The sequence below is a fragment of the Typha angustifolia genome, chromosome 2 (assembly GCF_048772165.1).
Source record: "Typha angustifolia cultivar Huaian chromosome 2, ASM4877216v1, whole genome shotgun sequence".
Lineage (NCBI taxonomy): Eukaryota > Viridiplantae > Streptophyta > Magnoliopsida > Poales > Typhaceae > Typha > Typha angustifolia.
Genome location: NC_133240.1, coordinates 1598452 through 1742630, shown reverse-complemented (window position 1 = coordinate 1742630; position 144179 = coordinate 1598452). Strand labels below are relative to the sequence as shown.

At 35.0% G+C, this 144179-nt stretch overlaps 4 protein-coding genes, 1 non-coding gene and 1 pseudogene across 11 annotated transcripts; 2 read left to right on the top strand and 4 right to left on the bottom strand.

The window, feature by feature from the left end:
- The first annotated feature begins 12745 nt into the window (after nt 1-12745).
- LOC140777811 (U1 spliceosomal RNA) lies at nt 12746-12905 on the top strand. Its single transcript, XR_012107101.1, has one exon. It is a non-coding gene; the product is annotated as a U1 spliceosomal RNA (small nuclear RNA).
- A 6045-nt stretch (nt 12906-18950) lies between these two features.
- LOC140772192 (oxysterol-binding protein-related protein 2A-like) lies at nt 18951-43316 on the bottom strand. Of its 7 annotated transcripts, none has more exons than XM_073114131.1 (10): nt 42801-43316; nt 39461-39802; nt 36741-36852; nt 27990-28357; nt 23165-23320; nt 22076-22243; nt 21840-21980; nt 21525-21761; nt 21310-21423; nt 18951-19595 (listed from the first exon to the last, which is right to left on the bottom strand). In XM_073114131.1, exons 1-10 carry the CDS (start codon nt 43149-43151, stop codon nt 19422-19424), a joined length of 2163 nt encoding a protein of 720 aa, XP_072970232.1. In that variant the 5' UTR covers nt 43152-43316; the 3' UTR covers nt 18951-19421. The 7 variants fall into 7 exon arrangements, with proteins under 7 accessions (XP_072970232.1, XP_072970248.1, XP_072970239.1 ...); XM_073114147.1 differs by having other exon boundaries at nt 21310-21417; XM_073114138.1 differs by having other exon boundaries at nt 21531-21761.
- Nucleotides 43317-70966: 27650 nt separating this feature from the next.
- LOC140771970 (DExH-box ATP-dependent RNA helicase DExH9) lies at nt 70967-83490 on the bottom strand. The gene is made up of 15 exons (XM_073113828.1): nt 83091-83490; nt 82440-82640; nt 82125-82343; nt 81538-81876; nt 80454-80558; nt 76866-76976; nt 76177-76427; nt 74391-74514; nt 73884-74163; nt 73636-73781; nt 73353-73502; nt 73037-73269; nt 72275-72539; nt 71326-71608; nt 70967-71232 (listed from the first exon to the last, which is right to left on the bottom strand). The coding sequence occupies exons 1-14, from the start codon at nt 83361-83363 to the stop codon at nt 71330-71332; spliced, it is 2976 nt and encodes a 991-aa protein (XP_072969929.1). The 5' UTR covers nt 83364-83490; the 3' UTR covers nt 70967-71232; nt 71326-71329.
- Nucleotides 83491-88660: 5170 nt separating this feature from the next.
- Nucleotides 88661-91484, top strand: LOC140772899 (disease resistance protein Pik-2-like; annotated as a pseudogene).
- An 11764-nt stretch (nt 91485-103248) lies between these two features.
- On the bottom strand, nt 103249-103700 carry LOC140772863 (large ribosomal subunit protein uL5c-like). Its single transcript, XM_073115088.1, has 2 exons — nt 103550-103700; nt 103249-103436 (listed from the first exon to the last, which is right to left on the bottom strand). Exons 1-2 carry the CDS (start codon nt 103698-103700, stop codon nt 103249-103251), a joined length of 339 nt encoding a protein of 112 aa, XP_072971189.1.
- An 8677-nt stretch (nt 103701-112377) lies between these two features.
- Nucleotides 112378-122579, bottom strand: LOC140774625 (uncharacterized). Its single transcript, XM_073117704.1, has 9 exons — nt 122360-122579; nt 122174-122257; nt 120773-120882; nt 120618-120668; nt 117465-117608; nt 117300-117389; nt 116173-116279; nt 113224-113308; nt 112378-113090 (listed from the first exon to the last, which is right to left on the bottom strand). The coding sequence occupies exons 1-9, from the start codon at nt 122469-122471 to the stop codon at nt 112992-112994; spliced, it is 882 nt and encodes a 293-aa protein (XP_072973805.1). The 5' UTR covers nt 122472-122579; the 3' UTR covers nt 112378-112991.
- Nucleotides 122580-144179: the final 21600 nt, after the last annotated feature.

The following is a 144179-nucleotide window of genomic DNA, read 5'->3' as shown; positions in this document are numbered from 1 at the left end:
AAGCTCAGGCCACGTTGTCCCCTAAAGTGGAGGGCAAAGCGTGAGGCTGGCTTCACAGAGCAGCGATCACCTCCCGCTCACGACAGTGGAAGGATAACGGGCCCATGCGACCCAGGCCCAATATGGCTCAAAGAGTAGACTTCGATCAGACCGCCCCTTTTTATTATTTTGAATTGGACTTTTTCCTATAGTGTTTTGATTTTGATAATTAATATTTGTTGTAAATCAATCTTTAATAGTAATATTTTTTTGTATTATGATAAATATAAAGTAAACTATTTTAAAGGAAGAAAATGGAATCGTACGAAAGGAATATATATATAATATATTTGATTTACATGCACTTCTCCTTCTCATAGGAAATTTATCTTATTCGTTTTTCTTCTTTGTCTTATTAAATGTCTATCAGTAACTAGAGGACTAATTAAAACTTGTACATCTACTCTTCCAGAATAAATTTGATGCTATACTAATCTAAGGAGGTTCCATTATTTGCTACCATTTTATATTCCTTCTGTCCAAAAGAATTTTCTCAACAATTTTTGTTCTTTGGGGTTACTGGTTCTACGTTTTCTGAAACAATAAAATGATTATTTTCTAAACCATTCTTTTATAACAATTTTATACATGAAATCGCATCATTATTATTTAGATTCTTAGTTTGCCCAACAAAATAAATCAAATAGGCATCAGCAACCTATTAGCCTAGGTACCTAATTCTATTTTACACCTACATAAAATAATTTAAAAATTATCAAATAGAAAAAGAAATATCCTAAGTTCCTAGGAGTGATTAATTTGCAAAGGAAGCAAACAAGAAACATTGATTTCTTTCCAAAAGCCACATAAGTTAAAAGCTCTTAAAACATTCAAAGACAATCAACTTTTATTTTTTGGAGATAGAAAAAAGAATAAGGCTAGTTATAATTTAATTCTATATGGTCTGGCATGATTTTAATCTACTATCATACACTTCGAACTTAAGAACTTATTAATTTTCCATAGTTCAAACCAATGTGTAGCTACTAAATATTCTATAAGTAACAAATGTCATAAATGTTGGAATCAATAGGATACAACTCAGTCAGATTGGATTCACACGCAACATTGGGTTTATAGGAATGAGTCTATTTATTTAGTTTGATTTTTTGCTTGAAGAAATAAAAGCTTTTAGCCATGGGGCATTCAAAATCCAAGAACCATGTTTGAATGGGCCCATGCAAATGCTTGCATGCGTTCACAAAAACAGAGAACATGATTTGCGTGTTTGAAGGATCATGAGCCTGTTTAAAGGTAATCGTTCGAACACAATCGAGCGCGTTCGAATACACTACGGTAAAAGTTGTTGGTTTGTTAGGATTTTAATTTAGTTGTTTGGGTCACAAGAGCGAGCCTCTATAAATATGTGATTTGTTAAAGTTTATCTAATAATTAGAACGACATTGTTGCCCTTACCTTTCTCCTTCTTGCTCCAGCCATTGGCACCCTTTATTATGAATCGAACGTCTGCTACCTGATCAAGCTCGGATGTAGAAAAGAAGTCTGTGTATTCGGAGGAAAAGAATCACAAAATATTTTACCATAGACAGAAAATTACGAAACTAGCGGTGGGTGATTTGTAACTTCCTAATCTACGTTTATGGTATTCATGCCCTTTGCAGATTCTGACTAAAACTATGACAAAAATACGCAAATTTGGGGGTAAAGGTAAAGGTAAAGGTGACGGGTGATAGTGATGATGGGATAAGAGATGATAATAGTGATAGGATGTATGGCTTGTGGTGTTGAGGAGATTAGAATGACGGGGGAGAAGTGGTCAAGATCCCAAGGAGGAGGGAGGAATCGACAGTTGAGGGGGATTAGAGGTCACTGGCAACGAGATGGCGCACAGCTAGGGCTTGAACAAAAAGGAAGAAGGATTAGGATAGAGAGGAAAGGAAGGGATAGATATCAATATTCATTCCTTATGATCCTTTAGGTTGTCATATACATCTTAAGAGGTTAACCTAACAAGGTATGACAAATAATAACTCTATAAATAATGAATTCTCGTCGACCATGTTTGATCGGGGTCAAGTGCGTTTGAATGCGCAATTCTTGTTCACTGTCAATGGGAACGTATGTAGGCTTTCACAAGGGGCATTCGAATGTGAGGGGCCGCGTTTGAACATGACATACAGAATCTTTATTTTTCTGAAGGAAACAACTAAAACAAAATAAGAATAGATCCCCATAGGTTGTATCCATGCTTGAGATGACTCAGTGTAGTCCGAATCACATCGCCCTCTCCCACCTCCTTCCTTCCACTGCCCAAGTCAATGGTCCGCTTCCTCTAACTCCTAATCCCTCTCTTCTGTCGTAACTTCATTTCCTTCACTCCGAAAAAATTATCCTAGCACCTATCTAGCCATTAAAGGACTAACAAGCTAGGGTTCTTTAGACTTTCGGTCACTATTTGGCCGATATCTCAAGATCTAGCCATCCAAACCCTGTGATCTTAGATTCGTTGGAAAGCTCTTCTCAAGAATGATAACATATCCAAAAATCTACAAGATCTAATGCCTAGATCAACTGGAATCTCCTTCGAAAGTCACATCCTTAAACCGGTCCAAAATCGTTACGGATCGGATTAAGCCGATTCATAACACAATGTGATTCATTGATGCTAATACCTTTTTGCCATAAGAAAGTGGCTAAATGACAAAACTATCCATATGACCTTAAAAAAGACTATATTTTAGGTAGGTAATTATATTTTTTAATATTTTATTAAGACTAATAGTTGTAATTTACAGTGCACATATAATGATTAACTTCTAATGCAACACACAAATGACACGTGTGCATAGGCAATCTTAACAAAACTACCCATCTTTTTGTCCTTTATTCTCTTTCCCTCATCCTGTAGCTACCCAATTTCTCATTTCTTCTCGTCGAGCTAAACTTGTTGCCAAAACCCTATCTTAGTGAGCTGGCTCTCCTTTTCAAATTGTTGGTGTGTCCTTTCCTTGCCCTTTGAGTTAATTTTAATTTAGTTGTTGTGTGGTCTTTCCCCTATTTATTTTGTGTTTTGGCTTCAATAGGGAAATTTACTGCTCGGTGACTTCATGTTGACCTCTTACCATTTAGGAAGCTCTGCCTCACTTACCTCTTGTTATAGGTGCCCAAGATGTGCATGAGGGGCTACACTATGTAGCTTCTGGCCATCAGTTTCCTAATTCACATTCGGTCGCTGTCAACAACACTGATCATGTACTTAAGCCTATCATATTCTCCTTTGCTAGACGAACCTATATGTATCCTTGTTTGGAATTCTCATGGCTTTAATGACCATATTAGATTTCTCTATGTCATTGGCCGTTGAGAAACCTTCCCATCACTATTGGCCGCCCAAGCTAGCAATTCTATAGCAATGTGCACTCCTCTTAACCTCTCTTCTTTTTGGCATAGTTCTTTTGTTGATGTCATCCATAATTTAATGGTTTGCCTCTCCTAGTCATTGAACATCTTCTCTTAGAGATGAAACCCTCATTTCACCCCAACCGAGTTGCCACCATGCGTTCTTTTTTGTTCTCATTGTGAATCTGTTGGCATGTTTGGCATCAACTGCCGGTAGTAGTGATCACTAGAGGTGGTGAAAGTTAATTGACCTAATAAATTGACTTTTAAATGAGTTTGAATTAGTTTAATTGGGTTTGGGCTACAAACTGCTCAACCCGCCTAACCAAATTATTAAACGGCTCATGCTCGTATTTATTATCTCAACTCATTTAACTCATTTATGACCTAACTCGCCAAACTTATTTATGACATGATAACCTGTTTATGTCGTAACTAATTTGTTTATAATCCAAAAAAAAAATCGTATATAATTGGATACCTTATATAAATTTTAATAATATATGTCACTTGATAACTCATTTATGACGCATGTAAGTTGTTTAATAAATAGGCCGTGTTTACGTTTAGAATTCTAAACCTTTTAATAATGGGTCATGTTCATGTTCACAATATCATAATGCGACCCCACCTAATTTGACTATAACCTTGCTAACTCGACCCAATTGCTACTAGGGATGTAAATGAGCCGAGCTTGATTGAGCCTGGCTTTGATCAAGCTTGGATTGAAATTAATTTTGAGCCTAGCTTTGTAATCAAGCTTGAATTGAAATAATTTTAATTCGAGCTTATTTCAAACTCGAGCTTATTACCAAAATATAAATTACAAGTAATAAAGATAAATGAGTTAGAAAACTACAAGCAATAAAGATAATTGTGTCAGAAAACTACAAGCAACCAAAATTTAAATCACAAACAATAAAGATAATTGTGTTAAAAAATAAGCAACCAAAATATAAATTACAAGTATCATTAAACAAAAGTATTTCTACTAAATTGAGATAGGAACATAGTTTTTAATTGAACAAATCTAACATCCTTCAATATCATCAAAAGAAGCAAATACATCTTCACTTCCAAGTTCCAACTTCTCTAACAACAAATTATCATTGTGAATCTCTTCTATCCTGATCAATCAACCAAAATTAATATATGACATTAATAGAAACCAAGTATAAAAGTAAAACTAATAAATGTATCATACCAATTCTTCTTGCATTTCTAGGGAACCCAAGCTCAACACATGAAGCCACCTATTATAATGGCAAGAAAAATTTAGTAAGACAATATTGATACTATAATAAATAAGAAACAATAATCAATTTAATATGAAAATAATCTATACCATACAAATGTAGATTATCAATCCAAAGACTCTAGAAGTTTCACAAAAATAATATCCATGGTACAAGAGTTACTCTATAATTTTAACATATAAAACAAGTATTAAATTAAAAGAAAGTATCAAACTTTAACTACTAAAGAACAAAATGATAAATACACATATTTTAGTGCAATTGATTTGCATATTTGTGAACTCTCGAATCCAACTTCCTCCACACACCGGTGCCTCTATTGCATCAGGATTCAGAGAACTATGAAAATCATTAAGAACCTTTCCTCATGTACTAAAAGCAGACTCAAACGAGACAGTAGTAATTGGAATAGAAAGGATATCACGTGCCATCTTTAAAAGAGTGGGAAACTTTAGAACATTTAATTTCCACCACTCTAGAGTATCAAATTTAGTTATTGTATCATCATAATTAAGCATCAAAATTTGCTCCTTAAATAAATTTCCAACTCAGACCTGACAGGTTGGGTTGAATGTGATGATCCTAAAAACATTTAAAACTCTTCTCTACATTTTCCTTTTACTTTTAATCCAGATGATACAACACTACCATTTGATTCCCTCTCATTTGTTGAACGAGAAGCATCTTCAACAATTCTACTTGATAATTTTTCAAGCACATAAGTATTATAAATATCATATAATACTTCTTTAACCTTCTAAATATTTTCTTTGGCCTCAAAAGTAGAATATAATTTTAGGAAAACAATATTCTACAAGCTTCATTTGAGACAAGGGTCTAATATTACTGCTATTGCCATTAACATGTTGTAATCTCCCCAATATTTGTCAAATTTCTTTTTCATCTCCACGGTCATACTCTTCAAAAAGGGAACCTCACTTTCAGATGCAATGTTAAGTAACTCTTTTATCTTCCACACTTCAGACAAAAAAAGTTAGCTATCGAATATAAACTTCTAGAAAATATGTTAGTGACATCATAAAATATTTCAAGAAATTCACGCACTATTTTGGCCTTTTCCCGATCCTCTTCAGAAGGAAGCCATTTGTAGTTTACATCCCTAGTTGCATACTGTTGAAAAACATTTTTATAAACCAATGCATGTTGTATAATATAGGTCAAATTCCATCGAGTAGCAACATCCAAAGCCAACCCTTTGGAAGTAGTAATAGATAATTGTCTTGCAATTTCTTCGAATCTGTGAAGGCGTGAAGGAGATTTCTTCAAATACGTGACACTACATCTAATATTTTCGATAACATCTCTAATAGCACATATTCCATCCTAAACAATGAAATTCAAGATATGTGCACAATACCTAAAATGAAAAATGTGTCGCCTAAAGAATAATTGTCCTCTAGCTTGAAAGTTCTCCATTATGGCTTTAGCAGCCTCATCATTAGAGGATGCATTATCCAAAGTGATACTTACTATTTTGTTTTCCATACCCCAACTAATCAGACATTTAGTTATAGCATCTGCAATAGCAACACTAATGTAAGGAGGTTCTAATTGGCAAAAATTAATCACACATTTATGTAGTTCCCGATCAGAATCAATGAAGTGAGCAGTCAAAGACATATAGCCAGCATTTTGATTTGATGTCCATAAATCTGATGTCAAACTGAGTTTGCTAATACCTTTAAAGTATCTTTTCAACTCTTGCTTTTTAGTCTCAAATACTTTAATGATGTCATTCCTAATTATATCTCTAGACACCCTCTCATAACACGAATTTAAAATTTTCAATAAAATATCTAATCAATTATGTTCCACCATATTGAATGGATACTCATGTACCATAATCATTTTGGTTATAATCTCCCTTATTAAAGTTTAATTATATTCAGATGCAAGCAATATCAAATATTGTTCTTCTGCACTAGAAACCACAGTACTGGTAGAAGCAGAAGGGAATGAAAAAACCCTTTGATTCTTACCCAACAATCCAGTGCAATCTTTTGTGTCTCTTCAAATGTGTAATGGTACCTTGTTTAGGCAGGAAATACTTTGACGGGCAAGTTAAACATTGAAGTTTTTCTACTTCTACTCCTTTCTCCATTACCTTTATCTTTTTAAAAAACTACCACTTTAAAAATCCTTCTTCTACCCTTTTCCTGTGTAACATTATTATTTTCCCCTTCAGTTTGTATTTCAACACTAGGTATAGTATCACCTGCTTTTGATTGTTAAGATAGTAGTTGAGAAGACAATAATTTATGCAGTATTTTACATACATTCAGAACAAGTATAGATTACTACACAAAGGTAAGTAAGCATTTGGAGATCACTGAAAATTAATAGCTTTAGAATCTTAGAGATCACTAAAAGTTAACAGCATTTAGAGGAGATCATTATAATACGAAGAAATCCTACAAGACATCAAGATCAAGAAACAAAATCGTGGAGTTCAGATCTGATACCTTTAGATGCATTAGTGAAAGGTATCAACTATCAAGTACTAGAAGTAGCCAATTTAGTATTCAATTTGCCTAGATCAATTTTAACCAATCAAAAACACACTACAAGGGTACAAAGTGGAACTCTACTCGTACAACACCAATCACTTTTACCTAGACCACAAACAAAGAGAGAACAATCTAAACCACTTCGGATAGGGGTGAAAACGGATCGAATACGGATCGGATAGTGCTCAACCCATATCCGGATCCATATTTTTAGTCCGGATATGGGTTCGGATACGGATATTGAACGGATAGTAAAATTTAAAACCATATCCTAACTAAACGGATATGAATAATTTTCGGATAAATGATTGGATCTTAAACGGATATTAATTAAATATAAAATAATTATAATATTTTATTTAGATATAATTAACACAAATATATTAAGAGTTTTACAACAAATAATTTTTTTGTATGTCAAATATATAAAATTAGAGAAATTAATCTCTATAAATAATATATAAAGTATTATTAGTAACAATATTAATATTTACTATTTAAATAAGCAAACTAAAAATTGTAAATCATTTTAAAAAATATACGGGTAAACGGATATCCGATATCCATATCCGAATCCGAAAAATATATCCGACCTGTATTCAAATCCGTATCCGAATTTTTTTTCCAAAATTCTATCCGTATCCGAATCCGTATTTGAATTTTTTTTAAAATTCTATCCGTATCCGAATCCGTATCCGAATCGGATAGAAATCTTTTATCCGAATCCGATCCGAGTCGGGTCAGATAGCGGGTCGGGTCGAAGTTAATCCAACCTGTTTTCACCCCTAACTTCGGATCATTCCAATCAACCTCAAAATCCAATCTTACTTGACGAACAAGCAACAAAACACAAAACCCAATAGCAAAATCCCTCAAAACCTTCACCTTCAACAATCTACGATAAATCCAACATTCCAAAGTGCAAAACAAGCAGAAAAATTAGCCGACGACAAACATAATTTCAAAGAAAACCCCCTGAAAAGATGGGGAAAAGGAACGCTGAATCATACCTTGAGATCGAAGATCACAGCTTTACGACTCCTTGTTATGAATCAGATTTGGATCGATCTAGACTTAAGAAAATCATGAAAATTTAGGTGGAGCTAGTCTCATGAGTTGGGATTCTAGTGCCTATAGTTTCACCTAAATCGAAGGTCAGATGAAAAGTTAAAAATAAAATAGTGGAGATAGGTCAGAGAGAGCAGAACGATAAATATCCAACGTTGTGGAGGTCGTCAAAGAGTGGCGGACGACCAAGGATGGTGATGGATGACTATATTGTAGAGTGGCTGCTAGAGGTAGGAGGTGGCTAGGGTTTAGAAGCTTTGGAGGATCTACGGCTATGAACTACCCTTAGAAAAGTAAAAATGATCTAACTGGTAAATACGGTAATAAGAAAATAACTAAATTTAATTAATTCTCAATACTTGGATACTTCAATTATTGGATGCTTAATAAAGGATCCCAACCTCTTTATATATAGTGGTCAGTTACAATGAGTCCCACTAAGACTAGCCTGAAAGGCTGACATGACTCGAATTAGAATTTACCTTAAAGTCTTACATGACTTAATTGGACTTACCTTACAGACTTACTTAACTTAACTAGACTTGTCTTAAGGGTTGTTCTAACTTATTTGGACTTGCCTTAACTAGACTTATCTTAAGGGTTATCATGACTTATTTTGACTTGCCTTAATGGCTCATATGACTAAACTAGACTTGCCTAAAAGGCTTACATTATAAAATAATTAAAAAATAATAGACTTGACTTAACTTGACTCGACTTAACCCACATGGTTGGATCGTAACAATCCACCACGCTTCCTATCACCTTGTCCTCAAGGTGTCCATAGTGGTTTCTAAATCTTCATTCGTTCTCGAACTTTATGTCCTTGATCTTCATGTGGGTCTTGTCTACCACGAGGAGGAGGGGCTCATGGTGAGTTTTGCTCTAGGGCCCACCATTTTGAGCCATAGTCCGTCCTAGTTGTAGGTGGCTCGAGCCAAGGTCTTAGCACATGTTATTTAGGCCATGGCTCTGGTGCAGCTGGTCCAAGGAAGGTGCTGATGGTGGTGGCTTGGATCGAAAGTGCCGGAATCACCACCGATGGAAACTTAGAGCTTTTAGCCCTAACTTCCTACCGTGGATGGGGAAGACGGCATCACGAGCATTGTTGGGGGCTGCTCCGGTGTTGCTATGGTGGAGGGCTCAATCTGCAACGATAGAGGGCGCTCCACCTCAACGAGAGAAGGGATGGTTGCTGTGGTTTGAATGGCCTCCACGGTTTCACCATTATTAGTGCTTGAAGATGGAAATTGCTCATGTTCCGCGGTGGCCGACGACATGGGGGAGGGGGTGTGCAGTAATGATCCAGGATAGTTGTCGTCAAGGCTTGGAGAGCCTTCTCGATCTTTTCGGAGCTCTTATTCGATCCGGCCAAAAAATCTTTAAATATCGCCTTTGCCCACGCTAGTGGCTCATCACCGACAATTGCTGGTGGTGCCAAGGAAACCTCTATAGGGATGGAGATGAGTTTTTGGTCCTTCATGGCCGCGATCTCCCCTGTGTTAGCTTTGGATCACAGGTTCACCATTGTCTGAGAAATGTTGGCTTTGATACTAATGTTACAGACTAGATTTGAACCGATCTGTCCATAAGAAAATTATGAAAATTTAGGTGGAGGTAGCCTCATAAGTTAGGGTTCTAATGGCTCTAGTTTCACCTAAATCTGAGGTTGAAATGAAAAGTTAAAAATAAAATAATAGAGATAGGTCAGAGAGGCAGAATAGTAAATATCCGACGTTGTGGCAGTCTGATACGATCTCCTCTTAGGCTAAGGTTCGATCTCTTCCAATTCTCTGATCTGGACTAGATCTGGTATGAAACTTTATAATAAGATCTCAAAAGATGCTGCTATCGGATCAACGTGAAATTTGGATATGTTGTAGCCCCAGAAAAGAGCTTTCCAACAAATCAAGTTTCAAGTGAATCGGATGTGGGGATCTTGAGATATCGTCCGATTAGTGGACAAACATCAGGGTGGTCTATTTAGGATCCATGGATGGAGGCACGAGATCCTAGGTGATGGTGGTTGGAGACGGTCCGGCATTTGTGGGGTGGCATTGGTGAAAAGTGGTGATGGAAAGGTTATGGTTGATAGAAGGGTTAGGGCAAGTATTGGATAGATCGGAAGAAGGGGGAGGAGATGGTCGCCCTTGAGGGTCTAGGGTGATTGGCTGGTCGAGGGAGGTTAGAAGCGGCGTCGCCAGGGATTAAGAGAACGAGAGCGAAGAAGACGAAGGAGGCAAGGCAAAACTCAATTCTTCAACAATGACCTTTGGTTGTCATCCACATCTCTTTTAGAGACTAACCAAATAACTCAAAATTAACCCTAAATAATACAATTTCGTCGACCACATTAAAACGCGCCCGACCGTGTTCGAACACACCGAGTTCGCTCTTCTCTGGATTTGCGAACGCGATGCAAGTGTTTGAACGTGTGATCGAACGCGCCTGTTTCCCATTTCTCTGAATTTGCGAACACAATGCAGACGTTCACTGTGCGTTTGAACGTGGCGTTCGAACGCACAATACACACTCTCACAACCACGTTCACAACTACATTCACAACCGCGTTCGAATGCACTCCACTTGAATTCAAACATGACTTATAGAAAACTTATTTCTTGGAAATTAAATATTAAAACAAGAAACAAATACACTCCTAAAGTGTATCCATGCTCGAGACGACATTAGTGAAGTCCGAATCGTATCATGGTCGTTGAAGGGTGGCGGACAGCCAAGGGTGGTGGTGGATGGCTGTATTATAGGGTGACTGCTAGAAGTAGTCCAATTAGAGTTTTCTCCACATATTTATAGAGTCTCACCCTAGGACCCAAACAACTAAATTAAAACCCTAACAGACCAACTAAATCAGTCTTCCTAACCTACTAAGACTCTAACTAAACTAAATAACCAAATAAGATAATTATACTCAATCCATTGAGCCCAATCTCTCTTTAATGTAATCTGATCTGACCCGGTTTGCATCATAAAATAATTGAAAGAATTTTCTCTCTTCTTGATTGGATATCCAAAAAATAAGAATAGAAAAATGAGAGATAATTTAGTTCTTATGTTTCTCTCTCTATTTAGCCTCCGTTCTCTCTTATACTTTTAATCTAAATGGGAGAAAATATTTCTCTCAATCTTATTTTATCTTCTATTCTCCTATTATCTCCATCCAGGAATGAAACTTCTAACATTTTTAATTGGGATTGCCACATTAATTACTCTCTTACGTGGGGAGGAGTGAAATCTAAATTAATAAATTACTTTAAACCCACTATTAATTAAAAATATTTTGTATTAAAGAGTTATTAAATGTACAAAGATTGAAAACTTTATCCACAATACTTTACAAAAGTACAAAACATAAAAACATTTATCCAAAGTGGATTGCACTTTTAGGTTGAGTTTTTTCTTTACCAAATTAAACATCTTTTAAATTTTATTTACTAAAATAGATTAATCCCACACATTAATACCAATATCAAAAGAGGTCTATTTCACTGTAACCCAAGATAAAACATTAAATTATCAAGCATTTTACCTAGCCAAAAATAAAATATTGATCTTATCACTATTTTTTTCAAATAAAACGCTGTAAAAAAAATGCTAAAAAGGTCTTATGTTTTACTAGAAAAATGGAATACATATAAAATGTTGAATATTTAAGCGTCTTATTCTAAAAAATACTAATTCAACACCTTATAAAAACTCTCATGATCGTAGAAAACTTAGCTCCTCTTAATTTTACCGTTAAATTTTTGGAAAATTTGCATACACCTTGCTTTTTAACAAAACTACGATTTATACCTTATATTTTCATTATTTATAAATCAAGCCTTATAATTTAGCGAATATGTGGTAAAAACCTCCTCTGTTATATTTGAACTAACACCGTGAGAATATTCTATTAAGTAAACGTATTTTATATCTAAAATGATTCAAATGCTCTTATTTCTAAAATGTCTTTAGTATGACTTGATTAAGAGAATTTTTATAATTCTTTTAGTATAATTAGCTTACTAAGGTTTGGTTAAGTTTAACTAATTAATCTATAAGTGGTCGTTTTCTACATATATTTACTAAATTTTAGAGTTTAATATGTAAATAGTAAAAATGTATGATATAATTATAATTTTGCTAAAAGATAGGGTGTTATATGTGAATTTCTCTAAATTTTGCTGAACGTAAAGCTACAATGACATAGACCGATTTTAGTATTAAATTTGAGGTGCGGTCTACTTAGATAAATAAAATATAAAAGCGGACTAGTTTGTTAAAAAACAAAAATTAGTTTTGCCAATTTACCAATTCAGCTCGTTCCACTACACAAAAATTAAAAATAATTTACCTCTCTTTCCCTAGCTTAAATTGTGATTTCTCCACAAAAGGGAAAATAACCCATGCCTATTTTAGTCCCACATCGAGTGGCAAGAAGGATGGAGAGGAGGCGTGAGCTTATAAAAGGGAGGAGAGGGGTAACGTTTTTCCATACTTACCTGGACGGGGTCTATGGGCGATCAGGAAGTCTCATGGCCTAGGTTAGCGGCCTCCATTGCACATGGGAGGAGCGCTGGCTTACCATCTCCCCAAGTGGGAGAGTGGACGTCATAATTTGTGGCAGAGGGGGTACGCGCACGCGCGGCCCCTACCAATTCCAATTCAAATGTTGTTTCATAGCTTCTGTCCGAAATTAATCATGGCTTGATTTGAATCAGTGTGTGTAACGACGATATTATGTTTTATTATGGTCAATTAAAATTGTTGTCTTATCATTATTTGATTTTTATTTCTCTTTTATTGCCTAAAAATTATTCTGAGTTAATTTTAAACTAATTGTTGAAATAGAGAATCTTCTATTAATTTTAAAATAAAAAAACTGCAATGCCCCTACGACACTCCTTATTTGAGCTTAAAATTTGATTTCACTTTTATTTATGCTTTTAACATTAAAATCTTACTCAACAGTGTCAAACTTCATTTTGCGTCTATGGTTAGCTTGCTCATTTATATCTTAAGTATTCATTAAAAAAACTAAATGTTCAAATATTTTTGAAGCATTAAAAGCGAATATGAAGAGTCAAATAAAAGATTACTTTACCTCATATATTTTAAAATCTTAAACTAATCACTATCCTTACGACTAAATTAAAATCGTTAGTTTTTCTATCCACATTAATAGAGTGCGGTCAAAAAATTTGAAAAATTAAAAGGTCAGCTAAATTGTCTCTATTTTTTTATTTTTTATAAACAAAATGGTCGTTCCTCTCTTATATAAGTAATTTCTTTCTTTCTAAAGAATACTGATATATTTTATTCTCTTACTTTCTAGATTGATATTTTTTCTTTAAAATTATAGCATTTTGCACGAAAGTAAAGTACAAGAGTTGGAATAGTGTCAACTCTCTTCTATTGCTAGGTTTATGCATTTGTTTACCTGATCTTCAAAGTCTTTTCCATGTTGACGTCTTCTCGCTCTCATATCCTCTAACTTTTGGCTAGGTGGAGAGGAAGACCTCTTTCCCCTCCCTTTTGACTTCTCCCCTCTCTTTCTCTTACCCTTTTCTCCCCCTCAGCTTGCTGTCGCGATTGCAGGTATGTTGGTGTTTTCTTCTTTCTCCACCAATCCATGTTGCTCTTTTCCTCTTTCCTTGAGGCTCTTTATGGGTCATCGTTGCTACCCCTCTCTTCCACCACTACTCTCCCTCAAGGCCTCCCCCTCCTGCCTCATTTGGTTTGCCTCTCACCATCGACGTTAGAACCATATTCTTCTCTTTATGTCTAATCCCACCCCGCAAGTAATATCCGGCAGAAAACATTTAAGCTGCTTTCCTCTCACCCCCTTCTCTTTTCATTCTTTCTTTCCTCCTCTTCCCCTACAACCCATTTCCCTCCCTTTTCTTCTCATCATGCCGAAGCGTTGTCAAGGCTCCAACTTTGCCGACCAATTCATAGGAGTCTCTTAAGTCAATTAGTGCTCATTGGATTGATATTAGCTTTTTTTTTCCCCTTCTTTTTCCCTACATCTCAACATTGTCGGAAAATTAGCTGGTCGATGACCCCATATCTGACTGCACCGATCTGAGAAGTTTCCCCTTGGTGTCTTTTACCCCTAGGTACCCTTCATGGGTGCTCTAAGTTCTTAGTGGAGGCTACACCCCTTATCTTAGCCTCCCTTCGCTGACTTCTCGACGTTTTTTTCAACCGCTATAGTTTGTCATATTTCCTCCCTTTTTGGCTAGTCATCTTTTTCTCCTCTTGTAGGAGCTGTAGCTATCAATTAATGGGGCTCTCGTGGCCAATTGATGATTTTATTGCAAGTCAAGCTACGACCCAACCCAAGTGACATCTTTAGTTGTTTTGGTTTTTAAGTCTAACTTGGTAAGTTAGTGTTGTAGTTTTTAGATTGGTTATAGCCTAATCCATTGCTTTGGGACTTGGGATGGCCCAACTAGAGTTGTGATCCTTTAGTTTATTTTTATTTACTTGAGCCTTATATGTGAGTCATCTTTAGATGATAGTTTTGTAAGTTATAATATTTATTGTAAATGAATATTAAAAATAAGGTTGTGATATGAGAGTAGCTCTACTTAAATATTATCTATTTTATTTACTTTAAATAGATAATAGTTAGTAGAATAGTGAACATATCGATAACTATATTAATTACTCTTAATGACACGTCAGACCGTTATTATATAACAATTCTATATAAATAGTAAAAGTAAGAATTCTTAGGTGGACCTACCCAAACATATAGTAATATTATTTAACTAATTAATTTAATTTAAGTAGGTGCTTATATTTTTATTACATTTATTATAGAGGTAGATTTACCATGCGAGGATAATCTCATGGCATAGTTAAAGCTAGTTAACTATGAAGCAGTGTTAAGCAAATGAATTCTTTATAGTTTAGAAGTAGTGTAATACTGAAGTGATATTTTAATTTATGGTTTCATCACATAAATCATGCATGTGTAGATATTTATTTTCTAGTCAGTATAATTATGTTATTTTTATTGCTTCATAGTTATGTATTGATTATTAGTGCATTTCTAGGATATGATGTTCATGCCGCATGATTGATGATGTTGATCACTACACCACTGGCATGTACCATTATGTAGTTAAGTCTCATCTCGATAGTGCTCATTTACTTGCTCAGCTAAAGTTAGAGGGCAAAATGCATATAGTACCTATATTTATATCAGCTAATGCCTGAGATCGTGAAGTCATGAGGGGACTATCAGACATTATGTGCACTGATTTCAGCAAGCATAACATAAATTATGAGTGTGGGGTATGGGGTCATAGATCCAGTAGTACCCAATAACATAGGGTTAGAGCGGCCACTCTAAGCTGTGCGCTCACGATTTCATTGTATGTGATGATTCTGGTGTGTACGATAATTCCTTCAACTATATGTGATAATTTTGCTGTATGCGATAATCCCGCTATAGGCGATGATTTAGTTATATACAATAATTTTACCATACATAACGATTCTACTATGTGTGATGATGTTGCTTAAGCAGTGACGATGGAGATGGTGATGGGCTTATGATAGGTCTTTAGCCTATAGTGGTGGCTATCAGTCATCTTGTTCCCTGGGTAATAGGTATGGTGATACTACCACTAGTTATCTTCTCTTTTCGATTGGTGTTTCTTAATTTGAGCTTTTGTTGTTTATTATGGTTGTGGCTCTACGTGGGCTTGAGATAAGATTTAATAGTTTGAGTGGTGCATATTATGTGTTATATTAGTAACAAATATGAGTTGTACATATGGACATGATGGGCATGTTGCATTGATGTATTATTGTGATCATATTTGGCATATATATATATATCATGTTACATCTATTTTCATACTATTTTTAGGCTGTGGAGGTATATACTTACTGGGTTTTATGCTCATCAACTTTTAGTGCAAATATTTTTAAAATAATAGATGATCCCGAGTTGGAGAAGATTCTTATCAGTTCTATGTGAGGTTGTGGAGTTGCTTTATCCTAGCATGCATCTCCTTTCTAATCTTACTTCTTTAAGTTTTATAATTTTTGTATTGTAGGTGTGCTCTTTTAGGTCCATTGTGGTGTTGGTTGTGCCATAGGATACTAAATCATCTTTGCCTACGTTATCCGCTCAACCTTCTTATTGCTTCTACTTGTGGTGCTACTAGAGTTGGCTAAGCAGAAGGCTTGTTTCTAGAATTGTCTTACTTTATCTTTTCACTTGCTTGAATGCTTGTATTTAATACTTGATACTATGCCATGTGTTGGTCAATCTATATCTCAGCAAAGTGTAAAGCTTATTAAAAGGATAATGCCTTATTTCCCTTCTATTTGGTATATCAAGTTGTAACAAATTACTAAGTTTATTAAATCATCAAAGTACAAACTTTCTCTCATAAAAAATGATAAATATAAGAGTCAAATAATAAATTTCTATGTTGTAGTGTGAATGAAAGAAAAGACTGCATAGTCTTTTTGATAATTTTTCTTCGAAATTATTCCTATTAAAGTTTACTATCTCACAATTTTATCTACATACATGCACACACGTCTATATATAAAACTTACGAAATTTTTTATTGTTTTGTCCTTAAGTTATTTGTTATTCAATAGTTACTTTCTATTTATATTTATTTATATCCTTCTACTTTGACTAACTTGTTGGGGTCAAACACTTACTTCTTGTGGAAGAAGAATCAGTTTTCCCATCTAAACCCAAGGAACGATCTATGCTAAAGTATACTTGAATCATAAATTACTTGAGTGTGAAATTTTATACCTAAATCCATGAAAGTTTTCATGGATAAATCCAATCTCTTAGAGAAATCGCCAACCTTCCTCATGAGCACATGACTCGCCTCTAATGGCAAAAGGCTATTATTTTCAAATCATGAAAATAGATTTTCCAAAACTTTAATATTTGCCCTTAAGAAATCCTCTCCAATTTTCTTATAGATCTCTCATCTCTCCCTCTCTCGGATGGTATCAAAAAAGAAAAGGCAACAAATCTGTATATCTTTGAATAACCTTTCAGATTCTGTCTTTTCATTATCTTGTCCTTGAGAACCAATCAACCTAATTAATAGCTCTTAAGCATCTGAAAGTTAACACTCTCCTTATTTGTAAATTTTATAATCAATCCATCAATGATTATAATTTTGCCTAAATAAGTTTATATATTTATAGACCACACCCTAATGAATACATAGATTGTGAAATAATTCTTAATCCAACATATTTGCCCAACATTGGATACTATGATCCAACATAACTACCCTTAACTTTAGAGTATATGGTTTACTTAAGCCGCAAAGTTCTCTTAGGTATTAAAGAGCATTTGACAAAATTATTCCTCAGCACTCATGAAAAAATGAATTGTTACAATTTTTTTTAGAGATGCCAGCATTTGTTGGCAAATAGGTTGATAAAAAGAGGAATGAGCAACAGACAGTTTGTGGGGTGTAGTTTCATATCCAAATAAGAAGGTAAAGTGAAAACGTTTTTATAGACTCTGTTAGGTCTTTTGGATTGAGCTGAATTCCAAGGTTTGCATCAAATTATTTTTCGGTAAGAATAGAACTACTCTATCTAACAATTGGTATTAGAACCGCAAAAATCAAATCCTAACAAAAACAGACTTAAAAAACTTCAAAACTCAGAACTCAACTCAAAAAGTAATGCCCTGTTCATTTATAAAATAGGAATAAACTTATTCTAGAATAAACATCTTTATTCTGATGTAATAACTAAACAACATCTTACTTTATTCTACTAATTCAACGTTCTTTCTCATCTTATTCCATAAAACTTTCTAAAAACTATATATTGATAACCCAAAAGTATAATTTTACCTTTTGAGATAACAACACATAATTACTAATCATATCAACTACAGTTATTATCTCCTCACCTCTCCAAATGTATCCCTACATACCCACACAGTGGAGAGTATTTCTGTGTACACCCGAGTGCAAGATTATATGCAGGACTATAATCCCGCACAGCGCTGGGTATTACCCCGCACATGTGAAGGTGGGGTTATAACTCCGTATACTCATGTAGTGCAAAATATTACCCCCAATACCTGAGTGTAGAACTATAACCCCACGTACCCGCACATTGTGGAGTTATAACCTCACATACTCGTATAATGCAAAAAGAAAATTTAAAATATTATTTCCCATCGACTCAAGAGTATTTTGTATCAAATTTATATCACATTAAATATAATTATTATTCCTTCTACTAGTATTGAACTAAAATATTATAATAGCTTATACTAATATTAGTTCTCTTCTTCTAGTATTAAAAATTAAAATAATTATGCCTATTCTACCCTTATTCTAGAAGGGAAGGCTTTATAAACCCTATCATTTAGACTTGATATCATGAACTTAGTAAAAGACTTTCGCTGGGTTCACATATCCAATTCTCTTCCAAATTTTTTTTTTAAAAAATAAAAAGTATAAATTTTTCCGCACAAACTTTGTGTGCATGCATTGTAATTGAAGGGATGACCCTACTTTATGAAAGGCTTTATAAACCCTTTCATTTAAGACTTGATGTCATGAACTTAGTAAAAGACTATCACTGGGTTCACATATCCAATTCTCTTCCAAAAAGATTTTCATAAAAAAGAGTATAAATTTTTCCGCACAAAGTTTGTGTGCATGCATTGTAATTGAAGGGATGATCCTACTTTATACAATTCAAGGACATGTCAAAATGCCTTCAACAAGAGGACCAGTAAAATATCATTGAGATACAACACACGGAACCTTGACCAACGTAACTTGAAATTCTATAAAGCTTGCTTTTCATGGCAAATAACAATTCTAAGATCAAAGAACAATTTGAAAGCAAAGAAGGTATTTGAGGTGACTTGGTGGCACCAAAATGGAACAGCAACTACAGCAGGTTACATAAGTAAAATGCTCATATGGTAAGTGAATGAATGAATAATACCAATTGCTATCTAGCTTCAAGATATATCAACTTTCTGTGCTCACCAACCCAATCTGATTTCGTGGAATCCAGAACAGAGCCACCTTCGGTGACCATGAGTTAGTCGCCACCACTGCTGAGAACTCTGATGGTCGTGGCAAAGGTTGAATAATTTTCAAATCTCACCTCTGTGGTTGAGCTTCTCTATTCAGTGGGGGGCAGCATTCACATTATCCAAAACCTCCCCAAATATATTTGGGCAGCCATCCCATTTACTCTGCTCTCTTGCTTCCCAGTATCCACCTATATAACGGTATGTCCCTTCTTCTGAATCTTTTTGGAACCATCTGGGTTGCCATCCATTTTGTTGCAACTGCCTCGACTGTAGAATAAGATGAAAAAAGACAGTAAATACCCTACTATAAGAAATATAATCTGTGCAATACCACAATGACATATAAGTGCAAGAATAGAGCATCACGCACAGCATAGTCTTAAGCCTGAATATAGTCACTTCGACTTAGCTGAGTAAATTCTTGGGCGGCTTTAACAATACAAACATTCTAATTTCAAAAATGTCAAATTCAGCCTAGCTAAGCATGTAAATATATAGGATTCCAGTCACCATTATATAACCAACAAGAAAACCTTAAATTCCTATTTCCTAGCTAGATTTTGATCAGGCAAGCCTAAACATCTCACTATCACCAGCTTTCTCTATTGCTCTGCTCACCACTGCAGACTCCCTCTACTTGTTCGCACCACCTTTTAAGCCCCATGGCTCGACCAGTTCACTTGCACAGTTGCCATAGCCTCTTCACCTCTACATAGCCACCCACAACCTTATCTACACATGCTCCACCACCATCCTTCAACCTTTTCCTGCTCACCTGCTTTCACCTGCATTCATCTGCAAAAGGATGCCACCATCCTCATCAATGGTTGTGGGAGACACCTATAATGGTGTTCTTGAAAACCCATCCATTAAAACTTATTTTAAAAAACTAATATTTGCTGGTGATAAAAGTCAGTTGCCATATATGGCAGCCTGTGTTACGAACCATCTTCAAATAGCGATCCCTAGGTGTCTTCCAACTCCCTCGAGCAATGCAAGTCCGAATATGATCTCTGATTCAGATCCGATCTCAGATTTGGAAGCTAGGTCTACTGCAAACCTTCGAAGCTAAGAAGGTCCTTGAGATTCAAAGGATGGATCGAAATAATATTTTAGGATTTGATAGATCCAAGATGGAGAATCAAATCTATCAAAATGGATCGACAAAGTGAGGGCTGAGCAGTGGGTGTGATGGAACTCAGCTAGGTTTGGTGAAGGTAGGTCGAGGTATTGTGCAAGACAGAGAATAGGAAGGAGAAGTGGATAGTTTCTTAGGGTCGAAAGAAGCAACTAGGCAGAAGGGGAAGGAGCTCGGTCAACAATGATTGTTGGCTAGATTGAGGGAGGTTGAGGGAGAAGATAGATGAAAGATAGACAAGCTAGGGCTTCAATAATCCAATCGTGCCTAACTCAGGTCCACACTAGAACATTTATAAGTGGCTCCCTGACTCAACTTGGTCAACCTAGCCAACTTTGGCCTAAGCCCAACCGACTCAAACCAGCCCTACTGCATCAATTAAATATTAAGCCTAATCAATTACAACTCTAATAAACAATTAAACCTACTAGACTTGATTAGCCAGATCGAACAGGCTCGAGCTCGACTAATCCACATAAGCAACAATTCGTCCACATAAGTAATGACTAATACACAAGCAAAGGACTAGAAAACAAATGCACCAAACACAGGATCTAAACTATAAGAGTCATCGAATAAGCAAATAAAAGCTAAATATAAATTGATAACTAGCCGGGGGAAAGGAAGTAATTACCCCTAACCACCTCAAGGAACAGAACTCAATGCAATTGAGTTCCGGCCCTCATGGCTGGGTCGTAACAGCCCTCACCTTAAAACATTGATTCCAAACATCCAACATTCGGCTTGTAAACAATGCTTCGACCAAATGAAACTAGAATCCACATGTAAACTTGTTTATGTGCATCTATATTTGTCTCAGATTCACGAAAGAGGAAGGCATACCATTCGTTGCCTTTTCTCCAATCTTAGCTTTTCTGCATTTGCTTTTTCATATTCCCCATTCTCGAGGTGCCGCTGGTCTGGTCGAAGTCTTGAATCAGTAGGAGGAAGCTTCTCCTTAATCCGTGATCAAACATTTCGGATCAGACAACTAGGACAGAAAATAATAATGAATAAGGACGAACAAATAGGTCTAAGGAGTTGATTCCGTTTGTCACCTTTACCTGCAGTTCAGAAGTCAGTTCATTTAGCGTGATTGCAAATGATGACAAGTTGTACCGAGTTGGATTAGCAGGAGGATTATTCCTTTTCCACAGTAAAGAAGCACCTTGCATTGGATTGTGATTCTTAGGCTTGGAAATATCATCTACACTAGTATAGTACATGGAATCATTCCATTTTCCTATCAAGGACGCAACTTTATTTCCAATCAGATCTTCAACAAACCCTTGAACCTGCAAGATGATTTTATTATAAATCACAAAAAGAGAATAAATTACAATAAAAGTCAAAGTTGGGTATTTCGTTCTTACTTGACGAGGACTACGGTCAAGAAAAGAGTGCTCTTTGAATTTGAGATTACATGAATATTGCCGGTTCCCTTTTATATGCATTGTTCCATGGTGATTACAATACACTTTTCCAAGGATGAGGTTGTATATAGAAGTTGTAACCTGAAATTTTAAAGCATATGGATGATAGAGGGAGATACGAAGAAAAAAGAAACTTCCGGACTGTAAAACCTAAAATGAGATGTCAATGTAGCTACCTTACTCCATTGAAATATTTCACCATCATCAAATTCCAGGGTCAAAACACCAACTGGATCTAGTTGAATTGATTGTCCCCAAAACTTTGATTTGAGATTGCTATCGCCCCACATTTTCCAACCCTTGCCTTCACAGTGGCATGCAATCAGCATGGGATGATGACTAACCTATTATTGGAAATGATGAACAAAATGTTTGATGTAAAACAAGAGAAAAGGAAGATGCAAGTTGACAGTCCTGAAAGAAAATTTGAGAAATTTCAATTCAATTGGTCATTATTCTATTGACATATGAGTTGAAAAAACATACATACATTCATACATATATATGTAACTATGTAGTTTGTAGTTTTCACATTTCTATCATTGTTAAAGAAGACAGAATGAAAGTAATTCTGTGATAAAAACATGCCTCCTTCAGCTGGTTGTAAGCTAGAGTTAAAGAAGAGCAAATTATTTTGTTTTCATTTGTCAAAAATGTGAACGCTTCAAATATTTAATTCTCTTTTCTTTTTTCTTTTTTTGGCTGTTGTAAGCTAGAGTGTGACATGGTTGTAACCTGTAAAATCCTTTACCCAGGAGTTCTCCTATCCTTTTGTCCAGTAAATCATAATAATGCAAAACTAAGGCTTACTCTCATTTGCTATTCATTAACAGGTAGTTCAAACCATTCAGATGTAAAGCTCAAAACTTATTTCAACACATATTGACACTCACAGTTAAGGCTTCAGTCATTGACAGAAATACATGACAAATCCAGAAAATGAAACATGATGGCAGAGAAGTTGTATGTCCAAATATTAGTTATTTGCAACAAAGGATGAAAATCGTACCTTTGACATTTTTGTGTAACTACACCTATGCAATAGATATTTTATATCTGGTAAAAGAAATAGATGTCAAGATCTATTATACTTCCTTTTACAAACCTATTCATCAAAGAAACTTTGTTTCAAGCAGTGATATGGCAGTGCATTGGACCTTACATTTGATGCCAATTGATTATGATGCAATAGTAACAAGTAAAGGGTATAAGTTGCCCCAGATAAAGAGAATGCACAACTTGGTGCATCATATATAATAACTGACCTTTTCAGAAAAGAAACGGATTCCTTTTTCAGGGAAATCAGCTTCATATGTTTCACCTAACAAAGGATTGAATGGTTTGCAGGGTCTTCCATCAGACGAGGCATATCCAGATACTGCAAAAGCAGCTACTTTCAGAATTCTCATGAGACTGTTCCCCTAGTAGCATAAGAAAGAAAGGAAGTGTAAAGAAACTGTATAGATCTATATGTGCAAGTAATTCAAGATAGCTTTCTACCATATATACCATCTGAAAAGAATTCAGAACTTGTCAAGTGACAAGATGGGAAAAAGAAATCGATAGTTTTAAAAAGCCTTGAGTTTATAAGAATCTATAGTTGTATAAGAATTTCATGCTTAAGTGAAAAAATATATTATAAAGGTATAGTAAAGATCAACAGACATTCACCAAAATAAAGACAGATTTAAATGAAATTACTTTAAATGTAAGAAAGGTCTAAGACAAAGAGACCCACTGTCTCCTTATCTCTTTGTTTTAACTGTGGATCGATTAAATAGGATGCTGTAAAAGGCTAAGCAAAAAGTTTTGATAAGAGGTTTGGGTTGCAATGTAGTACCAAATAGGATGATCAATTTGCAAAATACTGATGATACCTTACTATTTGTGCAGGTTGAGGAAAGGGAAGTGGCTTAAAGAAAAGGTCGAGCATTGACGAGGATTTTAAATTGTCAAGAGGAGTTTACCTATTAAATATTTGGGTTTGCCTCTGCATAACAGTAAGTTGCGTAAAGAAGACCGGATGCTTGTGATTGAAAATGTGAAAACAGGCTTGTAGGCTGGAAAAGAAAATTGTTGCCCTTAGGTGAGAGGATTACTCTCATTAATTCAGTTTTGAGTGTAGTTCCTTTGTATTACTTAGCTTTTTTTAATATGTCTGTATAGGTGAGGAAAAAAATTGACAAACTAAGGAGGAAATTTTGTGGCATAGGACTCAATTAGAGAAGAATGGTTCTGCTATGGTTAACTGGGATAAAGTCTATAAGAGAAAGGAATCTGGTAGTATGAGTATTCTTAATCTAAAAGAGCTGAATGAAACTCTACTAACTAAATGGTGGTGGAGATTATTTAACTTAGAGAATCAATTGTAAGCTTCAATAGTGATACAATTATTATAAAAAGGTTAAGGTGGAGTCTTTTAAACTGAAGAATTCCATACGAATTTCTCCTTTCTGGGGAGGTGCAATGCAACAGGTTTAAATTTTTAGAATTGGGTTACAGTGAAGTATAAAGATGGTAAAAAAAATTAAATTCTGGATAGATATTTAGATTGGGAACTATCCTTTAGCTAAATATTTTCCTCAAATATTTGAAATCACATGGGAGGAAAATGTGACAATTTAAAAAAAGTTTGAGACAAGGTTCTAAGTATCGGAATCGGGATCGAAATCGGCCATTTGTAAAAACGATATGTATTGGCGGTATCGGCGGTATCGGCCTGTATTTTAAAAGAATTTTTAAAATACAGAAAAATTCTTAAATTTTTAGAAAAATAATATTAAGATATAAATATAAATTATTCATATATAAAGTCTAAAAACTAAAAAGTAAATACTATTTTCTCAATTTCTATTTCTCCCCCTTTCTACCACTCACACACTCTCTCTCCCACACAAATTAAAAAAAAAATTTACCTTCTCTCCACTAATTCTCTTTTTTATCATAACTCTCTCTCTCTCTCTCTCACTAACTCTCTCTTATCAAACTCTCTCCCACAAACTCTCTTATTAAACTCTCTCTCACTAACTCTCTTATTAAACTCTCTCCCTAATTAACTTTGCCCTACTAACTCTCTCCCTTAAAAACACTCCCTTAAAAACTCTCCCTCTCCCTCACCGACTACCACCTCTTTCCCATAGTTTTTTAATTTTTATTTTCTCTCCATGTCTCTCTCTCTCCTCTTCCCCTCTCTCTCTTCCTTCCTCTTCCTCTTACTGCTGCAACCCACAAACTCTATCTCTTTCTCCCTCTCTCTCTCTTGCTCCATCTCTCTTTCTCTCTCTTTCCCTCTCTCTCTTCCTCTCTTTCCCTCTCTTGCTCCCTCTCTCTCTCTCTCTCTTTCTTTCCCCTTTCTTTCTCACCCATGCTCGTCTCGGACGGGATCGGCCGATACCCGAAATGAATCAGGTATCGGCCAATCCCACTCGGGATCGTCCGAAACTAGGAACCATGGTTTGAGATGAGCAAAAATGGTGTTTTAAGTATTGGAGATGTTTAATGGAACAAATTTTAGAGGAACAAAACATGATCAACTAGATTACTAACAATAATATACAGCTGAATAGAAATAGGGATTTAGCTATGTGAAGGTTTGCTATGTGAAGGTTAGAAAAGAGTGCTATTTCACAGTGAAATCACTTCACAGATTTTTGAATAATGGCAGGGTAACCTCAAAAAGACTAGCCAAGATTTGATAATTGAAAATACCTTTAAAGGTGAGGGCTTTCCTTTAGCTAGCATGTAATAATCAAATTTTTGACTAGAGACAACCAGAGAACGAGAGGTTGGTCAAGTACTAGTCAATGTACATATTGTACTCAAGATGAATATGTGGATCATCTATTTATATGATGTTAATTATATGAAACAAATTATGAGTAAAATGAAAACAAGAATGTGGAGTAACCTATAGAATAAAGCATTTAAGAGATTGATTTCAAGGGAAAAAAATTCAAGTGAAGAAAGGAAATTCTAAGTGGTGGTTGATTAGGTTGAGTGCTTTGTTATGGCCTATTTGGCTAGAGAGGAATAATAAAATTTTCAACAACTGTTCTAAAACTTGAGAGTTTCTCACAAAGTAATGGGCCTCTTCCTATGTTGGGCTGAAATCCAAGTTGAAGAAGCTATGAAGAAAGCAAGGAAGCTGATGCAAGAAGATGTGGAGAATCTAGTTGATCTAAACTGTGGTGCCTTTATATGAAGAAAGCAAGGAAGCTGATGCAAGAAGGTGTGGAGAGGATTAAATGTTTCATGGTTGTTAGCTATAACTCGCCGATGGTGATGTATGGAAGGTGAGGAGCTTATTTCTGTATAATTGTGTTTGTGTCAACCTGTTTTATTATCATAAAATTAGTGCTAGTCTAATTTGGATGTTGTTAGGATCTTGTAGGTGGTGATAAAACTCCTGAAACTTCAGTGGTATGTTTTGTTCTCTTTATTGGAGTTTCTATTTTATACCTGGAGGTGATGATTTTGTGCATTAATCTCGTAGGAGATTAATGTTTTTTAAGTTTCAACAAGACAAGGGCTACGGCCCTTTAATAAAAAAAAGATAGATTTAAATGAAAATTTCACAGTGCTTGAAAAGTCAATTATGTCAACAAACAAAAGGCAAATAACTAAAGATAATAGATTTACTGAGGATGACTAATTTAACATCAGTAGGATATCATTATTATGTAAGAAAAAAAAAAGAGAGAGAAACGAGAAATTATGTATTGAAAATGGAAGCTTCTCGTGCCACTTTAAAAAATTCTTCCAGTATGCTCCACCTAAGATGTACCTTCCTATTACGGAATTAATATTGAGTCCCACTTTAGGTAATTAAGATATAAGTGAGAAGGTAAAGTAAGAGGACTACATTATGCACTGAAAATGGATTATATGCACCACAGCACAAATTGTTGCAACACACATGCAACTCCATAGAATAGAAAATTGCCAAGGACATTATGAAAGCTCTATCTTTCATTAAGACACTCTGATCATCAAGCCATATCATATCACAAAACATATTATCCTCAATTTCCAAACAACATCAAAAGCAACTAATTAATTATAGAGTGATTCATTGACACCATGAAAGTGCAAACCTAATGTCAGAAAATATGCTAATGAAATATCTTCCATGAATCAACTATAACTGATGCATCCAATGAACAATAAAAACTTTTTATATTGCATGGCCAGAATCAGTAAACAAAACAGATGATTCTTAAATGATAAACCAATAATTTTCAATAGAATTATGTGAATTTCAAGTTTAAGATTTTAGTGCATACTCCCGCAGATGCGGGGTGAGAGGAGGGAAGACGTAGGCCTTACCCTTATTATCAAAGAGACCGCTTCCATTACTAGAACTCATGATCTCTTGGATGCCACAGTGAGCCAGAGTGTCACATCGAGTGACAGCCCTCAAATTTCAAGTTTTATATCTTTGTTAGAATTAATAATACCTCAAATAAAGAGTTCTGAAAGCAAATCAACAATGGTTGTGCTGATTGGCACTTACCATGCCAGCAGCATACCGACACATGGGGCGCCACACAGCACCCCTCCTAGGGGTGATCCACTCGCCGTCGACCTCATCGTCGAGCTTTCTATCACTGCCGACCTCATCGTCGTTCACGTTGCTGGAGCTCGTCTATGAAGGCGTCGCTCGACCGATGCAGATGACCTAGCTCAAGGAGGAAGAAGACCTCAGGCAAGTCGGGGCGGGTGAATAAAAAATAAAGTTGTCGTCCAAACCTGCAATGTAAGTTTTTATTCACTCGCCCTAACTGGCCCAAGATCTTCTTCTTCCTTGAGCTAAGACACCCACATCGGTCGAGCGGCGCCTTCATTGACGAGCTCCAGCAATGCGAACGACGATGATGGAAGCTTGGTGAGGTCAAAGAGTGAAGGTGAGTAGCTACTTTTTCTCTCTTCTCACTTGCGGCATGGCTGACAAGTGCCACGGCACGTGCCATGCCATGTCGTGCCGGCCAATAGTAGGCACGGCCATCCTTAGAGCAAATAGTGATCATAATGTTCAAAAAGAATTCAAAAGTATTCTATATATAGGTCAACAAAATAAAATGAGATACTCACCATTTTTCCAAATTGATAAGCTTCATCCAAGAGATATGAATATTCCAAGTCCTCAAAGCATTTCTGAAGAGATGATAGGGGTTCATTAAAGTAAACTGGGAGGCATACACGTGTCAGATCCTTCCCAACACTATCTTTTATTACCGACCAAAGGCTAACACCTTTCTCTTTCTCATGAGGTTCTGGTAGTTTGTTACGTCTTTCTATATGCGGAAACATATCACGAACTTTACATTCTGTTTCAGCATTCATATCAGAAGTGTCAGCAAAGCATTCCATTGCATCATAGAAAGATGGTTGATCTTCATCTGATAATTCATCAGCCTCTTGCTTTTCAACATCATCAGATGATTCTGTCGTGCTATACTCTGAATAACATCAAGAAACACGGGAATATCAAATACACATAAACATGTATATATCAAACATCAAGTGAAGAAATGGAATGAAGTGAGTGGATTATTTTATTGAAAATGAGTCAATTGAAGAAAAAAAACGAAAACCCAGAACATAAATGCAATTAGTACAAAACTGACAGCAAATATACATCATAATGAGAAAAGTTGCCATTTATTACAACTTAAAATTGAAAAGCTGAAGTTTAGAATGCTTTTCATAAACGTCCCTTTTAAAAGCCTAAGAAAAGTGTCCTCAGATTGTTTTTAGATCAAATGAACTTAAGATTGTACAATATAATGAGGCAAAAGTTGTCTGTAGTACACCAATGAGCCAGTACTGAAAAAAGAAAATGCAGACTGGATAAGTAAATCTGTCAAAGGTACAGGTAATATACTCCAATATCTCTCATCTTGTATTATCAAATTTACATACAGCCAGATGAGAAAGCCACTGATAACAAACAACCCTAATCGTGGTCTGACAGAATCATGTAGGTAAAAAGACTCTGCCAAACCATTGTATAGTTCAGTGAACGTCAAGGACCTCTTCAGAAAGAGAATAACCACATTATGTAAAGTAGCATAAGTCAAAGACTGCCAGTATTAGGCCAATGCCGAATTTAAAACTGAAGAAAAATTGCAGCTGAACTATGAGCTATGAACTAATGAGCTGAATAAACAACATCAAATCATATATCCCAAAAAGCATAGTGTTCTTCACAATTAAAACAAAGAAGATCCAAGTCAATCTCAAATTGGGCAAGATTAGCTACAAAGAATTGAATTGTCAAACATAAAGTAGACAGATGGGATGCCCAGAATCCAATAGGTCAGAAGACAGCAAATCATGATTGACAGTAAACATTAAGGGGATGCAAAAATTGTTTTATTGACCTTCCCAAACATGGGACGAGCAGTATGAAATGGATACAAGCAATGAGGTACGTCAAAGACATGTTGATGCGGACATCACTGATAGGATGCGATGGCGTATGTACCAGCGCAGGAGACGCCGACAGTTGATGATCCCTCCTATAGGGATCTGGTTCTGATTTTTATTTATTTAGGGTGTCTTTTGTTTATTTCCTATGTAGGGTGTTTTTTTTGCTTAATTCCATTGTAGGTCTATATATAGACCCGTTGTATTTTCTTTGGAACTTAATGAAAGTTTGTGTGATTTGTTCTCTAGAGAATTTTGGTGTGAAACCTTTTCTTAGGGTGGAGGTGTGAAACCCCATTCCTTTCCTTCTTATTTCCCTACTTCATTTTTTCTCCACTACGTTTTGCATCATTTTGATATCAGAGCGAAGGATCCTAGTTTATGGACACCCCTCCTCCCGGGTTCTACGCCGCTCCACATTTGTTCTTCGCACGACCAATCGCTCCACGAACACCGAAACGTCAAGAAATACGGCGTACAACGAGCAAAGAAATTACCATCGACGAGGAACAACAAAAATCTGTTGTCATAGAGGAATCACTACCGTGTAAGATTCCAAATCCTTAAAAAATTTGATTGTTGTTGCATTATCTAGTTTCCATCGTTATTTTTATTTGTTTTTAGAAAAAAAAAAAGAAAAAAAAAGAAACAGCACGTATCTTTTGCTGTGAAAAAAAAGAAACAGCACGTATCTTTTGCTGTGAAAAAAAAAAAAAAAAAAAAAAAATCAGTGTTTCAAATTTTCGAAAATTTCATTTTTGCTTTTAATTTTATTAAATCCCAACCAATTCCTTCTTCCCCTAAACCTCCTACCAAATTTCCTATTTCTTCTCTAACATCCCAACAAATCCTATCTATCCTAATTTTCATCCCTCCAATATTTCCAATTTTCAAATTCCCTCCCTAACTTAAAACCAACCCAACCCCATTAAACCCATCAAACCCAAACCCAAAACCCATTAGCCCAAAACCCAAACTTTATTAGACTAAACCCACAACCCCTTAATCATTTCCTCCCAACCCGTTACCCAACTTCATCCCTAACCTTCCCCTCACCTCACACCAAAATCCTAACCCGACGCCGTCGCTGCTGCCCCAACGCCGCCCCTGGCTCTGCCTCGCCCCGACAACGCCGCCCCGGCTCTGCCTCGCCCCGACGACGCCGCCCCGGTTCTGCCCCGCCCCGACGACGCCACCCGACGCCGTCGCTCCATCCGACGACGCCGCCCCGGCGCTGCCCCAACGCCACCCTGATTTAGCGCAGCTCCGACGACGCCACCCGACGCCGTCGCTCCACCCGACGACGCTGCCCTGACTCTGCCTCGCCCCGACGACGCCGTCACTCCACCCGACGACGCCGCCCCGGCTCTGCCCCGCCCCGACGACGCCACCTGACGCCGTCACTCCACCTGACGACGCCATTCCTTTGATGTCTGCAGCCATCACTGACGACGCCGACGCCCGCGCCGTGATCTCCCGTGCCTCGTTCCCTGCCGTAGTCAACGGCGACCACCATTGTCCCGGACTTTGCCGCCGACGTCGCCGATACTGTTGCTGACCACTCCCTCCCGGACATGAACAGGGACACGTTGTGAGAGGAGGAAGAAAAGGGTGAAGACAAATTAGTTAATTTCAATTCTTTTTGTTTTCAGATGGTCAGGTATGTGATCTTTTCAATGTATTAAATATTTTTGGGTCATTCTTTTTTAGTATCATCTCTAAACTGTTATCAATTCCTGTTGTCCACATATAGTGAGGGAGAGACTACATAGAAATCTTATCTGCTTTAGTCCTGATATTAAGAGATGAACAGTGCCAAATAGAATATTAGCATTATCTTAATTTTTGGAAAGAAATTTAAAGGGTTTGGCATTTATTAATGTGACTTTTGTTTAAAAACCATTTAGTGTTGACATTAGTCTTTGAACCTCCTGAACAGAAAATCTAAATTCAATTAAGTATTCATTTTAAAATTTTCCTGATTGCATAGCATATCATCTCATATCATTTAGATTAAGACATTTGTATTTGGATTAAATATAGGAGACGTCTGCATTCCATTAGGTTAGAACATTATTTAAATTAGCAAGCATAAATTTAAAAAGATTAAAAAAAAAAGGGATTGAACATGAGGGTAAGAAAATCAAGATTCTTCCATCACAGCCTAGAGGTGGTAAGATGGAAAAGAACTCTGATCCCATCCACTCCGACAATAAAGTCAGCTTGATTAGTGCGAGAGGTATTGAACGTGAGATGAGTAAAGGAGCTCCTATTCTGATTCTTGTGGCTCGAGAAACTCTAAATGAGCCTAGTGAATCGATTCCTTTTGAAGCCACTGCTGTGATTGAGGAATTCTCGGATGTCTTTCCAGAGGATCTCCCGGATGAATTGCCACCAATGAGAGATATTCAACATGCTATCGATTTCGTCCCGGGTGCATCTCTTCCTAACTTGCCTCATTATAGACTTAACCCAACTGAACACGCTGAACTAAAACGACAAGTTGACGAGTTATTGAGAAAAGGCTTCCTGAAGGAAAGCCTAAGCCCTTGCGCAGTTCCCGCTTTGTTAACGCCAAAGAAAGATGGAACCTGGCGTATGTGCGTCGACAGCCGCGCTATTAATCGAATAACGGTAAAATACCGTTTCCCCATTCCTCGTCTGGATGACATGCTGGACATGATGGCAGGGGCCACGATCTTTTCAAAGATAGATTTAAAAAGTGGCTATCACCAAATTCGTATACGCCCTGGTGATGAATGGAAGACTGCGTTTAAAACAAAAGATGGGTTATATGAATGGACAGTTATGCCTTTTGGCTTGACTAATGCTCCGAGTACTTTCATGAGAGTGATGACTCAAATATTACGACCTTTTATGGGACAATTTTTAGTCGTATACTTTGATGATATCCTTATCTATAGTCGATCTCGGGAGCAACATATAGATCATCTTCGTCAAGTCTGCGCTGTCTTAAGGAGAGAGCAATTGTATGCAAACCCTAAGAAATGTACGTTTTTGACAAACAAAGTTGTTTTCTTGGATTTCATTGTCTCATCTGAAGGAGTGTCTGCTGACCCTGATAAGGTCAAAGCTATTAAAGAGTGGCCTGAACCCCGTACCATAAGAGACGTGAGAAGTTTTCATGGACTCGCTACCTTCTATCGTCGGTTCATCAAAGGGTTTAGTACCATTATGGCTCCAATAACAGAATGCCTCAAGAAAGGTGAATTTAAGTGGTCAGCGAGTGCTACTAAAGCTTTCACTGAAATCAAAAGGAAAATGGTGGCAGCCCCTGTTATGCGACTCCCCGATTTTACTAAAGTTTTTGAGGTCACCTGTGACGCTTCGGGAGTTGGTATAGGGGGAATCCTGAGCCAAGAGGGTCATCCGATTGCCTACTTTAGTGAAAAGCTGAATGAAACTAGACAACGATATACCACTTACGATAAGGAATTTTATGCTGTGGTTCTATCTCTTCGCCACTGGAGGCATTATTTGCTTCCTCAAGAATTCGTAATCTTCTCTGACCATGAAGCTCTTCGCTACCTTAATTCCCAGAAAAAGCTTAATGCCAGACACGGTAGGTGGGTCGAATTTCTCCAGGACTACACGTACACCTTGCGACACAAGTCCGGAGCCGACAACAAAGCGGCCGATGCACTGAGTCGTCGCATGATTCTTCTTTCAAAGATGAACGCAGAAGTAATAGGATTTGATAAAATCAAAACTGAATATGAATCATGTCCGGATTTTCATGAAGTTTACAATTTATTAAGCAATGGAGAGACTCGAGAAATAGATGGTTTCATCTTGCAGGATGGCTATCTATTTAAGACCCGAAGGTTATGCATTCCTAGCACCTCGTTAAGGGAATTTTTAATTTGGGAATTGCATGCTGGGGGTTTAGCAGGACATTTTGGGCATGCAAAAACTATCGAAGCTACGGAACATCGATTTTTCTGGCCAAGCTTAAAGAGAGATGTTATGAGACTTGTTAGTCGATGTCATACATGTCAACTTGCTAAGCAGCGAAAGCAAAATACAGGATTGTACACGCCTTTACCGGTTCCTAATTGCCCTTGGCAAGATGTTAGTATGGACTTCGTGCTTGGACTTCCAAAGACTACCCGAAAGCATGATTCCGTTCTTGTGGTGGTGGATCGATTTTCTAAGATGGCCCACTTTATACCCTGTTCCCGAACTTTTGACGCCTCTCGAGTTGCTAAAATCTATTTTGACGAAATCGTTAAGTTGCACGGGCTACCAAAAACTATTGTATCAGACAGGGATGTAAAATTCACTAGTTATTTTTGGAAAACCCTATGGCATAAGATGGGAACTAAGCTTCAGTATTCAACTGCTTTCCACCCACAAACTGACGGGCAAACTGAAGTAGTCAATAGGAGCTTAGGTAACCTACTGAGAACTCTTGTCGGCGAGAATCTAAGAGACTGGGATCAAAAACTGCCAACTGCTGAATTTGCATACAATAATTCTGTTAATAGATCCATAGGTCTGAGTCCAACTGAGGTAGTATATGGTTATAAACCTAGACAACCTATAGATCTCATTCCTATGTCCTATTATCATAGGTTGTCTGAGTCTGCATCTGCATTTGCATCACATATTCATGACTTGCATAAAGAAATCAGTAACAGAATTGCTCAAAATAATACTAATTATAAAATGCGAGCTGATCTAAGAAGGAGATTCAAAGAATTTAATGTTGGAGACTTTGTGATGGTCCGGATACGTCCGGAACGGTTTCCACCTGGAACTGTCAAAAAGTTGCATGCACGAAGTGCCGGACCTTTTAAAATTCTCAAGAAAATTAATGATAATGCTTATGTTCTAGATCTCCCTAGTGATTTTGGCATCAGTTCTACTTTTAATATTGAGGATCTAGTAGCTTATAAAGGTCCAGATTTTACTCCAGATAACCCACTAGATACTGAGCCTACCTATGAGCCTGTTTATGAGAGACCCTCTTTACCTCCACTTCCCAATATTCCACCTAACACAGCAGACGAAATTGATAAAATTTTAGATGATGAAATTATTTCAACTAGAGAAGGTGGATCCCAACGGTATCTAGTACGTTGGAAAGGACGACCTACATCTGATGACACGTGGCTTGATCGTCACGATTTGGAGGTGCATCACCCTGATACCTTAGAGCAGTATGAGAGCAGCAGAGCAGCACACTCGACGGAGTCGACTTCTCTCCCACCCGGGGAGAATGATGCGGACATCACTGATAGGACACGATGGCGTGTGTACCAGCGCAGGAGGCGCCGATAGTTGATGATCCCTCCTATAGGGATCTGGTTCTGATTTTTATTTATTTAGGGTGTCTTTTGTTTATTTCCTATGTAGGGTGTTTTTTTTGCTTAATTCCATTGTAGGTCTATATATAGACCCGTTGTATTTCCTTTGGAACTTAATGAAAGTTTGTGTGATTTGTTCTCTAGAGAATTTTGGTGTGAAACCTTTTCTTAGGGTGGAGGTGTGAAACCCCATTCCTTTCCTTCTTATTTCCCTACTTCATTTTTTCTCCACTACGTTTTGCATCACATGTCCACATGTTTAACTTGTTTTACATGTACTAAAGAAGAGACTTAACCATATTAAATATTTAAATCATGTTGATATTTGTGATATCCTAATGCATAAAAAGAATTATATAAAAATGTTTTATTGCAATATGCTGCTTTATATAAATTAATAAGAAACTTACAATCGGTCAAATAAAAGGTAATCACATAATATCATGATAGATGATGGCAATAACCTCTTGTTGCCTACGCTTCCTAATGTGATGATCATATGCATCAAAAAAAATTTAGTACCTAGAATTACTCAAAAAGGAACAAGGTAGGACTTTGAAGATATCTTATCAGCCAAATGCATGAAAAATCAACAATTATGATCATATATCCTACTGATATTATTTATCATTTCTTTGTCTGATGCTTCCAGATTAGTTAAGGCTGTAAGATCCATGTCTTTATCCTTAGCAAATCTTCGAAGCAATAAAATTTACCTCATATTCTTATGACACTTTGCATAACCTCTGGAAGATATAACTCTTCAGTGTGCAGCAGTTGGAAAATTTAAAAAAACAACAAACTAATAAGTCTAATAGTCTAGTAGCATAGGTGGGAGCCTATACAGTATGTTGTATATGCATGTATTTCAAATATGTGATAATAGTAATCCACACATAGGCAGAAGCCTCGTGCAGTGGGACACCGTTTTTTTTTAAGTAAAACAAATTCAAGCATAACCCATATGGACTCATCAACATAGCTAATTGTTCATAGTAAATCATCCAAAGTATTATTTTAATTTCTAAGAAGCAGAAGACAAAAAGAGAGCTCAGTAAGTCATAGAGTTGCCATTATACCATAAAATAGAGTTCATTAAACTTTATCAAAATTAGAACTCCCATAACCAAACAAAGAAATGAAGGTAGTAATCTCCTTCAATTTGTCTCATCTTTGTGAGACTCGAGAAAGTATTCAAGCTGTATTATGAAAGAATCTCAGTCACATTATATATTTTGTTTTTCTTAAAGATTGGAAATTTAGTAAGTGCCTGATATGTATTTGTGAAGTCTCCAATGGTTATCATATGCGAGTTAATATCTTATCTGAACACACCTAGAGTATGGGAGTATCTTTGCTTCCAAGTTGAAAAAAAATTACTAAGACTATGCAGAGACATAAATTCAGTAGAAACAAAAGACATTGACCATCACATATTTAAGAGTTGGACGAACACTTCAACTAGATATCTTACAATGGACTGATCCAATGCAAGCTAAATGACTGACCATACTGAAAATCTGCTGCAGTTGATTGTCCGAAGTATATAAAGATGAGATAAAAGATTTTTCTTATATACAACTTGGAAGAACTGATTCTTCTAATTTCTGCTAGTTCTGAGATGGAAGAGTATCATCACCATCAAAAATAATGAGGTCTATAATAAGGACGCCATTATTATACCCATAGCCCATCTTTATGTCATTCGACCCATGATCAAGTATTCTAATTCCTGAACATTCCTGAACGCCATTATATTCTAATTACTGGTATACATATCATGCTTATTGATATGGATATTTCTTCTGGGCAGCATATCGTTTATTTTCACCAGCCAACATGAAAGACTTGACTTGAGGGGGATGAGTGGGTGGGGTCAGAACAAAGCAGTCAAAGGAATACAGATAAACTATAAAAAATATATGATTTCAAGAAATTATTATGAGTAAGTGTAGTCAAACTTAATAAGAAAGATAGTTAAGAAGCCAAGCGCCACATAAGTAAAGTAAAATTTGCATATTTTTGACAAATATATCCAAAATTTGAGATAAATTGTAGATAAAATTACTGGAATTGTTTATACCACTAAACTTTGCATGTGCGGAGCTAGAAAATTCATCTCTCATCAATTGCAATCTTCTTCCCCGCATTGCTGTTCCATCTTCCACATTAACGTCCTGCACAAAAGTAAAAACCTATATATAATATAATATGTTGCTTTCTTGCATAAACAAAAAGAATGCAACCTTTCAACAAGAAGCCAGTTCTAAGACCAACAGAATGTTTTCCAATATGCATAAAAAGAACCGATTTATAAAGATTGTTAATGCATATTATTAAGCAATGATTGCATAAATACACACAACACACACACATACACCCCTATATAATGCATATATATATATATATATACACACACACACAAAAGGATGTGTGTCACACATAGAAGGATACTTTTTTTATTAATCTTCAAGTACACATCATCACCATCTGAAACTTTATCAAATAATACCAACTTATGGCTAGGATGAGAAACAATGAAATGCAAGTGCCAAGTTACGAGTAACAGGAACTTCACCTAATTTGAAATATTACAATGTGAAGGATAAAATAACATTTAGAGTAACTAGTGAGCTAATATGTTACAACAGTCTACTAGGCCTACCTTGTCAATTAAAAACTCGAACATTTCAGATTAGAGTCAGATCCAGTCTAAAAAATCAGATCCGACGCATTAATTGAATGAAGTGAAACAATTGTTTCAACCACTCCGGATTGGGAAACGCATGGCCAAAATCATGTCGAACCAATCAATTAATGGTTTTGAACCTAGATAGGCATAGACTATGTCTAATTCTGACAGTGTTTTTAAAGGCGGCGGCTGCCATGGTGGGGCAGCAAACCAACCACTCCGCAATGCAACTAGGCTGCCTGCTAATGGCAGGCTGCCATTTGTTTTCTGGCAACCTGCCTTGTCATTTGGCAGCCCGTCTTTTCCTTTTGGCGGCTGGCTTAGTTGTTATAGCGGGTCAGGCAACGAACTGGACTATCCAATAGATAGATAGTGAGTTAGTGACTAATTTAAAAAAAACAAAAAAAACAAAAAAAAAAAAAACCCAGCTACTAGCCCTAACCCAAATACTCAATCCATCTCTCATCTTCCTCTTCCTCCTCTCTTGAGCAGCAGCAATAATAGTAGTAGCAGCAAAGGGGGGTAATTTTTCTTCCTTCTTTTTTTCTACTTTTACTTCTTCCCTTTCACTCTCGGCGTTGGTGACAGAAAGCGGCAACTAAGGTAGTGATGAGTTCATCTTCCTCTCTAACTCAAGTTATTTTCTCTTCCTCCCAAGCAGCATGACGAGTAGTGGTATTGAGGACTGGCAAAGTCTGGAGACGGCTTAACAAATGACATCAGTGTTCGCCTACTCTCTCTATCTCTCTCAAGATGGGAGCTCTTAGAAAGGTAAGGTGTATCAGAAAAAAGAAAGGAGAAGGTTTTTAAATCCTAATAGAAGCTTTAAAAGGCCATGTGCTCACCCACTTTTGCTCTTCCTCTCACTAGCTAGCATGCACCCACAAACCCACTTTTATTAATTCTAGATGGATTAATAAAATATGTAATATAAATATAAATACATATTTATAAATTATGATATTCTGTTATTATGATTGTAATTTACACTATTAATAAATTTATATATAGTATATTAATATATATATATATATATATATCATATTATATATAATTATTTCTTATTTTTAATATAAAAATATTAAACTACCTTGGCGCCCTTCTTCCGCCTTGGTACTAGGAGGTGAGGTGACCGCTCGCCACGCGGCCGCCTTTCAATACATTAAATCCTTATCCATTCCACCGATCCAATCAGGATCAGCTAAAATTCAAGACCATGACCAGTCTCTATGGCGATAAAGTGACAATTACATTAACACATTGAAATATTGTCCATTGAAGGTGCAATAGATGCGCCAGATTGATATATGAAATTGCTTAAGTGCGTATTAGAATTAATGAGGTGACTACATTTAGAAGCAAAAAGTAGAAATGTATTGCTGCATAAAAATATACAAATGCACATGCGAATGAAGTTACAATGTTGCATGAAATAGGTCAACCCGTGGTTACCTTAAGAACATAACTTCAAGTTGAATTGATGACAACTATGGCTCATCTCATGATGACCAGCATGATAGAGAACTAGAAGAGAATCAGCACCTTTTGGCAATAAAGTGATGATTATATGACAAAGATTATGAAAAAGAAGATCTGAAGTTCATTAAAGATGGACTAAATTAGGCTAGTCAAGAACTTAATCAACATTTCAAATGAAGAAGGTTTTTCCTCTCTCCAACTAACCTAACATATCTAGGTGAGAAACATCCTTCTTTATGGCCTTGCTTCCTTGAGCAACCAGACTACTAATTGCCTCCAGATAAATTAGGTTTAAGAAAACAAAAAGGACGCAGAGATTAATTCATATACAAATATAGGGTCTGAAATTAGATTAAATACCAACAGCCATATACGTATTCAAATAAGACAATTTGCATATTAATAAACATTGGGTAGCATTCTGAGTCCTATGGCTATCTGATCTCTGTCCAGATATGATCATGTCTTTTAGCACAACAAAGTGACATGAGTTCTCTACCCTATATACATACTTACTCCTCAACAAGAGAATCCCATTGAGTCATCACGTTATGGCCAAAAGAACAAGCAATGCTATATATTATTTGTCAATTAAACATATAAAAAATTGTACATGCAAATGCACGTAATACCTCAAAAAAATTTATATGCTCTTCAAACCGAAGCTTTAATTGTTTATTGTAATCCGAAAATTCTGAAAGCATGATCTGTTCGCATTCCTTTATAAGTGTCTCGCTGAGACCCTCCAAATGCATGCGGTTTCTAAGCCTTTCAGTTGAATATGATAAGTCATTAGGGATGAGAGATATCCTTTCACTCAATGATCTCAGGGAATGAACACTTCTTGCCGAAATCAAGGCCTCAATCCAGGCCACACGGTCATCTTTTGAATCAGTTCTCAGATGAAGTGTCTTTGTGGGAGAAAATACATAGAATCTTCTATCATCAGACTTACTCTCACGAAATGCAGAGACCTAGGAACAAAAACAATAAGCCAAATCAATCAACTATAACAAAAAAAAGAGAAAGCTTATTCTTTCAAATGATGTTCTACATAAAAAGTACGCTACCAGTCTAACTTACCAATACATCATTAGTCACACATCATGAAAGCTCATGGGAGGATAGAACTCAATGACCACACAGTAAATAATACATACGCAATTTAACATAGATAAGAAATTATGAAATTTACAAATATATAAATATATAATGATCTTAAAATTACAATAATATATTTCCAGCTCTTCCATATTGGAGGATGGCACCAAAAGTACAAGTTTGCTAAAATAAATGAATGCCCATATGATTTAAATTCTAAAAACTGGAAAAAAAATTCATGATTATATATATTATAGTGTTCATTAGATGAGTTTTAAAGTTTAAATGCCTTTAAAGTAAGCTAAAATAATCTTGAAATATTGCAACAACCTAGTAAAAGTCTGAAATCAGCATGATATTTTTGCAGATCACCAACTACATTTCAGCCTTATTATGATATATCTCAACATATAAGCGAATTAACTACTTTTCACGATTAGATTTTTCAAAAAGAAAACCACCACCTACAATTGCATTACGCAATACGTTATCTTATTTTGACAAAAAATTTACCCAAATATTATATTCTCAAACATACACACTAGGTTTTTTGTCATATACTACATATCTGTGTCTTTGCAATATAGTTCTAAACTTCAACCATCCACATGATTTTTATAGGGATAAATTTGAAGAAAGATTTCAGCTTCTCTCGATATCATTTTTCTTTTAAATAAACCATCTTTCCTCAATTTTTTCTTTTGTCCATCATTTTATATTGCTAAAACTCATTCCCTTCCTTCCATAGCTCTTATGTTTATGGTCTTGCCATCATCTATTCTCCTCTCTTACGTTTCATCATCCAATTTTATCTCTCTATTTTACTCTTTTCTCTTTCATTTTCTTAAACATACATCTAAAACAATTAACCTAAATCCTATAGATAGAAATATCCTACCTATGAATTAAACCAGACCTCAACATAACTTGGTTAAACTTCAGCATATATGTTTTAAATTCATATGGAAGTCATATGTCGATTTTCAGCTTTTCCAAAGCCACGGCGGATGTATAATTTCTCTAGGCCTACTCAACCACCTAAGTAAGCAAACTCAATACTTTGAATATACAAAATGGTGAGGCTGAATAAGACAAATGGTATCTTTTTTTGTGCTTGAGAAAGAAGCGCATGACTTAGCCCTCACGAAGCAAATAAGCGCTTCTCATTTTGCAAAAAGCAATTCAGTCGAAGTTGTAAAAGGACCTCTTCAAGCAATGCATAACTCTATATTGGGCTTAACTTAAATAATTGTATTAAAAAAAAGGATGATAGAAAACTAATAAAGGAAAATGAGAGATTCTGAGGTACACACATAAGTCGTGAGTGTGAGGACACAGAAGAGATTGAAGTGATGAGTCAACAGAATAATAACAATGCAGCTATATACCGTATTCTCCTCTCACTTCCACATGAAAGACAACCAATTCTTCGATTTTAAAAAATATTGTAGCACATAAACAAATAAACAAGGGACGATCACCAGTACCTACTGATATGGAGGAAAAGACGAGAAGGCATCCCAAATGCACAAAAATCCTGCCAATGCAGGATGAAGGACAAGCTATGTGCAGCCTTAGCGCTATTAAGACAGAGGCCATTTCCAGTAACTTTAATACTAAGTGGAACCACTAGATGAAGAACGTCACGAAGACCTAAATACTAAAGAAACCAAAGATATAGCAGATAAATAAGGAAAAAGAGAACCAAAATGAACTATTGAATGCGCATTTCTGTGCAGAACATTTTTCTTTTTTGAAAGAAACAAAATAAGTCAACAGGATCGAACAATTTCCATCGTCTACCTGTCTATTTGAATAGCAACCTATATACTAAAAGTTGTTCTGCAAATCCAAGAGAAAGCGATACAATAAGTATGCAAGAAAGTGAATTCCTCAGGCCAAATGAGTTATGAATCGCCTTCAAATTGCTTGCACTATCTCATGCATTACTAAGAACAATGTCACTCAACTTCTCAAAAATTAAAAAAGAAAAACGAAAAATGTGTAAAAAAAACGGCCAAGGGAAGAACTACCTGAAATCTACAGATCCAACCAGGCCACCATCACTACCACCCAAAACTAAGCACTCGTTGGGACGAAAGCAAACCCTAGATTCACGCCACGAGGTCAACAGGGTACGTGTACCTCAAGAGCCACACACAAGCATCTACGACCAGCCATGGACAAATGGGGACGAGACAGAGCTACAATTCCGTGTCACGGATTCAAATCGGGCCCCAAAATTACCCACGCCGTCCTATTCCCAATATCCAAAGCCCACGGCTTTGAGCTTTCCGCCACACCGCTCCGATTCGTATATAACCAATAAATTCCTCTCCTCCTACCATTTAACTCGCGATGTGACCCACATCCAATAGCGTGTGACCCACTCCCAGAAGCTACTGCCAGTAAACCCCACCCATTTCCCAAAGTTTCAAACTTTTGTTCCTACAAATTTGTAAAAAGAGAACAGGTTTCTTTTTTATTTGCAAACGAGAAATGGAATCTAAAAAATAGGTGAGGAATTTACTCGAAGAGTTAATGGGCAAAAGTGAGCTTTTACTTTGGGTGAGAGAGAAGGAGAGAGAAGAGCTCGGGTATCTAGGCGAAAGAAGCGATCAGAGGCATGACGGAATTGGAAAGCCTTTCAAAGAACTACGATTAAATCCACCCCAAATTTAGAAATCTATATCGCCCTCTAGACCACCAAAAGGAGAGATCTGAATAAACCGCTGATGTGATGAGGGACGCGACCTCTTCTTTCCTTTATTACTCTCTATTATTAGAATTAAAGAAGAAATTAAAGAAAAGGTCAAAAAAAGATTTTTTTTAAGGAAAAAAAAAAAGAAATTATTCGATCTCTGTTCCTACCTTGAGGCGGACGACGCCGTTGGGCTCCGGAGACCTCCTCCCACCGCCTACAAGCCGGGAGGAGGCGCCTCCGATGATCCGTACGTCTCCCGTTGCGGGTCCCTCCGGCGCCGGCGCGATGCGACGGATCTTGGAGTAGGAGATGACGCCGTTGCGGAGGCAGAACCACCGGGATCGCCACCCGCGGCCGTAGTTGGTCCATTTGTAGAGAACCCCTGCGACGCTGACGTCTCCCCCATTCGCCGGAGCCGGCGGCATCTCCGGCCTCGCCTCCTGCTCCGGCGACCGCCATCCGACGCCGTGGCAGTCGAGCGCGATGCAGCAAAGTGGGTGCATCTCCCTCGCCGGCATCGGTCGCCCCCCTACAATTCTGATCTCGATCTCGATTCCTCCATTTGGATCGCAAATGCGGCTTCCAACTCGTCCTCCGAGAGAAAGATGGAAGAAGAGGGACTAAAACGTAAATAAACTTATTTCGGGGAGAAGATTGAAAAGATTCGAAACATAGGAGGTGGGTTTGGAGAAGTGGAGTTTTCGGGCTTTTTTTAAGGGGGGTATTTATATATGGGCGTGAGATTGAAGACGACGTAATTACGTACAAATTTAGGGGCAAGACGGGAAGAGTCCACATGCTCCTAAATATTAATCGTCATTTGATAATTGCCTTAAATATTGACCAAACCTTTGTTTTAATTAAAAGCATTCTCTCAAGGTGTTCTATTACACTCAACACTACAAAAATTGGTTAAACTTATTAAATTGCCATCTTAATCGGTTGCTCTATTACAAACTCTCATTATATATGACAAAAATACAAGGAGTTCTTCAATGCGGAGCAATGGTGAATATTATTCTATCTAGGCCATGGGGGGTCACCAGTTTCCTTGGCATGTAAAAATGACTAGCTGAAAGAGTCGTCTTCAAAGATCATGTTAGTGAGATGCTACTGGTTTGGTAGGATGAGGCTAGCTTCCAAGGCAAGGACATCATCAGCTTCAAGAGGGGAGGAAGCCAAAACTGACCTAGCACTAGCAAACAGGACTTTCGCTAATACTATCTTCAACAACAGTTCTAATTCCAGCTAAACTAAACTAGCAAATGGATCATGAGATCTTTCAAAATTAAATTTTATGTAATCTCCATTGGGAGGGGTCCAGTTTAGTGGGTTCTTTTAGGAATCAGATTTGGACCGACTCGGACGTAAGAAAATTATAAAAATTTAGATGATGATAGCCTCGGAAGTTAAAATTCTAATAGTTTTAGTTTCATGTAAATTAAAGATCGAGATGAAAAGTTATAAATAAAATAGTATAAGAATATCAGAATTGGACATATTGATAAATATTCAACGTTGTGGCAGTTGTCGGAAGGTGGCAAACAACCAAGAGGTGGTGGTGCATGATGGTTGTATAGTAAGATAGGTGTTGGAGGAAGGTAGTGGTTAGGATTCAGAAATTTTTGAGATTCTATGGCTATGATCTACTCCTAGAAATATGATGACTATTGAAGGAATGTGGTGGCTAGGATTTGAAAACTCTGGAGGTTCTACGGCTATGATCTACTCCTAGAAAGATACAGACGATCTAACGGATACGATAAAACTATAAATAGGATAATAAGAAAATAACTAAACTTAATTAATTTTAAATACTTGGATGCTTGGATACTCAAATTGTAATAACCCAAGTAGGAAAAAAAACTACAAAAACTAAAGTTTACTAGGCACGACGCGACCGGCCACGTTATGGCAGCGATGGGGGTGCCACGCACCTCCACCGAGCCACTCTTCTCCACACGGCGGCGACGCATGGAGGTGGGACTCAGCCCACCGACCACTCCGCCGCCGCCGCGTGACCCGCTCTTCCTCTCTCTAATAATCTCTCTCTCTCTCCCTCTAATCCGCAAACAATTACCGATCGCCGGGAAGAGCCACCGTTGGCCCTTCTGTTCACCAGTGAGCCTCTCTCTCTCTCTCTCTCTCTCTTGCTCTTCCTCTTTGTCAGTTGCCGTTCGAGATGCCGGAGGTTTGAGCTGCCGGCGAGAGGTCGGCCGCTGAGTGGCCACCAGAGGTTGTACCCCTCCCCTGCGACCCAACCCTCTTCCCTGCTTTCTCCTTCTTCTTCTTCTTCTTCTTCTTCTTCTTCTTTTTCTTCTTCTTCTCCTTCCTCTCCTCCTCCTTCCCTTCTTTCCTTTTAGACTGCACCCTGCTGCGCATGGTGCTGGGCTAAACCGAGCACTATGTATAGTTTATATATATATGCATTTTATTGATTTCTAATTATATCTGATTATGTTATTAATTATTCAATTAGTTTAGTTAATTTAATGTATTTAATTTGTATAAATTAAATATAATTATATCATAGTTAGTAAATAATTCTAATTATATCATGTTTAGCAAAACACCTGCAATATAAATTACTATTTTAATCCTAGGTAGGTAATAGTAATTATTAGGGTTATGTACGTATATTCTTACGTAATTATTTGCAGTAACTTAATTCTTATTTTCTTAATTATCAAGGAGAATAATAGGTAGATAATGTTTTAAATACACTATTAAATAATATAATTATGGTTAATAGATAACAAAACAAATATAGAAATGAAGAGTAAATAATTACAACAAGAAACTATCTTTTTGCCGGGTTAATTTTAATTAATAGAAAGACTGACATATTTGTTATAAATAATTTCAGATTTCGACTCCCCTATTCAAGACCCCGTGGACTTAGCTATCGAGGCTTGATTGTTATCGTAGTAGTGTGAACGAGTGGTGGTCTAGTATTTGCAGTGGTGTAAGTAACCTTATCCCCTAGACGCTTTTCTCAAATTAGGATATATTATATATTATGTACATGCATATTTTGGCTTTCAGCATGATTATATGACTCTATCTAGAGATAATTACAGTCAAGCATATTTTATCATGCATTTGAGTAGGCTAATCTTGAATATGAGTATGAAGATGATAAATAGAGATGATTAGAGATGATTATACTGTTATGATTTTATATGAAGATGATCTTCTAGTATGAGTGTGCATGTGATAGATTAGCAGGAGTATGCATATGTTAGATACATGGTTGGAGTCTACATTACATCATTTTTCTCTTGATTCCTGTTCCACCTAAAGCGTGAAATGTTATTGATATAATAATTGATAGAAAGTGTGAGGATACCCGAGTAGGTGCACATGTTTAGGGTTTGTGTGTTACACAAATGACTAAAAAAAAGCCTAACCTCTTTATATAGAGAAGTTGAGTACAATGAGTCCTACTTGAATTTAGTCATAAAGACTTATACGACTCGAATTAAGATTTGCATTAGAAACTTACATGACTTAATTAAACTTGACTTAGTGACTTATGTGACTTAATTAAACTCGTCTTAGTAGTTTACATGATTTAACTAGATTTGTCTTAAGGGCTTACATAAGAAATAAATATAAATCAATTAAAAAATAAATAGACTTGATCCATCAAGCCTAATGTTCTTATGATGCAATCCAATTTGACCCAATTTGCATTAGGATCTCTTCATTACATGTTGTACTACGTTGTAATCAAAATACTCCATAGTTTTCTAACATGTGTAGGGACAGCCGAGTAGTGATATATGACCTTTGGTTAAGGTTTTCAAATCAAAGATTACTTCTGGTTTTCTAAATCACTCACATAGTGGTTGTGATAATAGCCTTAAATTTTTTTTATTTGGCCTCAAAGTAAGACTGATCATAATTGATACAATTATGATCGATGATAAATGATACATTGAGGTTATGGGCTGCCATGACCTCCCAGACCTCATGTACCAACAATGATAAAAAAGATGGTCAACTATTTCATCCGTAAGCCGAAACATTGGAGAGGGCTCGAAAGGCCCAATACGCAAATTTTGGAGGACCTTGGTAGGGAACCTACCTCTAAGGACCTTATAGAGAAAGAGCTTCACTATCAGATTAATTTTGAGCTTCTATTAACACTTTCCATTATGGGTATTCTAACTACATTTTAAGTCTAATAAAATTGTAGATGGCCTTAGCAAAAAGCCTTCTAGTAGAATTAGGCCACTAAATCCAGTTATCCAAATTCCCAATTCACAAACCCAGGATAAGGTTATGGAGCTCAAGTCCAAAGGCCAAGTGAATGATTGTATTATCCCACTGCCTCCTATTAAAATTCAGTGACCTAAGAATCATTAAGTACATTAACTTTAGATCCCTATCCTTGTTATGATATAGATCTAGAGTGATCCAAAGATAATAAAATTATCAAACACTTAGATAGTGGTAGCCTTGTGAGTTAGGGTTCCAATAGCTCTGATTCATCTAAATCGGAGGTCTGAATAAAAAGATATAAATAAAATAGTAAAGCAAAGTCAAAATAGGACAAAACTATAAATATCTGATGTTGCGGCAGTCGTTGGAAGGTGGTAGACAACCATATAGTAGAGTGCCTGCTAGAGGAAGGTAGTGGCTATAGTTTGGGTGCTTGGAAGGGTTCTACGATTACAATCTACTCCTATGAAGATAAAAATGACCTAATGGCTATGATAAAATTTGGTAAATACGATAATAAGAAAATAATTAAAATTAATTAATTCTCAATGCTTGGATGATTAGATTAATAAATTAAGAAACTCAGTCCCTCTATAAATAGAGGTCGGGTACAATGAATCTTACTCGGATTTAGCCCTAAAGGTTTATACAACTCGAACTAAGATTTGTCTTATAAGCTTATATAACTTAATTGAACTTGCATTAGTGGCTTATATGATTTAATTATACTTGTCTTAAGAGCTTGCATAAATGTGAATTAGTTAAAAGATAAATAGATTCGATCCATCAAGCCCAATATCCTCATGATATAATGCGATTTGACTCGGTTCGCATCAGTCCCACAAAGTGTTTGGTTCCCAACCTCATATTCTTAGCTGAGCCCATAATGGCTCTCAAGACCCAAGAAGGGTTCCTATGCCCATGGTTGGCTCATATGTTTAAATTCTCATACTTTTCTTTCATAATAAAAACCGAAAAAGCATCATCTTATTAAGAAATTTGACAAAAAAATATACCTTATAAAAACCATTTTAGCCAATCGGAATTCTCTAATACCTAGACCATCCTCGACTTTTAGTTTAGTAATAACATCACAATTTACTAATGCAGAACTTTCTTGTGCTTCCTTTATAACCAAAGAATCGACTTGCAAGTTTGGCGACATAATCAAGAGTGGAGTATGCACCCAACTAAATGCACGCTAGTAATTAGGAATGACAATTAAGACAGAGTTAATAAGAATTTGTCTCCCTAAAAAGGATAGAGTGTTTCTTTTAGCCACAAGGATTCTATTGGGAGAAATTTTGGCAACCAAGTAAACAAAGGAGAATTGGCCAATAGTGATATCCAACAAACTACTAATAGAGTCCCTCGTAGACAAAGAAACATGATTAACAAAATAGATGCTATATTTGTCGGTATTTACTCTTTATTGAGGGAGTTATAGGTAGAGAAGGTAGATTTGATGGCTTGAGCAAGGATGGATTATCGTTAGTCATAATAATGATATCATTTGTGCAAAATAGATAGGTAAGAGACAGTCGATTCTCACCAAAGAAAATCTAATCAAGTGACCACAAGTAGTCTAATCATTCAACAAAGAGGTAACAACCTAAGAGAAGCAAAGGATGAACAGATAAGATAAGGGAATAAAGAGTCACCTTGTTGAATACTAGACCAAGAAGTAATCCAATTAGTAGTAGGCCCATTAACAAGCAAAGAGAACCTAGGGAACTCAATACAAGCCTTAACTTGTGGGAAACCTGTGATCCGAAAAATATGCACAATAGCCTTCCAGCTGAGGCAATCATAAATATTTTCCAGATTAGTTTTAACTAATATCATAGGTGGTTCTTCCTACTTCTAGCCATGGAGCTTGCAAGCTCTTAGGCAGCAAGGATATTGTCACCAATATTCCTTCCTACTGTAAAAATCGTTTGCTCTTTGCCAATCAAAAAAGAAAGAATAAAATGTAACTAATTAGCTAAAATCTAGACAATGATTTTATAACAAACACTACAAAGTGCAATTAGAGAAAAAAAATTTATATGCATATGGTTATCTTTCTTAGAAATAAGAGCAATAAATGTAAAACTCTACTGATCAAGAATATCAAGATGCATAAATCATCACATGATAAATACTAGGACTAACAATATCTCAATATTTTTTATACACATCAGCTTGAAAACTATCACGCCGTTATTAGTAGGTAGAACCCATAAGGCCTCTTTTCTGTAATGAATATATACTTGACCACTAGAGCAGCAAACTAAGAGCTAGTTTAAAGTAAATTAGGTTGCTCATCCAAAGACCTCAAATCACCTAGATCCTTAGACCATAAGTTGGAATAAAAACTTAAGGAATTCTTTAGAAATAGACTTATTAGATTCCACTCAATTTTTTGAAGAATTCCTAAGACCTTTAATTTTATTCTTCTTATGTCTAATAGTAGCATAGGTATGAAAAAAACTTATATTTAAGTCACCATTATTTACCCGATTGACTCTAGACATTTGAAGCCAGAAAGTATTGACTTGTCAATTAAGAGTAATGTGTAAAGTATACATACTTCTAAGTCTTAAGTTGGGACTCAACATTACCATGCCTCTAGAATTCAAAAGCTCAGGATTATTGATCGACTTCTTCACTTTTTTAAATTGTTTATCTATATTACTAATACAATTAAAATTCCATCTTTACAAGACACTCTAGCTCTAGTAAGCTTATAGTTGAACCTATGAAATGGGTTATCATGGGCTCTAAGGTTTTAATTATTAGTTATGATCTCCCTACATTCATCAAACTTCATCCATAATTTCTCAAATTTAAAATACATCATAGTAGCCCTACCAACACAGTCCAAGGAGATCAAAAGAGGTGCATAGTTTGACACCATTCTATTAAGACATATAACATTGTAGTTGAGAAATATAGAGAGTCAACTGAGATTAGCCAAGATTCTGTTAAGCCTGATCCATATCAAATTTGGCTCTTCTTAAATGTTGCACTAAATAAAACGATTTTTCACAAATCCATAATCATAGAGACCCACAAAATTAACAAAATTATAAAAAGCTCTATCTTAACAATCCAAAAATATATTTTTAGAATATAATTTATCTTCAACAGACTAAATAGCCCTAAAATCACTAGTAATAAGGCATGGAAAATTAAGGTTAGAGAACTTACCTAGCTTAGTCTAGAGAGCTCTTTGTTCCTATATATGGTTGCTAGCATAGACTACACAATAAATCTAGGTCTCGCTATCATGTAGAGTTGTGATAATATGAGTTGCCTAACAAGAAGCCTCTAGCACTGAAACCTCATCAACATAGGCTCTTCAAGTCACAATGGTGCCAATAGAAGCACCAATAGCAGGAGCACAAAAGAACTCCCATCCTCTGCCAATGCTATGAATACATAAAACATCCTTAAATGCAAAAGCATGGGTTTCAAGCAGGATCTAAAACTTAGGATTAAAATATTGGATTAAATCTCTACATCTATCAAGAATCTCATTTCTACCTAGACTAGATCAAAGAGCCCAACTAGCCTGTGCCTGGCCCGATTTGGACTGGGTTAAGCCTGGCATAAACCTGATTTAGGCCCAGCTCAGCCCGAGCCCGAACTACCAATGGGTGGGCACGAGCCAACCTTTTGCCCACCTAGCCCAACCTAGAAGCCCAACCCTAAAGCCCGATCTGAAATACTCCACTAGTCACTCAGATTAGTGATGTTAGATCATTAGGTTACAGTAGTGGTTTCCATTAAATATCTGACGGTCTATAGTGATCTAGGTATATGCTTATATAGTCATCTAATTAATAATTTCTACAAATAATATTTTAAAATAGTTAAATATATTAGATTCTAATATCTTCTAGACTTTGGGGATTAGGGTGAGCAGTTGGTGAGGAGGCCCTCCCATCTTTCTATCTTTGGCAAGATGCGTGGTGTGAAGCAGTGAAAGGGGCTGCCGTAGGAACTCAACTTGGTGCTCCGAACATTGGAGGGCTACCCTCCTCTTGTGTTCGCCAAAGCGAAGAAGCTGGAGGAGAGACTCATAGAGGCAGCCACGAGATGGGCCTTCTTGCTTTAGGGAGGAGACTACGACTCTGATGGATCGTTGCTTGTCGCCAAAGCACACCACGACAGATGTCTTGCGCTTGGAGTCTTCTTTGAGGATCACATTGATACCTCGTTGCTGTGAATATGCCTCGATCTGGGTACTCAAACATGACCTCGTTGATGACTCACGACTTAGGAAAGAGCTCAGTTGGGCCACCCTAGAAGACCAACTTGATTGTTTTGTCGTGCGGCGTTATTCGGGTGATGTTATCAATTGTCAAAGCCTATTGGTCATTACTTCAAAGCTGGTCATCCACATCAATACCCTATCGTTGGGCGGTAGAATGAGCTGGAGCGAGAGAGGAAGGAGGCGAAGCCCAGCCTGGCCAGTCCACTCTCTCATGGGCCGACAAGCAGTAACGTGCTAGACTATTCTAGGCCCCCTAAACTCGGCCCGGCCCACTCGATGATCACCTCTACTTCTACCATAACCTTTACAACTCTAAACTATTGTATTCATAAATTTAACAAAATAAGAGAGAGAAAGAGGGCTTAGCTATTCTGACCATCATCTTTTTGAAGAATTGCCATGGTCAATCTCCATGATGTCTCCCACCTCCATGAAAGCCTTCCCTTTATGAAAACAAACTTGATCTCGCATCGACCTCTTTCTCTATGAGAGAAACATTGCCTTTCGAATCTCGCTACCTCTCTATACTTCTCAACCACCACCGAATGACCATGAAAGGGAGATTTAGGAGAGGCAGATGGCTTAGGACCCAAAGGGTTCGAAGGAGCAAGACCCCCATATCCTTAGATTGGAGTTAAGGTCTGCTCCCCTCACTTTGACCACTTTACCTACAAAAGAGTCAAAACGAATAAAATTCATTCACTTATACCACTTGAGACCCCATATGGTCACTCACATAACTACATGAACCTGAAGAATCACGGGTGGGGGCATCATTTTCCATACCCACATTAACGTCTTCCTTCTCATGAACAAGGTATGATCTTTGCTCCTAGGGATAGTGAGGTAGTTAATGCCTTGAGCAACATACTTATTAGGGTTTTTGCTAGCCATCATACCATCATGTAATTTTTTTTTAGGCATGGCTATTATTTAATCATGCTAGATTAATTGAATTGTTAGAGGAATAGTGATTGTTGTGGCAACAATTGGAAGCAACAACCCTACAATCACATCGAGTCAACCTGGCTAGGGAAGTCCTTAGTACACTCAATGGATTTCATAAGCCTCGTTCACATATGGAATATAGTTAAAATAGGAATATAAGTTTTTATTTGTTATGGAATAACTATTCATATGTTCACTAGTGTTTTAAAATAAAGATGTATAACTAACTTGATGTAATATAAAGTAAAGAAAAAGAGGAAAAAAATATTTTTTTATAAAATTATAATAAATACCCTTTGACTTGATATAAATCAGATTGATGGGATAAATATGGTAAATTAGTAATTGAGTTAGTTTATGGTATAAGATATAATTTTGATAAATAATTTTTATATTCTAGAATATGACTATTATGATATTTAACTATTATTATAGAATAATAAATTTTATTTTAAAATAAGAAAAAAGTTATTCCTAAAGTGAAGGTGGTCTAATTCGATCGATTTGTTTAGGACTCCCTTGAACTCTAGCATCACGATTAGTAGAGTCGAAAGTACTATCACAATATTTTTTTTGCTGTATGGCTCAAAGGTAGATCTATCTTTTGCCAGTCTAGTGCCAGCATCCTCACTTTTCTCCCCCTTTGGCCTAATAGGCATCGAGTTTTTCTTAGTTCCTTGAGATTATAGATGGTCATAAATTTCCTGACTAGTACTTTTCTCACTCTTTGATAGAAAAAATGGGCAAGTTTCTAGTTGAATCCTAATCACCCCGCATTGGTAACGAAGAATTATGATAATCTCATATATGACCCTTTGATGGACCTTTTTGTCCTTCTACCCTAGCCACACCATCTTTTTGATGGGCTTGGAGAGGTCAATCTCATTACAACCACAAGCAAATATGCTCCTAGTCTTGTTTTAGGGTGGATGACTCAAAGAGGTCTACCAAACTTAGCAGCCATGAGAATAAGGGCTTCAAACTCCCACCATTCTATGGGAAGGTCATAAAGTTGGATCCAAATAAGAGCGACCTAAAAGACCTCAAGGGAGGATCTAAAGTCATTCCTCCACCTAATACTTGATCATATATTGTCCATGGTTCTTTCGTTAAATATCGGTAAGATTCTCCTCATTAAAGAAGCAAAACACATAGAAGCACGATGCCATATTAGAGATAGTCAAGCTCCCTATGCGAAACCACACCTTAGCAAGAACAAAACATAAAAACTCAAGAGGTACAGCCTTATTGAGGAACCTATCGAAGAGGGTAAGCTTTCACCTCACATGATATTTCTCTAGTATCTTAGGATAAAGTTTAACACAATTCTTAGTTTCCTTCCTATATGTTCTCTAGAACCTTATTCAAGATAATTCCTAGACGGGCAATTATCTTCCTAGTGCCTCCAACCCACCAAGGCCCAACTTTTCCTCCTATTTAATGTGGTAAGAGCTTTGTTAAGGTCTGAGATGTTTTCATGTCTTTTAGGTTCACCCTACTTAGCAGAGGAGGTAGCACCTCCCGCAACATCTCTAGGAGCCTTTGGGTCCAAGGGATCATCATCTCCCCCTAAATCATTAGGGTTCCTAATAGAATCACCAAAGCTCTCACTAGCCATTTGTCCCTATTTAATGTAGATGTTTCAGTTGGCTCAAAACTTCTATTGACTAAACTTTAAAATGTGACATAGAAGCATTGGACCAAATTACGGTTGGTCGTCATAGTGAGGTTAGACCTAGTATTAAAAATTTACTTCTTCTCAAATTTATAACCATTCTACTATAGTCAACAAACTATTTACTAAGTTATTATAATTTTTGACATGTAAACCATCATGTAAATTTTTTATAGTAAATCGCTCTCACAAAAAGTAGTTTATAAAGATTTTTTTTCGCAATCAATGATTTCTTTTACTTTAGGACAATAAAATATCATCAAGAACAATTTTATTCTAAGATTTATTATTATATCGTCTTAGAAAATGATTTATGAATTTCTAAAGTAAAGATTTACGTCGTTGTTGATGGGGCACTTACATGATACCAATTGTTTTAGTAAATAATTTAAAAACTATCATAATGGTAATTCTTTTAATAAAAATAGTAGATCAATCGAAACCTCTCTTTTTTCATCTCAATTATAAAGAAAAAAAATAGGTTGGTGTTTGATTGAAAATTTATTTGGGTCCAAATTTAATTTAAAACCCTTTTTATCAAGCTTGTTATTGGCTCATCCACGAATAACCTGATAAGATTACATGTTGTGATTGGGTTAATTGATGCATTACCATTCACCTATTATTGAGTCCAATCACGATTAGTCTATGATTAGGGTGCTAAATGCACTAATCAACTAATTCAGGAATTAGTTGATTTATGTGATTCAAAAGATTTTAAGACAATTATAAAGATGCAATTTATTGTCTTTTGGCTAGTATTTCAATAATCGAGACACTTAGTTCTCGACTGAGAAGTTATGAGTTCGACTTCTCTTAGTAATGATTTATATAAGAACACTAGAAGTGTTCACTAATTATTAGGTATGAAATCTATTATTTAAATTATAACTTTTCATAGCATAAAGTTCCTAGGTAAATATCAATAAGTGTGGTCATAAAAAATTGAAAGAAGTTTTGGCAATCTAAGTTTTAGATGATCCTCTATATATAAGATTGAACATTAGTAGATCTTTCGAGCAAAACTTGTTAAAATTCTTTCGCCATGATCAAGGAGGTCATGGGTTCAACTCCAACCCTAAATAATATTGTGGATAAATTGTTTGGTGGTTTGGTGGCTCGGTTTAATAGCTCGACTCGATTGATGGTTCGAAAGTGCGATTAGTTTGAAAGAGCAGTTCGGCAACGCGACGGCTTAGAGCAGGTTAATGTTTGGTTTGGAGCAATTGTTCGACAATACACATTACTAGAAGCCTAGACTAGACAACTTACTATATTAGCTAAAAACTTAGTGGGACTTAAGTGCCTCTATATCTAAAGAGGGTTGGCCCTTAATTTAGCTCATATCTAATCTTCAGACTTATGATTTATAAAAAATAAATACTTGTTAAAATCACTACCCAACTTTAAGAAATTAGAAGGGTATGTACTTATGCCTTATGAGTTTACAACTTACAAGTTCAACTTCGATCGAAGTAAATTTATTATAGGCAAATTGTTAGGTTGTTGATGACTTAGCCAAGCTTGGCTTAGAGTTATGACTTGACAACATATAGCTTGAAGCAATAACTTTGAGTTTAAATTAGACGGCTAAGTATATTGGCTAAAGCTTAGTGGAGCCAAATTGTCTTCGTACTAAGGGAGTGTTGGCCATTTGTCTAGCTCATATTTACCTTTTGGGTTGTTAAATGATAAAATTACTTACTAAAATCTTATCTTCTATTCAAATAATTGTTTATTTGTAATGCAATCTAAACCAGGAATAACACAATATTAAATGAGGTGGAAGTAAATACTTACTTCTAATAGGGATTAGCATTCAAAAAGTAGTAAATTTATATAAATCATAAGCACATAAGCTAATCATCGACTAAATAAAAGAGCTAACCATCCCTAATATATAAGTTGGAGAACTTAATCACTCACCTTGAAAAACAAATAATATAAGGTTTAAATTATGCGTATACTCAGTGAAAATCTACCAAATATTAACTCCAACTTCCATAAATAAAAAACACTAGGACCCATGACCTTAGTAGAAACCAATCCACTGTGCTACACAGGTAAGCCTGTTTGCTAATAATTGCTATACTATTATTTTTGTATGGGAACTGCAAAGAAAAATAGGAAGATAACATAATTGAGAGAATAAATTGGAGTATTGCTGCCATGGCCCCCTATACTAGTAAATTAGATGCCAAGACATCAACATGCAACATATTAGGAGATTTATTATCAGGGATATCAAGCATCTCCCTCAATATGCATCACCTTTCTCCAAAGTTTTTCTTTTTATTTTTACAATGTTTTTCTTTTACATAATTGTTATTGAAAAGATATAATATCATAATTATTGCTATATTTTTTAAAGAGAAAATTACAATTTATCATATTGGAACCAATAAAATATCAATAGTTTTGAATGAACATTTTAACGATTGCAATTTAGGTCGGACCGCAGTGAGGTAAATTGTAATTTATCTTTTGATTCTTTAACAATTGTCATTAAGGTTAGAGTTTGATGGAATATTCATAGAAAATTCGTAATAGATGGTTATAAAAATTAACTAATATAAATAAATGAATATTTATATCTCACCAATAATAAGATCAGTTTCTTGTATAATGATATCTAAGCAATATTAGATATCTTTCAAAACTTTTTAAGCAATTAATAGAAGAGCAAGATGGTATTTTCCTTATCTAAGTTTAGTTTTAACTATTATTAGTTAGATTAAACTGACATAATATCATTTTTAAAAGAGCACAATAATTAAGGTAGCAATAATAATATTTGAGAGAATATAGTAGTAATTAAAATATTTTAAAAGCTTTCAGTAGCAATGATATAAAAATTCAACCTTTTTAAAAGCAAGATCAACCCAACTTGGTTAAAGAGATGGAAAGTAAGCTTTATCTCAAGTCATGAGATAGTTTGCAAATTTAGATTGTCCTGTTTTGAAAACGAGCAAGTTCAAGCTTAATCTTTAGCTCACTTACAATTAAGCAAATTAAAATACAATAATTTTATATAACTTTGTTGTTAGATATGCATCATACTACTTATAGTTAATTAGATATATTTTGTTCACCATGCTAAAATACAATGTAAACCAACTAGAGCTCAGGCCAAGTAGGAAGTGCTCTTTAAAATGGAATGAGCTTAAAGTGCAAACAAAATCTTTTACTATTATAACCTATAATATATTCTCTAAGATTATTGTATATGATTGGTTTTTCGTATATTTACATCTTCTTCTGATTTTCCCCCTGAATAAATTACAATTTCATTTAAATTTTTTTGTCAACTTTATAATTATGATAATACATAAGCTAACTCTTGAAAATTTGCAAATGGCTAACCTTTGAGAAAGATTATTATAGACAGTCTAATATTTTTTTTATATACTTTGTATATAATCCGATTTTGGTAAACCATGAAAAAGAGTAAAATAATTATAGTTAATTCAGATATATTAACATGTGCCAATTAGGGAAGAACTACGGGACAATAACTATCTACTATAGAAGATGCATAATAAACGCATTCTAAATAATATTGAATAGATACACTCACTATATTCTCATACTTATTCATCCTATGTACTATTCGGTTTACTTTCTATGCACTATAACACTTGAAATTTTAGAGGAGATCGGAACCCTAGTCTCAGTAGGTTTACATAAATATGAAAAAAAAAAAGAGCGAATAGGAAACACACGCAAAAACTATGACACACATTTTTAGGAGATTTTATTATCATAGATGTCAAACATTTTTCTTAATATGTATCGAAAGTGTAGAGCCAACTGTCAAAACGATCACAATATTTGAGCACAACGCCATCAAAAGTGCAAAATCATTATTTTTCTAATCATTTTCAATCTAATCCGAACATAATAAACCTGAAACTCACTCAAACAACAAGATTCTATTAGTAAAAAATTATGATAAAATCGAATCAATATCATAAAAATCAAAATATTCAATTGAATCATAGACATTAGATACGAGATTTAAAAATTGCAAGAATCATCAATCACACATTTTAAATTTGATCCAGGATGTCTTAAATTAGACTTAGGTCAAAGATGTCAAAATCAATTGATGCATGCCAAAATCCGATACTAACCCTATAATGCATGGCATTGTGCACTGATACTAACCCTATAATGCATGGCATTATGCACTAATTTTATAGAAACTCCAATCATGCCTCATTGATTATCACATGTCACTATATGATCAAAACTAAGAATTAAACTAACATATGACACATAAATGAAAAGACTTTTGATATGCTATGATGTCTTTTACATTCATGAAATAACAGTCTTTTTCTCAAAATATTTAAACAAACTTCATAAAACTTTTATATTTTTTTAAAGGATAACTTTTTTTTTCAACTTAATTTTCATTTTATGAAATTTTATAATAAGTCAAGATTTTCTTGAACACTCATCTAAAAGATGACTTTATCTTTATTCTCAAAGGTAGGTATTCACGATGCAAGTTTAATAATATTTTTTAACATGAAATTGCATTATAGATCAATTTAGTATTATCATTATGAGATTTATAAAATCTAGTAGACATTAAATATACGAAATAAAGAAATAGACTTAATATATATGTAATATAAGGTATGTACTTTCTATTCAACATGAAAAGTTGCAATATAACTAATTGTTATCAAGAGATTAATATTAACAGACTCAAAAGAAGTGCTATGATAAAAAAAAAAAAAAAGGCATATATGCATATAACTCAAAAAGGACCCAAATGTAAACATTATAAATTCATTTAAAATATTAAGTCTGTCAAAAACATAAAATCCCCAAAAAAATCAAAAAATATAGGAATAAAATTTGACCAAAACTACAATCTTTGTTAGAAACAGGCCCAAATATAGATCGATGAAGTTTGCTAAAAATTATAAAATAATAAATGAAACCCTGTACAGTCAAGTATGTATTAATGAAAAATCGTCAAGCACATTACAACCTTTAAAAGTGATAAAATTCATAAAATTCAATAATATAAATGCCAAAATATAAAATATGCCCGACATATAGCTAAGGATAGATAGCTTCAGATAAATTCTCTTAACTCACCCAATCTAATTGGATCACTAAAGATAATTTTTCTTTTTTTCTTAACCCAAATGATTTGAATTTACATATTTAGATCATAAAAATTATACATATTGTTCAAAGCAAAAAAAAAAGTTTTGCATACCATAACTGAAATGCCTATGCGCATTGAACTTCTAAGATTAAGTGTTAAGTATGACATTTAGACTTGATGTGATTACCGTTTAATAAAGTAAAATATGATATTCTATTTTAAATTTATTCATATATGCATAATTCTTTATCTTGACCTTCTCCACATAAGTTGCTTAACAAACTATTTTTGTACAAATTACACCTCTAGCATGCTTAGGCAAAGCAAAATTATTTTTAAAATCGGAAGCATGACATATGAATTTTATAGGAAAAATGTCAATAGTATGCACTATTTATGGAGGCAGTATACATGTAGATGATTCATTGTTCTTCCTAACACTTCCGAAAATTTTGACTTCTTTTGAGCTCCATGTAAACTTGTCCACCACTTACAATTTTGTTTACTTGTCAAAGAAGAATAAATAGATGTATTAGTTTGATATATTATTACTCTTTTTTGTCCTTTTGATTTATGTTATTTAATCCTATAATGAATTTTTTAAAAGATTGGTTAATATTTAGTAAGTCATATTCTAATTCATTTAGTCTCTCAGGTAGACTTTGCATAGCTTCTACATGATACTTTCAAAATTAAATTTTATTAGATAAAAAAAACCTTTTTGGAAGCTAAATCATGAAATAAAGAGAGAGAATAATATAAATCCCAATAAAGTTTTTACTCTTTTTTTTAAGTTGCTCCACTTCATTGTTTAATTTGGCTTATTATTCTTAAGTTTCAAACTCTGTCTTTTGGACAAGTTTCAAGTTTATCTTTTACAATAGAGAAGATTCTTAAAAATAAAGACTTGTAGGTGGCTTGAATGTTTATGTTAACGTCTTCATCATCCTTGCTTTCAATTTATCTATTTAAGAAAGATACTTTATAAGAATAGCAAGTAGATAACAAAGAAACAGTAAAGGCAACAGTTCAAAATATGTTTGTTTTTTATTTGAATTAGCTTTCACAACTTTGCCATTCTTGCATAGTGAATTTATGATATCAACCTGTTCTTATAAGGTAGAGGTCAAAGAGGTTATATTCTCAATAAAATAATAAAAAAACTTATATAATCAAATAAAATAAGGAAATCTGAACTGATTTATAACCAAAAGAAAACCCTTATCAACTAGGAAACATATGCAAAAATCATGAGCTTTTATGGTATAAAAATCTCTCTCATAAAAAAAAGGAAAAATCATAAATCTGATCACACATGGATCAATTTATTTCATTAAAATTATAGAAATAAGATTCATTTATATAATCCCTCTGGGCACACTAATTTTTAAGTATTTAAAGTTCGCCTCTTGCTTGCACTACTTTGTAAAAAACTACTATGTGAAAATTGATTGCCTCTAATTGATTGTGCTCGACGTGGTTTATTAGCATCTCAATGTCACGGGACATTGAAGTAGACACATGGTAGAAGATGGTGCAACTCATCTAATTTAGTTATTCAATGTGCTTTAAGACATGCGGAATAAGATAAGCACTCAGACAAATAACTCCTCAATCGAAAAATATCTATATTTCTTATATAAGTGTGAAGAAACCTATGATTTATACTATGTGAATTAGAAAACGAAATTCCAAGTCTCAAATTAGTTTTAGGACTTTCTTTGTTAGTTCAGGTTGATTGATTTGAATCGTTTTGAGATCAATTACAACTTATCATAAGTAATTGAATCTTTTTTAGTCTTGAATCAAAGCACTCTCATCTGAAATGTAATTGAACTATCATAAGTAATTCCACCATTGAATTCTATTTCTTTTCTTCATATATATATTTTTTTCTGTTAAGTTTGGATTAAATTTTAGGCATAAAACCATACTAGATAGAGGTTTATTTCATAAATTTACCCTTAGCTAAAAAGATTCTAGCATTTTTTATTTTTTAAAAATTGAAAAAAGGGGAGGGGAGGGGGGGAGAAATCAAAGGTTTGCTTGATGAATTGGCCTGCAACTCTGCAAAAGGAAGTAATAATATCCATATCCTAAAACATACTGTTCCTGATCCAGACTGACCTCAGTTTCTCTAAGTTGCTTAAAAAGGAGACCACTCAATCCGGCTCGTCCTCAGAGAAGGCGTGCACGAATCTCGGAGAAGCAAATCGTGTCAGGTCAAGTAGGGCCGGGCCCACCTCGAACCCCCACTTGCCCTTGCTCCTGCACCTACCGGTCTACCCCTGGACCGGCCCGGTTCGCCCGACCCCCACGTGGCCGACGGCGCCCGGTCCCCGCGGATCGGGTCTCGGACCGCTGACCGGAATTTGGACGGTCCTGATTGGACCGTAACTGACACGTCATGCTACGACAAATCCCTCTCTCGTGGGTGTGGCGTACGGCCGTGTACGAACCTCACGGGATCGTCTGTGTGGCCAGGTGTATCCAACTCCGATACAAAAGCCAACTGCGCCCTGCCAAGTGTAAGTGCGTTTGTAGGAATTTGCTGCCGTCCGGCTTGTAACGTAGCTAATCCGTCACCTGTCATTTATTTTCTAAAGAATCTTTTTAAAAAAAATAAAAAAACTTATAGATGCCTATCGAAATAAATAAAAATTTCGAGATATTTTTCAATTGCCTTAAGGGGTCTATGCCAAAAAAAAAAAAAAAAAAAAAAATTATTAGGGGTGGAACCGTAAAAAAAGGCGATATATATACTTTCTTTTATTAGGAAGTTGTAATTTATGTAGTATTCAGAGAAGCTAACCGGGTGGCTGACTGAGCAGACAATCGTGGATTGTTTGTGGGGACCAAAATCATATTAGGACCAGATGACCCCCTTCCTCCATATTTGTGTAATCTTTTGCACCTTGATGCCTCTGGCCAGTTAACTGATTAGATAGCAGTTAGCTGAATACAGCAGCTCTCTTACTTTAAAAAAAAAAAGAAAAAATTGTAATTTATATAAGAGAAAATTTGGTGCTCAATAATACTCAAAAGAATCTCAATAGCTATTATGTAAAAATCCCTAAATACAAACATTGGTGTATATTAACTATATTTAATTTTTTAAATTCATAAAATTAAATTTTAGTATGCATTATAAATATATAAATATATACTTTCTTTAGTATGCTAAGATTTTTAGTCTGCAAAGTTGTTGATAGCCAGAGATGTCGTCTTTGATGATTCCATATCTTTGTGTCCACGTTTCATTTCTTTGCCCACTAAATTACAGATTGTCTCACTCTTTTCTTTGACCAATTCAACACCATCAAAATTCCAATTCAATCAAAATATTTACTTCCTCTAAATAAGAATAAATATAATCCTTATGTTAATCCTCAATCGAGAAAATAAGAAACCTTTTAAATGACACTCTATATTTTAATGGTCTGTTGATTAACACCTGCCTTTAAAATAGTTTAAATGTAATCTCTCCTTGGATCTATAACTATCGCCTTTTGTTTTTCTTTTCTCTTAATTAACTTCTTAACCACGGTATTTTAGTAAATGTAATTAGTGTTGGGTTAGGTTAGAAAGTGTCTTAAGAATACTAATTTTATTTATTGAGTTAAACAAACCGTAGTCTAGGAAGGATTAATGGGAGTCAGTCAAAGAAAGGGGAAGATGTCAAATAAAAAATATTCTACTGCATAAGTTTTCAATCTTTTCTAGCAGCCCGAGATGAATCTGGGGTTCTTCACGAGGTTTTGGTAGTGCAAGCTACTAAAGTTGATGAAGATGTCTTATTAACACAAGTGGGTATTCTTTTTCAGATCTCAATTTATTTTGATATTAGAATTATTCATGTATTTAGATAAGAATGTTGATGAGGGTATATTTCACATAGAATGGAAGACTTCTTCACCCAATAATCTTGTAAACTCTGCTCCATCGGCTTGTGCTGCTCGCTGCCCGCTCGACTATGGCTACCGTAGTTCTTTTTTTAGTTGTGTTGCTGGTTTTTTATGAAGTGCCATTTAACTGCCTTTGTTGTAGGTCTTTTTCAATTTTTTTTTAAGTTTTGCTCTTGGTGTAAATTCTCTTTTCCTTCTATTCGGCTACCTAATATAGGTCAAGTGAGAGGCTTGAGTTAAATAGCTGTTGCTCTCTCCCTCGTCGATTATATATATTAGACTGCATTGCTGCTCTATTAAAGTTATTGAATTATTCCAACCTACGAGTTTTCCTCACAAAAAATAAGTTTATAAATTATTATATAGAATAATTACACACGTAACAACTATGTAAGCCCTCCCAAAAGCTCATTTCATAACCGTTTATATTTTCATTCAAGAAGATTATATCCATGATTAATTTTAGGAAATATAAGGATTATTCTACTTTGATTTTAGAGGAAAAAGAAGAAGAAGAGAGGTTTATAGATGGTTATTTAATGTTTTATTACGTCGTCCCTGGATGAAAGATCTTAGATAGTTGAGGGTGCCAAATTATGACAAGAAGTAAATGAATGGATCTATGTGAACATGCAGCACCTAGGTAATTATATATACATATTCAAAAGAACAGTCCATTAACAGTGACTAGTTGAGCTACTTTACCTTATCTTATTCTTCTTTCATGGGGATTACTGAAGTGGAAACATGGGAGATCATGGACCCATGTGTAGGAGACTTGGGAGAGGGGAAGCTGTTCCTTTTCACTGTAAAGAAATGATGTCACTTGGATCACCCACATGACTTGCCCTTCAAATTCTAAAGCCATGCACATAGTTTCAGAGAGAGAGAGAGAGAGAGAGAGAGAGAGTAGGAGTGTGAGTAGGTCCTATGTTCTTAAATTTGAGGGTGTCCTATTCCATCAAGTACACTAATAAGTCCTTTGTCTAGCTAGGGTTTGCTTCTGAATCCAACAACATGGGTTACTCCTCATTTCGGTACTACTTTTCATGTCGTAGTCTTTGGATGAAGCCAAAGAGGAAGCATCTTTGCCAATTAAAAATGAGTGTGCAGAGAGTTTAGCATCTTCTTTTAGATAAAGTTCAGGATTTATGAGTTCATATTACTCTTAGAGAGGGAAAGTGTGCTGGTGCATGTGCAACTGCATGTTGAGCAATAGACATACCTTTGTAAGTTATTGAGTGGAATGAGAATAACTAGAAAGAATAGTTTGGGGCCTAGCTAGTGTGAGTTGTTCACATTCACATTAATGTAACAAAAAGAAAGAAAAAAATTGCATCATATTATTGTCTTTTGATACAGAAGAAGTAGACTGTTAATATAATATATAGTTTCTTTGCAGTAAGATTAGTTGTGATCTTTGTTGGATTCAAAGGAAGAACTAGAACAGTGTTGCTGAATATAGTTAAGCACATATAATTGAAAGAAAAATAAAGTGGTTACTAATTTTAAATATATATTTTCTGATTTGAAAGGAATGAAGTCATCTACTCAAAGTGGTCAATGAAACTAGCTTACAGACATTTCAGAATATAATATCCATATTTACCTCAATTTGAATTGCTTCATGAACCTTCAGACACATTGTTAGGTCTGCCAAATACCTAAAAAGATTCTTATTCCTCTAACATGAACATTTGGTTGCACACATTAACTAATCATGGTGGCTGCATACCAAGACGACTCCACAAGAAGACACACTATTAGCTGGGCTGGGTCCTTCAACCAACCAATGCATCTATACCAACCCTCTGCTCTTTTTGCTGCTCACTTTACTATCCCAAAATCAACCTCCAATTAGAGAAAGCACAAGGAAATAGTATGCTCATTGGCTTTTCTTTGTTGATCTCCTATGACCACAACTGTAGTTTGTGGCCCATGCATCACAAGAAGGCACAATAGAAGTGTTGTTCCTTTGTGTTGCATGCCATTAGCTTATAGAGACTGAGTTTTGAATAAAAGTTATTGAACAGAATCCAATGTCTTTCTTTCAATCATACAAAAGAGTGGCAGACCTGAATCACTGAAGCATCTAGTAGATGTAGAAGTTCTCAGTTTTGGTAGTCAAATAAGGCTGCAGTGGATTAGGTTAAGATGAAGATTCTCTTCTAATTTTCTTACTGTCAATAATTGAGCATGACATGCAGCAATGTGGAAATATTGCACTAACTACTTGTTCTAGGTCCATCTCAGTGACATGATAGTCTCAGGCAGCCAGATGTTTACTTGATCAAGAAGATACAGAATTCTTGTTTGAAGAGAGTAGATGCTGATCAAGAGAGCTTCACAGGAACTGGCGATCCGACCAGCAATGCATGTGTGATGTTGCAGACTTTGGCAACGAAATTTCATGCTGACAGACAGCGATCACCGACAAGTGGACGTAGATGTCTAAGTGGAAATTCTGAAAACATGAAGATGGCAATTACATTCACTCACTTAGTAGGTGTAGGTACAGCATTGCACATTTGGTAGCAGTTATATTCAATAATGTCGACGATAATGGAGATGAACTATTGTATTTAAAAATATGACTCTACTATATCTTCAGATATTCTCAATCCTCCATTCATGAACAAAGTCTGAAATATTTTATAGTTTCCCTTGTCATGATTCACAACATCATCAGCAACTTGTCAATTTGCAACTCCAACACGAACTGCGATATTGACTTTGAAAATCAACATAATTACTTAGACTGGTTGTACTCCTGTCTTCTCTTTCTTCAGAATGTGCAATTTTCACACTGAAAGAAATATTCCTATCATAGCAACTCAATCCAGTAAAATCAGATGTAGTTCTATCAAAGCCAAGGAAGCTTCATCATTTTCTCTGTCTGTTTCTGAATTAAAATCTCGTTCCGGCTTCAGAAACATCTAATGTAAGAACATCAAAACTTAGCTGTAGCCATCCACCTAATTAGGCAGAAGTTTTCATTACAAAGAATGACTTAAAAATTAAACTGTTTTCCTCTATTCTGAGAGAGAATTAAGGACTCAGTTATGCATCAATGCTGCTAGAAGAACTGATCTCATGCAGTTAGTGGTTATCTTACTACTTGCAAGGAGTGCCTTTGACAACTATAGGATTAGTATTCCTTGGTCGGCTCGTTTCTGCTCAAATTAATTCTGGTCCTACTTGCATTATCTTATCCTGATGTTGTAAATTTTTCTGTAAATGGAGTCCTATTCAAATGCTTGGAGAACTTTTATCAATGGCAGCACAAGGGTATTTGGCTCCTTTCAAATATTGAGATACTCAGATATTATACAGATGAACACAGAGTCAACAAAAATGAATTCTTGACCAAACTAGTTTTCTCCTTAGAAATTTAAATAACTGAGTAGGCCACCCTCAAACTTAATACCCAAATATAACTAACACCATCAGCATTTTATATTTGACATAAATTTCTAAACTAGTTAGTGCTCTATCCCAAATATAAAATGCAGAGTTCATCGACAGTTTACTCTTAAGAATTGCGGAAGAATTTTCACATTCTCAATCCAATCTAGATTTGATTATTTACTCTCTTTTTTAAATTTGTGTTTTATAATCAAAGTCTCAATCTAATCTCTTTAACTTATTCGATCTCAAATTGATATATCTCTCTCTAGTTTATCCAATTGCGATCTGCGACAAGACCTTTCTACTACCCAACGAATCACTCGGTGATTTCTATTTAGAATACAACTCTAACAGGGTTAGCAATTTACATCTGACATAAAATGCCAACTAGAGTGGCAGACCTGAATCACTGAAGCATCTACGAGAAGTGGAAGTCATTAAGGCTGCAGTGGACTTGTGTTAAGATCAATCTTCTCTCCCATGTTTAATACTGCCAATAATTGAGTAACAAATGCAGGAAAGTGGAAATATTGCATCAGTACTTGTTGTTGGTCCATCGAACAAGAACTTCTGTTTGATCAGCAACTGGCGGTCAGACCAACAATGGCATCCTTGATTATGCAGAGTTTGGCAAAGAAATTTCATGTCAATAGATGGCAATTGCTGACGATTGGATGTAACTAAGTGGAAATTCTGAAAAAAATGAAGCTGATAATTATGTTCACTCATCCAGAGTAGGTGTAGGTACTACACATTGCACATTTGGTAGCAGTTATATTCAACAATGTCGACGACGATAATGGAGACGAACTATTTTTCTTAAAAAGAGGACCATGCTGTGTTTTCCAATATAGATGCTCTACTTTTCAATCTCCCATTCGTGAACAAATTCTGCAACATTCTACAGTTTACCTTATCATGATTGACAACTTCACCGGCAATTTACCAATACTGACTGACAAGCAGCATAGTTACTTGGACTGAGTTTACTCCTGTCTTCTGTCTTCAGAATGTGCTATTTTCACAGTGAAAGAACTATTCCTGTCATAGTAACTAAATGAAATAAATCAGATGAGATTTTTGCCTAGGAAGCATCTACATCTTTTCTACGTTTATTTCTGAATTAAAATCTGGTTCCAGCTTCAAAAACATCCAATAATGTGTGGACGTAGGCAGAAGTTTTCTTTCAAATAATACGACTCTGAAGTGATTTCTTCTGTTCTGACTTTCTGAGAGAGATGAGGACTATGTGCCTCCACACTTATGCATCAATGCTGCTAGAACTCCTGATCTCATTCAGTGCCTTTAACAACTATAAGACATTGTATCCGAGCTTTTGCTGGCAAAAAGGATTACAATTTTATTTACAAACTATTTATCAAATAAGTACTACAGTTGCTGTTATATAACCGCCATGTAAAAATATGTGCGAATCTACGTTAATTGATGATCGGTTCGACATAACAATTTATGTAGTAATATAGCTTAAAAGAGAGTTAGTTTTGAAGATATCATTTTATTGTCTTAAAGAAGAGTTGTCCTAATTAGTAGTTAAGTTAGAGAGAGCATTTTGTAAACAGCTTTAGTAGAGAGCAATTTACTTAAATTCTATGTGGCAGCCTACTTGGCAAAAACTGTAGTACTTTTAGTAAATACTTGAAAATTTTAGTGGTTAAAACTCTTTTGTATTGGTGGATTAATTTTGCTCTAATTAATCCTGGAATTTACTTCAAGAATCTGATAGTCATTAGAGGAACTATTCACTAGTAATTGCATTATCATATCCTAATTAGGTAAATTTATCTTCTATAAATGGATTCCAATTCAAATGTTTGAAGAACTTAGACACTTTTTTTTAGTAGTTTCAAATAATCGATTTAACTTTATACGCAATGAAAGGGGGAAATAAGAGCTACGACCCTGAGACACAAGTGCACACTAGGCTAAGGAATAGACTAGATAATAATGAGGAACAATATAAAGTATAAAACTCAATCACAATAAGTGGAGAGAGTAAGCGATAACCTTAAAAGCAAGCCTCTTGCTTGGCCAACTACGGCAACATAACAAATCCGAGCACTAAGGGTCTTAGAAGGTAAGGCTCTATAATGGAATTAATCATAGCAGGAATGTAGACTCATAAGGACCGTAGTGGAGCTAACCATAGTAGGAATGCTTGACTTATAAGTAATGGATTTAGTGGCTACATCGAGGCCACTAGAGAAGCCATCATCACACAAAACCAAACCAAACCAAAAAAAAAAGAGGATCCAAGGAGAAGGAAGAGGGTGGAAGAGGAGAGGGGCGGATGAAATGATTACATCCACATATGTACATGCATATACACATAATACACTTATACATAAAACAAATACGTACACTTGCTTCACATACACATACACATACACATATACATACACATGCACATGCTCATACTATAGGAACTAGCAAAGGCGACGAAAAGGGAGGATCCTAGTCTGGAAAGAGGACAACGACATGGGGGAAGTGGTGGAGAGTAGGGTAGCAGCATTTAAGAAATAAATGACAATTGAGAGGGAGATCATTAAGGCAGATGCAAAGGGGATGGCGAAGAGGGTGGATGACAAAACCTTGGAGCATGAGGATAGAGGAGGGGAGGGGAGGAGAGAGAGAGGAAAGAAAAGGGAAAACCCCTCTAAAGGAGGAGAGAAGGAAGAGTGTGCTATGCTAGGGCCAGTGAGGAGAAAAGAATAACATAGATACATAAGAAGAAGAAGAAGAATTTAGGATCGATAAACATGAGCTTTTTAAAACCAAACTAGGGTCAAACATCAGATATTATACTATGAACTCAGGGTGAACTTTGCCAGCGCCTAGTTATTACATAAAGGTTTTCCACCTTCTCAATCATTAGTTATTTTTTTAATTTATGTTTTATCCAATTTAAATCTTAATCAAATATCTCTATATTCTTATTTGATTCCAATCTAATAACCCATGATTTTATTGGTGATTTATATTTTGAAGAAAGCACTAATTAAATCGGTTCATATCTAACATAAAAGCTAACTATATTAAGAGTTTTCTATGTCATTGTTGAGTAGTGACGGTCTTTGTCCTCTATTACCTCAATTCTGCAAGGAGATTTGAAGGTCTCTTGCTATTAAAATTTTGGACTTGAAGAGCTACCTCGTAATTATCTAAGGTCCAAGGGATGACTTATCTAATGAAAGGAAAGATATAATTAGGAAAATTTTATCTTTACCTTAATATAAACTTTCTCTTCACCTCCTCAACTTTACTTGCCCCTTCTCTTATTAACACTTTACAAATTATTTCTTTCTATTTTGATCTAACCTTTGTTAGATAGTTTTATAAGGAACTCACTAAACAGATGTGGAATATAAGTAAAATTGGAATAGCCATTCTTATTTATTATTACCAAAATTAGGGTTTATTTTAGAATAAGGGTTTAATAATTACTTTTAATATGATGTAAAGTGAAAGAAAATATAGAAAAAATTACTAAAATACATTTCGATTTGATTTAGTAGATTGATGTGATAGATAGAGAAAATAGTAATATATTATATGTATGCAATGCATGCGTAAAAAATTATATTATCATATTTTATGCACCGATCATCATGCATTATTATAGTGGTCGTTTGCTAGTAGGTAGGTAATGTTTTACCGTTGCTAAGCAATATTGCTAGCATTGCAATACTATTAAGCTGTCCTACATATGTAATACTTCACATATGAATATGCAATGCTCCAATCAACGAGTGATAGGTGTGTGATGCCTAGAGGCATTACTATGCTGGTCATCTACATAAGCATTATACACTAGTAGGTAGGTAATACTATTAAGTTGTCCTACATATGCAATGCTAGTTGTTAGATATATAATGCTACATATATGAAGATGCAATGCTCCAACCAATGAGTGATAGGTGTGTAATGCCTAGAGACATTACTATGTTGGTCATCTATATATGCATTATACGTCGATACTTGTGCAATGCCTAGGTCTAGACCATTAAATCAAACTGTTATATATGAAATTATATAATATATAGAAACTAATATATAATATAAATTATATTTCACCTTATTAAGATTATTAAAAAAACAATATAGTCAATTCGATAATAATAAAATTTTCATCTGCATAGAAAATATATTTATTTTACTTTAGAACATTAGATTATTAACAGTAAAATATTTACAAGAATGATTCAATTTAGATTAATACATAATATTATTATTAATAGTATTATGTATTATATATATTTGAGATAGATAAATTATAATTTATGATAAGACATTGATAAGATGTTTGAAAAAGAAGAGAGAGTACTAATAAATTCTGATAAGATATTTTAAAAAAACTTATACTCAAATTAAGGTTAATTAGTAATTGAATTAGTGTGTAGTATAAAATATAATTTAAAAAAATAGTATTTCTATTTAGAATAAGGCTATTGTGATGTTTAGCTATTATTCGGAAAGTGAATGGGAGCTAAAAATTTTATGAAGTAAATTTTGCAAATAGTTATAACATTAAGATGTTTTCCATCTGCTCTGGTTAACCAATGTTGTTAAAAGGCAAACTGAAATCTGGAAATAATAAACAAAAGTTCAAGATCAGCTTAATCTTGTCAAGGATTAAATCACTTTATGACATATGAAATCTAACAATTAAAAGAAGAGATTTCACATTCAAGAGTGAGGCTAGAAGTCAGGATGATTGATCTTCTAGTTGATGTCCATGGAAACAAAAAATTAGAACTTCCATCTTTATGAGAACAAAAAGGTCCATATAAATAATTTAATTTCTCATTTCTCAATAGATATAATGTTTCCACATCTCAGCTTATTTGACAGATACGAAAAGTTACAAATGGAAAATTGTTACTGACTTGCTGTGACCTATTTCTAACTCAAAACTTTGATAAGGTACAAGGTGGAAGGGGCACACTATCAACGCAAGTGATCTTCCAGTTAGTAGTTACAGCTGCAGTTTCATGAATGCCGCATCAATTTTCACAATCCCTCTCCAAATCTGCAGATATTCTTTGGCTCAGAAGATTACAAGAAAATATGCTTCAGCACAGTAAGTGGAGTTCGAGTATTCCCGCAAATCTAAAATGCATACCAGACTACAAATACAAAGAAGCAGCAAACACAATATCTCGCTTTATCTTAGAAACAGCCTCCTCGAATTTAGCTTCTAGTTGGGTTTCTCCAATAGACTTGGAGGCTAAAATCAACTGTTGCAGAACTTCCTCCAGCCTTCTAATAGCTCTGATCAAGCTACCTTCGAATACTTGTGTAATCTCCATTATCTCGTAGAATTTCGAGCCTTTTGCCCATGAATACACAGCTTCCATGATATCAGGACGGAATGAATTCACGAAGTTCTCCACATCAATTTGGACCTGTCACAAAATTTACAAGGTAAAAGAGAATGAGCCAGTTAGTCTACTCTGAGCTTGGCAACTAGATATACTACTGATCCTAAACCCAGTAGATGTTTGATCACAAATTTAACATATTACTAACCGCTCACCCAACCATTCAATCCTCTGCACACCCCCAATCAGTGTAACCCTCACATTTTTCCTTCCTTACAGTCCCTTCCCAACCTATAGCTACCTACTTTCTTTAACTTCTAGGAAAAACCCCCTTCTCAGCCACCCACATTGCCTGAAGGCCCTGAACCACCAAACTATCCAACATTTAATTTGGTTGATGAAAGAATAAGGTGTCTCAATGATCATTTCCCAAAAGAACACATGTTTATTGTACTCATAATCCCTAGCAATAAAAAAGATTGGTTATTTTGGGTTGGGTAAAGTATTTTGAATTAGGTAAGGATATCTTGGTAATTTACTTAGTATAGTTAAGTTAACCTAAGAGTTTAATTAAATTTAGTAAACAAAACTAACATCAAGATATTTTCTACACACATTTGATAAAATAAAAAGCTCAATTTGTAAATATTGAAATAGGGTGTAAACTGCAAACAAGTGAAAAGACATGACGTTAAATACAAATTTACCACAAATATGAGAAAAAAATAAATTAAGCGACTTATTTTGTACCTTGCACTCAAGCTGAACATTAGCAACCTTTCTTGCTTTGTCTTGTAGCTGAGAGAAGAGCAATTCAAGCGCTTCCCGTGGCTTCCGGGCATCCTGAAGCTTCTCCTGCCAAACAAAACATGAGAGGAGTGCCACCATTTCCTCCACATTAACATCCTTCAGTGCGCCACTAAACATAAGCTCTGTCAGCGTCAGTTCGTCAGCAGTGCTGATCTCACATGCCACCTTGCCCTTCAACTCCACAACATCCTCGCTAGTAATATATCTGATACATATAAGGTGATGATCAACCAAAAGTCAACAAAAGGGATAATAAGAAAGTCATACGCCAGAAATGAAATATGTGCGAGTTTGTCAATGATCACACTTGATAAACAAAGGATAATATATCAGGAAAGCCTGTGGAAAACTGCCCAAAAGTTGTGTTTATGGCAAGGTTTCTCATTGTGACACCTATTTCTTCTGTGGTATCTATTCAAAATCAACCACGCACCTTAGTCAACATAATAATATATTACTAAAAGACACCACAAACCAAGTATTGAAATTGTAGTAAATGGTTTTCTATTTGAAATTCTTTCAACAACAGCGAATAAACTATTTCTCATCAAGAATCGTTCTGAAGGAAAACTCTCTCAACTTGAATTGCCATTATTTCCTCTCATGGAACTTTTGATGTTTTTAGAAATCGCCTCTTGATAGCCAAGAAACAAAGACTCAGCATTGGTTGAAAAATAATAAATAGAGCTTGATATACATTACCCCAGCCTGCGGAGAACCCTTTTCCGAGCCTTGAGCTCATCTTTGAAGGCTAATGCTGTAGAGGAACGCATTGTTTTCTTAATGGACTTGATTCTAGCTGCCAATTCTTGCTTAGCATGCAAAACTTTCAGCTTCTGTTGTATAAGTGGCACGTTTCGAAGTTCATGCCTATCAAACAAGCTCTCAAGAGCCTCAATTCTTCTGACCGCTTTTCTGAATGAATTAGATTGTACCTGAGCAGCACCAATTTGTTTAGGTACCATAAAAGAAGATAAAAGGATATCAAAACTATATTACTATAGAAATTGTTCCCCACTTTCATATCCTCTTCAGGATCCAAGAGAGGAATCCCATCTTTGGCAAATCTGGAAAGAACTTCTGAAACCTTCTTCAATGTGTTCTCGCGAGCCTCCAGTGGCAAAAGATCCTTCGGTATAAATAGACGGATGCTGCTTAGGTTGTCAACCTGTATCAATCTTGTAGGTTAGTCTATTGCAAGAAAAAGACAGACATTTAACAGCAAGATAGAGAAAAAGGAAGCCATAATGGACAAATGAAAAAAGCTATATTTTGAACTAAAGACAGAAAACTATGAGGACCTGGGTAAGAGGTACTGAAATCACAACAGGTTCTCCACGCTCATTTAACGGAACAATCTTCATCGACTTCTTCATACCTACTTCTTTATTTACTGAACATCTTGTGAGGATATCAACTGCATAATTAGCTTCCTCGAGCCTTTTATCTGTGACATCACAAAAGAAGTGGCACAAAAGCATGAACAAAAAGAAAGTTCTCAAGACATCATTACAAAAAAACAATAAACTTTCTAACAATCTTCTTTTACCTTCACCTTGACCTTTAACCCTCTCAAAGTTTATTATCACCCCCCATGTAGATTGCTCCTCAATGGAGGAACTTGGAGTCTTGTCATCACTAGGGCATCGAACACGCAAAAGCCTTCCAGGTTGCAAGAATGGCAAACAATGTTTTGGAGAAAACACAATATCTCGGACCTCATTCTTTAAACTTCTATACTGCTGTAAGAGGTTGTAATAGTCCTTCAAACTCTCCTCTTCTTCAATAATCATAGAACTTTTCTCTATTTCCAATTCCTTTACTTGTTTCTGCAGGGAAAAATAGTATATCATAATGGATTAGGAAACATAGAAAATTAGAAGGGATAGGTTTTCAGATATCTTCTACCAATACAATGCTAGGAAGAAGGTAGATTTTCTCCCTGGAAACTAAACTAAATATAGTGCTATGAAGAAGGTAGATATATTTCCTGGAAACTATGCTAAATTTTAGAGAAACAACACAGGCATATCTATCATACTGAACATAATCAAACCTCAAGATCAGGAAGAGCCCGATCAGCTTGAAATTGGTAAAATGAATAACGAAGAAGTTTTTCTGGATCACCATCCTCACAGCGCAATTGATTCAACAGCATGTTGTAGCTCAAGTGAAAAGCACTGGATATAAGAAAAAACTTTATAATAAAAATATGGAACCCACAAAGATACAAAAACACATATGCTGGAGAGAGAAGAGTGCAGTGCAAGAATCTCAGAATATGTGAAAGAATAACAGCATCTTAAAAGCAAACAAAGCTATAGCATGTGCAAAAAGAATTCACAACAAGTGCAACCAAAAGATGTAAGCTTCAGAAGATTCAAAGTCATTTAAATTGGAAATTATTTTGTTAGCCATGTTGTCTGATTCCTCAAATGATCACATGCGTAAACCGAATACTAATACAAATGATACACCTATTGCTGTAATCCATGTGATCAGCAAGCAAAACCATGAAGACCAACACAATTTACAATCTACAAAGCCAACCTTCACCAAGCTATACCATCTTCAACTGATTTCACTATCAATTAAGTAAATTCAGGATACAAAGCAATCCATTAATACAGTTTGAGGCCAAAACCTATAAAAAGAATTAAATTTCACCTAGGGTTTCAGTATGCCCCTCAATGCTAAAGACCAAAACCACATTGCAAAGCCAGCATTAAGCAAGGCAGCCCATGCTCAACTAACCTCAAATCAATTGAACTAACTCAAGCTACAACCAACAAGCAATCTTAGTACCTTTCAAGTCAACTTCCAACCACTGAGGAACACACCGCAATCTTAATCTTTGACTAAAATAATGATCACACGCATATGATTCAAATTGAACTCCTCTATTTTACAGTTGAATTTTCAAGAGTACCCTGATCTCAAGAAGAGCTGTTTTTATGAAAATTACCGTCTCATGTATTCTTAAACTGCATATTAATTTATAATTAGGTTCTCTTATAAGGCCTACAAAGATCCGACGAAGTTTCAGCTACACTTGCAACAATAATTTAACAATGAATTTTCCATATATGAGCTGTAAAGTGTACAATATCAAAATGACAAAAGAGAATCAAACACTTTCATTATCTCTCCAATTAATTTCATGGGAAAATTATATTCAATAATCTGTTTTTTTGTTTATTATAGTTTAAACAACATTTTTACATGCTCCATTTGCCCCCTGCATTTTTCTGTTTTTAGCCCCCAAAAGACCTTGATATTATACTTCACTCCCACTGTAGATGAAGTTAGCATGAATAAACGATCTGCTAATGATGAGTTTTATCATTCTTTCAAGTTGTTCATGGACCAACTTTTTGTTGAACCTAAATGTGGACTTATGTGGACTTGTAGTTAGTGTCATTACCACAATAGGAAGATGATTGATGAATGATATAGTCCTTATGTTCACATCCTATGTTTTTGACATGCTCCATTTGACCTTTGTATTTTCCTTTTATTGCTCAAAAAACACACTCTGTTCTAGTTAAAAGTCTGAATATTCCTTCTTTTTGAAAAGAGAAACAGTTAAAGACAAAATATGCCCCTCCATAAATCTTAAGACCGTAAAACCTAAATGCTAGATAAACACATGGGCGTGTCTGTCATTTGATGTCTATGTCAAGTAAAAGATTAAATCACAAAGGTAATCTCCCATATATTATAATTTTTTTTATGTTAATCCTATAACATAAAGTATGAAACAATGATAGCCAGAAACACAAAGATTTAAGCACCACATGAATCAATAAACTTCAAACTGTATGAGCAACCAAGATCGATACCTGTTTAAACAATCAGCACTTCCTTTCAGCATCATTTTAGCAGTTGATGGCTCCATTTTCTCATCCACCATCAAAATGCAAATGCCACGCTGATCAATACCTCGACGGCCAGCTCGGCCACTCATTTGAATGTACTCTCCACTTGATATCCATCTGAATTTATCCCCATCAAATTTGCGTACATTGGTAAATACGACAGTTTTTGCAGGCATGTTCAAACCAATGCTAAAAGTTTCTGTGGCGAACAAACACTAAACAGGAAGTTTCAAATTCAGCAACAAATCAGACCTATATAATAAATTCTCAAATAGTACTGGATGCAAAATGAATTACTTTGGTATGACTCCTAAATTACTTGGCACCTAGAGCCCATCATTACCCTAGGCACTCCACTGGCCGACTAAGTGGACCCCTAGGCTCAAACTGCCTTAAAGACTGACCTAACATAAATGGGGCGCCTTGGTGGCTGCCCCACCTAAGGTGGCTGAATTGAACATAATTTTAAAGATTATCACTAATTTTTCGGTGGTTCCTATCAACCTATACCAAGAAGCTGAACAATCAATAGCTCAAAGATTCAGGATATGCATCTATACTTTTTGGCTACTGTGACCAAAAGATATCTAGAGTTATTGAAGGAAACAGAAATAAAGTAGAGGAAGATCAATTAGATGTTACGAATTTTGTACCTTGATGAGACCTTCTTGGAACAATATTTCGATCACTTCCTTTAAGATTGGAAGAAGGCCAGAATGGTGCACCCCAATTCCACGCTTTAGTAAGGGCAGCATATTAGAAACCTGTGGATGAAAAATGGGATAAATTATTCATATGTACAAATAAATTGATTGTTACTCATCTTGCCAACATTATCCACTTGTAACACAATAAATGGATTGTGAAAGTACTCATACAAAAGGGCATACTCTTATGGGTTACTCATTATATAAGAGAAGAGAATCTAAAGGATTGAAGGCAAATCAAAAGAAGAAAACTATAATCAAGAAGGCCTAGCTTGGAGTGGGAGTGTTGCGGGAGTAAGGTAAGGAAAGTGGCAAACGAGAGGAAGCCAAACCAACCAGGGCCAATTTATTGTCACCAAATCAAATAGTTTGGCAGAAAAAGAAGAAGAAACAGATCTATAATCCTTTGTTTTCTTTGGTGTCCACCTGATCATTTGGTTTTACCTCAAATCAAACATTTGTCCTTAATTCGATGACTTTCAGCCAGTTTAGTTGAAATCAAGGATGAAGAAATTACAATCCACTACTTATTCATGAGTTATTCAGTATATAAAGTATATTCTGTTAGTATTGCCATATTATTTCTTATTACTTAATAGAGGAAACAAGAAAAATAATCATAGGTAACAAACTTGTCCACATTATTATAAAATTCTTATATTTAACTGTATAAACTGTTAATTTGTGATAAGATATTAGAAACCAAGAGTTATCTATTAAAGAAGTGACCCCTCAACTTTGAGCTGTGATCCAATAACCCATATTACAGGGAGAAGTCTTAGATGATCATGAGACAACTCAACATTATTTCAGATAATGACTGCCTTACTTGCCCTGGCCCTGCCTTAGACAGAATAGGTCCTACGTAAGTCCCACCCAGATGATTGCATCAATTACTCTTATTATACTTTAGTATGTGGGTTGACCTTGAATTTGAACTCATTATAGATGCCGCTAGATTTGTAAATCCGAATAGCCTATTATGCTTCTTAGGCAAAAATTCCTATCATTTAAATAATAAATTCTGAGTGCCTGCTGCCAGAGGCTAGCACCAAGGCACTGCCTCTTATGGTATTTAAAACTTCAAATGACTCTTAACAGTTTCAAGAAACTCAAGAGAAAGGCAACCCAAATAGAAGTAATTTAGGGCGTGTTAGTGCAATATTTTACAATGACAAATTTGTCGACACAAAACACTAGTAATTATATTGCACTATCTAGAATTTTATATATGATCAAGTCACACTATTTATAGAAGACATGTACATGCAAATAAATCAAAGAATGAAACCAAAAGATCAAAATGTAGCATTCTTGTAGAAACAGTTAGAACCACCATAGTTTTGAAATATTTAGAATATTTAATAAAAAAATTAAAATATTTAGAAATATTTTTGGGTCTTCAGCATGTCAACCTTTAAATTTTGGTTTAGAATGTATTAAAATCTACAATATAATTTTTTGTTTTTAGATTATTTTTGTGAATAACATATTTTATTAAAGGTATAACAATAGTCAAATATAAATATTGTTCAACATATAATATAATCGAATACATTCATTAAAATTAATATTAATGATTGAAATTTTCATAATATGAGTAAATACTCTACAATAATATTTAACATATAATATTAATTGATAATAGGTCAATAATTAAATTATATAGTTGAATATAAAATGAAGAGAATGATTGAAGACTTTATTTGACAACAAAAGAATATTATATTAAATACTGTCAATAATCTCCAAAATTTATCCACTAATAGTATTGCTCATTATAACGTCTTATATAATTTTCATACAAATATAAATTTTATAATTATTCTATAATATAATATAGATATTGAATATGCATGAAAATGATTAACATCAGCATAGGAGCACCATAAACATATACAATTATGGATATGGAATATAATAAGAGTGTTGTGTCTCTGGTGAGTATGATTGATATGATAGTAATAATGATGAACTCATATTATCATGTGTGCTTCTCTTAATGTCTTGCTATCTATAGACTCGAGTCATTCTCCCATATAAGCTTGAGATGTTCATTTTTCTTTCTACTATCTCTAATAAATTCTATTTCGTGGTTGACTGATAAATATAGTAATTCTAATAAGAATATACATAATAAGAAAATGACTAAAGTTAATTGATGATGATTGATGGAAATAGAAAAATAAAACAAAAAATAGGCTTCATATGACATCATATTTCTTAAAAAATAATTAAATTGATTAAGAATGATTGATGAATAGAAAAAAGTTTAAAGAAATAGGATCATTAGGTACAGTTTGACATGAGGTATCATTAGCACACCCCATGCCAGGTGTCGTGCCATTGACAGAGTCATCATTGGTTTTGACTATAAGACGTATATGGAATATAAGCAGGTGCAAATCGCATTCAAATTGGTTCAAACTAATCAGCCAAAACTGAGGAGAGTTAAGAAGCACTTTTTCCTTTTATAGTTCACTAATACATATTACAAAGGTTTCTCCACACTTAAAAAAAGGACATCACAAGTATGCATTGCATACCTAGTGAAAATTACTTTTAAGCAAAAAATATGATTAAAATTTAGTGAAAATTGAGCAAGAACTTTTTTGTTAAAATGAGAAAGTTAGCTAAACTAGTTCTTTCTCCCCAAAGTAATTCTCATGTCAAAGTATGCATTCCATATCAATAAATATGCATTGCATACAAAATATGGTTAAAATCGAGCAAAACCTTTTGGTTTGAGTAGAAAGTAGGCAAAACTAGTTTTTCTCCTCAAAATAATTCTTATGTCAAATATGTATTGCATGCCTACAAATATACATCGTATATCTACAAGTTTATATTCAATCTCCACTTCTTAAATTGGAATAAGGAACACTTTAATTTGAATTTATATGTCAAATCAAAAGTCACACACACTACTAGAGATATTTGAGTCAATTCACAAAAGACAAGCAATTCCCACAATTTTTTAAAAAAACTTTTGGCTCAATTTTATATCACATCAAAGAAAATTACTACATTATTCTAGTTTACAACCAAACACCCTATTTCGCTAATTCAGATTAGAGTTATAATTTTAAGAGTAAAAAGTAAGAATAACTAAACTAGATTTCCCCTTAATCGACAACTAAATGCCACCTAAAGGAATCTAGACAAAAGAGTAATATACTCATGTCATTGGACCTCTATCGAAATCCACCAAAGAAATCCTACCAAGTGGGAGATTTCTCATACCTTTTTGTATATTCCCTTGAAAAATTTTCATCGGAAATGGATTTTCTATCCAAAATATTGCAATCTTCTTAGTAAACAATGTTTTAAGCAAGGACCAAAAAGAATAAGGGGCAAGGATCAATGGTCATGAAATTTAACAATTGGCAAAGGTAAAACAAAAACATGGAAAAACAAAGAGAAATCAAAGAGTGGTATATAGAACTACACAGAAAAAGTGTATGTAATCATACATAAGAATGCCAACGATACATTCTCAAATTAGTTATAATCAACCAAAGAACTACATCTTGCCTGAGGAAGCTTCTTGTCATCATCAGAAAGTATATCCATTGCACTCCAGAAAATTGTTTCAATATTTATTTTCTCCTCATCTTCATTTAAGTCCATTTTTGCCATCTAAAACCATAAAGACAGGAACATAATCAGTCCATCATTTGCCATGCACAATGCAAGGTCAGAAGAAATAAATAAAATAGATGGTTAAGACCGTGAAAGCAACAAAAAATAACATCGATACTCAAAACATTTAAAGATATTCATTAAGGCCTCATTTTCTTCAGGAATAAAGTCAATTCTAGAATAAATATTCTTCTCTATTATTCCAAAATGAGATCTTTATTCTAGGAATAACTATTTATGTTCACTTGTATTATAAAATAAAGGTATAATTACTTTTAATGTGATATAAAATAAAGGAAAAGATGAAAAAAATGTGTTTTATTTTTTATAAAATTACCATGAATATCCTTTGACTTGATATAAAGTAGATTGACGGGATAAATATTAAGTAAACTAATAATTGGATTAGTGTTTAATATAAGATGTAATTTTAATAAATAGTATTTATATTCTAAAATAGAGTTATTATGATATTTAGCTGTTATTTTGGAATAAGGAGTCGTATTACAAAATAAGAAAAAAATTATTTCTAAAATAAACGAAGGTTAAGAAGAACACTAGAGGAAAATTAAGTATGGCAGTGAGTCAATGACTGTGCTAGCTAAACCTTTTTTGGTCAGTAATATAATACATATTTCAAATACTCAAATTTTCTCCAACAGTTTTGCTAATATTATTATTGACTATATTTGTAATTAATAATTCATATACTCATAAGTTGTACAAACAACTATGCTTTAAATTATCTGGAACATGCTAGTTCATAAGAAAATCAAGAAACATCCAACTATCCAAGGAAAACTTATCTTTATTATTTTTCAGGAAAATGATGATCAGATATTATTTGAGACCAACATCAAATTCTTATTTAGTTAAACATTCTCAAGATAATGCCAATTGTGATTTTCAATGAATTAATTGCTTCCTATTATTGATATATAGAAGAGAATTATCTTGAAAAAAAAAAAAAGAATACCTGCATAGCAAGAAATTCACATTCCCTTTTGCTAAAGCTGAAAAGTATGACTGGATCATACTGGCGTTGAATTATCATTTTCACCATTTTAAATATGTCACTTTCCTCACTAGGTTTACCAGCCAATAATACCTTTTGCCACTTCCCATTTTCCCTTTTCTTATCTCCTTCACCAGCTGGAACTAGAGCATTTAAAGCTTTTTGAAAACTGTCCTCTCTAAACTTCCCCTTTTCATCCACGACCAAGTATAAGCCATCACCTCCAGAAGGAAAAATATAATGCTGAAGTGGTGTAGGTCGATAGTCAGTATACACTATGTGGCAAGGTTGCTGATGTACCTGAATACAAAAAGAAAGAGTAATCACATGAGAGACAGCTACTCTGCACAGTTGAAACATGTCTGAACAAATATGTATTCTTGCAGCTAAATTCACCAACAAGATTTTAAAAAGGCTTCAAACAAATGAAAAAGTTGAATGTTATAATAGCACGGTATTCCAAAAATGTTCAAAAGATCTTAAGTACAATACAACCTAAACACAATTGAATTTTCAAAAAGAATTGCAACAAAGGAGCCAGAATGAACCTTTGCGACCCAGTCAGCAAATTCCTTAGCATTAGGAACTGTAGCAGAGAGGAATACAAATCGAGAGTTCTTAGGAGCCATTACAATGCTTTCTTCCCAAACCACACCTCTCTCCCTATCACGCATGTAGTGCACTTCGTCAAATATGATCCAAGCCACCTCACGCATAATCTCTGATCCTTTATATTGCATACTACGCCAGATTTCAGTGGTCATAACCTGAAATTTCATTTTCAAAATCAAATCTAAATAACTAAGTTGCAGTCACCTCACTTAGGAATGTTCAGAACAAGATAAGAGAACTATTAATTATACCAGGCAAGAGGCGTTTGGCTCAATTGTCACATCCCCAGTCATCAGCCCAACATCTCCAAACTCTTCTTTAAATTCTCTGTACTTCTGATTGCTAAGCGCCTTAATAGGAGAGGTATAGATGACCCGTTGTTGGTCCCGTAAAGACATGGCTATAGCATACAATGCAACAACTGTCTTCCCTGCTGATGTGTGGGCCGAAACCTAAAGATACATCATAATACAAAATTATGACAGGTGTACAATGAATGATATGTGAAAAATGAAAAGGTCACTAAATTTTCAAGTTCTCATTTTCTCTAATCCCAGAAGAGATATTTAGAACTAAAACACTATTGGTACTAAATTAGCGATATATAACATAACAGGATATAAAAATGAAAGGAAAGAAGAGGAAGAAGAAGAAAATCAGCAGCAAAAATGAGGGAAAACAGTGATTCTTAACCTGTCAAGATTGTTTCAGAACAGCTTCAATAACTAGAAATAAGAAGGAAAAGAAGCATCTTTACGAGAAAACCCAATATATGACATCATAACAGGAGCTTAGCACCGAAAAGTATACACCTTCTCTTCCAATTTACATAAAAAAAAAAAAGACCAATACCACCAATTCCTCAGAGAGCAAACAAAGATTACGAGAGAAGGGCAGCATACCATGACCGATTCGCCATTGTCGAGGCACTTGATGGCTTCGGACTGGAAGGGATCGAGCTCGAAAGGGAAGTCCTTCGCTGGCTTCGTCTTCTCGCCGGAGGCGATAGCGCGGGGCGTCGCAGCCTGGACATAGCCCTCCGGGTAGGAGACGTCGTGGACGCAGGTCACGGGCCCGTCGATGCGCACCGGCTCCTCCTCCGCCCTCGCCGTCTTCTGTGGTTTGGCGAGCTCTGGGTTTTCGCTTTCTAAGGATTTGCGCTTCAGGGACTCCATAGTGGGATGAAACCCGAAGAGAGGAACTCGAAGGACGAGATTCGAGATCCCTAACTAGGGTTTTAGGGTTTACTTCGAAAGAAGAAAGGTAACCGCGAAACCCTAGCTAACGTTCCGCCGAAGCTACAACAGGAGACAGCTTTCTTAGCCAATAGAATAAAAGAGCTAGTTTGGTTTCCTGATCCAATGACGATAAGGACCCCGGTGGGATCTTCTGTTGAAAAACGAGTTTTATTTATAATATAGTCAGAATAAAGGTGTTATTTGTAAATTTTTGTTTATATTTATCAATTATGCTCTCGTAAATCACTGTAGTTTTTTTAAATTTTATAGTCCATCTCAGTTTGTTGTTCACGGAGTAGCATTATGGTTCTAATGGCCATGAGAGAATTCATTGAGGAGCAGCAGCAGGGATTTTGTGAATTGGGTATTGTGGAATTTGTTCATTCATTCTTTATTTTTTTTTCTTTTGGTACTTTGATTTGATATAATATTTATCTTGTTTTATGGTTATAAAAGTTAGTTCTTTTAGTGAAATTTGAGATACTTTGTCTTTGAGTGAGTGATGAATGATCCTGATTAAGGCTCCAATGTTATACAATTATTTATTAGAATTGTATTGTTCTAATTTTATTTGGGTATTTCATATAATTTCTAATTGTCAATCTCTGCACAGTAAACTTTTATTCCTAACAATGGTCAATTTTACAAACTTGCATTGTCTTCTTGGATTTAAGGAATTAATTTTTTTGGATGTTTATTAGTTGATTGAGCATGATGGTATAAGGAGATCATGCTGCATTGTAAGATCTGTTATAATATCTGAAACTCTGTTTATATATACCTCTCTTTTTGTGTGTTGCTGCAAGAGGGATCCAAACTTGGAGTAGTCTTAATTTTATGAATCCTAATTTGTTATAAGTTTTTCTTTTATATATTGTCAAATTATAACACCAAAAGTAGCAAGTAGCAATTTATTTTTTTTTCACTTTAAGTAATTTGACCTATAATGACATTTACTATTCCAACGGTCAAAAAAATGCTACTAATACAAGATTTTGTTGACATTTCCAACTGATTGTCGACGTAGGTACTGTTTAAGTGTCATTTTCTAAAATGACACTAATCAAACATCGCAATATCTATTATGTTATACTCGCAGGAGTGAGCCTAATTACTCCTAGGTTAGGAGCTCTTACATCTTACACATAGCCTCTGGCTATTTATCTATTTACTTTTATCATTTTTCTTACTTATTAGAGTGCTTTTACAATTTAGATCATATATTATTGTATTTGCTTTCTAGTCCTTTGCTTATATGTATAAGACATTTATTTATGTGGATTAGTCAGACTAAAACCAATTTGACCTGACTAATTGAGTCAAATTAGGTAACTATGTGGTGCTCACCATCATTAGAGATTATCAAATCATTATCTTTTCTCTCAATCTCTTGATCCCTCTCCACCTCCCCCTTCTTCTCATCCAAGTTGCAGACTACCACCGAGGCTTCCTTTCCCTTTCTTCCGACCCCTCTTATCCCTAAGGAACAAACCACTCTCTCCCTCCTTTTTTTCTCTTTGTATCGAACCCGTCTACCACAATTTCCCTAACCGCATTGTCACCATCACCCTAGCTAATCCATCATCACCACCATCATAGTTGCTAAGCTCATCCACAACCCCCATTCGAACTGGGACCATAACAATATCTTAGTTTTATCAATATTTATAAATATCAATAATGATCATATTTACACCACATAATTATCGACATTTTATAAATATTGGCAAAAGCTTAAAAAATATATAAGTGAGTTCATATTAGGTGTGGACAATAGTGAAATTTTTGTAAATGTTACTAGTTCTAAATAAAATGTCGTAGTAGCTTAGTTTTACCAACATTTTATAAATATTAGAATATTCTTAATGTAAATTCATTGGGTGGATATAAGTCAACTGAACCAAGATCCAGATCGCTATCCCGATTCGAAAAATGTAATTCTCCAAAAACTTCTAAAATTTTTCATTGCACACCTTCAGTTCCATTTATTTCTCTCAAATCTAGCAAACTAAATTCGACAATGAATTAAATGATATGAGTTTGGTGAAAAATAGTATGCGTGAGATTGTTGTAATACTATTTGGATTTCTTGATAGAAATAAAGAGAAGGATTATGTTATTAATATTCTCCTACTACTAAATACACTTCTTAAGCATGTTGTTTCCATCTTAAGTGCTCATAATACTTTGAAAGAATTCATCTAAGTACCACTCTACAATTAGGCTTATGTGGCTCAAACCATAATTATGATTCACTTCTATATTCTGCTAGTATGATTGTCTTTGAGTTCTTGTTAACTTGATGGCTTTAGAAAACTGTTAATTAAATCATAAATTCTCTTTTCTTTTCTTTTTGGTATGCAATGGGAAGTTCATAATGACAAATGTATGAAATTTTAGAAAAACATTTGGATTAATTGTTCTATTTGTGATCAGATATCCTCATTTGTTTAATGCAGTTTGGGATGAAGAGATAACTATATATGATTTGGCCTGAAAGAGGAGACTGGCGACTTAAATATAAAAGAATGTTATAAGAGAATCTTATATTAAAGGAACAACAGATGATTAATTTTGTGAATACCTAATGTACCTAAAGGGATAAGAGTAATGATCGAGTTAGATGGAGATGGGAAAGCAATAGTATCTTCACTGTTAAATCTCTCTATAGATTCCTTAATCATGGGGGTGTTATCTCTAAAAGCTTACCTTTAATTTTGAAAGTTGAAAATTCCTCTAAAAGTTAGAGCATTTTTGTAGTTGGCTTGCAATAATAGAATGTTGACTAGAGATAACCTACTTAAGAAAGACTGGACTGACAGCTCTACTTATATTTTTTATAAAAGAGATGATTCTGTGGATCACCTTTTCTTACTATGTAAATGTGGTGAAAAATTGCTACAGCAAATGATGAAGTATTGGGAAATTCAAAATAAGGTGAAATATGTGAAAGATTGGTTTCAAATGATCAATTTAAAAGTGGGGGGAGGGAGAGGAAAATTAGTTGTATAATTGGTTAACTGCAATAATGTGGATGGACTCTTTGGTTAGAAAGAAATAATAGAATTTTTAATAATTGTGCTACATCCGGGGAATCTTTCTCACATAATGTGACCTCCTTACTTTTCTATTAGGTATGGATTCAAGAAGAGGAGGTTGTAAAATAGGCTCGTTGACTGACGAATGCTTACTTACTAAACAAGGTGGTAGATTTGGAGAAAGATTGATGGTGCTGTTGTGGAGTTATCTTCTTGCTATTCCTTTTGCTACTTTGAAGCTGTTTAATTGATTTAGCTTTGCTTTGTGATACTTGTTTAGTTGGTTGTTAGTCTCGGTTGTATGTTTTGAGTAGCAGGTTTGCTACTTGTATGGTGTTAACTTGGTGATAATAGGGTTATTTTTGATAGGATGTATAGCTATTTTAGTTTACTCTGGTTGTGTTGTTAAAATGGCCTATAGGGTCAATATTTATTATATATTATATTCACTCTTTTTTGGGGACCGATTGTGTCACTAATTAAATTCCAATGGAAATAGAGGCTGCGGCTTGTTTGTCAAAAAGACTTTCATTTCTCTTTTGGGAAGCATTGAATCGATTACAAAAGAGAAAAAAAAGAAAATAGAAAAAAAAGAGATAAAAATGGAATCCTTTTAAAAAATTATTATTCCTCAATTTCTATCTTTTTTTGGAATTTACATCAAGTCACAAATTAATCGTATGCTCTGGACAAAAATTATTAGAATTTAATTTGAATTAATTTTAAGTATTAATTTATATAAATATTCATACATGAGGAGATTAACCGACCTAAAAAAACAAATAGAAGTCTTCTGTTTTCTTTATTACTCCTTTAAATGTGTTAGGAGTGTTTTAATTTTAACATTGACAATTTTGAAATATCTTAGAATTACTCTATTTTGTCACTTTGGATGGTTGCAGATTTTATCTGGTTATGTATGTGCGTATGCTCTAAGAATACTTTGTATTTTTCTTTAAAAATTTAATGAAATATATTTGTGAATTTATTGTTTATATGATTGTCGTTGTTATATGTATATAATTCTAGTGATATATAGTAGGAAGTAGTAATACTATGTTTGATTGCACTACATTGATGTGGTCCGGGTCCGATCCAACACATGGACATTAGACTTATTGCTTAAGTCACTTATTTAATTAAATATTTATTTAAGCATTTGGTTAAGTTAATTTCACTTATCTAGTGTTTTGATGGAGTTATATGTAGAGTCTATACAAAAAAGGGATTGATGGTTTGCTAGAATTTACTAATTAGTGCAAGCCTAACCCAATTAAGTTTTAATAATGTACACATACTAGCCAACCAAATTTTTAACAATGTTGGTGTAATCATTGATTACATGTAACTTATGATGCAAATATTCATGACAAATAATATAATGCATGCCCAAGTTAACCTGAGTGTAAGAGTTGATATCAAATAGATGGTAGATCTTATTCATGGTGCCAAAAGAAATGATGACTTCATTTCCACATTTAATTGAAACTCCACAACATCGGTGCAATACAAATTGGATACTTCATATGATTGCTAGTAGCAGCAGCAAAAGTCAACTCAATCTTCAAAACAAGTTTGTCTTGAAGTTATTAAACACTTCAAAAAATGCCACCTCTTCTCTTAAATCTAACTAATCACATTAATTTAAAACTAAACTTAGATTAACAAAAGATAATTTTGCCCCTCTATAAATTGTCTAAAATGATTCTAATGCTGTTATGGATATGATAGTACAAGAAAAGAAAACCTTATTATTGTAATCTATATTTATTCACCTTAACAACTATTTATTAGAAATATTTTATAAATATTCCATTAAAACTAATTATAATGATAATTCTGAAATAGTTAAAAGATTTCAGCTAGGATGACTACAATAATTCAAAAGTTTTTTGTAGCAATTATGCTGACAACTCTTTACTTTTCTTCTAAGATACCATCCTTGCTCAAAACTTATTCCTTCTTAAAAGTAAGACGATTGGAACTACTTAAGCTAGTTTTATCCCCTCCCAATCAAGCAGGAAGAGGATAAACTGAATGGCCTCTCATTGCACTTTTCAAAAGTAATACACATAGAATAACTTTAGAGCTACTCTATATCTTTAGAGGGCATATATAAATGGCAGTACATAGTCCCACTTAATATTTTTCATCTCCTTCAATCTAACCTCTAGAGAAAGAGAGAGAGAGAGAGAGATGGAAGGCATAGTTCTAAGTGCTGCAAAAGGCGCTGTGGGAACTCTTCTTGGGAAGCTAGGATCCCTCCTGACTCAAGAAGCTCAACTTCTTCAAGGTGTTCGAGACGAGATCCAATTCGTTAAAGACGAATTGGAGTGCATGAACGCCTTCCTCCAGAGCTATGAAAGGATGGAGGACCACAATGATCAAATCACAGTCTGGATGAAACAGGTGAGGGATATGGCGTACGACGCCGAGGACTGCATCGACGAATTCATACATCACATTGGCGAACCTTGCGGCCGCAGCTTCAAAGGCTTGCTAAGAAGAGGAACCCGCCTGCTAAGAACACTAAAAGCTCGCCGTCAGATTGCCGATTGCCGTCGACATCCAAAGCCTCAATGCCCGTGCTCTCCACATGAACAAGAGACGCTCAAGGTACGGCCAGTTAAAAGTTAGTACTAATAAAGGCACTACTAGCTTTGGTGCTACTTCCGGTGATCCGCAGTTTGTCCCTCGTCTACTTTCTCCTTATATCTTTGAACACGTGGGTATTGAAGGGCCCATTGGCGAGCTCGTCTCGTTGATGAAGGAGAATGTCCCTCAGCTCAAGCTCAAAGTGATCTTCATTGTTGGCTTCGGTGGCTTAGGAAAGACTACTCTTGCGTTGAAGGGGTATCAAAGCCCGGAGGCCAAGAGTGGACGCTTCGAATGCCGAGCTTTTGTTACGGTGTCACAGACATTCAAGATGAATAATCTTCTGATGGAAATACTAAGGCAAGTCAAGCCTGCTGAGAAAAGAATGGCAAATACGAGAGTCGAGCGACATAATCGAGAAGATCATCTAGATCTTAGAGGAATAAAAAGGTGGGGTCATCTAAGCATGGAAAGATGGGAACTTAAGCAACTCAAAAGAAAGCTAACGGATCACTTGAACGATAAGAGGTATTTGATAGTCTTGGATGATATATGGAATGTATCAACATGGAAAGATATTAGATCTGCATTGCCTGATAATAAAAAAAATACTAGAATTATTGTAACTACACGGAATGAAACTGTAGCTAACACCTGCAACCATTATGACCATGATTATATCTATAAAATGAAACCATTGTCTCAGCTGTCATCCAAGCAGTTGTTCTTCAAGAGAGTGTTTGGCTCTCTAATTAGGTGTCCTGCTGAATTAGAGGAACTATCAGATGCCATCTTGAAGAAATGCGGTGGTGTTCCTCTAGCCATTGTTAGCATTGGTGGCATTTTGGCTAGTAAGGATCCCAAGACAAAAGAAGAATGGGAGAAAGTGAATAATAGATTGAATTTCGAGTCGGAAACAAGTCTCACCCTCGAGAGAATGAGGAAAGTACTAACACTTAGTTGCAATGATTTGCCTTACCATCTCAAGGCATGCTTTCTTCACCTCTCTAATTTTCCCGGGAAATATGAAATTAATTGGTCGATGTTGCAGAGACGATGGGTGGTTGAAGGTTTTGTATGTGGACAGAGTGGATTGAGCGCCTCAGATGTCGCAGAGAGTTACTTTAATGAGTTCATTTGTAGGAGCATCATCCAACCTGTGAGAATTGGTCTCAGTGGCAAGGTGAGAAGTTTCAAGATTCATGACATGATGCTCCAGATTATTGTCTCTAAATCAATCGAGGAGAATTTCATATTTCTGCAAGGTGGAAACTACATGGCAATGCCCCTTGATAAGGTTCGTCGTTTATCCGTCCAAGGAGGGCTAAATCATAAACAAGCCTCGATCTCAGCTAGCACCATGACCTTATCTCATGTGCGTTCTCTAACCATGTTCGGGTCTGACGCATCACTTGTACTTACTTCTCTTGTTCCTCCGAGAGTGCTAAGGGTGTTGGATTTAACGAACTGTAGGGATCTTCAAAATTATCATCTAAAGAGTATTTGCAAGATTCTTCGGTTGAAGTACTTGAGCCTTCGGTGCACAAACATTGACGTGCTCCCAGAAGAAATTGGGAAGCTACAAGACTTAGAAACATTGGACATAAAGGATACATATATATCTAAGCTACCCACAGGGGTTGTCAAGCTCCAACAATTGAAGCATCTACTTTGCGGTTTCAGTAGCACTCCACGGTCGATGTTTAATCGTATGGTCTCTGTCTGTGCTCCTCAAGGGATTGGAAAAATGCCAAATCTGCAAAAACTATATAATGTAGAGTTCTCGAGCTCTACAGTGATGCAGGAGTTAGGCGAGCTGATGAATTTGAGAAAGCTAGGTATTAAGATAAATACAGAGGAAGGAATAGTCCCGACCCTTCACCACCTAAGCAGTTCTCTTAGTTCACTAACACTTTCAACAAAAGAGGCTGACATTTCACTTAACTTTTTGAATACTTTGTCCTCACCTCCACTACATATCCAGACCTTAAATCTGCAAGGCCATCTCTCTGTGTTGCCTAATTGGATTGTCTCACTTTGGAACGTCACTAAGATAACTCTGCAACATACTAGGTTACAAGCTGAAAATGATGCCCGAGTCTTAGAGGATCTACCTAGACTACAGTCTCTCTCACTGTTGGATTCATCATTCACTAGAGAAGGTCAGCTGTATGTCAAGCCAAATGGATTCCCAATGCTCAAGTTTCTACAACTCCGCTATTCCGAGATTTCTACGATAATTTTCAAGAAAGGGGCGGCACCTAAGTTGGAAAAATTCATTTGTATCGAGATTAGAATGAAGATCCGAGGCATTATACATCTCCCCAAAATCGAGGAAATTGGGGTTGGCAAAGATATGATGAATGCCGTGAGAAGAGTAGCTAGAACGAATCCAAACCATCTAAAAGTTACAGAGGCATCATAGAGTTCAACATGTTACCAACCAGTCTTAGTTGTTGTACCCGTCATGATTCTGTTTCCCTAAAACAATGCATGTAATGCATGCATGGACTTGCATGTTAATGTAAAGTATTGTAGTCAGTTGTATTAGTTCATTTTTTTTATGCATGAATCACAGATACTTTCCTTGTTCCTTGTCTCTTTGGAAGGCTTTTCACGTCTAATGGGTGTAAGTGAGTCATCAGTTGTAACAGTCTATAAAAATGGAGAAAAAAATGAATGCAAAGGCAAGAAATTTATCTCCAAGTAGCCATCGATAGTCTGGATTGTTAATAATTTGATTAATGAGCTTATATATTTAATAAAATGTATACAAGTCTGTCATTAATGTTAAGCCTATTTAAGTGATCTATAAGTTTAAATTTATTTTTGGGCTTTAGAAATATAATTACATTGATATGGTTCTAAATGTGTAGAAGCCCATGTCACAATTAATGGGCTTGTGACGATAAAGCTTAATGGGTTGTAATCCTTAAGGGATGTTTTAATAAAATATCAATTCAATTCCTATTCTCATTACGTGTGAAACTGAAAGGTGTGAAAAACTCATCCCTTAGAATTTCTCAACCATCTCCTTCATCTTCCTTCTTCCTTCTGGTATCAATGGCAATGTCTATCGATTCAGGTTAGTTTTTTATATTATTTGAATATCTTTAGAATTATATCTACATGATTTAACTGATCCTGTTTATTGGATTTATTGAAAGTTTTTCAATTAGTATCAGAGCGGTGTTGAATTATGTTTGATATAATTTTGAGAATTAAGATTGCCATTATTTTCTTCTTCTGAAATTTTGAAAATTACGGTTTATGATTCAGGATATATAAAAATAAATATTTTTTTTAAATTTTGGAAGACTAAAGCAATTGATTGGATCTGTTCATCCAATGGAGATATTTTTTGTTTTATATGGTTGTATGCAATTGGTAAAAGATTATATAAATCTTTTCATGTTTTAATGAATACTTTACTAAATTTTTAATCGGGATTCACATTCAGTATGGTCACGTGAATCCAATTTAGTGAATTCATGTTTCAAATTTTTTTTCTCACGGGCATGGATCACGGGATCGCTATGTGAGAAAAGTCGTTCCGCAGTCGCGTTATTTGTGATCGTCCGTTTCTTCGACTTCTGCTGCACCGGCGACTATAATTTAATTTACAGTGATTATTTAAGTTAATTCTTTCCATTATGGAAATTAAAGATTTTGTCCATAATTCTTTTGGATTTAAGGATTAACTCAAAATCATTTTAGAAAAATAATTCAAAATGGATTAGTTGAAACAATATGTTGCCAAAGTGACTGCTATTGTGTAGATTAGTCTGTTGTGAATAATTAATTAGTTATGTGTGTATGTAAATTCGTGAGGATATTAGTTGGCCCAAAGGATTAATATTTGGCCGAATTGTATATATAGATGTAGTGATAAACATGTGACGATTATGAGGTTTTTATGTAATTAGTAAATCTGTCCAAAGATAGAGTTATTAATTGACATGATTTATTATCAATGTTTAATCACTATGACAAGAATACCATTTACAATTAATATTACTGTCCAAAAGACTTGATATTAATGTTGTGCTAGGTATTTTTTATTTTTGGAATTAATTGTTTAACAATTGTGAGTTTTCTTTATTTTATGCAGCAAACTCAATATCTGTAAATGTTAACAACATCCCTGTACTTAATGGTATAAATTTTACGAAATGGAAAGAACACGTTATGATCGTGTTAGGCTGCATGGATCTTGACTATGCATTCAGGCATGATCGTCCTACAGATCTGAACAGTGAAAGCACTGCTGAGTAGAAAATTGTATTTGAGAAATAGGAGCGATCAAATCGCATGAGTCTTATGATCATGAAGCTGTCCATTCCGGAATCCATCAGAGGCTCAGTTCCTGAAGAGGAAAATGCCAAATCTTTTCTCAAATAGATAGCAGATCGATTCACTGCAAATGAAAAGGTCGAGACAAGCACTATTCTGACTAAGCTTGTCTCAATGCGGTATCGAGGAAAGGGAAGTATCCGTGAGTACATTATGGAGATGTCCAATCTCGTGATAAGACTTAAGACACTAAAGTTAGAGATGTCTGATGACATACTCATGCACTTAATCTTGATATCTCTTCCTACACAGTTCAATCAGTTTAAAATCAGTTATAACACACAAAAGGAAAAGTGGACTTTGAATGAACTTATAGCTCAGTGTGTGCAAGAGGAAGAGAGACTAAAGCATGAGACATCTGAGAGTGCTCATTTGGGATTCACCTCAGAGAACTTGAGCAAGAAAAGAAAGAGGACAAACAATAAAGATAAAAGTAAGAAAAATCCAGAAACAAAGAATTCATGTCATAAAGAGCAAAAGAAACAGAATCAAGAATTCAACTATTTTTTTTGCAAGAAAGCGGGTCATATGAAGAAAGATTGCCCCAAGTATGCCAAATGATGTGTAAAGAAAGGTAAGCTTCTCAAATTTGTCAGTTCAGAAATTAATTTAGCAATTGTGCCTAATGATACTTGGTGGTTGGATACTGGTGCTACCACTCACATAAGTGTTACTATGCAGGGTTGTCTCAGGAGCTGACATCCAACTGATGGTGAAAGATACATCTTTACAGAAAATGGCGAAAGGGCTGAAATAGAAGCTATATGTGTTTTTAGGCTTTGTTTAGGACCTAATGTATTTCTAGATTTGGAAAATACTTTTGTTGTACCGTCTTTTCGACGAAATTTGGTTTCTATTTCATGTTTGGACAAATTTGGTTAGACTTGTTTTGGTTGGTACAGGTTTTGGTTGGTACAGGTTCCTTGATTGATAAAATTTACATGTTAAACACCTTGACTTCTAATGACAACGAAATTATGCATACAAGTAACATAGATATAAAGCGAAAATTAACAAATAAAAATTCTTCTATGTTGTGGCATAGGCGCTTAGGGCATATATCAAAACAACGCCTAGAAAGGTTGATGTCATAAGGAATTCTTGAATCTCTTGATATGTCAGACTTTGATGTTTGCATAGAGTGTATTAAAGGGAAAACAACTGATAAACGAAATAAAGGTGTAAACATGTGCAATGACGTCTTAGTACTAATACATACAGATATATGTGGGCCATTTCCTAAAGCTTCATGGAATCGTCAAGCATACTTTATTACGATTATTCACACTATGGTTACTTGTACCTAATCTATGAGAAGTCACAATTCCCTAGACATGTTCAAGCTCTTCAAAGCTGAAGTTGAGAACCAACTAGGCAAGAAGATTAAAGCCGTGAAATCTGACCATGGTGGTGAATACTATGATAGATATGACGGATCAGGAGAACAATGTCCTGAGCCTTTTGCACAATACCTTGCTGAATGTGGTATTGTTCCTTAATATATTATGCCAGGAAAACCAAATCAAAATGGTGTAGCTGATCGACGAAATCGAATCTTAAAGGACATGGTAAGAAGCATGATGAGTCATTGTGGGGTGAGACAATAAAGACTGCACTTTACTTACTAAATAGAGTACCTAGTAAAGCAGTGACAAAAACCCCTTATGAGTTATGGACAGGCAAAAAGCCTAGTATTAGGCATTTACATATTTGGGGATGTTCAGCTAAGGCTAGGCCTTATAAGCCGAATGAAAGAAAATTGGACTCAAGAACTGTTAGCTGCTATTTTGTAGGTTATTCTGAAAGATCGAGAGGTTTCAAGTTCTATGACACCTCAAACAGGTCCTTTTTTGAAACGGGCAATGCCAAATTTATTGAGGATAGTGGGAGCATTAAAATAAGGAATATAGTCTTTAAAGAAAGTATCAACTTTCCTATTATAGACACTACTATTGCTATAGAAGGTGATCGGGTAACTATAACTGACACTGTCATTATAGCAAATCCAGATGATGTAGTGAACTTAGACATTATTGTGCTACCTTCAACCTAGTTGGGGGAAACATCCACTCAGGTTGAGGAATCACGTTCAGTGATAGTGGAAGCATTTCAACCATCTCAAATAGTAGTGCCTTTAGGGAGATCTACTAGAGAAAGGAGATCAACAATTTCTGATGATTATATTGTCTATCTCCAAGAACATGAGTTTGATACAGGATTGGAAGATGATCCTACATCTTTCAATCAAGTCAAATTATGTGCTAACTCTGAAAAGTGGATCGAAGCCATGAAAGAAGAGATGAAATCTATGGAATACAATGGCGTTTGGGACCTTATAGAATTGCCTGAAAGTACGAAACCGATTGGTTGCAAATGGGTTTTTAAAATTAAACGAGATTCAAAAGGCAACATCGAAAGGTATAAAGCACGTCTTGTTGCCAAAGGCTTCACTCAAAAGGAAGGCATTGATTACAAAGAAACTTTCTTACCTGTTTCAATGAAAGATTCTTTTAGAGTAATCATGGCACTTGTGGCTCATTATGACTTAGAGCTACATCAAATGGACGTAAAGACTACGTTTCTCAATGGAGACAATTTATATGGTGCAACTAGAGAACGTTGAATCTAAGGATTCAAAGCACGTAGTATATAAACTAAAGAAGTCCATTTATGGTTTAAAGTAGGCATCCGGTCAGTGGTACCGAAAATTTGATCAAGTGATTACTTCTTTCGGTTTTTAGGAGAACACTGTTGATCAATGTATATATCTCAAGTTTAGTGGGAGAAAGTTTATTATCCTAGTGCTTTATGTAGATGACATACTACTGGCAAGCAGTGATAAATGCTTATTGCATGACACCAAGAAATTTCTATTTGGTCACTTTGATATGAAGGATTTTGGTGATGCATCTTTTGCGTTGGGTATACAGATCTATCGTGATCGTTCAAGGTGTATACTTGGGTTATCACAAAAGGCTATATTCAAAAGGTGCTTAGTAGGTATGACATGCAAAACTGTGCACTTGGGGATACACCAGTTGCAAAGGGTGATAAATTTAGTTTACAACAATGCCCTAAAATTGAACTTGAGATAAAGAAAATAGAGAAATTCTTTTATGCTTCTGTTATAGGGAGTCTCATGTATGCTCAAGTATGTACGCGTCCGGATATAGCGCACATAATAGGGATATTGAGTAGATATCTGAGTAACCTTGGATTGGATTACTAGAAATCAGCAAAACGGGTTATGCGGTATTTGCAAAGAACGAAAGATTTTATGCTCACATATAGGAGATCTGATCATTTGGAGGTTGTTGGTTATTGGACTCTAACTTTGCTGGGTGCTTGGATAGCAGAAAATCTACTTCAGACTATGTTTCTATGCTAGCAGGAGGAGCTATTTCTTGAAAAAGTGTCAAACAAACACTTATAGCCACTTCTACTATGGAAGCAGAATTTATAACTTGCTATAAAGCATCCAACCATGGAATATGGCTGCGAAATTTTATCACTAGGCTGCAAATTGTTGATGGTATTGAAAAACCATTGAGGATCAATTGTGATAATAAAGCTGCTAAGTTATATTCCAAGAACAATCGTAGCTCGTCAAAGTCTAAACACATTGACATCAAGTTCTTAGATGTGAAAGAATGTGTTCGGAGTCTTCAGGTGTCAATTGAGCATATTAGCACAAACTTTATGATAGCTCACTCACGAAGGGTTTGCCACCCAAAGTGTTTCATGAGCATGTAGGTCGTATGTGAGTTCTCTTTTTGGACGATATTCCAAATTAGTGGGAGATTGTATTGCTTTTATGTTTGGATTATTTGACACATATCGAACATTAATATAGTTTTTGTTTATTGTATAGACTAAGGTTTAAGAATAATTTATATGTTCGTCTTGACAACTATGATTAAAAATCATGATTTACTATTGTTTGCATATAGTGCTTGTAAATATGATCGTTAGACCTTTTGGGTCATAAAGAGGATCAGTTGGAAATAGGCATGCAGAGATCATTTTTATGTAATTTCCATGCTACACATCCATATTTGATCTATGTCATTAATTACATTAGTATTGTGATTATTGATTTGGACTTGTTACAAATATAGTAGCAAAGACCACTTTAGTCCTATACTTGTTCAGTTAATGGACCAGATTGGTTCAAAGGATATTTCTATAATTGAATGGCATTTTTTGAGCTCAATACAGTTTTTTTTACCATGTGCATTATCCAGTAATATATGTAACCTAAGTAGGAGATTATTAATAATTTGATTAATGGGCTCATATGTTTAATAAAATGTATATGGGTCTGCCATTAATGTTAAGCCCACTTAAGTGATCTATAAGTTTAAATTTATTTTTGGGCTTTAGAAATATAATTACGTTGATATGGTTCTAAATGTGTAGAAACTCATGTCACAATTAATAGGCTTGTGACGATAAAGCTTATTGGGTTGTGATCCCTAAGGGAGGTTTTAATAAAATATCGATTCAGTTCCTATTCCAATTACGTGTGAAACTAAAAGGTGTGAAAAACTCATCCCTTAGAATTTCTCAACCATCTCCTTCATCTTCCTTCTTCCTTTTGGTATTAATGGCAATGTCTATCGATTCAGATTAGTTTTTTATATTATTTGAATATTTCTAGAATTATATCTACATGATTCAACTGATCCTGTTTATTGGATTTATTGAAAGTCTTTCATGGATGGGATCTCTTTAACAATCATATTATCTCCCTATCATCCTCCATTGATTGACCAAAGTAGAACTCGAAACCATTCCACCCTTGCAACGCCCTTTTTCTCGATCACAAATCTTGATCGTAACATAACCACAGTATTGGTAAACATGTGCTAGATAAATCTAATTAATGTTGTATATTTATTTTTCTTGCTGCCACTGTGCTTGAATTTCAATTTCACCATGGATGCTATCTCAAAACCTTGCTATTTGCTTCATAAAATTATAGACTATATAGATAATCGGATTTACATAATATTGTATGAAAAATTATTTGCTTCTACAGACAAAATTTAAAATTCAAATTAGAACTTAGTTGTAAGAGTTGGATTTAGGAGATTTGATTGAGGACGGTGAGAACTGTGATACTATTGTCTTTAAGATGTTGATGTATAAATTTCTGGTGAATCTAGGTTGTCAAAATAACTAGTGGCTCAAGCTCAAGCTGTGGCTTAGCTCAACCTCAATCCAAAATTATCTTAATAAACTCAAAAAATATTATTTATTAATACATATATATATATATACACACACACTACAATTTGCTGAATTTTTGGAAATCTAAAATTTAAATATATTTACAAATTTTCATAAAACTGAAAATTCAAACATAGAATCAAATTATTTGCATATCAAAATTCCATAAGATTGGACTTCGTGGATTTCTTCACTCGGACTTGATTGATTTTCTTTTGATTCAGTAGATTTTAATTTATTTTAATTTTTTATTGAGGTTTTCATTTTCTTTAGACTAGTTTATATTTTTAGTGTTTTTTATTTATTATTTTAAAAAAATTAAATAAAAATAGCAAAAATACTTTGAGATGAAAACTCACCTTTTTGAGTTACATTGATTGTCTATCTATTTTATCACCGTACCTTAATCTCACCTTAGAGATTATCATGTTTTATATTGCAATTGAAAAAACATGACCTAGAAGGGTTAGGAAAAGAAGTGATTTTGGGGCGGAGCAGATTTTGAAGCAATTTTGGGGCGATTTGTGTTAGTGTTGTGATCTAGAAGCCAATCATTTGATGATTGTATTCTAATTTTTGTTCAAGTAATTGAATGATCAATAGATCATTTTGTACTTTGAGTATTTTATTATTTATGGATTATTTGAGTTGCGGACTTAAATTGCAGAACTTTATAGTTGAAATTAGTAAATACTCTAAATAGTCCCTAATCTTGGTAATTAGTATGGAACACTAATTGGCTATTAAAAGATTTGTATGTTGATTAAATGATGATTATGTTCTACAAACCATGTGATAAAGAGTTATCAATTTAATCACATAAATACTTGTTTGAAACAGGGTATTGGACTGACCTTAAAATGAGACATTATATAGATTGTGTTTGTGTCATTAATGTTTCTTTTGTGTCTTAGAATTTTATAGTATGAAATGATTATTTTTCCTACATAAGAAATATGTATCTATAGGTATTATTATCCAACGTTGACCGCAATAGGTAGCTATACAAATAATGTCTCAATATGTATATCTTATGCAGAGGAAAAATATTTATCAAGATTACTGATGTCTCTCATATTTTAATATGAGTGATGATATCCCTTGGCCCCTTTAATGAAGTAATGATGTATGCATGTAATTATAATTAAGGAGTTAATCATAATTTACAGATTACTTTGAATGAAAGAATAAATTCGTAAGGATGGCACACTCCTACTTTGAATTTATTCATGATATCATGAGACATGAGAATTGACACAGACAAATGTTGCTTAAGGATTGTAACTGTATGATACATATTATGTGTCATTTAGGTAATTATAATGTATAATTTTAGATACCTCTTATAATATATAGAATTAGAAAGGAGTTTTAACTCTATTGCCAACATGACATAGATCGAATTGGGTCGCACAAAAAGAAATTTATTAGAAAGTACTTATTTAAGCATATCGTATGTTGATGCAAATTAGATAATTAAATTAATTATATATAATACTTATAATTTATTTAATCTACCACATAATGCTAGAATAAATGTCATGAGATGACAACCTTGATCCTAAAAAATTTCATTTGATATGGATGACATATCATATAAATTTGCATTTCAACGAAAGCATGAGACACAATTATTTGATATAATTATATGGCTATTGGGCTGAAATTTAAAATGCATAAATTAATTAATTAGAGCATAAATTAAGGCTCAATGGCAAAATGGTAATTAGGAGGAGCTCCTATCAAGAAAAGAATAAAAAGAAAATTCTAAGTTCTATTTTTTTTTTTGGCCTCAAAAGAATATTCCAAAAGTTAGGGAATATCCAATCAGATCATGCAAATTTAAATGACTAATTAGCTCTTTGTTATTTCATTTGAATAACTAATTGCATGAGGGAAAATTAGACATTTTAAACAATCCAATTAGCCCTAATTTATGCTTTAAATAGAGGTGAACTTTTTAGAAACTCTTCTTCTTCCCTTTTGGCCAAAATTTACCATATTTGGCTACCACTAATTTCGACGGTGTTTGAGCCAAAATAGTATACTACCTTTTTCTCATGTGTTGAGATCAAAACTCGACATAAATTTGAAATTGTTCAAGTGTGTGTGGAAGCATAAGATTGAGGATTAATTAATTAAGTATTCTCTAGCAAGAAGAAAGAGTAATTTTTAATTAATATCTTGGTGGATACTAAGTCATGCATCTAATTTGGTACAAAAGACGGTGCTTGGCCGATTATCAGCACCACCATTGGCAAAGGAGGTGAAGGAATTTAAATTTTACATCTCAAAGATCTTCTTTCTTGTTTAGAGATAAGAACATATGTATAAGATTTTATTTATTTATTTTGGTTTGAAATTAGTTGCATGTGTAGATCCTTTTGGAGTGAAATTTTTAAATTTTGTCCAATTAAAAACCATAAAAACTTTTAATTTGTTCTCCCTCATGTTTCTCAATAGCCTAAGGAGAGGATGCCTCCTTGAGGCCCCATCCAACTTCCAATTCTTCTCCTTCCCGTTGTGCCTTATGGTAGTTCCTCCCCTCCAGCTCCTAAGCTGGATGTTTCTATTCTTTTGAAATCTATCCCCGTTGAACTAGTTCAAGCGTTTATCTCTATTCCTACCCTTGATATTGGGTAACCAAGCATGACTTCTCCTTCATCGATAACTCATCTATTAGTACTCCCAATCTCGCTCGGTCCTAGGTCTGTGTGGCTAAGGGCACGTTGACTAGAGTCGCTAGTATTATCTCTGAGGAGCAGCTAACCAAGTTTAAGGCTTCCACCACCAATGTTCTCATTATTGACCATGTAATCCTCCACGAGAGTAGAGCGAAATAGAAAAATGCCTTGTCTCATAAGTTCCTAGGCCAAGCTCCTCCTTTGCACATTATTAGGTCTAAATTAATTCATCAATGGGGGTTGGCTAGCCTTATCACCATCATTGATAAATTGATAGAATTTTAAATCCAATTCAACAATGAGGAGGACATGATCACTATCCTCCCTCAAGGCCTATGGCTAGTCAAAGGGTTCTTCATCAACCTCACTAAATAGAAACCTGACTACATACCTTTGGAGGAACATTTCTCCAAAGCTCCTTTGTGGGCTTGGTTTATGGATTTCTCAAAAGAGTACTAGAAATTTCACATCCTTATAAATGTGGCGACCTAGTTAGTAGACCTTTAAGAATTGATGATACTATCATGCTGATAAGTAGAGGCTGCTATGCTAGGATTTGTGTGGAACTCAACCTAACCAAACCTATTAAACACAGCTTCCTACTTGGACCTAGCTAAACCTATTAAGTGGTTGCCTATGAAAATATACCATATGTTTGTTTTACTTGTGGGACAGAGAATTTTGGATTGTCCCTCGAGGAAAGCTCAAGCCCAAGAGAAGGCTGCCTTGCTGGAGGAGGCTTTGCCGGTTGTGAGTTGTGTGCCCATGGACACCTTTGACTCTTCTTCTATGTCTAAAAGTTCTAGCCAAGCGCTACTCAGTTCCTTTAAGCATATGTTAGACCCGTGGCCTTACCGGATTACCTCATTACAACTATATGTGCGATGGATGAGGACCAAGCCTATGGACCTTGGGTTCTTATCAATCAATGCTCGGCCAACGGCTCTAGGGTACTGCGAAGGTCGAGCCAGGATCAATGGTGCTCGGGGTTGTGACAACTGCTCAGTTGGGACTACTTGTAGGCTTGGGATCTAGTCGAGTCTAACTTGGGTTTGGACTCATCCTGATTGGACCCTAGCCAACGGGGTATAACTAAGTTAGGTTCAACAAACAAGTGTCAATCTGAATTCCAACACTGCCTCCTCGAGCCGTAAGGATAGGATTGCTATCCCTTTGAGCCATACCTTCCATGCTCACTTGTTAGGAAAAAGTGGCCAGCTGGCCTATAGTGTCACTCGAGATTTGAGCGGAATCTGAAGATGCAAGGATCTAAAAATATACTCTCCTATCAACACGTGGCACGATCTCTGGTGCTCATAAAAATAACTAAATTAATGACAGTTGGGGGATTCCAAATAGCTTACTCTAAACTATTGGATTAGATGGTTTAGAAAACTGACTTAGGTCTTAACCATCAGGGGGCTGGCTATATGGAGCTTGACCCTTTTAAAATTCCTCCTTCCTTGAGCATTGAAGAGAACCCGGAGATGATGGCAGCCCACCTTACGGCTGTGTAGAAGTAGGGGTGGCAATCTAGTCGGATTAAGTGGCTTCAAGTTGGGTCAACTTTTCCTTAATACGAATACTATCTAATTAATAAACGGGTTGTATTTAGTAGACATGAACACGACCCAATTATTAAAGAGGTAACATGACTCGACCCGCTTAACCCATTTAATAAATGAGTCGGGTAAACACGACACTTTAACATGACCCGCCTAATCCGTATACTTAACGGATCATATTAACTTGACACGTTAACACGACCCATCTGAGCCGTATACTTAAATGGGTAGTGTTAATTTGACAAGTTAGCATGACTCATCTATCCTGTTTAATAAATCTTATATAAAATTTAATATTTACTGATTTATTCTATATAAATTGTGTATTACACAAATAAAATAAACTATTTCCAACTCAAACAACAATTCTAATAGTAGCACCTTCCCTAAGCTTAAACGTAGCAATTGAGTTCTTCGCCTTCGTCTTCACTAGCCACTGCACGATAATCACAGTCAAATCCTTTATCGCAGCTTCCAACCCCTTAGAATTCTGCTCTGCATCACCTATTCCGCAGTTCACCACTATATTCTCTATCTTGGTACCTACCACCACCAAAAAATCATATCTTTGCCCAAAAACAAAAGAAACCCAAATGGCAAATTTGCATAAAGAGAAGCTACTAAAGCGAGGGAAAAAGATCAAACACCTTATGGACATTCTTGTACTTGAACTCCTCCATGAGGAGGGGATGACCTCTCGAGATAATTGGTCTTAAGACGATACACTTTCTCGGCTTCAGAGTGGTTAGAAAGCACAATGTTGGTAGATGCCAGCACTATCGGGGTGGCGGATACAATGGCCCTCATGGCTGAAGGCCGGATTCTTGGACTCACTCTGATCGAGGAGTGAGGAGTCAACAAGGGGAGAGGTTACAAAGTGGGAAGAGGAGAAGGACAAGCACATAGTCATGGTTGCGGTCGCCATCGAAGGCGAACTTTGTAGTAGAAGTAGAGAGGAAAAAGTAGAAGTGTGGGTGATAATTTTGAGTGTGGCGATGACAGGCAGTAGACAAGGAGCAGAGACGATAGCATTGTGGCAAGCGAATAAGGGGAGCAAAGATCCGGCAATAGGTGGAGACAAGGAGTGGAGGAGGCAACACTGCGGTAGGCAGCAGACGGTTGTGGCTAGAGAGACGGGGCAAATTTTTTCTCCTTTTGAAGGGTTGAGGTGGCTAGAAAGTGGAGAGATTGAGAAAGAGGGTTAGGTTAGGGTTTATATATATATATATATATATAAACGGGTTGGTGGGTTGAACTGACCCAACCTGATCTGACCTATATACTTAAATGTGTCAAAATGGGTTAATTGTATAAACTCAAACATGACCCATTTATTAAACGGGTACGGTGGGTTGACCCGTTTATGACTCGAACCCAATTATACTATACCCAAACCCGATTAAGAGTCGGGTTAATAGGACAAGTCAAAATTTGCCACCTCTAGCGAGGGAGTCAAAAAATAATAGAGGGACCAAGATCCTAAAGGAGGCCTGAAAATTTAGAAAACATATGAAGTTCCAATTGGTTCTACAAGCTTCGAAAGAGATCATTCAAAGGAAGAAGGGCATTGTACCCAAGTCTCATGCCAACTCAAAGAAACCTAATCTTCGACATGAAACTGAGGAAAGTACTTAACTTATTTTTTAATGCATATAATTTTTTGGAACTACCTTGGGGCTCTAAAAGGGCAATCTTGTTCGTACTTTGAAGATCTCAGTTTTTTTTCTATTAGAAACTAGAGTCAGTAGATCCAAGGTTAATATGATTGCTTGTATGCTTGGATATAGCTAGGAATTCTTTGCAGTCTCTAGCCGTGATCTTTTTTGAGGTATCATGATGATATGGAACTTGGCTAAGGTTATGGTGTCTATAATCCAATTGTCATCTCAAGCTATCCAAAGTATAGTAACCTCTAAATTTTCCAATTCCTCTTTGCTGGCGTTAGGTATTTATTCAAGTAATTCTTACTTAATTAGAAGAATTCCTCTAGGATGATTTAAAGTTCTTAGGATGTATTAATTTTTCATGGCTTTGTCCTAGTGATTTTAATATTCTACTTAGTGCTAATGAAAAAAAAAAGTGGCAAACCTTTCACCGTAGAGACTAGCAATAGGGAGTATGTTAATAGTATCAATTCTACTAATCTAGTCGATCTTGGGTTCTCGAGTCCCCTCTTTATCCTTCTGCTTGTGTCTCCCATCTTATTCATACTAGTTCAAACCATGCTTCTCTTTAGGTCTTCATCCTTTATGGTAAGCCTTTTGTTGGGTGGTCTTTTAGATTTGAACACTTTTGATTTGACTACCCTGCTGTCAAATATATTGTAGAATTAGCTTTTAGTTCTGCTCTTGCTTGTCGGCTCGGACTTTCCTTGTATTCCAAGCTTACCTTCCTTAGGCACAAGGTAGGCTTTTAGAACTAGCATGACCTCGGCAAAATTAAAAATCATAATGATGCCCTTAATCAGCAAATTGCTTCTCTTAAGCAAACTGATCTTGTGGGGAAACCTTATCACCCTTCTTAGCCTAATCTTAACTAGCTTTACCAAAAGCATACTGCTTTGCTTTGTTAGGTGGAGGTCAAGTGGCAAACTAAGACTAGAGATAGATGGATCCACTCAGGGGATAAAAATTCTCACTACTTTCATCTCACGACTATGATTAAGTGTAGGCATAATGCTATCCACTCCTTATTACTTGGTTATGGCAACCGTGTTAGTGATTTTGAAGCAATTAATCAAGTTTTTATTTTATTGTAATATTTGAAATAGTTAGTATGATGTTACTATAACTAATTGGAACTAAGAGGGTCTAATGCCTATCTCTAAATGACTACTACGATGATTTGACTGTGCTCTTTCTCTAAAAGGGAGATTAGAAATGTTTTATAAAGTATGCCACTTGATAAATCTCCTAGCCTCGATAGATTTTATGTCAAATTTTTGAAAACTGATTGGAAGCACATTAGTGAGGACTTGTGCATGGCTACTTTCAACTTAGTGGTAAGTTTTCTTTTTTGTGGAACCAAACCTTTATTGCTCTAATTCCTGAGAAACCCAACCCTACTAGGGTTTTTGAATTCCACCCTATCTCCTTTTGTAGTATGACCTATTGTCTCCTTACCAAACTTCTAGTTGACTGGCTAAAGTCTTTGTTGGAACAGATCATAACCCCTTAACAGTTTGCCTTCATCAAAGGTCAGTATATTGGAGATAATATCCTGTTGGTTCAGAAAATGGTGCATTCTCTAAAACATAAGCATTCTCTTAAACCTTACATGATTATTAAATTTGATATGGAGAAGGCTTATGATCATTTGAACAGGTTGTCTATCCTCATAACTATGGAGCAAATGAACTTTTCCTCTAGGTTGATTGAATGGATTAAAAATTATATTTCTACTGTTAACTATACATTTCTAGTTAATAGCACTTAGACAAAGTGGATCAATGGCAAGTGTGGCATTTGTCAAGGTGATCTTCTATCACCTTATTTATTTATTTTAGTTTCTCAAATGTTACCATTGATGTTCAATAAGAAAATCAATGATGGTAGCCTGATGGAGTTTCTTATGAGCCTTACTACTAATGAGTGTCATCTAATATATGTTGATAATCTTATCATTATTATCAAGACTTTTGTTAACAATTACAATGTTATTAAGGAGATCTTAGATTGCTATGGGTCTATTTCAAACAAAAAAACTAATTTAGCTAAATTTGTTTTTTATGTTCCCTTCTAGACCAGCTTTATTACTAGTAGAAATATTAGAAATGCTCTGAACAATTCTCGCGGGTGCTTCCCTTTTAAATATTTTGAGATTGAAATTTTACTTTCTAGACTACTTATTAGGGATTGTAATAATATTATTAATAGGCTTAACGCCAAACTTGTTGAATGGAGGAAATATTTTCTATCCCAAACTGGGAGGCTAATCCTTATTAATTTTACTATTTATACTCTCCCTAGCTACAATTTATGTAATTCTATGATTCCCCTCAAGCAAGTTGAGGATATCAATAAAAAATCTAATGCCTTCTTATGGGCAAATAGGGATAGAAATGGCAATAATCTTGTTACCAAGAATAATATCAATTTGCCCAAAGATCATGGGAGCCTGAAGATCATGAACCTTAAGGCTATCTCGGATGGCTTTTATGAATCCAAAAGTTTCTAATATACTTAATAATAAAACTCTACTTTGGGTTAGTATAGTAAATTTAGCCATTGGGGCAAGAATACTAGAACTTGTAGCTTATCTAGCATGTACGAACATATTATGTCTACTATTCCTAGCTTGAGAGATGGCTATATTAAAAATATTAGTGATAGTAACACCTCATCTATTCCCTTAGTTATTTTTTGTGCCACTTTCTCTAAAATCAACTTACTTTAACATGGATAACATAAGAAAGTGGCTAGACATATCGGTGAATGACATATCGAGAGGCTCTTGCATTGGTTCAATCAAATCATGACCGAGTAGGTTCGCCTCATTAAGCTTCCTCACGACCTTGGCTGTGATTCTTAAGTGTGGGCAGTAAACCCTAGAGAGTGTATATCTTTTTGGTGGAGAATTCCTAGCTTGATGTGAAGGCTAATCCTAAATGGGAGATTATTTGGAAACTGTCGACTATTCTAAGAATTAAAATATTTTTATGGAAGATTACTTGAAACTGTCTGTCAACTAAGGCAAGACATTTCAGGTAAGGTATGCCTATGATCCTCTTTATAATAGTTGTGGCAAGGATCTTAAAAACACGACGCATATTTTCTTAGATTGTATCTATGCTTAGTAGATTTGAAATCTTAACATGGCTATTTTCGATATCCATCTCTCTTTCAATTGTAATTGGTTGGATAGCAACTGATCAAGTGACAGGGGAAATTTATTGAAAGAAAAGCAAAAAAATGACCTCTTGCACTTATTGCAAATTCTTTCTAACAATTATGAAAGTATATAAATCTTGTCAACTTCAAGTCACATCAATTTTTCTCCTATAATTGTTAGTGAAATATTAGACTATGACAATAGATTACTTTAACTACAATACTCTAACTCTCAATCAAATAGATTCCTCCATCTCTCATTAGGTGGTCCACTCCTTTGCACCCTTGGGTTATTCTCAACTATAATGGATTATTTGAATTGATCATTGATAAAAATAGAAGAGGCTGGCTTTTTAGAGATATTGATGCTTATATGTTTTTTGGGAAGTGGTGCTCCTATTAATTGTGAGAATACTTTGATTGCTGAAGCTTGGGCCTTAGGGGAGGCACTAGAACAAGCAGGAAGATTACAATTTTGGGGCACCTTGCCTTCTTTAATGAATTTGAGTGTATCAATGGTAAGTCTAAATTTCACTAAAGTTATCCTTAATGTCAAGTAAATTACATAATATCTATATTTGATCATATTAAATTGACCATTAACCTTATTGCAATTGCATGTAGGAGAAAATATTTAATTTGTAATAATCCAACTTATTAATCACTTAATTAATGGTATCACCCTAAAGGGGGTGCTGATGAATCTTCTTTTCTAAGGCATAATTGTCTAATTTTTATACCAAACTCCCTAGCAAGTATAGCAATTTTTAAAATAAAATGATTAGGTCTAATATGTCCTAAAACACCACAATAATTACATATAGGTATAAATCTAGATCTTCTTTATCTCAATAGACTTTCTAAATTAAAATATAGTTTATTTATCATTGTAAACATGAAGTATAGGATGTACCATTTTGACTTGATGGGGCATCTCAAGCTTAGATTACTTTGATGCTTTGATTTCAAGTCCTCGATCACCTATAGGTTCAAAAATATATTTTGCATTAGAATGGAAATCTACATTAAATTAATCAAGTGCACTTTTAGCATTTTTCAATTCAGAATTAAGACATTAACTTTCTCAACTAAACTTTCTCTAAAAGAAATTTTATCTTGCAAATTAACTAATAAAATCTTAATTTTATCCGGTAATAAAGAATCTTTAGAAATTAAATTTTGAGAGATAAAAAGTGACTTATCTAACTATGGTATTCATAACATTGAATCACTATCCTTAATTTTTGCTCTCAAACTTATTGCTCGATCTACTTTTAGAAGTTTCTTTAATTATTTTTATAAACTCCTTTGTCAACCCAAGATTAATATCATTACCATCATCTAACTCTAAGAAAACACGTATCTTGGTTTTCCAAGATTAATACATAGATCAACCTAAGAAGGGAGGTTTAATATTGGATAGGTTTTCTCTCAAAATTTTTATCTAATCCCTTGATTTTTTTAATGTGGAAAACCCTAAACCTAGATAAAAATTATAGATCATTTTCACTAGAAACAAAACAAATCAACCACTAATAATATGCAAATACAAGAATCACTTATATACCACATGCTAATCCCACAAGTATATTTGAAGTTCTCTTGCTCACTAGGACCCGTGACTAAAACTCATGATGAATTGTTTTAAGTGGTTGATCCACAAATTTCAATGACTTTTAAGATCGAATGACCTATCTTGATAACCTTCAAGAAAGCAACTCACTCCGAGGAAAAAAGTAGCAACAATCAAGAAGAAATTTTTAAAAATATACTCTCTATAATATCTTGTGATCATCATGAAAGCTTCGATGAAACTCTTATAGATCTCTAAATCTCTTCAATTAGTATTTTTTTTCTCAACCTATAGTGATTTATATATCCATAACGAAAACCACCATAAAATCTCTTTTAAGTTGGACTCGAATAGGTTATCTTCGGCTCGAGCGTTCCTAGAATTTCATACTCTTTCAAAAGCGTCCAACTACTCAAGGATCCTTTCAAATGGCCAAGTAATTAGTTGGATACAAAGTGGGCTATTAAACACCTTTGAGTTTTTTTTTTTCATACTACTTCAAACATCGTAACACTGTTTGAATACTTCAAAGACAACCTTTATACTATCTAAAATATTATAAAATTATTCGAACACTCATCTAGTGATTCAAAAGATATCTTTAAATCATTCCGGCTTTTGTAAAATGTGTAATTCATAAATATCCAAATCTTTCATAATCATGCTCATATAAAATATTCTAAATACATCTAAATAAGTTCTTTTTTTTACACAAATCACCGTTACAAAAATCTAACATTAACACTACTTTTACTCATTTTTCACTTTCTGAGTTAAGTTTAATTTTCATAGTTTAAGTAGTATTTGATTTTTCTAGTCTTAGTAACCACTTTTTTAGAAAGTATTTTATTGCAAGGATCAACTTATTAAACGTTGTTTGGGAGATCAATTTATCAATCACTTTTCAAAAATATATTTTAATTATAAAGAAAAAAGATTTTCTAATACATTGGCATAATTAATAAATCTAATAGAATTGCTATCTCAGATAATAATTTTTCACATGGCGTTGATGAAAACGTAGGTTTCGATAATAATTTTCGACATGCCAATTTTTAGGAAACCAACTTACATCAATATGGATATTAGGTTTGGTACTAAGAAAGTGGCTAAATTAATTCACCAGGGGATGTGGCATATTAATAGATTTTATCTCTAGTTTGGGCCTCCCTTGTCCAATGCCTTTGCTACCTTCTTGTTGAATGAACATAAGTTGGACAAATGGGTTTGAATTTCAAATCTTAAAGGCCTGCTCTCGACCAAGTTTTGGCCTGCTTATTGTTTCTTATGTAATGAGCAGAACCAGGAGAGTGATGATCAAATCCCCTGGAAACTCCTCTGAGAAACCCTTATTGCTCCTCATATTCGCACCTTTTGCAGAAGATGGCTTAGGGGAGGTTGCCTACCAAAGATAAAATCTACAAATTTGATAAATCTTAAAACCTTACATGCACAATATGCAACTGTGATGTAGAGAATGCTGGACATCTTCAAACCTTTGAGGCATCCAAACAAAATAGTGGTATTGAGTGGGTATTTTATAACTCTAATGGACTGGTTGTAAATGCAGGGGCTAAACCAACAAATGTGTTGAACGCGCTCCAAGCAGAAGCTATGGCACTAAAAGAGGCATTGAAGATCGCTAGTAATTTGGTCATCACTCACCTCGACATAGAATCAGATTTGGAGCTACTAGTTTTCCTATGCAAACATGATCATTCTCCATGGCAAATGACCAAGGTGATTGAAGAGTGTAAAGAACCTTAAAAACTTCCAACATATTTCCTTACGTCATATTTTCCGGGAAGCCAATCAGGCTAGTAATTGGTTGGCTAATTTTGCTCGGATGCCTCTGTCTAAATTTGTGGCCTCAACTAGGCGAGAATTTCCTTAAGCATAGGACCATTTTAAGTAATGATAGACTAAAATATCTTTATCGCATGGCCGTATGTAATTATTTTTGGGCGGTTGCTTTGCCATCTTAATAAAGTTTTATTTTAGAAAAAGAAAATGTAGGTAGTTTCAAAATTATTTGGCAGCAGAAAAATAATTTGGTAGAAACTCCTTTACACTATAAACATAATATTTTTAAAGAATATAAAGATAATTATAACATTTATTTTTAGTGGTAAATATAAAAAAAGATACCTTCCATTATTAGAAAACATCTATTATGATGTAAGAAAAAAATAATTTATTGAGCAAAGAAAAATAGTTAAATACACTTAAACTCTCCAAACTAAACTAATGAACTGGGACCATTAAACTCTCTTATCAACCAAACATAAAACGGTTGCTCATTTTTTATATGGATCGCTTTATTTATTTATTTTTTTACACATTTACGCTTTTAATTATATAAATTTTCTTAAATGCTCACTTTATTAGTTATTTATTAATTTTTCATTAAAAATGTAAAGGGATTAATATTTAATCCCCAGTCACTTGGAACAAAGATAATTATAAAATATATGTTCTAATTTTTAATATCTGAAGAACAAAACTAATATCAATAGACTATTCTATTATTTAATTAAATATTAGTATAAGAAATAATAATTATATTTAATATGATATAAAATAAATATTACAAAATTAAAAAATAATAAGTTTATATTAAATATTGGCTGCTTTATACCAAATAAGCGAAATACCCCCTAATTAGATGTGAAGCAGTAGTAATAATGTATTTTTTATCTAAAATTATAATACTTTTATCCGACATAGCATATAATGTGTAACAATGCCGCACTAAACCATATAACTACTATATAGTACGTGACAGTACGAATATGAAAACATATAATGCATGACAATATAAACATATAACTATATAAAACATGGCAGTGCGAAATTATGCAATTATTGTAACTGCAAACTTATGTCCTCTATACTGCCTTATATGATTCAGGCATGCAAACGCATCAGTCCATTATGGTATTGAAGAAATGGCTAAAGAAAAAATTACATGGCATCCGCAAAAGAAAGAGACCAAATTCTGGATGATAAAAACAATCAGAATAACATCATTCTGGAACGAAAAAAAATGACCTGAGCAACAAAATGATAAGATTCAAATATACTAACAAGGTAAAGACGTGCACTAATTGTAATAGGGTCGAACAAAGTTAAGAATGCCACAAAAAGAAAAAGAAAAAAATTGCAATACTCCAACAAAAGCAAGGCGCTCGTCAGTTAACTGCATTTGGGACTGCTTACACTGTATGGATCTCTCTTAAGCTGTAACGGAAACAAACACCTGATTAATGCCAATTCTGCATCTGTTGGGCATTATCCATCTCAGATTGAATCTCTTCCTCCTCTGTGATCCTCTGCAACAGGCTGCCTCTAGTGTTGCAGCACAATCATTCACCTCACACTGCCTTGCAGATGCAAGGCTACTGCATGGCTACAAGCAGCTCAATGTTAGCCCACACAAAGAACAGTGCACCATTGTCATCAGTCATTGATGTTTTCGACATTAGAGTATGCCTTCCCTTCTCTGGGTAGGATACATCAATATATTGCAACTTCCTAAATTAAAACATCATTAAACTACTAAATGCTCAACACCAGTGGAACAAATTAGCCGATCAAAGGTTCTCATTGTACATGATATAGACACAAAGGCATTAAGAAGAGGAAAATTAAATAGAAAAACAAAGATAACAGATACATAAAGCAATTGTACTGTTGTTAATCTCCAAGGATGTTCCTTTTCTTGGAAGTGTTCATGTACGGCCTTATGACCCACTCATTTTGGGCTTCATTTTGGTCCACTGTTCCAAGTTTAACCTGACACCAGAGAACCAGAATAGACATTGATGTCATTTGACAAGAACTAAATAAAGATAGGAAGCTTACAGATCTAAACACACTAGTAAGTATTGAAAATTTTGAAGCAAATTAATGAGATATGTTTGCACACCTGATAAAGCCGCAACTCAAAGCGAGGTCCGACCTCTTTCAGTTCAATTGATTTAGGGCCCCCGTGCTTTTCATATACATGATGCCTTTCAGTTTGAAAAATAAAGGTGCCACAATAAGATGTAGATACACCACTGGAACTAATAATGTACCAAATATAGCCCCAGTAGATCAAGAGAATGAAAAAATATCACTTCTAACAGAGGCAACTCAAATCATTGATGTCAGGCATATATGATATGTTTTGGAATGCATATACAGAAACATGCACATATAGTTCCTCAGGCGCACGACATAGGACATAAGCTGCATCGAGATAACATAGCACAATGCTTATGACTTGCAAAAGAAAATTAAGAATAGAGAATCACCTACTAAATCATCACATAAAGATGATTAAATAAGTCTTTCGTAAATAAGTAACCCACTAATTGAAACCTATTCTATCTTTCAAACTAAAAATTTACAAAAGTACCCTTTCCCACCAATATAACACTACCCCTATACCATCTAATTCTGCCTAATAAGTAGATTTATCACATTGAGTCAGTCTATTGAAGCACAACATTTGGCTATAGAGGTCCATGGAAGGTGGTCATGGCCGAATTGGATCAAGATCGGCCACAGCCAATCTTGATTGAACTCTAATCCCAATCACATGACTGGTTTCAATCGATGAGCACTGAAACTACGCAAAATTGAGGGCAGTGGGGAGGGCGGGTGTGCATTCTACCCTTTTAAATTTTCAAACTTCATATGAGAGTACCAATTTTTAAAATTTTAGGAGTTTCGTACATTTTATAATATTTTCTAAGTGACCAAGCCTGATCCTCATGATTCCAAGATTCGGCCTAGTATCAACCGATACCCAATCCATTTCGAGTTGAGATTGGCCGTATCAACCAGAATTGACTGCAGTCAAGAGAAAGGGAAAGAGGGAGAGTAAGAAAAGAAAGGGAAAGAGAGGAGAGAGAGATAGAAAGAGAGCTCATCGGAGGGAGTGAGAGAAAAAGAGAAAATAGCTCATCCGAGCTCATTGAAGAAGAATTGGAGAGGGAGAGACCAATGGAGAAGGGAGCTGATAAGGGAGAGGGATAGTAGGAGAGAGAGAGAGGAGAGAGAATCAGCGAGGGAGAGATCGAGAGAAGCAAGTCGATGAGGAAGAGAGAGTTAATGAGAGAGGAGAGTCGGTGAGGGAGAGGTAATGGGAGAAAGAGGTAATTAGAGAGTTAATAAAAGAGAGAGTTAGTGGGAGGGAGAGAGAGTTAGTAGGAGAGAAAACTAATAAGAGAGAGTTGGAGAGAAAATTAATAAGAGAATTAGCGAAGGAGAGAGTAAGGATTTTTCTTTCTATTTGTATGAGGGAGAGTGTGAGTGATAGAAAGAGAGATAAAAATTAAAAAATAATTTTTTTTTAGATGTATATATAATATTTATATCTTATTATTATTATTTTTAAAAAAATTTAGAATTCTTCTGTATAATACAAACTGATATGTATCATTTTTTGGAACAACCAATCCCGATCTCAATTAACGTTGCTGATCATTATCCTGATCCTGATTCAAACCACAACACTCGAAACCTTAATCAAGTCGACTTAATAGGCTAAAGGAATAATGGACATTTTTCATCTCCAATTACATTTGATCAAACATGAGAGTTAGCCTCTGTTAGTCTCATACATAGTAGGGTTCTTTTCATACATTAATAGCAAAAACATATAAGCTAATTGGTCAAGTCCATCATGTATAGTGTTAAATACTACATTTCCTATAAAGTAGTATCACTGTTAATTGGTAAGATTGTAAAATATGATTTGCCATATATTATTTAGCTGTGCCTACCCATTTATTGTCTCATTACAAAGAAATTATTTTTTATAAGACTATTAACATGTACTTTAATTGTACATTTTATTTCTAAATTTATTGCTAGATTGCTCATGGCTTTTGCATACTCTATATACTTTTTTAGCTAAATCTAAACATTTATTACCTTCCCACTAATAAAAGTGTATACTTGAATTATATATTTTATTTTTTAAACTTTTGATCACTTATGATTTTGCATTTATGGCGTGCTAGACACCTGCATGCGGAAGGGACCTTTTCTTCTTAAAAAAATGGTGCCTCAAAGCATGAGGCTCCCCACCTATGCAATGCCAAAAGAGAATATGCACCTAGGGGCGACTCTAGACCATTGCACTATTTGAGGAACATAACTTTTAATCAGTTATAGAATTGAGTCCTCTATATGGTGACCTGCTTTCACCAAACAAGGACAAGTAGCAAAAATTTTAAAAATCTATTTTTTAAGTAGCACTAAATATTTTGCCAACAACTCCTAACGAGTTTACTATGGTTCAAGCTTACAGAAACTTCATAAAGTGGTCTATTTCAAATTTTGAACATAATATAGCATAAGAACAAATCCGTATCACAATATCAACATAGTAAAAAGAAAGCTTGTTCAACATATAGACATGATTAGATGTCTCTATGTATTCATTAGATGTATCTTCTCAAGAGTTCATCTTTTAGCTTTTATATTCTAAAAGTTCGATAGATCATTGCATTTGAATACTTGCTAAACCCAAAAAACCAAAAAAGCTTTGTTCAGCAGAAAGAAATATTAGGATGTCTCTATGTACTGATTAATAGATCTGAATACTTTTCATTTCCTAATTTCACTCCAAGTATGTTCTAGGAGATAAGAAATTGCTAGATGTCTAGATGCTGAACTGAATCGATTTCAATGAAACTGATATAAATTGCTATAAAGTATAAACCAAACTTTCTCCCAAGAAAATTTGTAACTTCTAAAGTTAACTTACATAACTAGCATAAAATGTCCATTGTATTTCATTCTAGCATCAAGCATGAATCTCTTTTATAATGGAAAAGGAGAAATTTGTACATCTATAAAGTAGTGGCATATACATAGTCACCTGAATGAGATGTAATCAGATCGATTGGCAAAAGTGATTATGCGTTTAGAATCTGGCTTTGGTACTGGGAACAGATGTTTGAGAATATTAGCAGTTCTTTGACCAAGCTGCAATGATTCATAAATAAAGTACAGTGAGATATATGCAGTAGAAAATATTCAGATTAATTATTTCTGATATTAACAATTAAAAATTAGCATAATAAAAGAAGAGTGAAACATGCCAGATCTGATCTAATGCACAGTCTATATATAAGTGAATCAATGAGTTGGGATCAAAACTCCAACTGAATGAAGTCATCTTTGCTAGCCTTTTCCTGCATCCTTTTCTAATTGATGAATCCATAGTGATTTACAATCAAGCAAGATGAAATAGTATTAAAGGTCTAGGAGGGATCATAGGTTCCTAAAAAAGGTTTTCAGATACGGACTTTTAACATCTTTAATAGGCCAGTCTGTGTAATATATTAACAAATATCACCTTTACTGCTGGCAGGAAAATAAGTTATGCTGAAAAAAGTTGCAGCAGAAAGTGCAGGGATGAAGTAGGATAACAGCAGTAGGAGAGAGAAGAAAGGGATTGAGAGAATTTTAGCATGGGAGGCCAGATGCATCACACTTCATATCCATAAGCTGCTAAAGAATGTAAGATAAAATCCAACCTTGTAATTTCCTCATTCACTTTGGAATCAAGGCACATGCAGCTGAAGAAAGAGAGGTGATAACTGAGTAAAGACAGGGGAAACGAGACTTGTTTTCCTATCAGCTGTTTTACATTGGTCTAGTTTCATGGAGAAACGATGAGCTGTTACAGATCATCAAGATACTTAATGCGAATGCATATCCTACTAGTATCACTACTACTAATCCGCATATCTACCTCTAGTAGATTTTTGTTGATTCAAGTACCTGATTATAGTAAGTATAGCAACTTATTAAATTATCAAAAAGTTACAGATTTTCTGGCTCTGCTATTAGGATATTAGCTTCATAAGCAGTAAGCTATTTCCAAGATAAGGCATTCGTCTACTTTGGCATACTCAATCTTACTGCATATTAGAAAGCTTTTAGTGCTATCACACTTAAAATTGAACAATCCATCAAAACTAATTTTGATTTGGTAAGCACCTTACTAGAAAAGTTGTCAAGTATTAAGTGGGGATAAGCTTCAGACATTGTTCCCATGGCCTTCCTGTCCTTAATATCATGTCTTGTCACCTGGCAACAAAAAAATCATGTCATATTCCAAGAAAGTCAGACAACATCCAGCAGAAAACAAGATATTCCACTTACCACATTGAGTAACCCAAAATATGCAGTTGGACCAAATGGCAAATGGCAGACAATTAAACCATCCGGCTCACCACGATGTTCATGCACCAAAATAACGTCAGTGAACTCATGCGCACGACAAGATTCAATTATTTCTGAGATGACCTACAAAGCACTAACCAATATCAGTTACATTTGAGAGAAACAAAATCAAACATGAAAAAATGTAAATAGAATGCACGCTACATGCTGGAAATTTACTAGACAAGAAATATAGTGTTGCATTATGATCTACTAATGGCGACATATATGAGAGAGAATAGAGAGCAAAGTGTTAATGGTACATACAGAATAAATGACATTAAGAACAAAACAGTTCTATGAAAAGCCTGCAAACGAAGTCAAATTGAACTTTAGACTATTGGATTGGCATATTCTGGTCATATGTAAGAAGTGTGGTTAACAAAAATTTAAAGGCCTCAAGTCAAAACCAGTTCATACTTAAATTTCAAAAGCTAGAGAAGCTAAGATCACTTATAATAAAGCTCTAACATGCTTCTTGAACTTGGGTTATTTCTAGTCCAAGAAAGCTTAAACTAGCTAGCCATTGACATAAGCCTCTGAGCATAAGTTAATAAATCTGTCCACTTGCATCAATAAATAAAAATGTATGGTGTATTGATATTAACTCTTTTATCAGACCACCAAGTTTGCAAATAAATATATCATATATTTCATCCACAATATATAAAAACAAGAACCATTAGTCTCAAATATCTTAATCAGCTACATGAATTAACTACATCCATTCATCTATACATGCATAAGTTTGCATCAAAATAAGCGCCATCATGTTTCTCACTTTCTCTTCCTCTCACATCCATTCTAATATTCTCCTCACTCAAAACTTACTCATGAGTACTAGTGCAAAACCAATGGTCATGCCGATTGTCAGTTGGCATGGCAATCCCTTGACATGCCCCTACGTGCCACTAGCACACCATTGACACATTCTTAGTGTATTTAAAGATATTTTTGGATCATTGGCATGTTAATCTTTAGCTTTTTATTTAAATTTATGTATTAAAACCTACATTAGAGCCTTTTTTTCTTTAGATTATTTTTGTAAATGATCTATTTTACTAGAAATATAGCAATAATCAAATAGAAACATTATTCAATATGACTGAATATATTTATTAAAACTAATATTAATGATTGAATACTTTACAATATGTTCAATACTCTATAATATGACTGAAATAAATATAAGTAAAAAAAAAAATAGGCTCCACATAAAATATCATGTTTGAAACGATAAGAGAAAGGCCCCTATAGAGTATTTTACATTTACATCTCTAATGAATCTATTGGATTAATAAAATCTGTTTCAAAACCTCAGTGACCCATCATGTACCCGTGTCGATCGACACGAGGCGGCATGGCAAGTGCTAGTCTGCACAGCCGTCATTGGTGCAAAACTCTATGTGCACACCCATACATACATATATGATACATCTAATGCACTTGCCTACAAATCAATGCAGAATGCATTAACAAGCAAGAAGAGCAATAGAACATGTGTAAACTATAAAAACTAGTCAAAGCTATCAATCTAATAATAAGGAATTCTCCAAAGCTACACAAAAGGAAAATATCCTAAGTGCATTTGCATGCACACTCTCGTATCACCTTATAGATCTAAACTTTATCAATGTGCAATTGATCCCCACTACCTGCAACTATCATTTCGTCCGTGGTTCCCAAAATCAATCAATCCAAATCTAGATTAGCCCTTAACAATCCTAATAATGACTAGTTTCGATCTAGGATCAACCGATCTTACTTAATCATACGAGTCAAGACTCAAACAAAATTAAATAATTTTAAGAATCAAGTCGAATCTAAAATATATCCAACCTATGAGTCATTAGTAATTGATGCCCTTAATTGTTTTCTTATTAAGTTTTCATTTCTTTACCATTTATCTCTTGCAAACACTCTCCTCCAACCCCTCACATTTCACCAAGCTCATCTCAATTGATTCGATGAGTCCCTCTGCCTCCTCTCTTTCTAACTTGCTCTTTAACACCCCTTTTATTAGCACTACAGAACACAATAAAAAATGATATATATCTCTTCACTATTGTTATGTAGTAAAATTAGCAAGCATAAATATTTGCTAAATTGAAATCAGAATTCTTTATAATTTTGAGTAAATTTTTTCTTTAGTTTTTAGACTTCATATATGACTAATTTTTAATTTCATATATTTTTGTTATTTTGTCTAATTTTTAAAAACTTTCCTATATTTTTAAATAATATTTAAAATTTTACATAACTAAAAATAGTCCGATCTGTTACGAACGATAGATAACAGTAGATATATATCATTTTCTCTAGCAGTTGATTCTAATCCCGATACCAAATTTCAAAACCTTAATTTCAACTCGCCAGTTTTTTTTTTAGGAAACAAAAGATGATTTCATTTACTTAATCACCAAAATTCACCCCATTTACATCATAGCATAAAAAACACAGAAGAGGAGCAAGAAGAGCCCCAACTCAAGTATAGCCATATCCAAAATTCTTACCCATATTGGTCAGCCAATTAGCAAATTTATTGGCTTCTCAATACACATGATTAACTTTACCATTTTGAAATCGTTGTATTATGAGTAAAATGTCATCCACTAGCTTTAATAGACCATGGCTATTTATGGCCCCTAAACCTAATACAAGGATCTTAGAATTATTCCACTCACCAAATCTCGGGTCCACAATTCAAGCTTTAAATTCTTCCTCAAACATTGTTTATTTGTTTTACAGGGAAACTCTGAAAGATAAACAGATTTGAGTTTCTAAATCCTAGTTTTCAACCTTTTGATTGTAATAAGAATGTATCAATAAATTAGTATTGTTGAGACAAAATGTTAGACATACTTTATAAAATGTTCGCATATTATTATGAATTTAGCTCCTGAAAAATACAGAGGAATTATCATCTGTTAAGACAATACTGCAAGCTAATTTTCTACTCTACTACGAATTAATCTATACTAATAAAGTAATTGTACAAAATATTTGCAGCAAAATAGGCTATTGAATGCAATTGTTAGGCTAATTCTGTTAATCAAATAATCTTTACAACTTAATCGCATAGAGCCATAATACCTGACCACCACGATTCATTCTTGTCGAGTTAGGAAAAACAATTTTTAGTTCCTGAAAAAAACAATACAAGAGTGATAACAAGGACTAAGGAACTTGAATAGCCGCACAAAGAATTAACTATGTAATTTGTATCAAAAGAGAAGCTGCTAATTTACCTTGACAAATTGAGTTAGAGGTGCACTTGGATTACGAGATGTGGTCAACAGTATTTTGGGATCCCTATCTGATGCATTTGCATACTCATCATCTATGTGACTTCTTGGTACTACATATTCAATCACCAAAATATTGGCAGTGTTACAACAGATAACCAACATGTAAAGATAAACATAGTACAAATTGCATGTTTTTGATATACCAATATGTCATTATCCACAGAGTATAAAACAAAAAGTAAACTGCCAGCATTAGTGCAATCTATCTTCCTCATTTTATGCAGTTAAGATCACCATATAGGACGCACTACATGAAACAAGCAGCAAAAGAATTGCACCATCAGAGCTGGATTATCATATCAGATAACAAACTCAGTTACAATAGCTTTTAACATTTGAATGAACTAAAAAACTTCAGACATCAGTTTGCAGAATTTTCATATCAATTTATTTAATATTTTCTCTAAACAGAATTGATGACTCAACAGCATTGAGAAGTGCACTCACTAGCAATACCTACAGATGAATGTTATCACTTGACAATTATATAAAACATCCATCTATCTTCCCTTTCTGAAATTACTGTAAGTTCCCAGATAATTGATGCAGACCTAGGTAAAGGGATGTGAAAATACAGTAATAGGAGATAATTTCTGTGTAATTTAGTTCCCAGCCTAAGAAACAAATTCTTTAAACAAAATCCTATGCATATTTCACAATTATGCTGTAACAGAAAACAATGAGAAAATGGCAAGAAAAATATATTACTCACAAGGTCATATATAGAATAAAAAAAGTAGGTTGTGGGAGAGAATTTTTGAAAGGACAGTTAGAGTGAACTTCACCATTTCTTGCTCTCGTCCTAGACCTCTACCAGGTTCCAAACCCTGTTGAAGCATTTCCTCTTTTCCTCAATCCGACTTTGAGCATGTCCTTGATTAAACATGCAGAAGAAGATACAACTACTCCTAAATTTCCGTGAAAATAAATCAGCCTATAACAGAGGAGCCGGAGAGAGGAAACATTAAGGGTGACAGAAGCTGACTGCGACATTCTTCCTATCAAAGTAATGCCAAATCAAAACTAATATCCGATTACTAAAAATTCAGCAACATTACGCCATTAATTTTGATGCAACGATTACATCAGAAGATCGGTCGCAACCAAACATGATTAAAATTGGATCTTACTTTCCACGAGAAACATCACACCAGAAACAAACCCTCTTGCATCGGACACTCTACCATCAAATTTCAAATTTTTTGCTTCTTTTATAAGAAAAAAAAAAATTTAACTCGAATTAGTTCTCCAACCCTGAAACTTCTGACGAAAAATCAAGTAAAGAATCACATAATCTCAAGTTACAAATATCGAAGAAAAAGAAAAAAGAGAGAATCCAACCAGCAGTGTGCTCGTCCTCGAGATCGATTTCTTGTCGGAGAGTCGCCTCTTCGTTCCTGAGCTCGGTGGGGATCGGCTTTCCCTCTTGCAACATCGATCAAAGGAGACTCCTTCACGTCAGAATCGAAGCTAGAGAGACTAAAACGACAGGGTTTTGGATGAGAAAAGACAAAGAACAGAGTGTACCTTCGAGGGCTTCGCGAATCTTGCGCTTCTTCTCGTAGTACTCGCGCTCCTTGCCTTCCAAGCTTTTCCGGTAGAGGTACTCCCTCCTCAGTCGCGTGTTCCGCCGCAACATTGTTCTCTCTCTAATCTACAATCGCGATTCTAGGGAAGAGCTCTCCTTTCTTCTCCCGCTCTCACAATCCGGTATAAAGAAACCTAGCCGCAACTCGTAAAACCCTAAACCTGGGGTTTTTCTCAAATACAAGTCCAATCCATATTAAATTATGACCTCGTTTTTATTTATTTCTTTTAAAAAGTCCTTAAGCCAAATTTCAATTCAAAGTGGATCAGTCCATTATTTATAGGATTTTTTCTTTACAAGACTGGCCAAGTAATGAACAGTTTGGTTATTTTCTTGAGTATCTCTTTGATGTCAGATAGTAAGACAAGAGTAACACCCAATGGTGCATCATTACAGTGATCTAGGTATTTATATATGTAGACTTTGGTATTATGCAATACAATTGTAATAAAAATACTAATGCCACCACCAACTCCTTTTTCTTTTTTTCCATGTTGCATTAATCCAGTAATAAGATTTCTATCAACCAGGGGTTTTTCTTCATGTTTCGTTGTGTAAGTGAGCAATCTTCAATTTTCAGAGCTCTAGCAAGTTTGTCTATCTAACTAAGGGCTTTGACTAGGGGTTGGCTCACTCCTTTGGAAGACGAAGTTGTTGCGTGTTTTTAGATAATTCACATTATTATGAAAGCGTAACTAAGCTGCTCTTTAGAAATATTAGCATTATAGTGCAAGACCTATTCAGCGAGACTACCATGAAAGTCAAGTTTAGAGTAGTCCTAAATCACCAGCAAACCAAACTGCTACGTAATAACTACATTGAAAGATTAGATGCTCAACATTTTTGACTTAGCTATTATAGAGAGGGTAAGCGTTGTTAACATGTGGGATCCTTCGGCTGAGAGTAGCAAAAACTAGAAGAGTGTCTGCTACACAGCACCAAATAAAAGTTTTTATTCTTGGTATAATGATAGTGGCCTTTTAGATAGTCTTCTATAGTCGTTTTGTATCTTGGCTAGAGGGCGAAGCGCCCTAATCCTCTTCCGCTAGGATAATTCTTGCAGACTTAAAGAACTTACCACTCATAATAGTTGTCCAGATTATCTTGTCTTGCCTAATCAATGACACTAGGCTTATGAAGATGTTGGAGATGCACCTTGCCACTTTGATGGAAGTGGGTGTTAATGAGCTTCATGTTCAAAGAGGTTTCTTGTATGTTTAGGAGATTAGCTATTCTTTAAATGTTGTAAGAAATGTTGTAGCTATTGAGATCGATACTTAGAACCCAAGAGTCTTTAGAAATTGATGTCGACTATTCATTCTCAATCATGGATATTATTGCTCTTCTTAAATAACTCTTAATTCTAATGATATAGCTCCACACCTATGAGGTTGAAGTTCTTCTGCTTGCTGTCTAAAGAGAATTTTTTGGGTTGTGTTTGGCCTTCAATAAGTCGGCACATATGTTTTCTTCTTCCGTCAAGAGTCTCCAAGTTAGTTTGAGAATCAAGGTTTAGTCATCTAGTTTGAGTCATCTCCTGTCTTTAATGGTCTATAAAAACTTTCTAATGCTTAAGGCACAACCTTGGCTTTTCTCTAGTGCTTTTCTATCAAAAGTCTCTCATTAAAGCGTCCAAATATTTGAACAAGACCTTTGGAAAAAGAGACACTTAAAATGAAGTATATAGGAATACTATTAAGGACTAATTTTATTAGGACTAGTCCTTCCACATTGAAAAAATATCTTGCCTTCTAGCCCGCTAACCTTGCTTTGAATTTATCTACAACAAAATTGTAAGCTATAATTTTTTTTTAATCTTAGGAGCACAAGTTCCCGAGACACTCCTCCTAACTTTCTAGCAATTTGACTTTCAAAGTGAAAATTATTTGGGTTTTGCTACTTTGCTTAACCTGATTACTTAAGAAGATGTCACTTTTTTATAGTTGATTTCTTGTCAAAAAATTGAGATTTTTGATCTAGTAGGAGAAAGAGGATATTGTCTCGCATGATGAAAAGGAAGAGATAGATAATCCTATAGATGGTTCGAAAAAGATCTTCCACAGATCCATTAACATTTATAGCCATGCTTGTTGTACTCGATATCATGTATTGATCTTAGAATCTAATATAATATATGTATATCTTGATATCACAATTATCAATCTCAACTTTGAATATCATCCACTATATTAGACCATAGTATCCAGTCCAAACTTGATACCTATATTGCTACAATGTCATATGCTATGATATCTTAGTAATAATTATACTCTATTATATGTTAATGGTATATTAATCATAGTTGTATCCTGTTATTTTTAAAAGTATAACCATCAGCTACAGTCATACTCTACTATACAAGAGTATGTCCAGTATTAGTTCAGACTAGATAGTGCTCTAGCAATTACTTTATTTTTATGATTTCATAATTTTCTTCTAAATGTTAGATCATATGTATTATCTAATACTATAACAAATCATGCAACTTAAGAATTTAAGTGATATAAAGAAGTCGAAAAAAACGTAGTCATGCATTCTCAAATAATATATCCATCATATACATGTTGATACTAGATATCAACTCGACAAATAAAATATGCATAAGATTTAGCTTCGGTTATATATTAAATAACTAGATTTATAGTTTATATTTAATTCTGATGATATTAATATGTTACTACCATAAATTATATTAACTCATCCGTATCCTAGCTTTGGTAGTTATAAAGTAAGCATATAATGATTATACTATTTTTTTTATAAAAACATAAAATGCTAATATACATATGAGATATTCCCTTTTCATCCCCCTGAAGTACCATCATTTTCTATAATGATCCTCTAAACTATTTTTTAGTATACAATAATCTCCCGAACTATTAAAAATATCTCACCTTTCCTCTTCTTTTAGGTTTTTATTAACTATTTTTATCTATAAGTTGTCATGTGATAGTCACGTGATAAAGATATGATATATTTACCTCTCTTATGCATGTGCTAGTCATATGCAACTCAAAATAAAATTTTATATTGACCAAAATTGAGAGACAATTTGCTCATATCTTTAATTCTATCTACATCATTAAAGGTGGTTATTTTGATAGTCCAAGGGGTCAATGTGTTTCAAAAAATAGTTTATGAGTCATTATGGAATATGATGGCACTTGGTGAAAGAAAATTATCCTTGTACATATAGTAAAAAGAATTTTACAAATCACACATTATATATAACCTACTTTGTGACTTACATTGCATTTTTGAAGATTATTTAAGTCAACTCTCCCATTTTTTCTATAATTTTTATTTAACATTCTAAGTAAAATGAATGGTACCAGCAAAGAAATATTTTATTATAATGTACTAAATAATTTATAACATATCTAAATTACTCATATTTTCTTCATCCTCTATTCTCTCCCATCTTCCTTATATTCTCATCACCTCAACATGCCCAAGCTAGATGTTTTGATCCCCAAATCTGAGTTAGTCAAGATCGACTCACTCCATCTTCTCCGGCAAACCCCTAGTTGGAACAAGAATAGGTAGAAGTTGAGAAAGGAAAGAATAAGACGAGGAGGAGGAATAAAAAAACAGAAGAAGAAGAAGAAGAAGAAGAAGAAGAAGAAGAAGGGGTATTTATTAATTTGAACAACATCAGTTAATCAAAAATAATATTAGGTGTTAAAAAAAATTATTGAGAAAATAGAGGCGTCAGGTTATAAAATTTTTAAAGATGGGATATGAATTACAAACTAGGTAAAATGTAGGGTGTGATTTATAAAATTTCGTATATCAAAATACAAGTACATACAATATCTAGTTATAAATTAATTATTTTATGATTATACTCTTACTTATCTAATCACCGGTTATAAATAAAATAATCATTATCTATTCATGATCATGTAAATAATAAATTTCAATGTTTAGTATTTCATTTTATACAAAATAGTGTATAATAAGATGATATATATATATATATACATGAAAACAAATTCATTCTTAGCATTGTTGTAGTAAAGGGGGAGAAGGAAGAAGAAGAAGAAGAAGAAGAAGAAGAAGAAGAAGAAGAAGAAGAAGAAGTAGAAGAAAGACAAGGGAAAGGAAGGAGGAAAAGCTGGGCTGATAGGGAGGGTCTCGATCACTACTGGCTAGCTAGCGGCTACCCTCTCGTTGATGGCTTGGTTCTGACGAACTCGAGCTTGAGCGAGAGAGAGAGAGAGAGAGAGAGAGAGAGGAGAAGAAAAGAGATGATCTCACTTATAAGTGGATAGGCTTAGCGGAGATGATCAGAATAGGTCGGAGTTGGCAAAGAGAGAAGAGAAAGAGAGAAAGAGTACAACAAAGAGAACATAATGAGACATAAAGAGAAGAACGAGCAAGAGAAAGAGAGAGGGAGGGGGAGGGTAGAACTACAATAATGGTGGGTGTGGGCGTTGTTGTGCCTAACAGAACAAATTTATTAGAGAATGCGTGGGCATAAAGCCAGCCACACTATGGTTGACCATGTGCCATATAAAAAAAAATTTAGGCTTGAGTTGTTATAATGACCACCTATTATGTTTGACACTAGACCCACCAGCCATCACCAATATTCACCGACACAAACACTACTAAATAAGGGTATATCCTAGCAGCAGCATCCCTTTTCTATTATCTAACAACAATTAATCGATTATTTGCCATTCCAGACTAAAGACCTTTATTTAAGGAACCCAAAGCTAGAAATTGATTCATTCATCAAAGTGATAACTCAAAAACATTCAAGTTTTAACTTAAAAGAGTTCTCTAATTTATCACAAAGTTTATGTTCCATTATTGAGTGATGAGATATTGTAAACATATCCAACTTCTTGTACCACACTTGAGGATGATCCAAATGCATTAAAATGAGCTGCATTATTTGTCGACATTTATCACTATTGATGTACTCACATTTGAGAATTGATCTATGGCTCAAGTGCTTGTGAAAGAGAGATCTTTTTCATAAGAATAGTTAATTATTCGATTCATTTTCAAAATGTTATATAACACAATGACAATATTGTTAGAAGAGATTGTAAATAAGATTTATTTCTATTGTTTAATGCAATAAAATTGATTAACTTTTAGCGCATTGTAGTTTTTTCTCTTTATGCACGATTTTCTATGTTAAAAACATGTATTATGGTGTGTTAGTTATGCTTCCTGGTTTTTTACTTATACTTGGTTTTTTCATTTTACATTCTTAGCTTTTCCTCTCTGACTTGAGTTTGATTTTCATAGTTAGAATAGTATTCGAATTTTTATCTCTTAGTTTCGATTTTCAAAATTACATTCTTACTCCGTTTTTCTAAATATAATAGGATTCAGTTTTCTAAACTAATTCAAATTTAATTTTTAATATTTATCTAGATTTATATTTTTATATCTCTAAACTTAGTCTCTCCTAAAAGTAGCCCAAATCTATTTTCTACCTTCCTAAATGAAAACCTGATTGTCTCCTTATTTTATTTTCTTAATGTCTTTGAATGTAACAAATGTTTTTAACATAAATGGCTTTGGAAAGAAATCTATGTTTTCTGTTTGCTTCCTTTACAAATTAATCATCCCCAGAAAACTTAGTATATTTCTTTATCTATTAGATTACTTTATTATTATTATTTTTATGTTGTTGCAAACTAGGATTAGGTTTCCAGACTAATAGGTTGCCAATGCCTTTTTGTTTTATTTTGAATAAAATAAGGATCTAAATATTAATGATCAAACTGTTGTGAAAAAATGGATTGGAAAATAATTGTTTTAGATTTTTCAGAAAAATATAAAACTATATCAAAAAAATAAACTTGTTAAGAGAATTCATTTTGACATGAGATCTAAATCTATTCTAGAAGAGTGGACCTACAATTTTAATTAATCTATTAATGACATATATACTTTCAATAAGAAAAAGAAGAAGAAAGATTTCCTACTAGAGAAGGAAGAAGAAAATAAAATGCCCATTTAGAAAATTTGTATATAACACTCTGTTTCACTATTTATAAATCGATGTGCAAAAAATATCATACTATTAGATTTATTAATCAAACTTAACTAAATTTCTGAGTTAAATTAACTATACTAAAAAGCTTATAAAAATATCCTCAACCGTACTATACTAAGGGCATTATAGTAATTTTAAAATAAGAGTATTTTAATAATTTTAAAATAAAATATTACAGTGTTACTTTAAATTTAATTCGGAATGTTTTCTACGTATATTTGCTAAATAATAAGATTTAATTTGCAAATAATCTTATCAAATTTAATTCGGAATATTCTGTACACACATTCATTAAATAATAAGATTTAATTTGCAGATAATAAAAATATACTATGCTAAGGGCATTATAGTAATTTTAGAATAAGAGTATTTTAATAATTTTAAAAATAAAATATCTCTATTAATGAAATATTTTAATAGTGTTTAAATTTAATTCGGAATGTTTTCCACGTATATTCGCTAAATAATAAGATTTTGTTAGTTCAAATTTAATTCAAAATATTTTTATAGACATATTTACTAAATATATAATTTGTAGATTATAAAAATATACTATGCAAATTTTCTATAAAAAAGAGGCGGTCCGATCAAAGTCCACTCTTTGAGCCATATTGGGCCTGGGTCGTATGGGCCCGTTATCCTTCAACTGTTGTGAGCGGGAGGTGATCGCTGCTCTGTGAAGCCAGCCTCACGCTTTGCCCTCCTCTTTAGGGGACACATGGCATGAGCCTCCGCCCAAGTCAAATGACCCATCTCAACAATTTGGAACGGGCGAGCCAGCTAAAGAGTAACCAAGACCCGACCCGCCGAGCGAGGCAGCTCGTCCACGCCTCTTAAAGCCCCCACTTAGGTTACAAGCTCAAGTTACTGAACTCGGCAACCGAGGATGTGAGGCTTTAACATATAAATCGGAAGAAAATTTTAAAACTAAGCGATGTGGGACTAACTATCAAACTGGGATTAGGAAATGGATTGGAAAAATAATTGTTTTTTATTTTTTTCGAAAATGTAGAACTAGTAATTCAGAAAAAGTATTAGCCAAGAAAATTCCATTTGAAAGTGGTAGCAAATAATAGAACTTCCCTTAGATTAGTATAGCATCTAAATTTATTCGGGTAGAGTGGATGGACAAGGTTTACTTAATCCATTTAATTACATATGGATTTTCCATAATATTAAGGAGAAGAAAAAAGAAGATAAATTTCTAAGGCAAAGAAGAAAAATAGAAAAGTGCACATTGAGGGCATGTATGTCAAATAAAATATAGGGATATTTCTTTTTTGTTTATTCTTTTCTGAACTATCGTCATTTTCTACGAACTATATTTTTAGTACATAATGACCCCCTAATATAAGAGTTAATATCATTGTAAAAAATAGTAATAGTTGAGGGAGTGAAAATAGAATTATTCCGCCCTCCGAAAGATTAGATTTTCTTCTTCACCGTACTAATCTTACTTAAAATTGATAAGTTATAACTTAATACTAAAGCTTTACTTTTTAATTTTAGTTTGTTGTTGGTTTAAATCAGGATATTGAAAGGCAGCCGAGGGTGGGGCAGTCATCCCACTTCTTAGCTCCTACCTAGAAGGCAACCGCTAAGGCACCTCTAACATTTTTAATATATAAAAAATAATTATAAATATTTTAATAATAATTTATAATTGAAAAAATTACAAATTAACCATCACATCTGGTATATATAACATATTGAGCACACGTCTCTTTTCTTTTCTTTCTTCTATCGTTTGTCTCTTGCAACCATTGTTCTCCTTCTTTTCTTCTCGCCCTGATTACATGTATAAATTATTAAAAAATAGTATATATATATTTTTTATTCCAACATTATTACAATAGAAACAAGAGAGCAACAACTATTCAAAAAGCCCATTTATTGCACTGGTCTCAAAAACTCAATTATCATATAAAGTGATGTACAAATTAATAGAAAATTTTAAATTAAAAAGGAGAAAATAATATATTTCATGTCATGTTGTGATCTATCCTCCTCTTAAACCTTTCAAGATGATTGACTGTGAGATATGGATTTATCTAGGAAATGCCAATCTACTATTAGATCTACACTTCTAAATAGTTCTAACTATCATTATTTGAGAGCTAGAATGAGGTTCTCCTTAAAATCAATCAATAGTAGTTATTTATGATTATTCTCCGTCTACTTAGTTGAGTCTGAGTTCCAACTAGCCTGATCTCCGAATTATAGAAATTTATAGTCTACATAGTTTTAGATAAATAATGAGAAAATATTCATAATATGATATAAAATTAGAGAGATTAATTCAGTAACGACGTGGTCTACATTTTTTTATATTTAGATTTTGTTCATATTAAGTTATGTCTTAGACGAAACTGGGATCTAATGAAAGAAAGATATTCAGTATCCATGAACTTGCCCTTACATAAAATTGCACTAAAACTACCTGAACTTTTTTTTGTTTATATTAACACTATCCAATCTATTTATATCTAGGCCACTGATCTAGCCTCTTGGACATTGTTTAAACTATTATTTTTCCAAGTCTAAACGCTAATAGTTGGTTTTCTCATGATCTTTGCAGTAGCTCTTCCTCACGTGACTTAACATGTCAGAGAATAGTGGAGAGGAATTATAGAAACATATAGACATGTATGCAAATATGTAGGCATATATATATATATCAGCATATTTACAAGTTTTGATAAGATTTGAAGTATTTAATTCAGCGCATTTACAATGCTTTTATAGTGTGTTGGCAGCGCATTAATAAACATTCGAACGCACACTAAAAAGTTCACAGCATGTTCACACATACAGAAGTGTAGTTTTGGTCGTTCGAATGCACTTGGAGACCGTTCGGATGTAAGGAACTTGCAAATTCTAGGGCTTGGTGAGACTTGATTTGACTTAAATTTGATTTTATCTTTATAAGGTATATAATGGTTGGAAAACCTTAACACTAGAGGAGGTCGAACATTAATTAGAAAAGAAACTTATCTCTAAGAGGTATTTATCTTATCTCTAAAATATATAAAAATATGTTTAATCTAATTCTAAAAGGTGTTGTTGATCATTATCTAGAGATCATCTTTTAAAGATCATTAGAGATTACTTCTCTACTTTATAAAACATGCTGAATTTTCATCTCAACGCATCTATACCAGATCTAGAATAGCTACGTCTTAAGGGTCATTAAGATGAAAAGATCAATCTCGAGGATTACTGAGTTTTAAAAATCTATCACGGGAAGTAGTGTATTGTTGGGTCTAACAGGTTGGTACACATTGAATTATGGGAGTTGACGAGTGATTTGTAACATTCTTATTAACTACTATATGTTTTAGTGATTAGTTACGATCTGAATTTGGACATAATTTTTTTTTATCCGGTTTGAGATTTTTTCACATATAAAGTTTTGTGTTTGCGATTGTTCTTTCACATTTTATTTTTTTGCATATTATTATCAATAACATGTGATAGATCCTATCTCCTAGGGTGATATGTTTTTCAATTAGAATCATAGTATACCTAAAGATTTATGTAAGTTTATTTTTTTTTCAATTAGTATCAGACTAGTGTCACTGACTAAGTCTTTGAGATAAACAAAGATCGTGTGGCACTCAACTTTCAAGTAGCAAAGTTAAGTCAGCCGTTCGCTTCCCAAGCGATGCACCTGTTTTGGATTGCGACAAAGCAAAGACAAGCAAAATACAATGTTTGGCAAACAAGTTTGCGATTCTCTATTAATTGGAAAAGAAGTTACAAGACATGCCAACAACAAGAAATTTAAAGGGGCAGGATAGCCATCGAGGGCAAAATGAACACCATTGAACCAATGGCACTTCGGTTGCGAAGCTGGCTCACTTAATGCTTCTCGATAGTTCTCCTATACTACTAAGTATGAGCATCCCCATTTCTGCAACCCGGGGGGGGGGGGGGGGGGGGGTTCAAAGGTCTTGTGGGGCGTTACGTTTTGAAAGTAAGCCCCATTTGAGTTTTGGCCTATGAGTTTTATAGGCACGTGCGGGGAAAAACCCAAACTAGTGTTGCGACGATACTAATATTGCGATCCCAAGGTTGCTTCGCAAGGAGCTTTTGAAGAAAACTAAACGACACTCAAAAACATGCAAAAGATACGGGGTTGGCATCCCATTTACATACTCAAAAAGCGAAAAATACAATAGGACCGACATTGCGAACAAAACGGTCCTAACAGACTCTCCCACTTAGACTCTCGGCGTCCTCGTCGAGGTGATCTTCGGCTGCTACCAAGTGATGCTTGACTTCATCTTGACGTGCTCGCCAAGTTCTTCTTCTGGTAGGCTTGAACCTTGTCTTCTTCATGCCTCAGAGTTTCTTCAAGTTCCCAACTAGCTTCAGACATTGGAAGATTCTTCCACTTGACCAAGCATTTGATCTCAGTAGCTCCATTGGGTAGAGTCCGCACTCTGTCCGCTAAGATGGTGTCAACCTGCCTTTCAAGCGACGCCATTGTGGGGTTTGGCCTGCTTGACATATTGCGAAAAGGGTCTTCGCGATCGGCATGATACTGTTTGAGGCAACTCACATGGAAAGCCGGATGGATTTTAAGCCAAGAGGGGAGTTGCACTCGGTAGGACACATTGCCCACCTTGTTGACGACAGGAAAGGGGCTTTCATATTTGCGAGCAAGTCCGTTGTGCACCTTGCGAAAGAACTTGAGCGATACCGCTTGAAGCTTGACCAGCACCAAATCGCCTTTCTTAAAGTCTCGCGGCCTTTTATTCTTGTTCGCCCACTTCTTCATCTTTTGTGCAGCCTTCTCAAGATAGGCTTTGGCAATCTCCACATTCCGATGCCACCCTTTGGCAAAATGATATGCTGAAGGGTTGCTGCTTCTGTAACCCACCACCAAGGTATGCGGTGTGGAAGGTTGTTGTCCCATGATAACTTCGAAGGGGCTTTTGGTAGATGCAGAGCTCCGCTGCAAGTTATACGAGAATTGGGCAACGTCAAGTAACTTGACCCAATCTCGCTGATTGGCACTAACAAAGTGCCGCAAGTATTGCTCAAGAAGAGCATTTATTCTCTTCGTTTGGCCATCAGTTTGGGGGTGAAGGCTTGTGGAGAAGAAGAGTTTTGACCGCAAGAGTTTGAACAACTCCGTCCAAATTTGACCCAAGAACCGAGGATCCCTATCGCTCACGATATTTTGTGGAACTCCCCAATACTTGGCCACATGCCTTAGGAACAAACGAGCTGCTTCATTAGCGGTGCAATGCAGCGAAGCCGGTATGAAAATTGCATACTTTGAGAACCGATCCACTACCACCAACACTGAGCCAATGTCCCCGACCTTTGGCAAGCTCGAAATGAAGTCCAAAGAGACACTTTCCCATGGCCGCTTAGGAACAGGGAGCGGTTCCAACAACCCACAAGGCTTCGTGCGCTCCACCTTGTCTTGTTGGCAAATGAGACAAGTGCACATGTACTCTTCGACGTCTTCCCCCATCTTTGGCCAATAATACGCTCTTTCCACAAGAGCCAAGGTCCGATGTACGCCCGGATGACCTGCCCACAAGGTGTCATGACACTCTTTGAGCAGTTCTCTTCGCAAATTGTTCACCCGAGGCACGTACACACGGTTTCCTTTTGTCATGATGAATCCCTCCTAGACCCAAAACCGTCGCGTCTTGCCTTCATCTACAAGCTTCTTGAGGGTCTCCGCGAATCTTCTTCAAAAGCGATGCTTGTATTTGGCTTATACTCTCATTTGCCACAGCTTTGAGAGTAGCCAATTCCGCCTTGCGGCTTAAATCATCCGCAACTTGATTTGTTCGACCTGGTTTGTATTCCAAAACTATGTCGAATTCCGCCAAGAAGTCTTGCCATCTTGCTTGCTTTTGAGAGAGCTTCTTTTGAGTTTGAAAGTAACTCAAAGCCACATTGTCGGTCTTCACAACAAAGCGAGACCCAAGGAGATAATGCCTCCAAACACAAAGGCAATGCACGACCGCCGTCATCTCCTTTTCATGCACCGTATACCTCCACTCCGTATTATTCAACTTGCGGCTTTCATAGGCAACCGAATGTCCTTCTTGCATAAGAACTCCTCCGATGGCATAATCTGAAGCATCTGTGTGAACTTCAAATGGAAAGGAGTAGTTTGGCAACTGCAATACGGGTTCCTCCATCACCGCTCTCTTCAAATCAGCAAAGGCCTCTTGACATTTGCTAGACCACTCCGATGAGCGGTCCTTCTTCAGCAAATCAGTCAGCGGCGCAGCCCTCCGCGAGTAGCTTGCAATGAACCGCCGATAATAGTTGACAAGCCCTAAGAATGAACGAAGTTCTGTCACCTTCGAAGGGGCTTGCCAATCATGAATGGCACAAACTTTTTCCTTGTCCATGCGAATGTATCCTCCGCCAACTTGGTGTTCAAGGAACATGATTTCCTCTTGTGCAAAATAGCACTTCTCATTCTTCACAAAGAGGGAGTGTTCCTTAGCACTTTGAAGATGGCTTTGAGATGTTGGATGTGCTCTTCCAACGTCTTATTGTACGCCACGATGTCATTGAGGTAGACCACCACGAACTTGTCAAGATACTCATGGAACAGCTGGTTCATGAGTGTACAGAAAGTCGTAGGGGCATTCGTCAAACCAAATGGCATCACCAAGAATTCGAATGCGCCATAACGTGTCACACACGTTGTCTTTGCTTCATCACCTTCCGCAACTCTGACTTGCCAATACCCCGACCTCAAGTCCAATTTGGAGAAGTACCGTGCTCCTCCAAGTTGATCAAACAAGTCCGCAATGAGAGGGATTGGGTACTTGTTTTTTATCATCACTTTGTTTAAGGCGCGATAGTCTACACATAGTCGTAGACTCTCATCATGCTTCTTTTGAAATAGCACCGGTGCCCCAAACGGTGCCTTTGAGCTGCGAATCAACCCGCCTTTAAGCAACTCATCAAGTTGCTTCCGAAGTTCCGCCAACTCCGGAGGAGACATGCGATATTGTGCACGGGCTGGAGGCTTTGTCCCTGGCTCCAACTCGATCTTGTGATCCACCACTCACCGAGGAGGCAAGGTCTTTGGCAATTTGGGCGACATGACATCCCCAAACTCCTTCAAAACCCTTGCGACCCCAAGAGGAATTGGGCCATTCTCCAAAGGATTTGCCTCTAGCTTCAAGGCCGCCAAGAATGTTTGCTCACCCTTCTTGACACCCTTCTTCAACTGAAGTGCTGAAAGTTGCTTTGTCTCCTTTGTCATCGTCTTCACCGTCGGGACGACACAAGGGGACTCATCCCCCATCATGCATAGAGCATTGAAAAACGGCATAGGCACTCCTCTCGCCGTTTGCAGAAATTTCATCCCAAGAATGACTTGGAAGTCATCCAAAGAAATCGCCATGAAGTTGGCCTTGCCCCTCCAAGACCTAACCACAACATGTACGTCCTTTGCTTGCCCGACGATTGGTTGAGACTTCGAATTCACCGCCTTCATTCGACTTGAGTCCTTTGAAAGGAGCAACCCAAGTCGTTGTGCTTCATGGTCCGCTATGAAGTTGTGAGTGGCACCAGTGTCAACCAACGCCTTCGTCGACTTTCCATTGAGCTCAATGTCGACGAACATTAGCTCATTTGGCTTTCGATTCTTTGAAGGCAAAGACTTCCGCTTCTCCCCCACTTGAGCCTTGAGTGCATTTAGAAGCCGCAATGCCCCCATGCCAGGCCCTTCGTTGACTTCTCATCGTTGCTCTCCGAACTTTGCTCTTGGGCTTGCACTACATTAAGCGACTTCCTTTGCGGGCAATTCTTCACAAAATGTGGCCCTCCGCATAGGAAACACCCCTTCTCGGGACTCTTGCTCAGTTTCGCACCCTTTTGCCAAGACCCCTTTTTCTCGCTTTGCATCACCCCTTTGCCTTTCGGCCTTTGGGGCTTTGTATTGCTCGTCGAAGGCTTCTTCTTTGGATTTTCAGGTGCTGAATAATCCGTCAAGCGCTCCGCCACAGCTTGGGCCACCGCTAAGTCAGGAATGTCCCGACGTCGCAACTCGATTTGTGCCCAAGGTTTCAAGCCTTCCAAGAAGTGAAAAAGCTTATCCTTCTCCGACATGTCCCGAATGTCCAACATGAGCGTCGAGAATTGCTTGACATATTCTCGAATCGACCCCGTCTGTGTGAGATGTCGCAAACTCCGTCTTGCGATAAACTCCACATTTTCAGGAAGGAACTATACCTTCAGCTCCCTCTTCAGATCCTCCCAAGTATTGATGTTGCAGCAGCCACCTTGGATGTCCTCATAATGAGTCCGCCACCATAGCTTGGCATCCCCATCAAGGTACATCGTTGCGAAGGTGACTTTGGTTTCTTCCGAGTCCGGTCGCACCACCCACAGTATTGCTCAACATCGAAAAGAAAGCTCTCCAACTCTTTGGCATCCCTCGCGCCCTTGTAGCAGCGTGGTTCTAGCACTCTAACCTTTCCAGAATGTCCCTCTGCGTGTGCGGCGGGTTGCATGGTGCTCATGGCTCTCGTGAGTACCGTCACCCTTGTAGAGAGGTGCGCTAGCTGCTCTTTGAGATGTTGGACAGCTTCCCAAGCGATGCACCTGTTTTGGATTGCGACAAAGCAAAGACAAGCAAAATATAATATTTGGCAAACAAGTTTGCGATTCTCTATTAATTGGAAAAGAAGTTACAAGAGATGCCAACGATAAGAAATTTAAAGGGGCAGGATAGCCATCGAGGGCAAAATGAACACCATTGAACCAGTGGCACTTCGGTTGCGAAGCTGGCTCACTTAATGCTTCTCGATAATTCTCCTATACTACTAAGTATAAGCATCCCCAATTCTGCAACTCGGGGGGGTTCAAAGGTCTTGTGGGGCGTTACGTTTTGAAAGTAAGCCCCATTTGGGTTTTGGCCCATGAGTTTTATAGGCACGTGCGGGGAAAAACCCAAACTAGTGTTGCGACGACACTAATATTGCGATCCTAAGGTCGCTTCGCAAGGAGCTGTTGAAGGAAACCAAAAGACGCTCAAAAACATGCAAAAGACATGGGGTTGGCATCCCATTTACGTACTCAAAAAGCAAAAAATACAATAGGACCGACATTGCGAACAAAACGGTCCTAACAGACTAGGCTCTCTTATCTTAGAGAGATTTTTTAGGAGATAGGTTTTTCTATCGAACAATCATCATTTTCTATTAGATCACCTCCTATTGTTGAATTAAGATCATATGTATCTTTACTTATCTTTTGTTACTTTTATCTTTCATACTATTGTTTTTACTTGTTCTTAGATTGGTGTATGTGTTATGTAGGAATGCAATACTAAAATTTTCAAACTTGTGTATATGCTTATCTAAGATTAATTATAATATTTGTAATTTCAAAAATTTTGTCACAAATTCCCAAAGGGGAAGCTGTTAAGTTTTCAATGTTTGCAAATGTGTATAAAATGTTTAAGTATTTTTATACATGTATATGAGTATATATACAAGTTTTAATAAGATTTGGTTTGAAGCATTTAAATTAGCGCATTCGTAGGTGTTTGAATGCACTGTGGAAAGTTCGTAGTGCGTTCGCACATACAGAAGTACAATTTTGGTTGTTCAAACGTAGCCACAGAACTTGCAAATTTTAGAGCTTGGTAAGATTTGATTTGACTTAAATGTTACTTTATCTTTATAATGTATATAAGATTTGAGAAGCCTTAACCCTAGAGGTCGGTTATTGATTAGAAAAATATTTGACTTATCTAAGAGATATTTACTTAAGTTGTATTTATCTTATCTCTAGGAGGTATTTATCTTTTCTCTATGAGATACTTATCTTATCTCTAAGAGGGTAATAAAAGGGTTTAATCTAAACCTAAATGGTGTTGTTGATTATTATTTATCGAACATTATTTAGAGATCATCTTTTGAAGGACATTAGATATCACTTCTTTACTTTACATGAAATGTGATGAATTATTTTTATCTCAATGCATTCATATTAGATCTAGAATAACTATGTCTCGAGGGTTAGTAAGCGAAAAAATCAACTTCAAGGATAATAGAGATTTAAAAATATATCACAAGAAGCAATGCGTTACGAGGTTTAGCAAGCAAGATTGGTACTAATTGAGTCTTGGGAATCAAAGAGTGATAATGTAAGCTTCTTATTAACTGCTACTAGATTTAGTGATTAGTTATATTCAAAGTTAGATCCATAATTTTTTACTCGGGTTAGAATTTTTCCACGTAAAAAGTTTGTATTTGAGATTGTTTTTTTCACACACTATTATTATTGATAGCGTGTAATAGATATTATCACTTATGACGATTATTATATTTTTTAATTGGTATCATAGCATACCTAAAGATTTACGTAATTTTATTTTTTTCCAACTATTCCTGAAATTATAGGTAGAAGTTTTAAGAAATTCTATCTTAATTGTATCCTTTAATCATTCTCTCCTTTCCTTTTTAGTCCTTTTTTATTTTGATTCTGGTCAGCTTAAATTGATGAATTAAATATTAACTATATATTAAAAAATAATTATTTATTTATAAAAATAGTCTATGTGATATTCAAACAAGATGTATGCCAGATACAAATAGATTTGAACATTGTCCAATACAGAGGTTAAACACTTGATGATCATAAAAATAATGATTATGAGATAAGAGTTATAGCTCTAGCAATTTATGATAAAGGTTAGGGCATCCTTTGAAATATGCTTTATGATGAGGAAGCTATAAATATGGTCATTTGATTAAGGTTTTTAGTTTGATGGCCATAAATAGCAACTCATATATAGTGTTCTAAGATAAAAGCCAAAATTTACCAAAAGTAATCCAAAAAAATAAATGTCTAGAATACCGGACGTAACAACAATCCTCTAGAATATATGTCTATAACATAATAAAGATATAGATAAATATTTAGGGCAACGTAATTAATCCAATCATAAAATACAAAAAAGAAAAATAAACAAAAATTTAACTAGTCCTCGTGTGCTCCTACACGACCTTAATATTATCTAATGATTTGAAAAATTTCACTAATATGTGATGATATAAAAGCTCAACAAGACATTAGATTAAGGACCTTAGTCATAAGGCTATCTTCATACTCATATATATATATATATATGAGTGCTACACATAATTTATGAGTGAAAAAGGGTATTGACGAACTATTTGATGGTAGGTCCACTTGTATCGTCTAACATCATGCATGACATGATCAATATACTTTAAGTGCATATATTGTTTAAAGCATGTAATCAATCATCATTAAAAAAAAAATAGCATACAAATACTAACAATAAAAGCATGAATATAAATGTTATAATAATGCTACAATGTCAAAGTATTAGCATCATCATAATATATCTACACTGCCCTTATATTATAGAGAAGTTATTTATTTGAAGTGTATTTGACTGCTGCAATTCTCTTCAGTTTTTTATTTCTTTTATATCTCGAGATATTCCTCGTATGGTAGAGGATCTACCAATAAGGTAATAGTAATTGAATCATGGGTATGAATCTAACCTAGAACTAAATAATTTAATATGTCATAGAATTGTCTTTATGGATTTAGGTACATTTAAATGCATTGTAAGAAAAAATAGTAATAGCATATATTAATGAGTTAAATAATTTACTTTTACCTAAAATGTATGAATGCAGGATGGGCTCATCCCAACCCAACTCGCAGTCTTCTCCCTCAAGTGGGAGATAACTACTACTACAAAACAATGACTGATAGGGTATTGCTTACGGTCACGAGATAGGCAAACCATCAAAGGAAGGGGACAAAACACCTATTGACACCTCTAAAAGAAAAAAGGGGACCTTCAGTGGTCAACAGGCCGGTGGCCAAGGAGACTCTACAACCACCAACCAAGATAGGACATCACCAAAGGGAGTAAAGATAACAATGACAATAAGAACCACACCCTAAAACATGTTTAAAAGTCGGGTTAACTTTTGCCAACCCTTATCAATACCACCAATAAGACCAAATATGCCAACAGACTCACAATGGGAACAAGAAAAAGTGCATGAGGTGGTGACTCAATGTGAGTGAAGAGAGGGGTTCATCTTGACGAGGAGAGGCTTGACAACTAGGAGAGTCAAACCATTAAATCTTGGATAAAATAGGCCTAAGAAACTATGCCAAAAAGAAAAAGGATCGAGAGGAGTGCACACCGCTATAGATTTGCAAACTTAGGCGGCCAGTAATAAAAGGAAGGTTGCTGCTCCGTCAATGACATGGAGAAATCTAATATGGTCATTATAGCCATGAGAACTCCAAACAATGATATATATAACTTTGTCTAGCACAGGAGAATGTGATAAACTAGAGCAAATAGCCAAAGTCATCGACAAGAGTTAGGAAACCGATGGTCAAAAGTTACATGGTATAGCCTCCCACACACACCTTGGGTATCGACAACAAGATGGCAGTGAGGCAAAGCTTCCCTAATGGTCAGAGACTGATATGAAGTTTACAAAATAAAAAAGGAAAAGACTACAAATGCAACCAAACTAAAATTAACTTAAAGGGCAAGAAGGGGACTTGCCAACGATTTGAAAGCAAGGTCAACTTACTCTAGCGCCTTGTATCAGGGAAAGAGAAGAAAAAGAAGATAAGGTAGTTTTGTTAAGATTGGCACATGCAATCAGGTTTTCACGTGTTAATTAAGCAATTAATCCTTATATATGCACTACAAATTACAACTGTTAGTCCTAATAAAATATAAAAAAAAAATATAATTACCTATACAAATATATAATCTTATTTAAAGTGATATATGTATTTTTGTCATGTAGCCACTTTCTTATGACAATTATTGGCATCAATGAATCACATTGATTTCAACATTTATGCCATTTGTTACTTATAGATTATTAAGTAATTGCACATTGGTTGAACTATGGAAAATTAAGTTCTAAAGTTTGAAATGTATGATATATAGTAGATTAAATTCATGCCAAAATATGTAGGGTTAAATCATAACTAGCCATATTCTATTTTCTATCTCCAAAAAAGTAATCAATATTCTAAGAGCTTTTTAACTTGTGCAGCTTTGAAAGAAATCAATGTTTCTTGTTTATTTCCTTTACAAATTAATCACCCCTTGAAAACTTAGGATATTTATTTTTCTATTTGATTATTTTTTAATTATCTATTAGGTTCCTGGACTACTAATATGTTGCTGATGCCTTTTTATTTATTTATTTATTTATTTATTTTAACAAAATAAGGATCTAAATAATAATGATGCAAGTTTATTCTATCAAACTGTTGTAAAAGATGGATTGGAAATAAATCATTTTTTTTTTCAAAAAATGTAGAACTAGTCATTTAAAATCCTTCCTTTCTTTTTAAGAAGATTCTTTTGGACAAAAGTAATAGAAAGTGGTAGCAAATAATGGAACTTCATTAGATTAGTATAGCATCTATATTTATTCTGGAAGAGTGGATGCACGAGTTTGGATTAACAGATAGATTTTTAATAACACAGAGAACAAAAGGAAGAAGATAAATTTCCTATTAGAAGAAGTGGACATTGAGTGCATGCAAACCAAATATATTATATTCATTCGAGATGATTATATTTTCGCCCTCTTCGTACTAATCTTACATAAAATTAAGAGTTAATTATGCTAACACCTTGTGAAGTATATCCAGTTTTCACGAAGAATCCCTAAACTCTTTTATGTTATAATATCATTCCTAAACTTTACAAAAAATTTAATGTTATCCTGTTAGTATACCATCAGATAAATTAGGGAAGTCAACTTATATGGCAGTCATTTCAGATGTAAAAAGAAAACTTTAATGCCCTTATTGAAGGGAAGATAACTTAATTTTTTGACATAGAACCTATATAATGCATAGATATTATTTTCTGAAATAATTATGTATAGTAGCAACACATTTGACATACAATCTATATAATTTTATAAGTATTGTATTTGGATTCCATAAATACTGAATCTAGATTCTATAGATACAAATGCAAACTCATATATGTCAACAAGTAAAGTGCATACTTGAGCGATAGAACAATAATAAAGAATTATGAAATATTTTTAGACTTTATTTTAATGGATTCCCCCGGTATAAAAAAAGGGGGCGGTCTGATCGAAGTCCAACTCTTTGCGCCATATTGGGCCTGGGTCGCATGGGCCCGTTATCCTTCCACTGTAGTGAGCGGGAGGTGATCGCTGCTCTGTGAAGCCAGCCTCACGCTTTGCCCTCCACTTTAGGGGACACGTGGCCTGAGCCTTCGCACAAGTCACGTGACCCAAGCTCGACAACTTGGAACGGGCGAGCCAGCTAAAGAGCAAACCCAGACCCGACTCGCCGAGTGAGGCAGATCATCCACGCCACCTTGAAGCCCCCACATGGGTTACAAGCAAACGCTACTAAGCTCGGCGATCGAGGAAGTGTAGAGGTAATATATAAAGCCAACCAAATAGGTCCATTTGCCGATGTGGGACTAATGCGCGGAGCCACAAAAAATAAAGGGACGGTCTGATCAAGTCCACTCTTTGAGCCACATATTGGGCCTGAGTCGCACTGGCTCATCATCCCGTTATCCTTGGCACTGTTGCGTGAGCTGGAGGTGATTTTTAACTCGCTTCTTTTTGAAGCCCCCACATGGGTTACAAGCAAACGCTACTAAGCTCGGCGATCGAGGAAGTGTAGAGGTAATATATAAAGCCAACCAAATAGGTCCATTTGCCGATGTGGGACTAATGCGCGGAGCCACAAAAAATAAAGGGACGGTCTGATCAAGCCAGAGCCACATATTGGGCCTGAGTCGCACTGGCTCATCATCCCGTTATCCCGTGATTTTTAACGCTTCTTTTTGAGCCAGCCTCACGCTTAGCCCTCCGCTTCTGTTTGAAGCCAGACCCGCGGCGCCTGAGCCTTTTTCTTCGCTCAAGTCGTCACGTGACTCCAGCTCAACAACAATTTGGAAAGGGGCGACAAAGCTCGAGCGAACCCAGACCCACCAAACTCGCCGAGAGAGACGAGATCATCCACGTCGCTTTGATACCCCCACATGAGTTACAAGCCCACGTTACCGAGCTCGGCGATCAAGCGAGTGCAACGGTAATATTTAAAGCAAAATGAAATAGAATACTAGCCGATGTTGGACTAAAGATAGTGCACAAGAAGTCGTCTAATTAAATGTGTGGAAGTTTTTTTTGTTTATATATTTTACATAATAAGAACTAGAAACCTTATCTTTGATACTTGCATTAGTTCACAACTCGACAAGCTCAAGTTGTTCGAAAAGGATAATTTTATATTTTTTATATTTTGATATGATTCTAATGGAAACAAGAGCACAGCTAAATAAAAAAAAAAGTGTTTTATTTTTCTATTGATATAATGTTTTATAAAATTAACACCGAAAATTTTTAAAATATTTTGACTTTTTCTAAATTATAACATAGTTACTTTTTTTTAGAAAATTTTATAAATCACACCCTATATTTTATTAATTTTGTAATTCACAGGCCACCTTTGAGGGTTTTGTAATTCAACCCCTACTTTTTTCTTATAATTCTCAGGATGTTAAGTAAAAGTTATAAAGAAAAAGTGGGAGTAGGATTATATAATCATCAGAGACAGGTGTGGATGGCAAAATATGTAAAATTTAATGAGTGATTTATGAACTATCCTAATTTTTAACAAAATATTCCTAATAGATCATTATTAAAAATAAT

Coding starts and splice junctions, on each gene's coding strand:
- LOC140772192 (XM_073114131.1), bottom strand. CDS start 43,151: ATGCCGGCGAGGGAGATGCACCCACTTTGCTGCATCGCGCTCGACTGC. Junction 22,244..23,164: donor TCCGTTTCTTTTCTGAAAAG/GTCAGTTATTAT, acceptor TTCCAATAATAG/GTTAGTCATCATCCCATGCT. Junction 21,981..22,075: donor AAATATTTCAATGGAGTAAG/GTAGCTACATTG, acceptor TTAAAATTTCAG/GTTACAACTTCTATATACAA.
- LOC140771970 (XM_073113828.1), bottom strand. CDS start 83,363: ATGGAGTCCCTGAAGCGCAAATCCTTAGAAAGCGAAAACCCAGAGCTC. Junction 82,344..82,439: donor AGCCAAACGCCTCTTGCCTG/GTATAATTAATA, acceptor ATGAAATTTCAG/GTTATGACCACTGAAATCTG. Junction 81,877..82,124: donor TTGCTGACTGGGTCGCAAAG/GTTCATTCTGGC, acceptor TTTTGTATTCAG/GTACATCAGCAACCTTGCCA.
- LOC140772863 (XM_073115088.1), bottom strand. CDS start 103,700: ATGAGGGCCATTGTATCCGCCACCCCGATAGTGCTGGCATCTACCAAC. Junction 103,437..103,549: donor AGGAGTTCAAGTACAAGAAT/GTCCATAAGGTG, acceptor TGGTGGTGGTAG/GTACCAAGATAGAGAATATA.
- LOC140774625 (XM_073117704.1), bottom strand. CDS start 122,471: ATGTTGCGGCGGAACACGCGACTGAGGAGGGAGTACCTCTACCGGAAA. Junction 122,258..122,359: donor GATTCGCGAAGCCCTCGAAG/GTACACTCTGTT, acceptor CGATGTTGCAAG/AGGGAAAGCCGATCCCCACC. Junction 113,091..113,223: donor TTGAGTTGCGGCTTTATCAG/GTGTGCAAACAT, acceptor CTCTGGTGTCAG/GTTAAACTTGGAACAGTGGA.